This window comes from Centroberyx affinis, unplaced genomic scaffold, assembly GCF_046629955.1.
Source record: "Centroberyx affinis isolate AG114_WGS23_722 - 3 ecotype Tasmania unplaced genomic scaffold, CSIRO-AGI_Caff_v1 ptg001484l_1, whole genome shotgun sequence".
NCBI classification, from domain to species: domain Eukaryota; kingdom Metazoa; phylum Chordata; class Actinopteri; order Beryciformes; family Berycidae; genus Centroberyx; species Centroberyx affinis.
The window spans coordinates 800747-941683 of NW_027279951.1; the positions used below are offsets into that span (position 1 = coordinate 800747).

General features: G+C 41.0%; 13 protein-coding genes across 16 annotated transcripts in view; 7 read left to right on the forward strand and 6 right to left on the reverse strand.

The window, feature by feature from the left end:
* Positions 1-1782: 1782 nt before the first annotated feature.
* On the reverse strand, positions 1783-6814 carry tgfa (transforming growth factor, alpha). The gene is made up of 6 exons (XM_071526991.1): positions 6775-6814; positions 5736-5912; positions 4155-4269; positions 2749-2898; positions 2330-2456; positions 1783-1839 (listed from the first exon to the last, which is right to left on the reverse strand). Exons 1-6 carry the CDS (start codon positions 6812-6814, stop codon positions 1783-1785), a joined length of 666 nt encoding a protein of 221 aa, XP_071383092.1.
* Positions 6815-10219: 3405 nt separating this feature from the next.
* LOC139650349 (solute carrier family 2, facilitated glucose transporter member 11-like) lies at positions 10220-22303 on the forward strand. The gene is made up of 12 exons (XM_071526992.1): positions 10220-10243; positions 10956-11054; positions 12023-12183; positions 12808-12932; positions 13321-13450; positions 13559-13707; positions 14665-14852; positions 15653-15763; positions 16023-16124; positions 20588-20663; positions 21547-21674; positions 22085-22303. Exons 1-12 carry the CDS (start codon positions 10220-10222, stop codon positions 22301-22303), a joined length of 1512 nt encoding a protein of 503 aa, XP_071383093.1.
* Positions 22304-26496: 4193 nt separating this feature from the next.
* Positions 26497-34108, forward strand: LOC139650326 (solute carrier family 2, facilitated glucose transporter member 11-like). The gene is made up of 11 exons (XM_071526949.1): positions 26497-26595; positions 27600-27760; positions 28014-28138; positions 28358-28487; positions 28911-29059; positions 31576-31763; positions 31889-31999; positions 33249-33350; positions 33448-33523; positions 33632-33759; positions 33914-34108. The coding sequence occupies exons 1-11, from the start codon at positions 26497-26499 to the stop codon at positions 34106-34108; spliced, it is 1464 nt and encodes a 487-aa protein (XP_071383050.1).
* A 451-nt stretch (positions 34109-34559) lies between these two features.
* patz1 (POZ/BTB and AT hook containing zinc finger 1) lies at positions 34560-51998 on the reverse strand. 2 transcript variants are annotated; one of them, XM_071527002.1, is made up of 5 exons: positions 50998-51998; positions 50629-50964; positions 46846-46909; positions 46505-46676; positions 34560-39184 (listed from the first exon to the last, which is right to left on the reverse strand). In XM_071527002.1, the coding sequence occupies exons 1-5, from the start codon at positions 51882-51884 to the stop codon at positions 38706-38708; spliced, it is 1938 nt and encodes a 645-aa protein (XP_071383103.1). In that variant the 5' UTR covers positions 51885-51998; the 3' UTR covers positions 34560-38705. The 2 variants fall into 2 exon arrangements, with proteins under 2 accessions (XP_071383103.1, XP_071383102.1); XM_071527001.1 differs by having other exon boundaries at positions 50629-51998.
* Positions 51999-53111: 1113 nt separating this feature from the next.
* On the reverse strand, positions 53112-67053 carry eif4enif1 (eukaryotic translation initiation factor 4E nuclear import factor 1). The gene is made up of 19 exons (XM_071527008.1): positions 66733-67053; positions 65732-65887; positions 65564-65637; positions 63595-63722; positions 62843-63117; positions 61811-62009; positions 61424-61587; positions 60446-60584; positions 60018-60194; positions 59375-59646; positions 58577-58657; positions 58182-58374; positions 56980-57068; positions 56437-56573; positions 56073-56154; positions 55679-55802; positions 55256-55588; positions 54918-55088; positions 53112-54124 (listed from the first exon to the last, which is right to left on the reverse strand). The coding sequence occupies exons 2-19, from the start codon at positions 65828-65830 to the stop codon at positions 53937-53939; spliced, it is 2925 nt and encodes a 974-aa protein (XP_071383109.1). The 5' UTR covers positions 65831-65887; positions 66733-67053; the 3' UTR covers positions 53112-53936.
* On the forward strand, positions 66864-86138 carry sfi1 (SFI1 centrin binding protein). The gene is made up of 39 exons (XM_071526997.1): positions 66864-66910; positions 67977-68117; positions 68198-68269; positions 68728-68838; positions 69237-69331; positions 69459-69576; positions 69707-69809; positions 69957-70113; positions 70256-70417; positions 70555-70625; positions 70988-71080; positions 71182-71279; positions 71453-71519; positions 71917-72047; positions 72176-72257; positions 72339-72517; positions 72623-72698; positions 73112-73207; positions 73309-73385; positions 73591-73693; positions 73794-73890; positions 74578-74738; positions 74837-74911; positions 75190-75264; positions 75384-75560; positions 75659-75876; positions 75969-76052; positions 76244-76565; positions 76668-76764; positions 76901-77057; positions 77204-77303; positions 78017-78117; positions 83644-83678; positions 83759-83941; positions 84567-84714; positions 84823-84905; positions 85010-85194; positions 85291-85477; positions 85596-86138. Exons 1-39 carry the CDS (start codon positions 66864-66866, stop codon positions 85637-85639), a joined length of 4608 nt encoding a protein of 1535 aa, XP_071383098.1. The 3' UTR covers positions 85640-86138.
* A 928-nt stretch (positions 86139-87066) lies between these two features.
* On the forward strand, positions 87067-89249 carry sirt4 (sirtuin 4). Its single transcript, XM_071527036.1, has 4 exons — positions 87067-87207; positions 87772-88256; positions 88635-88929; positions 89097-89249. Exons 2-4 carry the CDS (start codon positions 87772-87774, stop codon positions 89247-89249), a joined length of 933 nt encoding a protein of 310 aa, XP_071383137.1. The 5' UTR covers positions 87067-87207.
* A 1780-nt stretch (positions 89250-91029) lies between these two features.
* Positions 91030-91910, reverse strand: cunh1orf74 (chromosome unknown C1orf74 homolog). Its single transcript, XM_071527017.1, has one exon. It carries the CDS (start codon positions 91907-91909, stop codon positions 91118-91120), a length of 792 nt encoding a protein of 263 aa, XP_071383118.1. The 5' UTR covers position 91910; the 3' UTR covers positions 91030-91117.
* Positions 91911-92152: 242 nt separating this feature from the next.
* tomm6 (translocase of outer mitochondrial membrane 6 homolog (yeast)) lies at positions 92153-93732 on the reverse strand. Its single transcript, XM_071527019.1, has 3 exons — positions 93597-93732; positions 93171-93309; positions 92153-92291 (listed from the first exon to the last, which is right to left on the reverse strand). The coding sequence occupies exons 1-2, from the start codon at positions 93698-93700 to the stop codon at positions 93213-93215; spliced, it is 201 nt and encodes a 66-aa protein (XP_071383120.1). The 5' UTR covers positions 93701-93732; the 3' UTR covers positions 92153-92291; positions 93171-93212.
* Positions 93733-93832: 100 nt separating this feature from the next.
* uqcc2 (ubiquinol-cytochrome c reductase complex assembly factor 2) lies at positions 93833-96820 on the forward strand. 2 transcript variants are annotated; one of them, XM_071527007.1, is made up of 4 exons: positions 93833-93984; positions 95183-95257; positions 96387-96467; positions 96654-96820. In XM_071527007.1, the coding sequence occupies exons 1-4, from the start codon at positions 93847-93849 to the stop codon at positions 96756-96758; spliced, it is 399 nt and encodes a 132-aa protein (XP_071383108.1). In that variant the 5' UTR covers positions 93833-93846; the 3' UTR covers positions 96759-96820. The 2 variants fall into 2 exon arrangements, with proteins under 2 accessions (XP_071383108.1, XP_071383106.1); XM_071527005.1 differs by having other exon boundaries at positions 96387-96453; positions 96640-96820.
* Positions 96821-96845: 25 nt separating this feature from the next.
* Positions 96846-99941, reverse strand: tspo (translocator protein). 2 transcript variants are annotated; one of them, XM_071527004.1, is made up of 4 exons: positions 99715-99941; positions 98722-98904; positions 98458-98596; positions 96846-97950 (listed from the first exon to the last, which is right to left on the reverse strand). In XM_071527004.1, the coding sequence occupies exons 2-4, from the start codon at positions 98892-98894 to the stop codon at positions 97777-97779; spliced, it is 486 nt and encodes a 161-aa protein (XP_071383105.1). In that variant the 5' UTR covers positions 98895-98904; positions 99715-99941; the 3' UTR covers positions 96846-97776. The 2 variants fall into 2 exon arrangements, with proteins under 2 accessions (XP_071383105.1, XP_071383104.1); XM_071527003.1 differs by having other exon boundaries at positions 96852-97950; positions 98722-98908; positions 99715-99940.
* A 10814-nt stretch (positions 99942-110755) lies between these two features.
* Positions 110756-117824, forward strand: frs3 (fibroblast growth factor receptor substrate 3). The gene is made up of 7 exons (XM_071526985.1): positions 110756-110856; positions 112123-112248; positions 112378-112466; positions 112761-112947; positions 114346-114507; positions 116284-116405; positions 116508-117824. Exons 3-7 carry the CDS (start codon positions 112401-112403, stop codon positions 117822-117824), a joined length of 1854 nt encoding a protein of 617 aa, XP_071383086.1. The 5' UTR covers positions 110756-110856; positions 112123-112248; positions 112378-112400.
* A 4719-nt stretch (positions 117825-122543) lies between these two features.
* LOC139650353 (sodium- and chloride-dependent GABA transporter 2-like) overlaps positions 122544-140937 on the forward strand; it is a 32853-nt gene continuing 14459 nt past the window's right edge. The window contains exons 1-12 of the mRNA XM_071526998.1: positions 122544-122625; positions 125969-126142; positions 128256-128390; positions 133810-133950; positions 134526-134613; positions 136537-136669; positions 137682-137816; positions 138008-138111; positions 138338-138462; positions 139734-139846; positions 139989-140126; positions 140366-140468. Coding sequence (XP_071383099.1) covers positions 122544-122625; positions 125969-126142; positions 128256-128390; positions 133810-133950; positions 134526-134613; positions 136537-136669; positions 137682-137816; positions 138008-138111; positions 138338-138462; positions 139734-139846; positions 139989-140126; positions 140366-140468 — 1471 coding nt within the window. The remainder of the gene's footprint in view (positions 122626-125968; positions 126143-128255; positions 128391-133809; positions 133951-134525; positions 134614-136536; positions 136670-137681; positions 137817-138007; positions 138112-138337; positions 138463-139733; positions 139847-139988; positions 140127-140365; positions 140469-140937) is intronic.

Sequence of the window (140937 nt, forward strand, 5' to 3'; positions counted from 1 at the left end):
ACTCACTGCTATGGCTCATTGCGACTTGCATCCTTTTTCCAGATTACATCGTACAGAACGTTTCAGTGTCTTTTTGATATTTACACAGTGATTTTACATTACAACATAATCTGCAATGCAAGATACTGTAAACAAAGAAAATAACCTGTTAAGTGTAACATCCCCTTAGGATACCATCTTTTGGCATGTAAATAACATCACATTCATTACATAGTGGAAGTTGCCATATCCTGAACATTGTTTTGTAATTTTAATCACACTTCCATTCACAAAGCACACACACACACACTTTATCTAAGTCAGTTTGTAGTCCTTGTTATTTAGTATTCCTTCACCAATTATTTCCTAATATTGTCTAAAAGATTTAAAGACTTTGTTTTAAACTGGCCTTCAGAGGCTTTTCTCTCTTAAAAAGCGTTTACTTTCAAAACAGTCGAGGGCAGCGCTAGAACACGACTCTTGAGATAAAAGCGTTTTTTTGTGCAACCATTCAAATACTGTGTTGTTTCTTTAAAAATACAAGCTGTGATTTAAGTGTATGCATGCATAGGTGGATGTGTACTAGTTGTGAAACAAACCGCGTGCCTCTCCCCCTCGGTGCTCATTCAGGCATTGTTAGAGTTGAGTGTATTTGGCATCTCTCATATGTGGACGCTTTTCATGTGTAGGCTACTACAAGTGACTAAATTGTACAGTAAGTGCAGTTTTTATGAAAGGTGAGCAAGCTTGCAGGAAAGTGCAACATTACAAAAGTACCATAGAATAATGTGGTCATAAAAAATAGATGCTTTTTTTTTTCTGTTGCCACCCAAGATGTCCATGTGTCTGTACAGTTATAGCTTGCAAATCATAAACCTCTGATGCATAAGCATGTTCAAGTACAGTTCAGGAATAAAAAAATAACAAAGCTGACTAATATTTTAGCTTCAGTAGCAATACTGGAGTCACCAAATCATTTGAAATAATACCCACATGATCTTTCCGCAGAGAGCTCCCCCAAAGATGCTTTGGAGAAGCTTATGTACAACAAAAACATGTTGGAAAACTTTTCACCAACCTTATAACCTCACTTGCAAGCTTCATGTACAAATATTGATGGGAAAGTCTGAGCATATCAATGGCTCTTCATCCATTAGAAGTCAGTCCAGTTAACAATTCCCCATTTTGTCAGGTGAAGTGAGTTCCTTGCTTAAAAACAGACACTAAAACTCGTTTAAAGCATCAGTTTTCCCCACCATAAATTCTTAAAAATGTCTTCAGTGCTTGTTCAGTTCTGCTGAAAGTGTGCAAGATATTTAAAAGACAAAAATAGGAATTGGGGTCCTCTGACTTGAGTAAATGAAACATGATTGTCCCACAGCCCAAAATAAATTATATGTCTTTCCTATTCAACATCCGCTCAGGATGTTTAGTGTCTCTCATGTCCTCTAGTCCAGCCATAAACAGTAAGCAGGACACTCTGAGCCCGGCCCGTAAAGGATTTGGCAGCAGCTCGCCTCATCCTCAGAGCTCCAAAGAGTTTGCGTTCACAGCTGCTGTGCTTATATTTGCTCAGAACGAAACAGTGTAGTAACAGTGTTCCTAGGTTCCTGCAGTCCAAAAGTCCCAGTCAGTGGAAAGAAATGTCATGGGACATTTAACTTCCCACATCAAGTAGGCCTACCTTGGCCACACTGACGACAATGCTTCTGCGCCTCCGGGTGTGTCTGCTTCTTCCAAACATCAGAATACCATTTTGGTTGCAATCTGGTTTGAGGAGGAGGACTGGATGGATGAGGGAAACTAGCAGCCCATGATGCTAACACAGCTCATGTTCCAGTCAGCTGTCTTCTCAAACCACTGAAAGGGGAATTACAAAAAGTTTTTAGCAAGTTCTTAATAAGTATCATGAGTTCTTTATTGTCTATGTTAATAATGTTTTGCAACCACAATAACTGGAATTTGACTATTAGAATGATACAGTCAACAAGGACAGAGACGCCATCTGCCAGCGTTAAATGCTTAATCTGAAAACTATTTAAACTACTATTTTAATTTTTTTATTTTTCTACTATTTTATCAGTGCTGGATAAGACAGAACACTGTAGAAACCGTATTTTACTCATCTTACTAATATCTTAATATTTTTCTCATTAGACTTCATTAATCATGAACAAGGTTTGCCAGGGAAATTCATGAGTTCATGATTGGCTAGTTTTAAAGCAAAAACAATCAGATTTAAGCACCGGTTCATTATTACCTGCTGATGAAGTTATTTACATCCCCCTACAGCTTCAAAATTCATTCAAACCTGACCATAGAAATGTACTTCTTGAACATAAAAATTTACTGAAACAAAGAAATTACCACTTTCAGAATGACAGCAGGATGCTCCCCCCTTCAGCATGCTGCTGGATTTCTCTGGGACGTAGTGGAGCGCATGGCTCCGTCTGTGACAGTCCCGCCTCCACCAACAACTAGGAGAGGAAGGGCAGATTCAAGATGAGAGAGTACTGGAATGAGTTTCTAAAAATCTCTCTGGCACTAAGCTTATCGCTTAATTTATCTTGTAATCTTGTGGGAAAATATAATGGTTTTATAATGCTTTAATGTGTTTGAAATCCACAAACTGTACAGTTAATCAGCCATGAACTTAATGGGATTGCTTCATGATACACAAGATTGAGAGGCTGTGACTCATGAATGGATTTGTGATTTTTGTTGCAGAAAAACATCATAAAACACCAGATCACCATGCATGTTACTTACTGTAGAAGCGTACAGAACAGCATGAACAGCACACAACCAACCACACACAGTACCAGCACCGTGGCGACTGTCTGCTGTCTGTGATTAGTTGCTACTACAGCGAGCAGGTCTGCATGCTCACACCTCATCCCAACAAAGCCTGGATGACACCTGCCACATGGAGGGGAAAAAAGGACATCAAATTTAGGGGATTATAAGGAAAATGATGGTTCACAGGGGCCTAAACGGTGCCTCAGATCATAGTATTATTGGCTGGCAGGTGAAGCCCCGAGTCCTTCAGCAATTTTTGGAATTAATATTTTTTTTATTCTAATCGCTCTGATGTAATGGATTTGAGAAATGCTATAATTCGACATATTCAAGAGTGTGCTTTGCCACTAGCAGGATCTGGAAAACTAAAAGCCCCATGAATATACTGTATTGTCCAGTGGAGAACAAAAGGATTTTTTTTAAAAAGTATTTGTATTCAGCCTTGTATCTGCAACAGGAATTCTGAAAGTCATCTGATAACAATTAAAGTCAAAGTAAACAGCAGTATTTTGGTATTAACAGCTGTCAGGGAGCTACGGGAATCAGACAAAATGTCCTCTCTTTAAGCCACAGGTGCTCATAAATTAGTGCATTCATGTTATCTTGCTCTGTCAATGTTAACACTGAGGTTCACTCCTAAGCTGATTTGCATTTTGTGGAAGTATTATTTTCAAAGCTGAAGATCAGTTGTTACCTGAAACTCCACTTGACAAACTATCGACTTACTAAATTAACTTTTTCTGTGGACACCTAGGCTTGGGACAAATGAAAGTGTGGAGAGGACAGGTAGAGGCTCCAGGCTGAAGGACATTTTGTTGTGCAGCAGAGAAACATTTTGAAAATGAAACACCTAGCCTATCCTCAGCTGATTTGGAGAAGGTGATTCATGCATTTCCTCTCGCTTGGATTGCTGCAACTCCCTTTACTCCTGCGTCACTCAAAAGTCCCTCTCACGTCTGCAGCTTGTCCAGAATGCTGACCGCTGCCAAACGTAAAGACCATATCAGCTCTTATCAGCTCAATTTTAGCCATTTAACCCCAGTTTAGGCCCTGTACTGGTAGCCTGTTAGTTTAAATTAAGTTGGATTTTAAGATTTCACTGAGGACGGCATTGTTTCGTTCCCACCTACATTACCGACTTTTTAACTCAAGATGGGAGTGGGGCATGCTCCTTTTTAGTACATGTGAAAACATGCGATTACCATGGGGTTTGAGGCAGACTGACTATCAGCTTTAATTTTGAGAGTATTTTCAGCTGTACTGGACAATGATTTGAAACAACACCTGCTCTTGTTTGTGGTGAGTGACAGAGAGACTGTCAGACAAAGAGAACGTAATAATGTTTGCATTTTATATTTAAGAAAGTATCCACTTACACACATGCAGGAGTCTCCTCCAATATCAGGAAGCGACAAGTCCCATGGAAACAGAAATGGCTGTGGGAGTCTGGACAGTCATCGAAATGAGACCGAACAGCCGCTGCCACAAACTCTATGAGGTGATAAGAGAAACATTATAGGTATTTTCAGAGAGCCACAGGTTTTGGACAGCCCAGGACTGTACTATTGCTTTTTTTTGCACCATGGGTCACTAAAATTCTCCATTGAAACCAATACAAATTAAATCCTTTAAGTGGGCATGTTGATTCTATTCAAGGGTAGGGGAAAAGGTAGCATCTATTAATATTTATGCTCAATACTTAAAATTATAGTATACTTTTTAATTAAGCAGAGGATCAACATGAGGTCATAAATTACACTTTTGGAACTACTTAAACATAACTTATGTGAACTGTCTACCTATAAATGTCATCCAGTGCATAAACTTCTACCCAAAATTAACTTACACAATAGGCATACACAAAATTACACAGGTGAACATCATAAATCTAAAAATAGCTAAGCCTGTAGCTGTAAGCCCAAAGCTGACACCCACGCCACGCCACCAACAGGACATGACTGAGGCCTTTTGTTACCACTTGTGTGTGGATTTGTGGTGGCTTACATGTAGCGTTGTCCCTGCGAGGGACAGTTTTGCATTATAGCATGTTGTATTCAAGGAGTCAAAGAAAAGTCCCAGTGAGGCATGGCAAACAAAAACGTCATTAGACCCCATTAGAACTCAGGACAGAGCACATCCCTGCAGGAGCCATAGTTCTCTGGCAGAAATTAAACCCTTTCTGGCAGCCAGTGTCTCATTTTTCACTCTGTTAAAACACCATGGCTACAAAATGATGGGACAAAAATATACGATTAAATTAACTCCCAGACAAAATAGCTAATTTCTAGCACGTAAGTTGTACAGTCAGAAGCATTCCGACATAGCTGACCCGAACAAAAGTCGATGTTTGTTTCCTCAGGGAGCCAAAACAGATGTCACAATGTAGCATTCAGGGTGGGAAGGAGGGTGAGCAGCCAGACAGATAGCTGCATTACAGCCTTCGTCACACACTCATTCCAACGGTAAATGGGCTTTTGGATTCCAGCCTACATGTATTGTCTCCTTCTTTCAGACTCTCTAAAAGCCCTCCGTTGTCCCTGAGGCATCTGCCTACCAGCCCCTCTCCCTTCCCATGTGATTTTGGCAGTCGGAGGAGGATAACATTCAGACGGAAATCAGCCATTAGGGCATGTATGGTGCCTTTCAGATAGTGATTCAATATTGTAGGTGCAGCTTGTGAGTCGCTGAATATACCGCTCATTATCTTTAGTTTACCACAGTTGCTTCCCGCAGTCATCATGCTAAGAGGATCAATTATCAGTGCGCACCATACTGTCTGCATCTGTTTGTGGAGTGCAGCTCAATGGATGAGTCACATTTCACAAGAGGAGCTTTCAATACTTAAGAACCAGTGCGGTGAGAGAGGATCTGGGACTGCATTAATAACTTCTAGCACTTTTCATCTGAATACAGTCAATGTCCTCTGGAGACGGCTTTACAACAGTGCTGTGACTCACTTTTAACTGGATGGATGTTGTTGGTCGTTGTGATGGTTGTGGTAGTGGTGCTGGTGCTGGTGGTTGCTGTAGAGGCGGTTGCGGTGGTGTTAGGCGCACTAGTCGAGTTTGTATCGATGGGAGTGCTGGTATCAATAATTGAATTTCCCTGCCCAGCTCCAAATGTGAAGAGGGAGCCTGTAGGGAGAGAAATAAACAGCTGTATTAAATAAACAGAATGATATGGTCCTGACATTGCTAATGAACTATAGAAATCCTATAATAAATTCTGTAAGGACACAATACAAATATAGCCTAACAGGAAAAACTACAAATCCCTCTAGGAATATAAAATATCATGAAATGCAATAAGGTCACTAAACTCACCACTGAGTACCACAGACACACTACAAGTCCCTTCAGGAATATTATCTGTATATTATTGCGATTTTAGTGAGGACCAGGTGTCAAACATGATATGATGAACACTGCAGGCTACAACCTGAGTTATGAGGTGTAGTTGGTACCAGCAATCTGCCCATCTGTGGCTTATCTTGAGTATGATATTGACGCTTTTTGAGGGAACTTCCCTGTGTGATTGGTACCCATCAGAAGTAACAGGGTATCTACTACGAGGATGAGACCAAAGCACTAGAAATACAGCAGACACTCTATCACAACCACTCCAGCCTACATCCATATAGGCAGAAATGTAAAGACAGCTTCTTGGCCTAAAAAAAAGTACTAATTCCAAAATACTTAGCAAAAGAAAAGAAGTAACACCACAGATGCAAAATATCATAGAGGCACTACTGGTACCACAGGCACAATATAAGGATCACATTGATGTACAATATGGTCAATATAAACTCACCATTGAATACCACAGACACACTATAGGCTCCTATAAGAATATTATAGTGGCTTTTCGTTAGGGAAGGGTCCACAATATAAACGTGCATCTCATATTTAGCACAATGTGTTTATCTAACCATTAAACACAGAATGACAAGAGTCTGGATGAGATTTTAAGAGATATTTGTCTTTACAAATTACTCACCACTTATGAGAAAAATTGCATCCCAAAAAATCCGACTCATCATGACGAAGTGCAGCTGAAACTAACAACTTCACAGGAAATTCTCCGAAATGCGGGCGTGTGTTTGGAAACCACAAACACTAACGTTACTCATGTAGGCGGCACGATGGTCAACGACAATCAGAGGAGAAAACATTTAATCCGATCTCAACATGGACTTGTCGACCAATGTCAAGTGCTACAAGCATTTGCTCGCCCGACAATTCAAGTCAATTAGATGGAATAAAAAAGAAAAGTAATGGACCTCGACTTCTCTCAGCGAAAAGGGCAAGGTTTTCCACAGGATACCCCACGGTAAACTTTACTCTTGATCAATTGGGAAACACATGTAATCCTCTCAGCGCACCGTCCAGAGCAGCACTGAAGCAGACCAATTAGAGAGAGAGAGAGAGAGAGAGAGAGAGAGAGAGAGAGAGAGAGAGAGAGAGAGAGAGAGAGAGAGAGAGAGAGAGAGAGAGAGAAGGGGGAGACAGAAAGATACACTCATTCTGTTTTTTGTTTTTTTTTAAGTTTATTAGACGTTGTATCATTATCATCATCATTACTAATGTTAACATTATTGATTACTACCAAATTGTACTACTGTCAATAAAGCACATTGAATTTAACTGAATTCAATTCAATTCAACTGAGTTGAGTTGAGTTGAGTTGAGTTGAGTTGAGCTGAGCTGAGCTGAGCTGAGCTGAATTGAATTGAATTGAATTGAATTGAATTGAATCAATCTGTGGTGCAGATTGGGCAGCACAGATTGGCAAAAAAAAGCCCCTGTCAGATTGTTCGCAGCACCATTATTGGCCCCTGATTTGAGATAGAAAACTGTATCGGGCCAGGCTGGAACCACTACTCTATTGTCCTTTAATTTTTCCCCTTCACTTCTGAAAGAGAAGCTAATCAGAAACCAGCTTCAACCTTGTGATCCTTTTCTCAACACAGAGAAAAGTTCTCATTATAACTACAAAAGATCTCTTAGTCACAAGAAAATCTGGAGAATTTTCTTTTTCAAAATGAATGCAATACGGTGGCTCAGTGGTTCAGTGGCTCAGTGGTTAACACTGTCAAGTGATGGTAAAGGAGTCTGTCACTAGTCTGTCTGCAGTGAATCTGATTCAACCACTAGGTGGCAACAAATGACCATCACTGTTTCTGCAAACTCTTGGGCATTAACTTTGTGAGTTGTGGTTCCTAAAGAGTGATCAAGCTGCATTCATTATAAGGGAAAATGATTACTGTTAAAAAGGATTTGCCTTTGGTCCTGACATTCCCAGCCTAAACAAGCACCCAAATACAAAGTATATGAGTTGGCCATGTGATAAATTTACCAGTTCATAAATTTGGCTTGCACCTGGTATACTGCTGAAAGAAAGGAGCAGCAGTGGAAAGCTTTGGTTGCACTCAAAGCTTTCCAAAGTGACCATGACATGGTAACTTCACAGCTACTGCAACTGATTATCTGTGACTCTTACTCCGACAGGTGTAGGCTATACATCCTAATAGTGGAAGTAGTTATCCTTTCCTCCATTACTGTAAATCCTACTTTCCTTTGAGGCCTGGAAGCCAATATAATGCAGTTCTGTTTCCTACTACCAGCTGCCCCAGGAGTGGAGTGGACAAGAGAGGAGAATCTCTCCTGGGATGAGTTTGGTGCCACTTCGGAACATCCTCTTTTCTTCTGGTCTTCCCTTACGTAAGCAGGGTGACGCTTATCTGACGCAGCAACAAGTAAACCGTTGTGCTCTTCTGTGGAAGGACAAGTGGTTGAGGGAAAAGAATGTGACTTCACTTCAAGTTAATGACATTATTTAGCCTTTTTATAAAATAATATTAAAGCCAAACTACCCTCATATTAACCTCACATTTCTCTGTGACTGTTTGCTTTGATCAGCGGGGTGACATGTCACGTGCAGCATTGCATTCTGGGATACTCTTCATGCTGGAAGGTCATCTAGGACAGTGATTCTCAAACTTTTTCATATCAACAACCTCTAATTTAGTACACATTAGGGCCCAGGCCCCCATTTGCTGAGATTTTGTCTCTTGAACCCAAATCTGAGAATATTATTATTGTTAGATATGATTTTGTCCAGAATTCCACTTATATCTGTAGATTAGGTAGAGAGATAGGCTAACAATGAAACTATGATCAAAACAGTCATTCTTCTACATTCTCTAACTGTGTTAACTTCTTGTAAATGAAATAATGGTGAAGTTTAACAATTTATCAATTTGCTGGGGACCCCCTCAAGGACCCCTGGTGGTCCCCGGACATCACGTTGAGAACCACTGCTCGAGGGTAGGATGCTGTTTTTCATCTGGGTGGAACACAACAGAGCATGAGTAGCAGGCAGGGAATGGCACTATGCAACACTTCAAACATCACCATCTGCAGGACAGGGACAGTTAGTGTGCTGATAATCATAATTACAATAGGCTAAGAAAAATAATAATAATGACGATTATTAGTATTACCTTGATGACAATTTTTTTTAATCTTACTTCTCATGTGTCCTTGTTCCTTTTACCCTGTCTCTTCTGTGTTTTTTTGCCTGAATGACGTGAGGCTCGTGATCAAGAATTCCAATACATTTTTATGTAAATGGAAATAAACTTGAGAGTTGAAACGATATTAATATAAAATAATATGAATGAAAATAGTGAATTTAAGTAACAGTACAAGTTCGCCAAATTTCTTGATGAAGTACCCAAAGAACAGCATTTTTTTTCACTGCAACCTGCACTAGAACCAGAACTGGATTACTCTCATTTTATTCGCGTTGCCTTGTCTGTATTATACGTTTTTCCTATTTGTCCTACTCCTGTGGCTGCGACTATTGTTTACGGTTTTTCTTCATTGTTATATCTTTTTTTATTGATTTGTGTTATTTGGTCATTTTTGTTCCCTCTGGGTTGTGAAGCACTTTGTAGGCTAACAGCTATATAAAAAAGTACATATAGGTCAGAGGTCAAGACCCCTGGAGCTTCACTGTCTTTCCCAGGGACACTTGAGCAGGGTGGATGCTTGCCAACCAGCTTGAACACGGTTGTTTGTTGAAAGGCAACCTGACTAACCACTGGGCCTCTGCATATATTGTTGTTCTTTCCAGAGTGCATGACATTTAATCTTCCCACACGTGGGCGCTTATTTCTTCACACAGTTTAGCCTGAGTAAATCATTGTTGCAACAGGTACCATGCCTTTTATTTTCTGGTAAGACATTTCTCAGTTCACAACGTGTGCGTCAGGTGCACACGCACGCAGGCGCGTGTGTGTCCTGGTGGTGTGGAGGATCGTATACTCGTTATATGCGACCCGTGTGGTTTCCACAGCTGATTCATCTTGCTTCCAACGCGGACTGACTTCTTCAAGTCGTTCTTTACCTTAACAAGTGCCGACTAACTTCGATTAATCATGCCAAATGTTGGTGCAGAGAAGGTAAATTACCTACTTACCTACCTACCTACTTGCTTTTGAATAAGTAATCTATCATAGGCAGAACTCATTTCCCAATTCTAGACTAAGGTAGTGTGCAGGATATTATAGTAAAGCTGAATTTCTCCATTTCCATCGTGTTGTTATTATAGTGCCACCTTTGTGTATAAGGCTGTTCCTTTCTCTAATATGATTTTATATTAGCCTACACATTACATTGGTAGTAAGACAGTAACAAGACAAAATTATCAAATGAAAAAATAAAAATGTATTTCCAACAGCAGACTATCCACACTGGACTCTGAAAAAAAATATTTTGATTAAGGCCAGATCACTAGGCTTTATACTTTACTAATTACATGGACTACATGTTTATGTGCACAAGCACAACTGTCCCAGACACTACATCTTGACAAATATTAGGCCGTATAGGTGCTAATATCCACAGGCTTTTTAATATGCATTTTGGCACTTTCATTTTATTATGCATTTCATTTTTGTTTTACTTTAGCAAGTATGTAGTGTTTCTAGAAAATTAGCAAATAGTTAATGGGATATTGCTTCATTTGCATAAATTAATTAAAAAAAAGACATAATCCAAAAGGACTGAATTATGTGTATGATGTGTATTTTCTATCTATCTATCTATCTATCTATCTATCTATCTATCTATCTATCTATCTATATATCTATCTATTGATATTTGTATTTACAGAGCAATTCCTGGACATTGCCACTAATGGTTGCCTCTGCAGCCATTGGAGGCACTCTTCAGTATGGCTACAACCTTGCCATAATGAATGCCCCCACAATTGTAAGTTTTTTTACCATTATAAATCCACTGCAAGCTGTCAAAGTGTGTGTGTGTGTGTGTGTGTCTGTGTATGCACGTTGTGGATGTAGAGGTGTGTAGTCCAGCATCACTGTTACTTCACATTTGGGTCACAGTGTTAATTGGCACACATAATAATTAGGGTAGGCAGCTTGTGTCACTGATTACTGTAAGCACAATCTTATTGCACCACATCCAATTTTGCTGTGATGTGGCAACTAATTGCGGTTGTATGCTCTTTTCTCATTCTTTTCAAATATCTCTTCATTCACTTGGAGAGAGCAAGCCACATCATTCCTATCACTTTAAGTTAAATTGATTTCTTGACCCTGCTAACATACTCCCAGTCTCTATCTGTTAGTTTCATAGTTAATGGCAAAAAAAAATGTTAAATGTCAGAAATCCCAGACCTGGATCACTGCCAAAATCGAGTCAATTAAACCTTTGCACAAGGCCGAGCTGTCCACCAAATTAGATAGAAATCTGTTGAAAAGTTTTTGAGATATCCTGCTGACAGACAGACAGACAGACTAACAAAAGGTGAAAACATAACATCCTTGTTAAGCATTACAATTCAAAGGACATACATACTGTGATGCTGGGTTGTACTGTGCTGTGTGTGTGTGTGTGTGTGTGTGTGTGTGTGTGTGTGTGTGTGTGTGTGTGTGTGTGTGTGTGTTTGTTTGTTTGTTTATTTATTTATAAGGACAACACACATTAATCAACATTTCTGTAAATGTGTCAGTGTTAGCCAGCTGGCTAATTTTCAACTGTAGTCCTTGTGGCGAGATGTTTTAAAACCTATAAAATGATAAAAAGGTGCGTGCGTGTGTGTGTGTGCGTGTGTGTGTGCGTGTGTGTGCATGTGTGTGCGTGTGTGTATGTTTGGTTAATTCAGAGAGGCGTTTGTGTTGGAATGGTTGACCATACTGTTCTGTCTATACTTGCAGTTCATTCAAAACTTTGTAAATGAGACGTTTCTGGAGCGCTGGGACATCCAGCTGCAGGACTACCAGGTGACTCTGCTCTGGACAGTTATTGTCTCCATCTTCTCATTAGGGGGCTTTGCAGGGGCTCTTATCGCTGGACCCATGACCATACGCTTTGGGAGGTAATATAAGGTGCTGCATAATGCTATGTAAATGTATGGATATACGTATGAGTTCAGAGGATTACAAATTGTCCATTCACAGTGGAACCAACAGACAGTAAATGATCAACCTATTGATACATACATGCATAAATGAATAATCTGATTGATCATTTACTCTCCTCTGTCACCTGTATTTACACATACATACACATATACATACTCTCTCTCTCTCTCTCTCTCTCTCTCTCTCACACACACACACACACACACACACACACACACACACACACACACTTAGAGGTCTCAGTAAGCTAGGGAGTAAGAATAGACAAAAAGGCTCAAATGAAAGATAAGATAATTTATCCAACAGTCCATGAGTACTGAATTGATTGTAGCACTTTAGCGATGTATGAATCAATCATACTTGCGTATTGTATCTATTTAGGACTTTAAATATTGATTATAAATGGGCAGATATCTATGATTTTAATATGACCCATTTGCCCCAATTGGCACACCTGGATGGGTGCCCTCCATAGCAGCCACCCATCAAATCCATGAGCCAGTATTTTCCATTTCATAATTCCCATTGACCATCCAAAGTTGTTAGCATACAATTTTGTTCTCTTTTCCCTTCCCAAGGAAGAAATGCTTGCTGTTGAACAATATTTTCCTAATGGCTGGAGCACTCTTGGCTCTGACAAGTCGAGCTGCCAAGTCTTTTGAGATGATCATTATCTCACGCGTTCTGGTTGGAATAAACGCCGGTATGTCCAATGCTAGTTCTACGAGAAGCCGCGTGGGGCTTATTTCAAACTTTGCTTGCACATACACATATGAAACACACATGCATACATTCATACTACTGAATACTCACACATACACATGGAAAAGTCACACATAAATATATGAAAAACACACACATACATGTGTGAAAGTTTCACGTATACAGTATGTGCAAGTGCTTCATATGTGTGTGTGTGAGTGTTTCACATGTGTATGTGCAATATTATTATCTGAGTAATATACGTATATTTACCTTCTACTACTTGTTATACTGTCAGATCTTACAAATTATATAGTTATCATGCATGTGGCAAACTGAATGAGAAATAAATAAATTAACTTAACAGAAAACCACTGTGTAATTTGAAGGTATCAGCATGAATGTGCAACCCATGTATTTTGGAGAAAGTGCACCAAAGCACTTAAGAGGGGCTGTGTCCTTGTCATCAGCTGTTTTCACAGCATTTGGAGTGGTGTTAGGACAGGTGATTGGACTCAGGTATGGACAGAAAATACACATCTTACACCAGTTACAGCATATTTGTGTCAAAGTAGGCTAATCTATTGTTTCAAAGCTATCTAAACACCATGGTTCATTTCTTTGTAGAGAGCTCTTGGGCAGTGAGCCATGTTGGCACTACCTTCTTGCCAGTAATGCCGTTCCTGGCCTCATTCAGCTCCTCACCCTTCCATGGTTCCCAGAAAGCCCCAGATACTTGCTCATTGATAGGGGTGACAAGGAAGCTTGTATAAATGGTGAGTACTGTAATGGGCAAATTCAGCCCTGATGGAACATGAAATTATACAATATATAAAATGGTCACACTTGATTTGGATAGTCCAATGCTGATACTCATCTTAAGTGACTATAATGTGTCACTAAAAAGTCTACTGAGTCTCAAGCGATACTCTTAATGATATGAAAAGAAGTCTATAGATATTAAGTGTTTGGGTTAGGGTTAATCTTAGAGCTTGGGTTAATGTTAAAGAGGTTTGAGTTTGGTTTGGAGTTAAAAATGGGGTCAGATTAGGGTCTGGGTTAAGGTTTGGCTAAAGTCAGGGTTAGGGTTACCTAGTCTGTGGAGATGCAGCAAATAGGCAAGTGACACTTTGTTGAACATCTACTTTTTGTCACCTGTTAGTTGAGTATCAACACTGGCCTATCCAAGTAAAGTGTTACCTATCAAATCATGAGAGAAGTTGCAGCCAGCTACAGTATTAACAGAGTGATGATGTTTCAGTCACCTGTTGTAAAATAGTGTCTAGCTTGGCGAAACTCAAAGGAGGAGAAGACACACAGCCGGTGTTGTAAAGGTGCTGGCCACAGCTAGTCGCAGTCATAAAGAAGTAGCCGCACACTCGTAGCCACGATGCAGAACCTTTTATTTATTTAGACGGACCAATGTTTCTGTCTTCAGAGACAATGTGAAGACATTCACCAGGGCTGGACAGTCCAATGTTGCTGCTCAACCTCCTATAAAGTAACGCAACGTAAAAATAAATAAATAAATAACTGAATGATTGAAATTTCTGCATCTTGGCTATGAGTGTGCGGCTACACTATTTTTATTTTTATGAATACATTATATACCTATTTATACAAACTGCAATGAACCTGCTTAACCAGCTGAGTTTGTTCCATCACTAGGAAAATGAGAATCAACCCTCCACAGCAGATCTGGTCTTAATTTGTAGTGGTTTTCTCCTTGTCAGCGCTGAGACAGCTGCGTGGCTGCGAGGTCCAGAGCAGTGAGCTGGATGAGATCCTGCAGGAGCAGGCTGAAACCAAAGGCATAAGGCCCAGACGACCATGGGAGCTTTTCACTGATCGCAGTGTGCGCTGGCAGCTCATCTCTGTCATGATCATCAGCAGCGCCATGCAGCTCTGTGGCAACGACTCGGTGAGAGGAATTGAAGACTTCACACATTTCCTGAAGTAGAAGTAATATCCTCAAACATATTGCACTTGTTTGGATTACAGGTCTCTGAGCAGCAATATTCTTGCTAATTAGTGTGGTCTTTTTCATGTATGTGCGGTCTTGATGTTGACGGTTTCGTTCGGCGTCTCTATAGGAGTTTTTGTCAAATTACAGTGTTGCAGTCTTTTCTGTGTCAGGTATCAGTAACACTGACACCTGATATCTACACAATAGTACTGAGTGTATTTGTAACCAGATCAGATGTGCCACAGTTTGCTCCTGTCAGTTCTCAGGAAGCTCGATTAGAAATTTGAGATGATCCATCTACAGTTTGGACCGTGTCTGGCTGTTTTACATTCCCGCAGATCATATTAAAAATGTATGCTGGTGCTGAAACATCATCCCTCAGCGTACAGCTGAGTGAGTGACGTAAATAGAATTTAATGTTTTGGGTTGGCATGGTGCTGTTACCCTGGACTAAAAGACTCATTTACTGATATTTTGCTTTTACATTTTTGTTCTTTAGAGATGAGTGTTAATAACAAGACACTGTCAATTAAGACCCATTTACAGGTTTATTAAGTTGCCTTATTCTCAGAAAATGCTGACTAAACAGTTCTGTGTTTCAAGGATTTAAGCCACAGGGTTGGCAGCTTTAGGGAGGGGACTGGGTATTACGGCAGTAATGTAGAAAATGCTTGGCTAAATCAGCTTATCAACCATTTTTTTAACACTTGAATAACAGTTAAGCAGTGCTCTTACATTTACATGTGTCCTTACAGATTTACTTCTATGCATCGTATGTATTTAAAGAGGCTGGGATATCTGCTGAGAAAATCCAGTATATCACAATTGGCACCGGCACATGTGAATTCACTGCCTGTATAATGTGTGTAAGTATCCTTCAGAAAAGCACATGATTCATTATGTAACGAGCTACAGTCCCTCTGAGGGAAAGAGAGGTTTTTGTTCCCACCCTTGTTAAATCCCTAATCCAGACTACTGGCATAGCTTCTCTGTAAGAAAGGTTCCATTTATTAAGGGCCACTAAAAGCACTGTTGAGCACATTTTGGCATATGATGCTTCACCGATGTAATTCCTTACATGAACTGAATCTGATGTAAACCAATACACAATTTTGATATTTTCAGAATCTGCTGATAGAGCGAAAAGGCCGGAGGTTTCTGCTGATGGGAGGATACATTCTCATGACCGGCTGGGCAGTTGTCTTCACTATAGCTCTGTCATTTGAGGTATTCATCTCATATCATCCACTTACCTTTGCCAATTGTAAACACATTGCAAGTTTACTTATTGTTAATGTTATAGTGTTGTGGAATTTGGTTCATTAGAATGCTACTCAAATTGGTGGGACTAGGAAATGCTGATTGGTTATTTCTTTTTTTTTATGATTGACAAAAATAACAATACAACAGAGAAAAACACACAGAACTGACACAGAAACATAAACATGTAGAAACATCAGAAAAGAGAAGAAGAAGGCCTACTGTAAACACAGCAACTGTACAACAAAGTATATTAACTAGACAGAATGGAGATCACAGGCCAGTTCTAAACAAAAAAAAGGGTAGCGAAAGTCTGACCGATATACGCAAATGGAGGTACAATATGTGTATACATATATAAACATACTTTTTATTTTTTTATTTTTTATTTAACCTTTATTTAACCAGGCAGGTCAATTAAGAACAAATTCTTATTTACAATGACGGCCTAGCAAGAGGACAAAAGGACCTCTCAAAGGGAAAAGGGGACAAAAAAAAAAAAACATGCAAAAGAAACTAATCCAGATAAGACTATCAGACACAAATGTTACATACATTGCAGAGGCAGAGAAACCCAACACAGTATGGGAACGGGGAAATAATCAAAACACACACCAAACAAACAACCAATTAAAATTACAAGTCATGCAAGTCATGAAGTAGAACAGACACATTTCTTTGTCAGTTAAAAGGCTGGGTGACAGTTGCAGGTGTGTGTGAACAACTCTGCAATAGAGCCCTTAAAATTAGTGCAGGAGATCAATCTGTCCAGTTTCTAAGTCTTTTGCAGCTCATTCCAACTGCTGAGTGTAAGCCAATGAATCTCTCATCAAATGTGTAACGATGGCCAATTAACAGAAGTGTATAAGTCACAATGATGTGTTGTATAGGGGGCATTTGTGGCAAACCTAATTGCAGAGTGGTACAAAACACTAAGTTGTTCAAGGACACTCTTGCTTGCATGCCTGTAAATGACATTGCCATAGTCAAACAAGGGGAGAATGGTCATTTGGACTAGGGAGCGTTTCGCAGAGTGAGTAAAGGAAGAGCGATTCCGGTACATGAAGCCAAGTCTTGCTTTTACTTTTGACTGAAGATGTAATAAATGCTGAGAAAAGGAAAGTGTATTATCTAACCATATACCGAGGTATTTATAAGAGGTGACTGTGTCCAGAACTGAGCCATTAGTTGTTGTGATGCTTCCAGGCGGGATAACAGACTTCCTACCAAACCACATAACTTTTGATTTGGATGTGTTTAAAACAAGGTTAAGACAAGAGAAAGCCACCTGTATACTACTGAAGCTGTCTTGAAGAGAGCGCAGAACAGCATCAGTGGAACATAAAAACTGAATATAAAACTGTATCATCTGCATACAAATGAGTCTTTGAATTTCCTACTACACTGACAATGTTATTTATGTATAAGGAGAACAGAGTGGGGCCAAGGATGGAGCCTTGAGGTACACCTTTAGTGACAGGCAAGGGCTGCGACAGGTGGTGTTCTGATTTAACGCACTGGGTTCTACCAGACAAATAGCAGGAGAACCAGGCTAAGGAATGGTAGTTGACACGAATGTTACCAAGTCTGTCTCTGAGAATCGAGTGGTCTACCATGTCAAAAGCTTTTGCTAGATCAATAAAAAATTGCTGCACAATGTTGTTTGGAATCAAGAGTGGTAATAATGTCATTGAGGACCTTAAGAGTTGCAGTGACACAGCCATGCCCAGACCGGAAACCAGATTGCATACCAGAGATAATACTGTAAGAGTCAAGATATGATGTTAGTTGCCTATTTATGAGTTTTTCCAAAATCTTAGATATACAGGGCAAGATAGAAATAGGCCTATAACAATTAGGATCAGTCTGATCACCCCCTTTAAACAAAGATAAAACAATAGCAGCTTTCCAAGAACAAGGGATTTCAGCAGTTGAAATAGTAATCAAGGTCAAGGTTTTTTTTTTCACCTTTATTTATTCAGGGGGAGTTTGAGAGCAATGCTCTCTTTTTCAGGAATGCCCTGATCACATTCACACCTGGAAGCTGACCAGTACAACCACAGTCTGATCTGCTGGCCACTGAGCAGCTCCACTGGAGCGGTTGGGGTTAAGGGCCTTGCTCAAGGGCACCTCAGTGGTGGTAATGAGGGAGGGGCAAGCGCTGCTTTTCACTTTCCCCACCCAGATTTATCCTGCCAGTCCGAGGGATTGAACCCACAACCTTCCGGTCACAAGCTCACTTCTCTAACCTTTAGGCCACCACTGCCCAAGGTCATCAGACCCAGATGGTTTTTTAGGGTCTAGCTTACGTAGCTCATCCAGCACTTCATCCTCAGTGCAAAAACTGAAAGAATGTACTGAAGATGTGATGGCACTGTGTAAAGACACAGCGTCAGACAGGCTAACAGAATTGGGGGGCTCGGGGGGGTTGATAGAATCAAATAAGAACCCAGATGTGATGAAATGAATGACACTGAAGACCTCTGCCATGAGCAGACTTCTGCCTTGTCTGAAACAATTGTACTATCAGAGTTAAGGGACATAGGAAACCGGGAGAACGGGATCCTATCTTCCATAACCCTGACCGTTTCCCAGAACTTATTTGGATCTGAGATACGATGGGAGAACTGATCTTTAAAATAATAATTTTTGCGATGAAGAAGCTCAACCAGATCATGGTTAATCCATGGATTTAGAGGAGTCTTATTTTTCATTGACCTTCTGGGGGCGTGTTTATTGATAATACTAAAATCATTATAAAACAAAAGGTACTAAAATCATTATAAAACAGGTTCCAGGCATCTTCAATAGAGGGGATCAGACTGATTCTATGCCATTTTATAGTGGCTAGGTCATGTAGAAAGGCTTGCTCATTGAAATTTTTCAAGCAACGTTTATAACAGACCAGAGGTGTTTTTTTAACAGAACAATTTGCATGAATACAAGCTGTAAAACAATGATTGAGATCATTACAGAAAACCCCCGTACGATACATGTGGGATCAATGAGAGTTGCCTTTTCTGACTGCTTGGTATCATATCTTGTCGGAGTAGAAATAGTAGAGTAGATTAAGAGAATCAAGTTGCAGAGAGACTTTCTCTGGTGGTTTCAGCATATCCCAGTTAAGTCTCCTAATAAGACAAACTCAGACCTGAGGTGAGGAGCAAGGAGACAGCTTAAGGCTGTAAGGGCACCAACTGGTGCTGATGGCGGACAATAACACCCAGCAACTTTTAGACAGGAGTTGTTGGAAAGCTTAATATGTAAGATCAACAGATCGAATTGTTTGGGTACAGATTTGGCAGTGATCACAGAGCACTGGAGTTGCTCCTTGGTATAGATAGCAACACCACCTCCTCTAGAGGATCTATCCTGTCAGAATAAATTATAACCGGACAGACTGACCTCCGAGTTGGAGATGCTCTTTTTGAGCCAGGTTTCACTAATAACCAGTACATCTGGATTAGCACTGTCTAATTCATCTCAGGTTTCTTTTGGAGATATAGATGACTCTGCAACAAATCCACTATATTGGGAAGGGCCTAGCAGTAGTATTGTGGAGATGTCAAAGGACCTTTGTGATTGTTTGGATTATTTTTATTGACCAATGTTAAACTGAGCCACAACTGTATCCAACATGAAGACAGTGGGCCATACAGTACAGTCAAAAACCCACAGTCACTAATAAGTGAAAGCTAACAGATTTTGCAGGACTGAAAATGTCTTAGAACACTAGGTTTTAGCAAAAAGACTGACTTGTGACTCATATTGTTTAATTGTCATTTCTGAAGCAACATTTTTTCTTATACCCAAAAATTATCATGGACATTGTCACAGTCAGCTTCATTTTTAGTTGGAGTTATGCGTTTGTATGAAATCATAGACTGGGGAGAGAGCATCTGCTGTCCTTCTGTAGCTGTTGGAGACAGTAGTGAGTGTTGGCCAATAGGCATCAGCTACACAAGGGAATAGGAAGAATGTGAGAATGCTGAAATTCAGTGATATTCCCCATCAACTCAAACATTTCAGTGCATCAGTCAGTCCACTAGGAGGCAACACAGTTCAACATACAGACCGCACTGGTTGATGCTTTGCTTTGATGGAAGGAATTTCATGCAGCTCTCAGAGTGAGAATGGAGGTGAAGGCCAGAGTGATGGCTGACCTGCTATCACCAAGTAATTTCACAGTTTGAGCTCACTCCCACAGAAGTGCTTTCTGTCCCAATAACTCTCCTCACACACCCTTGAGAGGCTATACAGTGTGATGCTATAATACATGTCTTTTCTATTGTGTCCTATAGCTCAACCTATACATTTAACATGCAATCTCTGAAGTATCAAAGCGTCAAATGCTTTATTTGGTTTCTTCCTTTTTTTGATTATAAGGCGCTAACTGTGGACATTTTACTTTCTTCCCCACGTGCAAACAGCACAAAGTATCATGGATGCCCTACTTGAGCATGGCATGTATCTTCACCTACATTCTCAGCTTTGGCATGGGACCAGGTCAGTCGAAAACCTTTGATGAGAATTTTTTTTATAAGGATTTCACGTATGTTCCAGACAGTCTTACAGCATGTCTCAAGATGCATTCATGAATTGAAAATAAACATTATAATGCATTCACTTTTATGTCACATTTATATTACAGAACAACATGGAACAGTTCAATATTGAGTTATAAAATGTGCCTGAAGATTCATTCTGTAGTTTACATAATATTTATCATCTACAATACAAGTTTAACGATGGCTCTCCCCTCAAGTCTTCTACTTGTGCTACAAAGTTTGAATGATAAATATAATTCCAAATCACCTAACAGCTAAAAACTTGGATGTTGAGGCCCATTTAGCATCTAAATGTGCCATAAGCAGAACTGTTCCCTGCACATACAGTACCTCCAGCTGTTTCCATTGGCATTAAAGCCCTGTCTTCAGTGTGCATGGCCACTGAACTACAGGCAATATGGTGTTGTGCCTCAACAATGTGCGGCATATTGGAGAAAGTGAGTAGATTGACACGTAGATTAAGTATCGTTATTACTATTTTTCAGTAGGGAGGTTGTAGGCATCATTAGTCCTTCAAACTAAATCTGCAGTGAAATGAAGGGGAGCAGTCTTGGTTTGCTGTGTCATGGACTTATATTTTTATCTCTGCTATGTAACCATGTGAATGTGTATTGAAGCATGTTGTTACGTATTATGTTGCTACAGGCTGCATAGTTGCTACTTATTATATCAGTGTGATACTTGTAACATAGAGGTTAGCTGAATCATCAGGGACACATGAAACCTAAAGTGATAGTTGATGTGAAGTAATGTCCCAATATTGCCGAGGACGGGATGGATGATGAAACTGATACCGATCAATATGTTTGCATTTCTCTTAGCTGGAGTGACTGGAATTCTGCCCACAGAGATCTTCAATCAGACCGCCCGGCCAGCAGCCTACATGATAGCCGGCTCCATGATGTGGATCAACCTCTTTATCACTGGAATGATCTTCCCATTCCTGGTGGTCAGTCTATCAATCGATCCATCCGTCCATTTACCTACAATCACACAACAAACATACAGTACATACAAATGATATCCACCATTTGAAACAAGTCACACCCACAAAATAATTAATAACACAACATTATAACAAAGTATGGTACTTTTTAAAGCATAGTAGGTCACTTAAGCCCATAATTAAGAAAATTATAGCACATTTAGTGACTGGATCGTTTATATTTCTGAGATATGGAATGGTGAAGTATTGGTTTATTCCCAGTAATATAAAGCCTTTGCTTATATAGCCATTTGGAAATGAGCTCTGCATACGAACATATATATACACACACAAGGAGCCCATATAGACAGGGGCTCACAGTTTCATCATGTCCCACATCAGTCTGACAGCTTTACTTTGCCTTTCTTTTACAGAGCGAGCTGAGTCAGTTCTGCTTTGTGCCTTTCGGCGCAGTCTGCCTGTTATCTGCTCTGTATGTTGGCTTGTTTCTGCCTGAGACCAAGGGAAAGTCGCTATCAGACATTTCCAGTGAATTCAACAAGCTCAACTTCAAAGCCCAGGAGAAAAAGGGTTCATCGTCAAGTCAAGCGCAGTATCAGCTGGGCGAAGTGTGTCACTCCACGGCCTTGTAGACAGCCATTTTCTCATCAAGTACAGTCGTATCCAGTGGCCGCTATGTATGCTTCACTTTGACTTGATCTGCTTGAGCTAGAGCCAGCCATTCGCTGTGTAACAGGACTGGAGGAATGTTTGCTCACTTTCATATCAATGAAAGTAACTTTAATCTACTATAAACTCCTTTATCTGGAGTATGTTTTCTATGAAAAGAATGGTAATTTAAAGTAATAATCCATGACATTTTCATATAAATACATTTCTTTTATTGAACACAAAATGACCCAGTTGATGAAAGCTTTTACATTAGCTCTTAACACCCGGTGTCTGGTAGGTCTTCCCAGGCCCAGGAAAAAATCCTGTGTCCCGTACCTACAGAAACTCAAACTTCATCAACAGACAATCCAAGGAGAGAGACGTCACAGTACTGGACACACTGTTTGACTGACAGGTGATCTCTGGGAAGTGCATTGCAGAAACACTACAGCAATGAGTGCTGACAGATGTCACCGAAATAAAATAAAAACAAATAATAAAATTACCACTTTAAGCATTACAATGGTATTAAGGGATTGCATTTATTGGTGAACCTGACTATGTCTTTAAAGGAAGTAGCATACCTGCCAATCAAATAATTTCAGTGTGGCGTGTCAGATATACTGTACCTTTTCCCATGTAGCATGAGGTTGAGCTAAATGAACAAAACCATGTGACGATAGAACCAAAGACATGCAGTCACCTTAATTTGCCTGCTATTACTAAGACCTGCCCATAGCGGCGTGCACACTAAGGGTCTCATTCATTAAAATGTTCTCATGATGTCTATAGCATTAACTAGGTTAGCACAGAAAGTTGGAGAACATCGATGTAAACCCCTGATTTTGATACATTCTTTCACAATTACAACTTTGTTTTGGTGTTGGCTGTAATCACAAAATGTTTATGCAGGTCATTTTTAAAAATGAGTTCTTAGGTACTTGCAGTATAAAGTACTGTATGTTGAGAAATTTGTATGAACATTTTCCTTGAAATCCTGCAATAGTCTACTGTATGTATATGAGTGGAATATATCTGTTAACTAATGTTGTGTTGCACATTGATCTTTTTTTTTTTCAATGATCTAATTCTGATTTGTGAGGCAATAAATGATCTTATATTAACTGTGTGTTTTTATTTATTGTGCAGATCATTTCCTACAAAATACACCAATAAAATAACATTGCATCATATGATAACCAACCATTAGGCTATCTTTTATGTTTAAAATATAATGACAATGTAAAATACTTAATATTAAATGTTGAACCACATAGCCAGTAGAAAAGAGAAACAATTTAGGATTGATTTGACAGCAGTGGTAACTTTAGAGAGGCAAGCTTTTTTTACTCATTAAGTTTCTAGTTTTACAGTTTTTTACACTTGAACTTGAGAGACAAAAACCTGACACTCATGTCCCATTAAACCAATTATGCAAAAATACAACACATTTTCTGCATTTCTATCAGACTGCAATTCTAAACAATTCAAACACAAGACACAATTCTGTACATTTAGCACAATCTTCATAACTAAAATCTCTTGTGTTCACTTGGTAAGCACTGCCATTCAAAATTCTAAACTGAAACTACCACTTAGCCACACTGACTAATCCCAGGAACAAACATTAGCTGCTAAATTGTTAAATTACAAATCCGAGGAGAAAGCCAAAGGTGAGCGCTGCTGTTTTGGAGATGAATCGCTAGCAACATTAGAGAGGCAGAGGGAGAGGAGGGGTGAGGGTGAGAGGAGGAGGAGGAGGAGGAGGAAGAGGAGGAGGAGGAGGAAGAGCAAGGAGAGCAAATCTGGCCACTTTGGTCAACCATGTGGTAAGTGACCGTGGTCTGACAGTGAGGGAGGCAGGGGCAGAGAGTACAGCTCAACCTGAGTCGCTTCACTGTAGCTTCCATTGTCCAGACTTTCAAAATAAGAATAGGTAAGTAAGCTGCTCTCCACACTATGCTACTTTTTTTTACTGTAGTACTACATATACATACTACAGTATTCAGTGATTACAATACTACAGAATGCACTATTCCAAGTGGGCCACAGTACTGCAGACAGCAAGTATGTTCCATGTATCTTATGAAATCAGGAGGCTGTGGATTCCTATTTTCACAATAGAAATGTTTTTTGAAACATTTTACATTTCAACAAACCCCACTGAGTTTGCTGAAATGTATACACTATTTTGTTATTGTATTTCTGGGTTTGTTTTATATTGGAGTAAAGTAGTCACATGATTTTTTACAGCATGTATAGTAAGTGTGGCACAGGAAATGAAGAAGGCATAATTGGGGCTTCTGATTACAGTAATAAAGGCATTCATAGTAGTGTTCTCCACTGAGCACATCAATGTGAAACTGGTTCTTAGAAAGATCTATTCATGGTGCCGTGTATCATATGGATGCAAAATTCTGTTTTGAAGACATAACATGGTTTTGAATGTAATGTTTCCTTTTGCAAGAGATTTGTGGAGCTTTGCATTTTATGTATTTTTTATTTGTGTTTAGAGTTTTGAGAAAATTAGGCATAGTTTCAGAAAATGTCTGCAAACAATTCAGAAAAACTGTAATATGCTTGACTAGGGCACTTAGCCTTGGAAGTGTCCATGGTCCATCAGACTGTTACTGCTAGCTCCCAAATAGGTGTGTGTGTGAGAGAGAGAGATTGTTTCCCCTGAGAACACTCCCCAAGGCCTTTAGTTACTACAATGTTACTGCAATGATTTTTTGTGTTACTGCAGGGAATTTTTCAGACAGATCCTGAATCTAAGTCTGTATTGTTGAGATGTCATTCATTCGCAGTGCACATCTCCTATAACATCTGTAATATGTGTTGTGCGGAGGCCGTTTGCTCAAAGTCATTCATTGCAAGAGTGTGTATCTTTATTTCCTGAGATAGATGTAGATTGTGTCTGGTCAGAGGAGGAGGAGGAGGGGGGTCCAGGTGTGATTGGATGAGTCTAGTAAGGCCAGCTCACTACACTACAGTGTAAAGGTTCACGTAATGTTTATTTAGCTACAGTGGACATATTTACATAGCAGCAGTGTATAAGGCTGAAGCTCCAAGATAGCTTTAATATGTCGTAGCCTACCGATTAATCATTTTCTCTCTCTGTCTGCTAAGGCCTGCGTGCCAAATGATTCTTGTAATTCATGAGTTATTCTTGTTTTTCTAAGACACCTCCCTCCAGAACAGACAGATAATGTCTAACCAGCGGACCAGAAACATTGGCAAGGCATGCTGCAGTTTTACCAATTGCAGGAATCAACTAGATAAGATCCAGTTTGGTCCAGGAACACGGACCAAACTTCAGTTCAGCCTCGTGCAGTATTTGACACACTCACATGGTCAAAACCAAGGTTATCATGTCATTACAGAATGAATGGTCAACCACAGTCTATTGATGTGTAACTGTAAGTGGCATCAGAGATATATGTGGGTCCTGCATGTGAATCCCTTCGTCCCCCACAGCTAGAGGTGCTCACACAGCACACCTGTGCACCTATTCCAGCCAGCATCCAGGGAGCTATACTGCTAAAATGGAGGATGCCCCAAAAAAGATGGTAGGTGAACATTACTCAAGACTATGTTTGTGTGTTTGAAATGTTTGCATTAGAATAGCACTTTCTGCTCTTTACTTTTTTGTTATTTTTGGATGCATGTTTTTTTTTTTTTTTTTTAAGTGACAACTGCACAAGAAAAATAATCCTTGCTTGCAACTTCCAGCTTCCTCACCCAATAATGATTCTTTTTAAAGCTTCAAAGCACATTTAAAATTAAATACCGGCTGTGGAATCAGATCTTGTATCAAGAGTTCAGTTTTAGAAAAAAGTTACCAATTTTCTATTTATCTCTTCAGTTTGCAATGATGAAATCTTTGTTACACATTTCTCATTCGCAGAATGCATGTCCTTGAAAAGAACATTTTGTGAATGCTGCAATTTGGCTGGTAGAGGAAACAATGACAGAGAAGAACATGTGAAGAGTAATAAGTTCAGCCTGTACCCAAGCTGAAATTATGCTTGCATTCATCAAAATAGGCCTTTTTTTTCACCCATGATAAGTTCTAAAAATTGTTATTCACATAAAAAAAGGAAGTGATTAAGCAAGCAGAATATAATGGCTAACCGCTAAGAAGACTATGTATGATTTCCAATTCCAATTCCAGATGCAGTACTGGAGGCTTTACCTGTTGACGCTGGTGTTGGGAATTGGGGGATCATTTCAATATGGGATCCAGGTTTCCGTCATTGCTTCTCCAGCTGAGGTAGGATTAACTTCTGTAAGATGTCAAAGCTTGCATAACAAGAAAACTGAAATAAGAATTGAACAAGTGTGGGTTATAGACATTAAGTTAACAGTGAGAGCTGGACCACATCTCACTGATATGTGAGATGTTTATCTCATGCAGTGCCCATATGTTATAAGAGTTTTAAAGGATAATACCAGTAAGGTTTTTTTTAAGTTAGTGCCAGTCATCTAGGCTGCCCCTCTCCTTTACATTATTCCTGCTGGTGTCTACACTCAGTCGGCATAGTTGGAGATGTCACGGCTTGTTTTCCTCCCCTCAGAAGAAGCAAAGTTTTGTCAAATTTCTGTTTTATTATTTCATTGTACCCAAATTGAGTGTTTTCATATCAGTGTGTGCATACACTCTGCTTACCGTCAATGACCTGACACACACAGGGAGAAATGGAAGTCTCTGCCATGAAATAATCCCTCAAAACATGTCGCCTTACAAACTTTATTGTCACATCCATGTCTTATTTCCAGGACAGGAGTTAATTTCAAGCTAGGCTGGACACTGTAAAGTTTTTATTTTAAAAATGACAAAAGATGAGTAAATGTTAAAAAAAAAACGAATTACATGCGGCATGCATTGCAAAATGTCTGGGAAAGAAAGAAGTAAATGGGCCATACCTCCGCCAACAGTCTGTCTGTTTGTCTGTTAGCAGGATAACTCCAAAAGTTATGAACGGATTTGAATAAAACTTTGTGGAAAGGTTGGAAGATTGGAAAGGTTGGTCATGGGGCAAGAAAGAACTGATTAACTGTCATATCTTGACAACTGCATTGTGTTGGCGGAGGTATGCAGTCTACTGAGTTAGTTTTTATTCCATTTATATTGGAAACAGTGGAAAGCTACAGTAACGACAAGAGATATGGGCTGGCATGTGACCTTGGCCCACAGAGTTGCACGTGCACGCAATGCACCGTAACCTGCTGAGACACCAGGACATCTAACATTTCCCTTGACCTTTCTGACCACAGCATGTTCAGAGCTTTGTGAACCAGACGTGGCTGCAGAGGTACGAGGTCCCGGTGGAGGATTCTACCAACCTGCTCATCTGGTCCTTCATTGTGGCGATCTTTAGCCTCGGAGCGTGGGCCGGGGCGATTCACAGTGGGAGCCTTCCTGTCACTCATGGCCGGTGAGACACACACACACACTAGTTACATTAAAGGGCAAATAAGTAAGATTTTTGCTGCCCCATAGGAGACACTCCCAAATCCCAACGGTTTCTGACAAACAGCTGCAGCTGCAGAACGCACGCTCTTGTGGCTTTGTGACATGATGATAGTGCAACATCTGCAACATGGTTGTTCGCAAAATATTTTTTTAAAATAGACTGTCGGTAAAACATATAATGCATAATAATGTGGATGTTTATTTTGATTTTGTAGGAAAAAAGCACTTTTGTTCAACAACATTGTGGCTATTGTTGCTGCCCTGCTTATGGTCTTCAGTCGCATGGCCAAGTCTTTTGAGATGATCCTGCTGGGCAGATTTCTCTATGGATATAATGTTGGTATGCTCTGTTGATGTCTACTGTCTGTGTGTGTGTGTGTGTGTGTGTGTGTGTGTGTGTGAGTGAGTGTGTGCGTGCGTGCGTGCGTGTGTGCGTGTGTGTGTGTATGCAAATATTGGATTAATTAAGTACTGCCCTGTGTGAAACACTTTTTACATTTCTTGCTTTTGTTTTTCTTTTGACTTTTCTATTCATTGTGTCTCGGTTCTTTCTCCACAGGGCTTGGACTGAGTGTGCACCTGATGTATCTGGGGGAGAGTTCTCCAAAGAAACTGAGGGGTTTCCTGACCCTCACAAGCTCGATCTTCATCGGCCTGGGGAAAGTAATGGGTCAAATAGTTGGCATCAAGTAAGAATTGACTGCTGGGACTTCAAAGCATAAGCTCACCAATATCTGTAAAACCATATAAAAAACATTAGCCAAGAACTGAGCAGAAAAGTACAAATCAACCACCTACTCACTCACTTATTAAAGAGGCAAGAATCTTGTCTTGGGTACAAAAATTCCTCTGGCAATTCATAGGCAGTCCATAGTTGTCTCCTACTACTCAAGATCTTTCGTGTCCTAGACTGAAGTATAAGACCTTGAAGACCTTGTCTTACTAATTAGCCAGGGTAAATAATATTACGTACATGGATTCCCTGAAGCTGGTAAATGTATTCAGCTACCTTAATCATTTCAGTACCAACTCATAAATGTATCTCCCTTTTCTCTACTACTACACTGATCTGTGTATCTTTCTAACCTGGCTTTATTTTACACTCTATTTAGGGAACTGATGGGCACAGAAGACATGTGGCCATATCTCTTAGCTGTTAGTGGCATTCCTGCCATACTGCAGTTTGTGACATTGCTTTATTTCCCTGAGGCGCCTCGATACCTTTACATTGACAAAGGCGACATTGAGGGCAGCAAAAAAGGTTAGTGGAAACAGCAGCCTGCGCATCTGAGCCTGAGGCTACAGTGAGGCAGGGCGAGGCAAAAGTTTTATCAATGATAACAATGAGTATCTATTTAAGGTCCTTGAAATTAAAAACCTCAGGAATCTCTTTACAATGAATGTAAGTTACTTGCCTAGCTAATATTACCTTTTTTTGGATAAAGCCTACTCACCTCACTCACACTTTGGATCACGCAAGTTCTTCTAAATTAGAGGTCCCAAATTATTATCCCTGCATTATTATCATTAATATTACTTTTAAATGCGCCTGACCTCACTGTAAACTCAGCTCTCATTGGCTTTTGGAATAGATCTGTGATCCACACTTCAGGACCTGTCCAGATGTCAGGTCCTAAATATCAGACATGTTTGATATGATCAGGGCGGCTCTCAGTCTGTCAATCAATGTGGTGAAGATTGACTCTGTAAATCCTTCAGTCAGTCGGACCAAACCTCAGATTGGGGATTCCCCTCCCAACAATGTAATCCTGTAGTGTGCCCACGGCCGTATATTGCTATGTGTGTGATATCCCGTCCTTGCCTAACCATCTAGTATGAGCATGTTTACCTCTGGGAGACAAAAATTTATGAAATATGTCAGTATGTATATGATGCAACGTGTTTTCAAAAGGATTTTAAACATCTTCCAGTGTGTCCCCAGCCTTTTGTTCACTCCCCAAAAAACACTGAAGTGAGCTTTGTTTATCAATTTGGAATAATGTGAAGTGTAAAGGAAATCTAAACTCAAATGTTCTGTACCAACACAGCAAAAGTGCAGATTTGTACTACTTTGGGAAAATCACCAAAGATAACACGTAACAAGCATTGATACAAAAAAAAGTGCAGAATGTTAAATATGTGTCACAGCTGAACTTGTGTAGCGGGGTTCACTCTCACTCAACGACCGGGTAGATGACGGCATATTTATTGTCACCAGCCTGCATCTGTATTAGAATAGGACAGTGATGAATACACACTCTCTCTCATGAATATGCTCTACTGCGCCTTCTCTCTCAAAGTCCAGAAGCAGAAACAACACATTTTGGGTACACTCACACAGTGAGTGTGACACCAACATATTTACATTACTTTTTTCATTTAAATAAATATGTACAAAAACCACTCAATATGGTGTACAAAATAGTGTGCAATTCTCGTTTAAAATAAATTTAATTAAATAAAAACATAATAATATAAATCCAACATACCTGTATTAGAATAGTAGTAGGACAGTGATGAATACACAGGTCTCTCTCATGAACATGCTCTACTGCGCCTGTTAATCACCAACAATACTACTCTCAATGCATGACAGAGGTGGAAATCTTGTAAACAGTGCACCCTCTCACTATATAGAATGACTGGGCAACGTTCCTTTCATATTTTCTACAAGTTTGATGCACAGAAATGAACAACAAAATGCATGAGAATTGCAGCTCAAAACATGAACTAGTTACAGTTATCATCATTACCATCGATGGTAAGTGAGAAAAACTATTTACATAGTAATTAACCAAAAAATAACAGAACACAGGAATCCATACCTTCTCTCTCATAGTCCAGAAGCAGACTGAGCGCGAATTAACGCGTTACAGAACTTCCGCCCACAACGGAGGAGTCCATTACGATAAATTCTTCCTAACACTAAATACCAGCTTTGTAGGGAAGCCAAGAACGGCCATGCTTGCAATTATTTTTTTAATGCTGTTATCTCGAGATCACAAGTTAATTTATCTTGTGATCTCGAGAAAACAAAAGGCTGATTTCTTGAGATAACAAGATAATTTATCACGAGAAAACAACTTTTGTTTTCTCAAGATCACAGGATAATTATGGAGAACTCGAAAATGAGTGTCTGGTTCATTTGATCACACCTGATTTCAGCCTTCAAGATCACTGTCATGACTGTCGGGGAGGATATAACTGAACAGGAAGCATAAATGTGTAGTTTTGTTTGCTGCAGTTACGATTTTCATCTTAAATCAGTTGCTACAGTTGTCAAGACGCCATATGCATGCTGGCATGGCACTCCTGATCTCTGATAAATTAAGTAATAGGAGGAAACAACTTTTTTTTTTCTCGTGATAACGGGTTGATTATCTCGTTATCTCGAGATAACAAAGCTTGTTTTCTCGAGAGAACGAGATAATTAATTCGTGATCTCGAGATAACGGCATTAAAAAAAATAATTGCAAGCACGGCCGTTCTCGGCTTCCTTTGCTTTGAAATGTGATGCACAAATTCTATTTACTTTGTAATGACTTCCGAAATGTACTTTTGGCCATTAAATAACACAGTGCCTTGTAAGAAATTAGTACAAAAACCAAGTTACCCACACAAATAAACCGGCTGGCTTGGCCACTCTGCTCCTTCAAAATAAGAGACCTCTGCATGCCTAGTAGTGCAGATCAAAATAAAAGTCTCTGCTTACAATCTAGTGTAACAACATCACACTGCTATATTTGTATAACTTGTAACTTTGTGTATGTGTGACAGCCTTGCAGTGGCTGTGGCAGGAGGACGACCTCAAGCTGGAGCTCGACGACATGTTTAAAGAGAGAGAGAGCGCGCAGGGCGAGAAGGCAAAGACAGTAATGGACGTGCTCCGCTCCCGCTGTGTGAGGTGGCAGCTGCTGGCTCTGGCCATCCCCTGCGCCGGTGTTCAGTTCTGTGGCATCAATGCTGTGCGTTCATATGAGCTCTCCTCCTGATAACACCAAATTAAATGTCAAGCGAGAGCTGTTTCACGCAACTTGTTCTACTTCCCCTCCAGCTTCATGTCTTTTCATTTTTCCATCCTGTCATCCAGCTGTACTTCTATGCCTTTGACATCTTCCGTGAATCAGGAGTGCCAGAAGGCCAGATGCATTACTTGGCCATTGGTATTGGAGCAACAGAGCTCGTCACCATAACGCTATGTGTAAGTATCACTTCTGTGGGGTGAATTATTGGCTCATGAAATCACACTGGCACTTAAAGGGAGGCAGCAATGCAAAACAACATAGATCTAATGTTGTTGGTCCTTAGGTGAACATAGGAGTGTCAGTGCTTCTGATTGGAAATACCAGCTCTGCTCAGGTGTTTTTCGTTTTCCGAAGTCTGGGTGTCTACGTCAAAACTACCTAACAAATCCTAGCACGGTAATTTTAAACTATAACAGATGTTTTGCTATGGGGATGTACAAAATGTACACAAAAAAAATATTTTAAAAGAGTCCATACTTAAGCCATTCTTGTATGAACCACAATACACTGCTGAGGAGATTTTGCAAATGATCAAATCATCAATCCCATCAAATGGATAAACTACGCTAACTTGACAAATACAATATACATGGGCAATAATAAGCTGTTGATGTATTATCTGGCCTACAGGCTGTGCAGGTCTGTGTAATTGTACGCACTTTGCTATGCTTTCCATAAGTCAATCACTTTTTTTTCACAATAATTCTTGTGCTAATGCTATTGTGCAAAGCTAATATTGTCTAACCTTGGCTTGTGATCTAGTCAGACAATAATGGGGTACTGAGCAAGGGACAGGCAGTGTTCAGTTCCTTCTTCTCTCTTTATTTACCACTAGTGCAGTGCCTGTTCATGCCGCTGCTGTACAGAGCGGTGTTCGCTTGTTTATTCAATGTTTATTAACGTGTCGCATGTCCAAATTGCCCCAAATCCGACACTGCACTTCCTTGGGTCCCCAGCAATACATCCGCCAAGTGTGAAGTCGATCAGACGAACAGTTCTCGAGATTTGCGACCGACAGACAGACAGACAGACAGACAGACAGAGATTCCTTGCTTTATATTATGATCTAGGTCTCCTTGCCAACTGTTGCTAATGCTTGGTTGGTCCAGCTAAATTAGCTAGCTTACTGTGCTAACCAAATAAAAAAAAAAGTTCTCTCCTCACCTGCCTTGGTTGACCACACCCCTTTAAAAAAAAAAAAAAAAAAATTGCCACACCCTGATATAAAGCCATTAATCCAGAGGTGTGTCCAGCGGCATGTCAGAAAACTAAGCATCTAAACAATTTCAGGATGCTGGCTGGTCTGTTTCTTCTGGTCTCTCCGTAGTGAAATTGGAGCACAATCCAGGCTGTTATGGAAAATATAAGCATGGTTTTAGCATGTTTATGTCTGTTAAATCCTGTAAATTCATTCTTTTGTCTCAGTCTCTGTTGATAGATCGAGCTGGGAGAAAGAAGCTGATGGGATATGGCTATCTGTTGATGGGTATCACCATGTCTGTACTTACTGTCATGCTGTCCATTAAGGTAAAAACATCCCGGTGCTTTTTTCTATATAAAGGCTGCGCCCTCCTCTCCTCTGCTTTGTACGAGCTAAACTATAAGCACTTCTCTTCTCCCACAGGACTTGTATTCATGGATCCCATATGTGAACATCGCCCTTATATTTACCGTCATCTGTATTTACGGACTCGGACCTTGTGAGTTTTCTGTTGAGTGTTTCTCCACCGCCCACGCTGTAGTATGGGGTTAATAATGTCAGCGCTGTGGAGCGGATTGTCACAGTAACGTTTTTTATCTTCTTGCAGCCGGAGTGTCTATGGCCCTCCCTGCTGACCTTTTCCTACAGGCCTGGCGTCCCTCTGCTTACGTCATCAGCGGGACTATCAACTGGCTGGGCTTGTTCCTTGTGGGAATGTTCTTCCGTTATTTAGTGGTGAGATACTGGCTCACTCAAATTGTGAAACTGTGTATTATGGTTTAAAAAAAACAAAAAACTAATGGTTATTTGTTTTTAACCACAATTCCATGATGGCATGCCTTCCAAGAATAATGTCTGTTTTAACATGTTTTTTCATGTTTCCATGCAGGATGGACTTGGGCAATTCTGCTTCCTGATTTTTGTGGTTTACTGCGTTTTCAGTGCGGCATTCATGCTGTATTTTATCCCAGAGACCAAAGGAAAGACAATGGTGGAGATTATGGAGGACTTCAACAAACTGAACTTCAAGAACAGGGGCACTGACATTGAAAAGACAGACTTTGTTCTTGCAACTAAATTCTAAGAAAATATTTTGAAAGTAGTGATTTATAGTAAAAGTATTTATTAAAGTCAAGGGCACAACGATGAAGCATTTGGTGGTTTTGAAGTAGAAGACCCCTAGCTAGCAACTGTCAGGCTAAGAAAGAAGGCCCACACTGTTAAACTGTTAGCCTTGCCTGCTTATTTTACTTTAAATTTACCTAAATCACTTTCTGGGATTAAATGTCTTTCCCATCTGCCTCGGCCCTAGGGGAGAGGAGAGGTTGTTTGAGGTTCTCACTTGGTCCTCAGTGTTACGAAGATTAAACAAATATGATTCCATATCCATTTTCAGTTATGTTTTAGTTTTGTCATTTAATATCAACATCACATTGTTTTAGTACCCACCAAAATAATAAAGGAAATGAGAACATGTAAGGAGCTTTTCCAAATGCATTTTATTTGATACTCACCTCTGTACCAACAACAGAGATGAGACTCAATAACAGAGTACAAAAACAAATATCTATAGAAAAGTATGCTTATATTGAAATATGTCCAAAGACTTTATAACAAAACATGTAACTCACATGTTTTAACAACAATCTTGTCGAGTACGATGATAAAATACCAAGTTAACATATTGTACATCTTCTGTGTGTGCATGTTTTTTGCTTTTTTTTTTTTTTTTATACAAAAGTGTCAATGCAAGTCACTCTGTACAATTTTACCTAACCTTTAGAAAACAGGACCTTTTTTAATCCACTGCTGTGCACAATCAGTATTTGGAAGGCACTTTGCAACAGACCAAAAGCATAAAGTAAAACAGAATCTAGGGCTAAATAATCAATGAAAACACCTTTTATATTCGAGTACCATGTAACTGTAACATGAGCGAGACAAATTATACCACCGAATGAGTTTACTAGCATGTTATTGGGTATCGAGAAATTGTTTTTGTTTTACCTCACAGCATCTTCCACTTCCAGAAAAAACAAAACACCAATACACCCTTTATTACCTCTAAAGAGTAAATAACGGCAGAGTGGATCAAAAAAGGGAACTAATTGGTCAGAGACGCGAGTCGTGCCGCTGGCAGTGTGAGCGCTGCCAGAGCAGAGCGACAGTGCAGTGAACAGCGATGCTACTGCCACCAACCAGTGATCGACATTCAGCCCCCAGCTCAACTGGCACACCAAGCCGGAGCACAAGGTCAACTCTGTGCATGCAGTGAAGACGCTTCCAATCAAATGGCCATAACTTAATATCCCTCCACATAACAAACAAGAAAAAAAATTATATACATGTACAGGGTCACCATTGACAAACATTGATCATATATTGGTTGGATCATATATATATATATGTATATTTATAGCATGTGTATAAGAATGGTATATACACTTGTTACAATCACAATATAACCATAAATAATATAGGAATGTACTGAATTTAACAGACTAAATTAGTCACAAATAATAATTAAACAGAAGTATACAAACTGGGAAACACTGATCGAGCACAGACAAACACACACAGACGGCCTACTCAGCACTTATACACTCTCCTGTTTTTACAAACCCATCACCACACACACCACGCCCACTCTGTTAGACCGATTTGATTTGCATCATGATACGTGTTGTACAATGCACAGAGAAAAGTGTGTGATGTAATAGGAGTCAACATGATTCAAAATGATTTAGTTAAATTATACATTATTGGTCCAGATTTTCCCAATCCCTTGATTCAGTACAAACCAAAAAATTAGCATTTTCATTGTTCTAACTGAATAAGAATTTACAGGTAATGGATCTTTACACATCATTTTTGTCTTGTCAATAACAGCATGGAAGCTACAACATTACCATATGAGCTTATTTAAGACTTAAACAAATTAGCATCTTGAAAAATTAGGCCTATCACATCAATTACAATGGATGTCAGATGGCAGTGAAGGGCACCTGAAGAAGAGCAAGACGTCAAATGAGACAAAGGAAAGCGGGAAGGTGGGTTTGCGGCTCCGAATGTGTGTTGACTTGAGGGCACATTTCAATGAAGACTGCTCCGTCACAGGAATGTCTTGATAAGATATGGGCCTTGCAATTAGTTTTGCTCATTTACATTTTGGATTGAACTACATCATTCTCACTGCAAGACACACAGACAGGCAGCTTGCTCTGAGACTGAGTGACTATTAGTGCAAACACAAGACACGCATAGCACAAGCAAATTGACAGGAGGGGAGTGAGCAATAGAAGGAGCGTAGTCAAGAGGAAGAAATACTGTTGAGTCAAAGTGAACTTGATTACTTGAATCTGCATTGGGTTTGGTCAAGAGGCTGGTGTTTCAGTTTGCAAGAAGCCACTTTCCTCCATGCAGGCGATACACGGTCTGAGTCCTGCTTCTGATCAAAAAGTTGTTACACAACACACACTAACAAACACACACATCTCCTCTATTTAACATAATTTAGAATGTAAAATTATCAAAATTAGCAAACCACAAGATTTTTGTTTGACAATATAAAAAAACACTTTGTACACAAAACTAAGAGGGCATGAATAAGTTAATAAAATATAATCTACATTTCTCAGAATTCGTAATTGTCACACCTGAACTTGGTCCCTGTTCAATATACAGAATTGATTTAACATGTAAATGGTGAACAAACAAGACTTGGTAACACTTTCATTGTAATGGGTATACAAAGCCCATTCCAAACAAGCTCATGGCATGTTTCATGACAAATTCATAAAAAATGTCTTCATTACATGTTAACGCAACACGATCAAGTCTCTCCTGGAAAACACCATTTTTAAAAATATTCCTGTACATTGTATAGATCACACTTTAATAATGGCTGTCCTCTCCTCTCTTCTGCACTTTTTCTAATTAGTAGGAATGCTAAATATTTTTACAAATCATCCCATAGAAAAACAGGTTGTGGAGGGCTATTCACATCCAAATGTGTCGCCAGCAGATCTGCTTTCTTTAGCACATTTTTTCAATCATTACATCGGTGTACCAGCTCTGCTCCTCTGCTGAACAATCACTACAGTTTAATATTACATTGTTAATATTGCAGGAGGCCAGCATGGTGCACATTAACAGTCCTCGAAGGCCCAAGCCTTTATAAAAATATAAGGAAAACGGGTAGCTCTACTTCTACCACTGGGACAATTTTCCATTCCTACATTGACAAGCCTCTTTATACAATGATTTACAGTGACAGATGAATGTGAAAAATGTAATAGAAATGTGTTTACTTTTGTATTGTTTGCAAACATTGGTGTAATATAGACATGTATCTTCAGTTTAAATATATGAGATATTTGTGGAGCAACTGGGGCTTTAAACTGCAGGTTGTCTGTTAACGATTTGTCTAATTCCTGAAATTGAACGGCACAAGTGCAGAAGAATAGGTGGGATTAATTGGTAAATCTCTTGTATTTTCACAGTGCATTTAGCTAGGGACTTATCAATGTGATTATTTTGCTCTTTAAATCGAACAAAATTAAGTGATAATTATATGAGAGTTAACCTTAAACTTGAGATAAACAAAGCACTGTGGTGTTATTTACTTCTATGAGGTAGCTGAATTCTTTACTGTTGAAATCATATTTTTGTTAACATTATTATGTTATGTCAGACCAGCATTGTGCCATGACATTTCTGCTTTTGTTAATTTACTTTAAAACCAAAAAACAACCAGTGTGCTTCTTAACTTAAAACTGATTGTTGCAAAACAATCAAACAAGCAAACAAACCTTACATTTTCTCCATCTAACTTCCTCACTAAGGTCCTTGACAACTACAAGTGCCACTCACTGGCTTATATAGTGGGGCCATGTGTGTTGAAACTGTTACACAAATTAATTGCTCATTCGTAAATGAGTCATGAAATATGCCGTGAGTCTGTTGTGAATGTGGTAAGTCGCTCACAAGTAAATTCTTAGCAAAAACTGCTATCAAAAGTCCACACAACAGAACAAAAATATTACCAAATTATTGGAGGCTGATTTTAATCCCTGCCCTTTAAAAAATACATTGTTTTTTTCTTGAAAGCAGCAGAGAACAAACTTCAAATATAGTTGCTCTTGTTGCTCTGAAGTAATGACAAGTTATTTTTACAGCCTTCAGAGCAACTAAGAATATGAACCATTAAAAAAATGTTCTAATGGCCAAGGGTGGGTTTCCCAGGCGCATCTTAGCAGTTCAATGAAAGTGGGCGAACAGACAATAACTGATTACTTGTTCTAAGGATGCATTAAATAATTCCTCTTATGTCAATCAACATAAGTGTAGCTATGAAAGCATGATTACACATACACAGAAACAAATGAAAGCCAATAAAAATTAATTGAACTTCAAAAGATCAGATTAAGGAAAATAACCTTCACGACATTTCTTTATGCTGAAAATCGTTAACACCGTACAAACATTTGTCCTACTCTGAAATCGTAGGAATCATATGGCAAAGTTTGTGACAAAAAATAACAGAAATTGGATGCACAGTGAATGAACAGCAGAGTAGTCTGAGGCAAAGATATTCCCAAATACAGAGCATCGCAGTTGGGCAACCCAGCTTTGTCCGAAGAATGAGAGGCTTCACTAGAGCTAAATCCCCAGCAAATATGTCACTTCCCTCCGAAGTCCATGCCACTCTGACCTGCCTCGGCGTCCACCAGTGAAGAGGCAAAAGCAGACTGGACTATCTGAAAGCCAAAGGACTCAAGCAGGGACATGTTCTGTTGAGGGGAGAAGGGAGAGGTCAGGGTGGGGGTCAGCTCACTCAAGCCAGACCCTGTTACCGCCTGGCCCTTCTGGGCTTTGTGTACTCTGTGCTGGTGCTTGTTGAGGTAGGACTTGGTGCGGAATGCCTGACCACAGGTGCCACAGGCAAACTTCTTCTCAGGGTCCGTCTTGGCTTTGGCTCCCTCTGGAGAACCCAAGGCCACCGCAGAGGCTCCATTACAGGCTAAAGAGGGCATCTCGAGCTCCTCCCCATCGGGTTTGTGTGGAGACTTGAGCTCGTCACCGTTTGACAAGTCCCCAAACGAAGGATCCGATTCTTCAGATTCCAAATGAGGACATTTCCCGGCATTTTCCTGTCCGTCTGGGGTGAACACAGCATGGGCGAGAAGGGTGGAGAGTGAGAAAGAGAGCGAAAGGGGAGGGTAGGGAGAGAGAAAGGGGGAGGAAAGAGAGCCATGAATTAGGACAAATGCAATATAAAACAGGGTTGCTCAACTACAGCTTCAGCAGTTGGCTGCCACCTGCAACAATTTAAAATTTAAATGTCAGAAGTTAGGCGAGTAGGCACAATACTGAAATGGCTGCACCAAACAGAAGTAGGGAAAATTGTGACAATTGATTTTACAGATTAAAAAAAAAAAAAATTAGATACAGTATTACAGATACAGTATGTGATTACAGTAAACTGGTTGTAGAGGTCAAATTCTCAGCTCCAATCATCTAGCCCAATCCATTTGACCGATGTCCAATGAGGAATCTGCTGTGCTCATCCAATCAGTGGGCTGTGCTAGCACCATGCCCCCACCCACCCTCCTGCTGGACTGTACTGACCTGCAAGAGGCCCATGGAAGGGGAAGCCAGGCACCCCGCCAGGGCGACACTCCCAGAAATATGGAGCCCCACCTGACTTCCCCAAGAGCAGCTCAGGCTGCAGGCCTAAGGTTGGAGGGCCAGGCTGGGGAAGAACTGGGTGTCCAGAGAGCCCATGAAAGCGACCCTCTGCCTCAGGCGAGGTGACAAGCAGCTGGCGACTGGCGCACAGGTCTACACAACACCCGGCCAGAGAGAAAGGAAGGGGGAGGGACAGACATAACAGGCCAGCGGAAACCATACAGACAGAATTACCTTCATTTCATCACTATTGTTTTCAATGCTGTCTGTAAACAACAAGGTCAGGCCTAACAAGCTACAAAAGTTGACATATTTGAATTAATCCAAGTTCTCAGCTATCTGATTCCTGACTAAAATTGTTGCCAATGAATTAAAACTTTTTCCTCTACCACTTGCTCTTCCAGCAAACAGCAAATTCCTGGACTTAGTGACTTGTGATTTCATTCCTTTCCCCCAGTACCTTCCAACTTAACTATTTCATTATCAAAAGCAATTACTACAGCAAAAACTACACTGGTTGTAACTCATCTATGTAACTCATCTGTGTGACTAATAAGCCACATTTAATAGTTAAAATTGCACAAATTGTGTGCTATTTGAGTATAGCATCATAGGCTTAAGCCGACTAAAGGCAAATAAAATAGCTGATTACAAGCAAGTCATTAAGAACAGATTAAGCATACTCTGTACTAGATAAATTAGCATAATGCCCACACACTACATTGTTCTCATCTCTTGAAAATTGCATGAAACTAAATGAAGACCACAGTCAAAACTGCAGTAAATATAGGGACAGTACACATTCCCGGCCACCACCATTTGTAGGAGTAAAACATATTCTGATCATTTTCTATTCAAACTTATTTAATGATTTTTTTTGCTGCCGTGAAATAAATCATTAAAACCAACTGAGAGCTACATCATTTGAAAAAAATCAAAAGTGCTCAGTTTATTAAACTAGAGTAGTGTTTAATGAGATATTTACATAGTCTTGTACTGTTACAACAGTCGCTCCACCGGAAAGACAGTTCAGAACATCCCACACTCACATTATAGGCATCTATACCAACTAGCTACGGATTAGGTAGTCTTTCATTTACACCAAAAATCAAGTCTTTTGACAGACTGTAATGTGCACTTAAAGTGCCCGTTCTACGACTCAGAAAAAGGTTTATTCTGATGCTGCAGCTCATTTTGGAATTCACTTACACAGCTGAACCAGCAAACAACACGCACATATCCTGCTACAGTTTCACTCAGTTTTTCAGCTTGAATCATCCCTCACCCAATTGTATCCATTTTGTTGAAATGATTTGAACAAAACTTCCATAACAGACCATAGGATTCCAAACAAATATTGACCTAGCCTCACTTCATGTCTCCATCAACATACCTCAGGGGGGATAAATATGACGATGCAGCTAGAAGCCAGTTATGATGATAGGAATAAGGGTAGCCATCTATTTCCACTACACTTCCATAACCTGCCCAAATTGTACAGTGTGGATATTCAGGGCAAACAACTATTATGGTTCTTGGTTCACAAAAAAGATAACTGTAAACATTCAAAGCCTAAGGATTACATTTCTTAATGATGCTTGCAGCAGCTCTTCTATGAAATGTCTATTAAATTAAGACTTGGTAAACAAAGAGTGACAGAATGATCAGTTGTAATGATTTGCTTGGTGGCTAATTGTTTCAACTAGTCAATTCAGGGCACAAACTTTTTTCTAACCAACTATGATGGAGCTCTCAATAAAATCAATGATTTTGAAAGCCAACTTTAGTTTGGTAGTTAGCTTAACAGCATAACTTAGCATAATGGTGTAGGTTCATTTGGTAGTTTCGGTTATTAATTGAATGACAGAAAGCTGAACATTTTCTCCCATGATGTTTTCGCCAATCGTGGGTGTGGCTTGCAGTTCATGAGTCATTGTGCACTGTCTCTATGCTACTGCCCCCACCCCACCCTCAAAAAAGGCACATCTAAAAAAAGTTCCAGTGAATCCAGGGCAAATGGTGCACACATTAGGACAATCATGCAACATCAGTGCATTGTTGACCACCTGTTGATGGACCAGCCAAGCAGAAACACAAACTGTTAACTATATAATGCCATGGCCATGCTAAACAGACAGACAAAAATAAATAAAACAAAACTGACCTAGCACAACTAGTTCCTACATGAGGCCTCGGTGAAGCATTTTCAACTATAGATAAAATGAAATACTAACAGCCCACTTCAACTCCTTCAATTACTGTCTGCCGGGATCACAATCAAAGATCTGAACATAATATTAAATTACCTATTTTCGGTATAAAAAAGCTAAGCCTACATCTAATTAATAGTGTAAGCACACACTGACTCCAGTGTTCTAACTCATCAAATTAGACATAGTCATGCTTTACATTTATTATCCACTGTAGTTTTAGTGCTAAAGCAAGAAAACTACAGAATACAGAATTTCAACAACAGGATTCATTTGATGTTAAAACATAAAAAGGTTTCCACCAGCCATTTCTGCAATTCTGATCTTTGACATGAGCCAATGACATGGCCCTCCGCTGAACAAGACATACTGTCATTTGCCTAACTGCCTCATCGCAGACTATTTAACCTGCATTATAGAATACAAACTGTCTAGTAGTAACAGAATAGTAATCATTAAAGAAAAGCTAACCTTTCATTAAAATTGTGCAATACTTCAAGCCACTTGACTTTTCATATCAAGCATGCAGCCTGTAATCTACCACAAACTGAGGTTCTGTCTACAACACTCCCTTTGAATAGAGGACCCCAACAGATAGCGAACAGAAACTCAACCAGCAGATGAAATCTAAAAGTAGCACAATGGGAGATGTATGAGCAAAAAGCTTGGCAGCAGAGGTTGATGTATGCTTATGTTTTAAACATAGACAAAGATGCAGCAGCACGTTTCCCAAAAAGCAGCAGAGCAAATGGAAGCCAGAAACATGAAAGTTCGGGGTGGGGCGGGCGGCTGCTTGCCTTCCACTGAGCACTGGCGTCCCGTGTGGTAAGGGGTGCCGTTGTGCATCTGCAGTTCCCCCCTTGGCTCAGGGAAGGTGTGCACTGTGGCAGGGGGGGGCAGTGGAGAGCCATGGTGTGTCTTTATATGCACCTTAAGGTAGGACGCAGTGGAGAAACCTGGGACCAGGAGAAGAACAAACAACATGGCAGTTGTTGGACACACTCAAGGCCTTGGCTATGAGAGGGGCCCCCTGTAAACAAAGACATTCAAAAGGATCAACACCACCCATCTATCCAATGTCAACCCTGGTTGGTTTGGAAACGTGAGAAATACTGATGATGACCAGAATAACTGTGGAATATTGATGTTAATCCAAGGGCAGTTGGATAAATATCCTTCTCTTTGAATTTTGACTCTCACCAATGAAGAGCACATCTTTAAAAGGCAAAATCAAAGTCTCTCCTACACTGTATTTAGCTTTAAGGATGGGTCAGACTAGATGATTTTAACACTGATTCTAAGCCTGATTTGAACCTGGGGTAGTCCAGTGGGGGGTCAGACTTGTGTAGTGTGAAGCACTACATGAGTTTGAAGCGTTACAAGACTCACCAAGACTGAAATCTGACAGTGACACTTGCAACAGCCAATGGGAGTTTAGATACAGGGGGAAGTAAAAGAAGATGAACCATAAGAGAAGTCACATTTAACAACAACAGCCACTCACGTAGAGAGTTTATATCAGCAATACTCCCAACTCCCACTTGTACCACAAGTTGCTACACAGTTTCATTTGGAGGAATGAATCTCAAAATGACAGCATGCGTGGATCAATCCACATTACTATGCAATTTCAAATTAAGTGAAAGAAGTCTCAAAATTCTTCATCAATGTTATCCTTGTAGTAATGTCACTTTGTCATTTACAGTGAACCGTCCTGGATGAATGGGTAAACGTTTTTGAATAACATCTTTGTCTCATCTGAACAGTTTCCTGACCAGACAGTAAACGTTTAGTCTGAACCGCCTTAACCAGGCAAGACTTGAATAGTCTTCTGGTCTGACCCATGCTTTAGAGAAGACCTGGGTGAGATCTGGCTTGGCCCACCAAGCCTTACTACCCTTAATAGCATGCCAGGTCCTGAGCAAAAAAAACAAAATAAATAAAATAAAAATCTATTAAAATTCTTGTGGGTCCTACTTCATCCAGCATTTCCAGCTACAGAATACAGAATTTTCAAAAACAAAAGTCCCATGTAAATGGTCAAGAGGTTTTCTGCCAGAAAAAAATCTATTGTAATATTTAAACTTGTATAATTATTATTAACTATTAGCTATCTAAGATTACATTCAGGAAATGAAGCAAAGGCAAAAAGCCAAATGTGCAAAGGAAGATCAGAGGCTTAACAATCTATTTCTGTAAAACAGTTACAAATGTTATGCTTCAGATTTAGTGAGTACACTTTTAAAATTATCATATTCAGTAGACTTGAAATTTAAAGGATCATGTATTGTTCTCAACTGGTTTTCAATTCCCTACCATTTTCCCACTACTAAACAACATCTTTAATCATTGTTGACTGCATGCTGATTGTTAGATTCATGATTGCATTACCCTCTGCTGACGATGGGATCCTGTCCAGTTTGAAAGTACAGATATCCCATTAAGAGACATCCTTATCAACATGAGCCATGATCCATCGAATCAAATTAAGGAGCACTCACTTTATCCCTTGTTCATTTCAGGCAATCATTTTGATAATTGGCAGCAAGCTCTAAGGCAAGTAGCATTTGAATCAAAGCAAATCTGTGATCACTAGTGTTGTTAAGGCCCAACATGAAGGGGGAATGATGTTTCCAAATATGTAAATTCGAGGGACGTTTATATTTGGCACAGATATGTTGGATGTGTTTGTTGGTCAAATACATCTATATCCAATTTAAATATAGGTCTACGCTACAGAAAGACATGAAATAACCTTGACTTCAATCAAAAACATCTGGTCCATGATGGCATGGTGAATTCTCCATAAAAAATAATTGCCCACCCCTTTCTCAGAGAGACCATGAAACAAAACAAAGCACGTTATTCAATTTATGTAAGAACACAGTGACCATATTCACCAATATAAATTACAAACCAAAAAAAAGTGCTTGATGCACAGATTACACACAATGTAATCAGAACCGTGTTTCTTTGCATACCTCTTAAGACAACCAAATAGATGCAACTCACACACACGTCACCAGAGGGGTCGGAGCGCAGCCCCCCTTGGTGCATGTAGTGGTTCAACGCCATACTAGAGAATGCTTCAACAGATATTAACACTCATCTGTATGCCCTGAGTTGATCTCTTCAACCACCAGACAACCCTGCCAGACTTCATGCTAGGCTTGTGTCTGGACAGTTGGAATATACAGTTCAATTTCAGTTTGCAGGCAAAGGTGTTAAAATTGTGGCTTTTTCCACAGTGCAAGTGAGCTTACAGCAGACATCTGCTATTATAAGTGTGCAAAATGATTAAATTACATGATCTTGCATTAATAAGGTGCTAGTTTACAGAAACTATTTGAAAACAAAAGGTTGCCTTTGAGTCAGATTAGGAGATACAACACATCAGAATAGATTTTTGCAGAGCCAGTGTCAAATCTACACAATCACACCTGTAGGACCAATTCAGTACTTTCTATACCAAGTTTGGCCCAAACCTCTCCTCAGACATATCTGTCACATACAGTATGTGCGCAGTATACAGTATAGACTTTGTCATCTTACATACAGACCCCACGAAGCCTTGATAGCAAAAATCTTTTATTTTGTACAACCACTCTGTCCCAGACAGGTAGACGCACAGTGCATGGTGTGGGTGTGACGACTTGAACTGAAACACAGCTGTTAAATGCACAAGAAAGGGGAATTTTAACATTTTAAATTATAGTAAAAGTCATTGCAGTCAACAAAAAAACTGCTGAACAAGTAGCGTTACCGTGTCATGGTGAATTCCCAACAGGAAGCAGTAGCACTAGACACTCAAATTGGACAAAACCAGCAACCCGGCTCTGGGAAATCTCAGGGGTATTTATACCTTGTGTGCTGGCTCTAAATAAATTTTACATCAAATGGGGCATAATTTTTCCTGTGGGAAACGGGTTAGTCAAGGTAGTAGTGGCTGACTAACCTAAATATGTAAAGAAATAATGTTCACACTGTGTGTTTTTTCTCATCTATTTCTGTTTAATATGCAAGAGTAAATAAACTTGATTAAATTAGTTTTTGCCTTTAACGTTATCTTAAATTTTAACTATTAACTTTGCCCACACAATGTGATGCTCCCAAAATACTATGCTTCTCATTGGTCGCAATGTTGCTTTTAACCAGCAGATGCTGCATTTAGACCTTGTATTCAACAAGGAAAGATCTCAATGAAAATCAACTCATGATGGAGTTTTGTACTTGTAAGGGTTTCACAGTCATGGTCTGGTGTGGAAAACCCTGAGTGTCTTGCACTAGGTTACATTTTAAATGACCAAATATCAAGATACTTGAAATCGGCAAAATATCAGCAAGGAAATTTACCTGAGGCATTTGTCCAATCGCCCAACCCATGCTCCCATGCTTCAGGCCCTCATTAGATTCATATAAGCCTACAGAGGGCCAGCCAGTATATGGCATGTTTTCATTTTAACCTCTGAGTATCTATGACTCCACCTGTTGAATATTTTTGAGGATGTGGGATATAGTTGGTTCAGATGAGCTCACAGCAGTGTATGGCATGCATAACACATGAAACAAACATGGATTACCTTTGTTGCAAATGCCGCAGTAGTTATGAGTTCCTTCACTGTGTTTCTTGAGGTGGTCTGTCATATACGCAGCCCGCAGGAACTTGCCACAAACTTTGCAGGGGATTTTGTCCTCATGGCAAGCTAGGTGTGATCGGAGGCGATCTCTTGTAGCAAAAGAGGCATTACAAATCTGAAAGAGAGAAATCAACATGTCAGCACCTTTCCCACATGCTGTGATTCAAACCGGCCATCTTGTTTTATTGCTACCAATGATCAAACTTGGACAACCAGTTTTGCATGATAACAAAACCAAAGGGTTTTCATAACATTCATTCTTGTAGGTGGATGCTAAATGTCACCTGGCACTTGTGGGGTCTCTCCGTCGTGTGAACCTGTTTGATATGTCCGTTCAGGTGGTCTGGTCTGGAAAGAAAAAGAAAAATAACTGTTCTGTATGTCAAGTCCAGGTGTTTTTTCCTATGCTGTGGCTATGACACCCATGTTCTTATCAGCAAGGTTGCAGATGCATCACCACTCTTGTCAACTATAAGCTTCTGCGCTAACTGAGAAAAATTTGCAAATATTCAGCAGGGGAAAAGACAAACTGCACACAAAAACTAAAAAAATGGTTACCTAGCACGTTATTTATCTGATGAATCTAAAGTATGTGGATGTGATAATGTCAGCCAACTCATGTCCAGTGTTTACTATCCTATTGGATGTTTAATGAATATCCCAGCAGAAACACAACTGTAGCACCCCAACATGTAGATTAGGCCTATATATTAAATTAGTGTTTTTGTTACAAGTTTAGAGCAGCACAGAGAAGAGGAGTGAGATGCCCAGAGGAGAAGAGCAGTCATATCCAGCAGAAAAGGAAACCAATAAGAGAAACAGAGACATTGAGTACTGCAAAAATATCTGCAGAATAAATTTGATTATCCTACTTTGGGGCAAGTAACAGTAGCCAAACCTACCGCTAATCAGTATACCAGTTAATTGATATAGCCTAGTTGTTATGAATTGTTTTGTGTGAAAGCTTTGGGTTAAATGAGCTTTCAGTTTTGAATGTAACACTTCTTGTTGGGAAACTGACATTATTGTGATTAAAGGGGCTCATGATGTAAAGAGGTGTAGGGGAGTTGGACAGGTGGGACAGTTAATTTGGGGTGGGGGGCTAGGGAAAACTGTTTAATCAACATGAAAATAACTGTCATACTTGTGATATTAGTATGGACTTTGTTTACAAAGCTGGGACAATGTGACTCACAGCAACAGTTAACTATGTAGCAGCAATTCACAGCAGCTCACACTAGCTAAGTGACCTTCACATCACTGGCTGAGCAGACTGTGACACACCGGCCTGTGGCTGGTTTGATTAAAGCTCTTTGCCTGCAACTCACAGTAGCCTGAGCTTCTCTGACTGCAACCTACGCAACAGCAACATACAAAGACTCAAACAATGAGTTACGTGTCACTGCCTCACAACAACAGTGCCCTACATGACACTGGCTCCACAAAAACTGTGACCTATCCCACAGCAAGTGCAATTCAGAACTGCATACTCAAATTGGATGCTCTTTCATTTATCTGATTTTGATTTCTCATACTAGGGATCCCTAGTCAGTATGCACTATCACTAAAGACAGGCCATAAAAGTTAACATATCAATTGGCTCTATGTTTTATTCCCAAATGTGATCATTATCAAAAGACATCTGAATACATACAAAGCTTAGGCCTAATCATATCACAAGTATTAGCCTCGTTCTTGATTTTATAGACCAAAAATACGTCAGAGGACCATCACTTTGTGATGAACACAGCCTTGATACAATTAGGTTATCCAAGATAATTCAAACCATTTAGCTTATAATTGTCATTCTATGGTTCCACAGTAGTCAATAACATAGCCCATAGTTTCAGATCTTAGTGTTGTACACTGAGTCATTTGCAATGTTTTCAGGACACCTAAATAGACAAAGTGAGTATTATTTGATTACCCACTAATGCATTTCACAGGAGGTTTTATGGTTAACATCTTATTTGATTTCTTAAAACCAACTGCAAGCAAAAGGCTCATCAAGAGTTAAATAAGCACAATGGCTTACAACCAATGACAAAGCTGAGCAGTGAATGTTCATGAAATTTGCTTTTGTACTCCATTTTCATTTCCTTCTTATATGTCAAAATCAGCTAAGATATCAGTTTTATAGTTGCAGTTTTAATAGTTGTGTGTGAACGTTCCAGTGTGATTATATTGCGAGTAGAACCTTTGGCTGCTCTAATCAGACAGTGACCTAGTAATGCAGACTGGGTAACCATCAGTAACATTAGTTATATAGGATACTTTGATACAATAGCTAGCCTAATATTTGCCATTGCTGGTGATCAAGCTGGGAGCTAGTTACAGGGTTAGCATCCATGTTTTCTTTCCAAAGAAGGCTTTTATTTCACTATCTTCCACCAGACAGAGAGCTTATGCCACAGCCTCTATAAACGTGTGGAACCTGGCATCATTTTTTAACAGGTTACAGAAAAGCACTGTACTAGTGTATGGACATTAAAATGATGGGTAGCATTAATACAAAATCCCTATACTTCCTAGGATTCTGCCAGCACTTCCCTGAAAGAAAAGGCTGATGGACATATGCTGTATCGTTAGCCATTGCTGCCTTCCACTCCCATCTGAATATGTAAATCTGAGCAGACGTTGACACAAATGAGCTGTCAGTTGCCAGGACATCAGCCCCTACCGCTGTCGAGTAGGTCACCCTAGCTGTGAGCCTGTTGGATAGATGGATTTGCAGAGCCCCGTGTATTTATAGTGCAGAAAGGTGCACAGCAACCGCCTGGTATTTTGAAAACTGCCTGCGTGTGGGAAACAAAAACTCACAGTGTTTGTCTTTTTTTTATATCACAACTAATCAAAATAATTTGCGGTTTGTTAGCATTTTGGGAACTTGAATCAAAGGGAAGGGTATGAGTGCAGACTGCACTCTCAGGCTTATGTGAACAAAAGCCTGACCATAAAGATACATTGCAGATGCTTAGATCTTGTAGTAGAAGGAATGAGAATGACAGACAAGTTACATTTTAAATGGAAATAAACAATAATTTGTAGTTATGGCAATAAAAGAGTGTGTTTGTATGTACAATTTCGGGGATGTTCCACCAGTAGGTCTTTTCAATTCTTTTCAGTGTTTTGTAATGTGCTTAACCTCCAAAGCAGCAGATGGTGATAGTGAGCTAGCAATGGGACCAATGGGAGAGTGCTGCTGGGAGAGTGGTCTGCAGCCAAATGATACTGGAATCAAGTCACTTTTTTATGGCTGTGCAGTTGTCTAATAGAAACAGATAGATAGCCTATTTATGTCAATGACAACACTTGTCTTGTGTCAAAATCAAAATAACAGTTGACAGACTGAGTCAAAGGTGACGGAGAGTGGGCGTCTTAATATTAATGGAAATGTTGACAACCCGATCTCTTTATACTCCCTAACTCCACTTTGTTTCAATCTGTGGCACTGACTCACCAGCATGACTGGTCATGGTTGGTTTTTGCACCTGTCCTCTCTATTGTCTCAAACTCTTCAACATTAGGCCCACATCAGTCTCAGCACTTCAGCTGAAGCCTTAATCCAGGTTGCTGGTGGTAAGGTAGCTGACTAATGTATTTGCGTGTCCAACACTGCAAAAGCTGACTTCATCTGGATGAGTACAGCAACTTATAAACTAACTGGTCCCATCAGTTTTTGCTTTGTGTGGGAACTGTGGTCTTGCTAATTTTGTCAGTGGGATACTGAAAGGGGAATCGAGGAGTAGCAGGAGCGGTGGTGGTCACTCCATCTCTGCAAAATCTGACTTACTGTTCAGACACTTCAGAAATGCATTCTCTGTTATCTTAACTGCGATTATGAGTACTACCTTGATATCTGCATCACTGGCTGCAAGTATCTCATTATGTAGATGCTTCGCAGTTGTACCTAAGCGAGGAACACGTGTCACACAATATTGAAAACTATGTTGGGAGTCCTCCTGGACCATCTGGTAGCCCCAAAGGAAGCTCAGCCACAGACTTTGTTTCCATTATTCCAAACAAAAGCTACAGAAGGCCGTGCATGGAAATCGAGCTCAACTCACCTGGAAAAACCTTTCCCACAGCTTTGGCACACATACGGTTTGCCGACTGACCCGTCGTGTGACCGCACATGGTATGACATCCTGTCCTTGCGTTTGAACCGAAGACCGCACACATGGCAGGCGTACGGCTTTTCCCCGGAGTGGGAGAGCTTGTGTCGGTTTAGGTGGTAAACGTCGCGGAAAACTTTCCCGCAAATGTCACAACCGACGTGTCGCCTGGTCCTCTCCCGCTTGCGACCGTTGTCTAACGTTACTCCTCCGTGCAACTGCATGCCGTTTTCCACCAGACCCGGTTGAGGGTGCGATATCAATGTAATACCGCCCTCTGTGGACAGGCTGTCACCGACGTTGTTTACACCGCCCGTGGACGCTCCGTGCTGCGCTTCGTGGTTTTTCAAGCGAGAAGCCTCTGTGAAGGCTTTTCCACACGTCCCACAAGGAAATAACCCATTGTCTTTATGGGTGCCGTGATTGAAATGTACAGCCTCCACCACACTGACTGTAGCTTTCTTTGGTCTTCCCCTGTTTCTCTTCGACCCCGGAGAGCCAGTGTCGTGATGAAATGTGTTCCCCGTTATTTCAGCGGACGGTGAAACGGACAGTCCTTCCACAGGCTGCAGAATTGGCATTGACGAGTCGCTGCCGTCTTCCAGTAACACCGCACCAGTGGTTTGACTGCCATCCACATGCATTTGTCCGTTGTTAGCAAAGGTTTGACCATTCACCAACATGCCCGTCCCGTTTACCATGTCCTGCTGGGCCACCGGGAAACCCAACTCTGCAGCCCCAGCGGCCTGGAAAAGACTGGCATCTCCTCCCCGTGAGGTTGGGACAAGGATTTGTACATTGGATTGTTTAATTACCTCCTGACATATCTCAATAACTGACCGCATTAGCAGAAACTTGGCAGCTGTCATCAACTCCGGGAAGCACTCAAGTCGTACTACAATCCTGGAAGTGTAGGCGAAGTCCAAAATGTCTTTAAAAACTTTAGGACTGATCGTGTGCATTTCCAGCTCCTTCGCATCCCCGTCGCCCTCCGACTGACAGCCGAAGACCGACTCAAAATACTCACTGCATGCGGCCAGCACAGCTTTGTGGGCAGGGAAGCTCTCCTCACCGACGCGTAAGATCACATCGCAAAACCTGCCTCCATCTTTCCTCTGAATGTTGAGGTTGTGTAGCATCTCCGCACTGTGCTTGCTCACCTGGTAGGTGTAGGAAGAAGTCCAAGACGGCTCCACTACTTTCTCCATGCCGAATTCATCCAATAACAATGGTATTTACAACAATAGTCGGAGAAACGAAGGGCTATATGTGCGGTTTCGATCGGTTGATGTTAGCTAGCTACAAAAAAAAAATCAACCGCCCCTCCCCGTCGTTTTAGCATCTAAACGTTAGCAGCAGCAGGGAAAAATGGCAGCCCCCCAGCTTCCTGTGAACTTTGACCTCTGTTTCTTCAGGGGTGGGGGGTCGCTCTTATTTTTCATTTTTTCCTCCAGTTTCTCTTGAATAGCGAATGTGTCTTGTTTTCTTACGATTCCTTTATTTAACAGCAATTACTGTTCGCGACTAGCGCCTGGCACCCCAGGGGTCTCTTGTTTTCTTTATGCCAAAATGTAGTTGCCACAGTTCTCTTCCTGCTCTGTTTGTTAACCCCCTCCCCCACCAAGCCCGAAAAACCCATCCTCCTTCAGTACGAGCGCAGTTTGTAAGCACATTAAAACGACATATGTAAAGCGTTTCACACCCGGAGATTGGAAGGGTGATGATTTTTTTTTCTAAACTAAATGTTACTTCAGGTAAATTGTATTCAAGCCAGAGTAACAGTAGTTGTAGGGAAATTTAAAGTATAAAGGAAGCCCATGAAAATCCTGAGGTGTTTATAGATGTTTCGCAAATATTAATGGTTTACCCGTTTTCGCATGGTCCATTGCAAGTAATTTGGTGGGTGATTATTAACCCAATGTTTGGAGAGTGGGGATAACAAAGTTACTATCAGTAATGAGGAGCAGGTCCATAATGACTTTTCCTGTGACTGACAGATTTCATCGCGTGTCATATCACTACTATTATGTCTAATTAAACCTGCGAGTAAACAATTAAATTTCTCAAGTAGAAGCCCAACCTTTAGTTACTCTAGTTACATAGGTACAGTAACTAGAGTAGTTAGTTACTTGTCTTTCCACAAATGTCTTGAATGAGGTTAGAAAGGTAACCTGCAAGACAATCTTTAAATGTTCTTCCTCTGAAAAGTGCAGCCACCATAGAGTAGATGAATAGAGTAAGTCCTATGTCTTTTTTTTCCTCCACTATGGGCTATAATTATAGTAACTGAACTGTCCTACAGTCTACAGATGTTATGTATTCATTCAACCAGGTTATTCCCATTGAGATAAATGTTTTACAAGGGAGATCAATCAGAGCATAGTTAAACACAAAGCAATTCAGATAATCATGCAGGACAGCAATTTGTGAGTTTTACTGAAGATTTTATTTATTAATTCTATTTGTGCTTTTATAACTTAATAGCACATAAGCATTAACAGAATCCCAACCATCCCCAAAAATTGACAATAACGTGAGCAGTGCAGCCCCCCCCCCCAGTGACAGGTTGGATGGGAGGGGATACAGTTAAAAAAAAAAAGAAAAAGAAAAAAGTTACAGAGAAAGAAAGGCACAACCAGCACTTGCTGCTTCCCCTGGAGACTTCCTGAAATGCTCCAGCCAGTCACATCTACAGATAGGGGCCACCAACCATCCCACATGAGAAAATGTTGCGGAGTAAACACCCAGGGTTACTCCATAAACATTTTTGACTTGCAGTAGCCCTTTCTCAGTGCAGTTCAGGGGGAAATAATACTAGAATGACCAGACAAAGGAATGCTACCATCTCTTGGTGACTCTACTTAGTCTCTGGCAGTTTTCAGTTGAACTGCAGGATAGTTTGACCTTCCCCATACCAAGAAAAAGAAACCATAGCTATGTACAGGGAGAATTCTTTCCCATGGTCTGTACAATTTGGGCCTATACATTATTTACTTCATCTTTACTGCAATGAAACTAATTTTACAAAAAAAAAACAACCAGCTGCAAAAACAAATCTCCATTACTCGTCTTCCCTTTTCTCAGGATAAGCCTCATCAAAAGCAGTGACTTCAAGGTTGAAGACAAAGCATGGTCAGACTGTTCAGGTCTCTGCACTGTCTTTCAAATTAAAGTTCACATTTTTTCCAGTAATGGGGAGGTGGAGATGGAACAAAAGAAAAAAAAATAAATCTTGCTATCCAGCATAGTGTTTCAATTTCTCACGGCCGGAACTCCAGTTCATCTACACTTATGACCTTAGCAGGCATGGAGGGGAGCGGCTGCTCCAGCACGTCTGATCCAAACCACTTGGCGAGGCCCAGAGGGGGGCTGCCCCCGTGTCGCTGGGAGCCGCTTGTCCGGTGAGGGCCTTGGCTCTGGGACTGAGGGCCTTGGACCCCGGGGTGTACTGTAAGAGAAGGAAGAACAGAATTTTATCCAATGGCTAAGGAAATGCACCAATATCAGAACAAGATGAGGGGGTTCACAGAAAGTAGCCCCGACTAAAGATGTTGCGTTCAACGCTTGAGCTTGACACACTTAGATGTAACACTTTTGGCTTTGCAATCTATGGAGCTGAAGCATTGCAAACATGTAGAGGTTACACAACACTTCAAACGTCATACCAAAAATTCACTTATTTCAAAGCGGACACTTAACTGATCATATTAGATCGAGCAAATTATTGTACAGCCATCCTGTAGTCAGTAGACAGTTTAAAATAAAAAGATTCAATACTTTATTTGAAGACTTTGGTTCAGTATTATTCATAGTCAGTCATCTTGCCCCTAACAACTATGCTGCACTATAGGTAAAGATTGTTCTTCACAGCAACAAATCCCAGAATGTGAGATGACAGTGGTCCAATAGCACAGAAAGTGTAGTTGTATGTACATCAGGACAGGACAATAATATTTTTCTAAACTTTCTTGTGCCATTTTCAAACTTATCAAGAACTGGAAATTACCAGAATTATTTTCAGATTTTACAGCCCTGTGTTGGATCCTTGTGCTGTAGCAGAAATTGCCAAACATATCATAAGCAGTTTTTGGAGCAGCCTACACATCAAAAATCCCAAAAGAGTGATTTGTCAGCCCAAGCCATTAAGCTTCAGCTAATCGAAAACCTAAGAGGAAGCAATGTTGCTGCTACCACATGCCCATACTTAACGAGACCCAATATCTGACACTGCTTCCACTCACTTGGTCTCTGTTGCTGAAGCTGCTGCTGCATTACTGCTAGCTGCATCTGCGTGTTGGCTCTGGGAGGTAGAAGAGGATGCCCTGTTGCACCTAGAGGGTATAACGGTTGTCCAAGCAGGGCAGGGGGCAAGCCTTGAAGTTGCGCAAGGTCAACATGTTGTGGAAAAATGCCTGGCAAGTACAGGTAAAATACTTCCATTAGCTCTAAAGGTGAAAGCTTTAACAAGTCAATACCCACCCACATTCAAAATAAATTATTAATGAAAACATCAAAAACAGAACCTTACAATATGTGAGAACAGTATGGCTGTTAAAAACCCCCCCCAAAAAACACTGACCTGCTTGCAACAGTGCAGGTCCAAGCTGCTGGGGCTGGATACCCTGTGCTAGCATTCGTTGCACCACATTGGGGTGAAGCTGGGGTGGAGGAGGGCGTACCATGGGTACATGGGATAGCAGCGGTACCGGGTACATGGGACGAGGGAACGGTGAGGCCGGCCCCGGAGATACCAGGGTGGGAGTGTGGTGTCCAGCCGTGCCTGGCCTGAGGCGCTCGTGGTCCTTGCTAGGCAAGGTCTGTGAGGACAGTGGAGTGGAGCAGGCCTTCACCCCCCCAGACTGGGACACACTCCCATCCATCGATTCCAGGTAAGAGTTTGGGGAGCCACCATCTGTAATCACAAAACCCAAATCCCAGCATTATACCAATGTTCTAGCTCTTCAATTTAAGCATAAATCAAGTTGTGGTAAAGGCTCTCTACCGTCTTGGGAGTGTGCCGCTGCCTCCTCCTTGCCCTCTGGATGACTGCCAGGTTCATCTCTGCTTTTCTCTTTTGTCTCGTACATTTTGCGAATCACAGATGTGGGTGTAAATGATGGTGACAACTGAAATACAAGTATTATACAACTGTGACATACAAGAAACAGGATATTAACTCAGGTGTTTGCGTGTGTTGGGGGGAGGTTTGGGGAATAGGTGCACCATAATTTAGTGGTAAAACCATTCAATTTTGTCCTCAATATGTACATTTTAGAGTAGAATAGGCGATAGTACAGAAATTAAAGAGAAAACAACAAGTTTGGAGATTTGTCTTTGTAAGTAATTACTGGACAATTTAGAGCAATGACAATTTGCAAGATGACATTTATGCTCACCATGCTGGTGACTGCGTTGCCTGGGGAGTTTCTTCCAGCAGGTTGCGGGCCCGGGACGGGGGACCGATTAATACGTGGTTGTCTGTGGATCACAAGCACATCAATCATAACTATATCTGGCAAAGACTGAGTGCCACAAAAACTGCAAAGCAATGCATCAACACTGAGCTGTTAAGGTTAAGACATGGACAAGCTTTTTTTCTTCAGATGTAGAAGTTTACAATTTTTACCACAGCATGATCAACTAAGAAGACCGGGAGTTGAGATCACATTCAAATAAATTGCTAATTAATTCAGTCTATATGTCAGCACCATGAATCCATCGTGAGACTGTTACAGAATCTGTGTGTTTTTAAAAACCAACCTATTTCGAAAGGACTTGTCCTGTGGTTGCTTGTTGTAGCCGGACTGGAATGAGTGGTGGGCATGTAGAGCAAGGTCCTGCTGGAAAGCCAGAGCTTCCAGGTCGGCCTGATTCACTGCCATAGAGAGCGCCCTTATCTAGACAAACACACACAATCAAAACACAACGCAGCGGAAGAGATAACTCTATACCTGTTCAAGGCACCATGTTAAGGCATTCACCATTTTCCTTTAAAGAAACAAAACAAAAAGCAAATAAAAAGTTGAAACTTATCTAAAAATAACGCTGAAATTCAAGCAGAAATAAAGTGGAGGTTGGTTTTTTGCCAGTCATTCTGACTTCATGTTCCACTGAAACTCTAAAGTAGAATTTATGGTCAACTTTGATATGATTAATTATACAGCTGATTACACCCAAAACAGGAACAAAATATCATTTTACAACTGATTACACCCAAAACGGGAACAAAATACTGTTCAGATTAATCGGACAATCAAGCTGACCCAAGTTTAACATCCAAGGCATGTCCAAACATCAGGTTACCTGCTGTTGTGCAGTGGGTCCAGGGCTGATGGACCGATGCATTTCAGCAAACTGTTCTGGCAGCATGGGCTGAGGACCACCAGGGAATCCTGTCAGGAGTGGGGAGAAAAACTATGAGATAAACCAGCCTGTCCCATCAATACTATCTGCCTAACCAAATACACACGCTGAACTAAACATATAGGAAGTTGTAGCACTGACAATGTGGTAGCTCCCCATGTCCTTCCAGCCCTGCTGCAAAAAGTAGGCTGCCACTGGAAACTGACATTGATTCCTCATTTAGTTAATGTGTTTACGTTCAAGAAACAGCTTTTGCAATCCACATCAAGATATTAAATATATTTGGTATGGGCAAATTGCCTTTGCCATGTTTGGCAGCAGTCAGATAAGCTAAACAACTCCTGATTGCCGTGAGCTGATCTAACTTGGTTACTAGCCAATGTGCATGCTGACACATTCTCTGTGGGGGAGATGGAAGCGGTTTGATCAGCTGCCACTTGCAGCAGTACGTCTATGAAATATCACGTCTGCCTTGGGAATGCTGACTGATCTAACTCCACAATGCTTTAAGCAAGGTTTAAAAGTAATGTCACATTTTTGGGCCCAGATTACCGATTTTGACAAATGGGGAGGGAAATTCACTTTTTTTTTTTTACAGTGGAAATTAACCAACTGTGATGAGGAGCTAGAATGACAGCCATTATTGCTTACTATGAATCAGCATCATAGCCCTTCTTACGCTGGGGACAGTAGAGGATTATTGGACCAATTTTCTGAGATTTCCCCATCCCGACAATCAGAGAGGAAATCCTGATCGGAGGCTTGGTCGAGACTGTCGACAAAGATTATCTGGCAGCGTGAGGGTTTTTCAGATTCAAATCATAACCACCCTGACTGACTGAAAGATTGATCTGATCTTCCACAGGAAGTCAGTTAATAGGCCTATGCAAAATTTGAGATGCCACTGCATGGTTTACAGTAAGTTCGACTATATCACCAGGGTATCTCCCTTATTTTTGAATCTCAAATGGTGGCAGGTGTCTTAACCTAAATCTGTCAAAAGATGCCTCCAAACTAGAACACCCCCCCCCCCCCCCCCCCGAAAAAATTTCTTACATCTATGAAGAAAAGGTGTTAGAGCTCATATTCTCTCACTGAACTCTTTGTAAGGTCATGATTCATCAACTGCGCAATGACTTTACCTGCTGAAGGTTGCAATCGACGGTGAAAGTAGTCAGGTGAAGGCGCCCTCTGTGGAAAGAGAGGGGGGGAAGGGCCTTTGTGTAGCAGGCCGTGTAGAGGAGCAGAGGCCGTTGGGTCCTCGGAGCTGCCCAGCAGACTGCCAAGTAGCGTAGGGGATCCACTACGAGGAGGAGCCTGGCCTCCCAGAAGCTCCTACAACAAACACACACGCCTTAGAGAACAAGGTACAATGCTAACATGCCTGAGCACAGAGTCTCTAAGGAGGCCCAATGAAACCATTACCAAACTGACACCTTGGTTAAAAGCAGACCTGTTTGCTTCATTTTGTCAGCTTGAGCAAAACATTTTGCTGGCAAAAGCACGAGTCAGACTGGGTTGCATTCAACATACACACCTGGAATATGTTTTTCTGCTGTTGAGCAGGCACCTGACCTTCAGGCAGTGTCGCCAGAGCCGGGTCTGAAGGCTGCTGCAGCTGTACAAGGAGAAAGAATTTAGGGCAGGGGTAATGCAATGAAGTTTGCAAGTGACCGTTTACCTTCCAACACCCATCCCACTGGGCATTCAGCAATAAAACTTGCATAAAATAGCGACTGGCATTCGAATTGGCATTCAAACAGCAACACTGCAAGATCAGAAGTATTAATTTGGATGACTAACACATCTTAACTGAAGCCTTGTCTAACTACAACACTGCTTGCCCATTGAGATTGGGAGTTGTAGCACATTAATTCCAAACAAAGTAAGTGTCCCTTGTGCAAGTCATTTATGCTTATGGATTAAGACCATTGCTACTGTTCCCAAATGAGCATGTATTTAACATGACAGATTTAATATGGTTCTAGTCTGATCACAGAAAAAAAAAAAGAATTTCCTCTATAAACTGACTTGCATGTAGGACATTTATAACATACACACATGCCTTTAAATCCAAACCATGAAAAACAATCCCCAAAACAGTTCAAAAACAAATTTATGCCCATCGCTTTTCTAGACTAGACTGTTAGATTGAAATAGCTTGCATGCAGCATGTATTTTTAAAAGACCTCTAAGGACATATTTTAAGACACCACACACATATAGCAGCAGGTTAGTCTGAACAGTTACCTGTCCCAATGCAACATGCACAATGCCGTTACTCATCCAGTGCAGACAGCTTTAAACACTCATTTTCAACAACAGTGACACTTACATTGTTTGTGTTGGCTTTGGGGTGGGTTGGCAAAGTTCCACTTGCCTTCATGCTGCTGACCAGTTTATTAAAGGCCGACATGTCAGCGTCATGCGAGCGAGGCCGGGCACTGGGGCCACCAGTTAAAGCTTCCTCCAAGTGCTCAGCCATGAAGGGAGTGCCGTTTCCTCTCTGTGGAGGGGGCACCTTTCGCACCTGTGCTTCTGTCCCCAGCTTCATCCCCTTCATTCCTCCCTCCACCTCCTCCAAGGACAGTACCACTCCAGAGTGAGCTGGGGGCAAGGTGTGGATACAGCATTAAGCATACGGCACAAGTATAATCAACAAAATCAAAACTGGGCATCACAGCATCATGACATGATTCCAGTTTCATTGAAAATGATAAATCTGTGCCCCATCTTCTGATCGAGTACCTAAGGAGGGGAAAACTTGGCAAGTGGCTTTCACCAGTGCCAAGTTGAGTTTTTATTTACTCCTCGTTTATTAATTACATCCCTCCATGGTCACATGTAACAATGTTATCTAGTGCATTGAATCTCCCCAATAACCCAATTCTGTTGTAGATGATGCCTTTCAGATTTTTACTGGGCTACAGACATGTTGGAACTGGACTGTGCAAGTGTTTTGGTCAGCTGGCACTCACTGCTCTCACGTAGCCGCGCTTTGTTGACCGACAGGCTGGAAAGAAGGGGCTTCAGGTCTATTTTGGCCTTGTGCAGCAGCTCCAGGATGTCCACCTTCTCCTTGCGCTCTGTTGATTGAATAGGTGTGAAGTATGGGGCAGGGCCCTGGCTAGGGGAGGTGCAGCGCGGTTCAAGCACTAGAGAGGAGCAAAACAGTCCAAATTTTCAAGCTCAACCTTAGCTCAAAGTTTTGTACTTTTGTCAAAGTACTGGCCAATAGGGATAACACAAAAGTTTGTAAGAAACATTCTTACAATGTTCTAGGCTACGTTTTCTGGCTATTATTTTCCATGTTGAACGTGCAAACAAAAATAGCACATTATCTTTTACCAGTCTAACTGTATAGTCCAAATGTTCAGAACCAGTTGAAGAGACACACTGCTTTTACCTGCTAGACTTTCCAGCTCCTCATGGGGAGTGGACCTTAGACTGCTGGAACGGCTGCCTGAAGGGCTCAGGTTGCTGGAGAACCACTGACTGAAGCGGCTAGCCGATACAGGGCCCTCCCCCAAAACGTCCTCTATCATCTGCAAGACACAAACATGGGCTCGTGAGACGGAGTGGGTAAACCAAAAAATGGAAGACCGAAGGGTGTGAGGACAAAGGTGGCACTTACGTTTGGAGCGATTTCCATCGGTTTAGCACAAAATGTGCTAGAAGATTGAGGACAGTTTCATTGGATGCATTGCTGGTTGGCCTTGTGTTGACTTAACGCCATAAACCAGTCTGTACTCAGCTTTCTCATTTAGTTTGCTTAGTTTGAAATGAGTAACTGCTCTAATGTGGCAATAATGATGGGCATAAATTTGGATTGCATTACATTCTAAAACCCAATACCTTTTATACCCTTCTTTACCCCCATGCAATGCCCCAGTAGCAAAATATTTAGAAAGCGCACCACACAGTGACAACACCACCACAGATCAAATTCACTCAGCTTCAGTGGGATCAAGCCTGTGCAGCAGAGGTATTCACATATTCAAAATCTTCTACCTAAAATAACAGATCTGTGACCTTCCTACATGGATTCAAAAAGGCTCTTTATTTTGATAAAACATTAAGCTAAATATGAACAGACTATGTAATTATCAAATCTAAACATTGCCAGCAATATTGCCGGCATGTATCCAAGTTTAAAAATGTGCTGGACAACTGACAGCAGGCAACAGAACATCTCAGTTTTATGAGATATTCTTAACACTTGCGGTGGGGGGACGGATGCACCTGAAGACCTCTACTGTTTAGCTTAGGTGTACTGCATTAAAATCGCACCAATATGCATTTTGCAACTTGTGAATGAAGCCACCACCCCTGATGTGTGCACCTTTAGCCCAAAAAACACCTGACAGTGCAGCCCAGGACTTACAGAGGCCAATCCTGGCATGGTCTTCTCCAGATTGAAGAACTCGTTGAAGTCAAAGTCTCCACCCGACTGCTCTGGCAGAACGTCAGGGTGAGGAACCTCCTGGTCAGCTGTAGAGTCTCTGGCCACATCTTGCTCCTCTGCCTGTCCACCATTACATTCCACTGCTGCACATACAAACAAATTACTCAAGTACAAATAAACAATTATGTCAACTAAAATCCCCATCGTATGTATCCCTATCGTGATATAAATAACAAAGTTGATTACCCAAATTAATACCAAATTGTTATGCAATTGATTAGATAACCTTTCAATTAGGTCAACATGGCCAAACATCTACGTTACTGAAATTCTGACAACTAATCTGGGAACATAGCTTTGACATGCCTTCTTTCACAGACTCAGTCCGCTTCCTTGATCGCTTGGACCTGCGCTTGTCATCCTCCAGGATCTTGTCGTCAAATCCAATGAGCTCAATTGTCTCAGACTGGCTTGTGGGACCTCCAGAGAACCACTCCGGTTCCTCCTCTGCATACGAGTCATTCCTTCTCCTTTCACTGAACACACGTTTGTCACCAAAATCTCGCTGCAAAGGACAGAGGCAAGACTGACTAAATATCACTGCAATGGCAAAATGTAGGAGAAGGATCTTAAAATGCTGCTGAACAGTTTATTAAACAGATGGGAACATTCTTGATGTAAACTTAGTCACTTATTGTCATTTCAGGTTTGTCAAAAGCTTGCCTGGGCTATCATGAGGATTGGGACTCCTTTCAGTCTATCCAAAAAGCACTTGCATCAGTGTTTTATTTGCTGTGATTCTAAAAGTAGAAGTTGTTAGCTTTTGTATTTTAGAATAAGCAATGTTAGTTAAGTGAGAGCTAAGATCCAACTCTCTGGGGGGTGGGAGGGTAAATTTAAAAGAAACATGTTTTATTTATTTTTCAAGCTCTGGGGTTTTATCTCTGCATGTTTCCCTTTTCAGTCCATCCTACTATAAAATGAGGAAAACTCTGTCCTTCTGTCTGCATCCATTTTGCTTCTCAATGGGTTGGCCAATCAATCTGAAATTGCACATAGGCATTGAGCATTGGCATAGGCAGGGACTGACGAAGCTGATTTTCCCATTTTCCCAAATTTACGCCGTTTATGCACATTTTTGGCAAATCTGCGCGGAGTTGTGGCGCTCGCATCCCCGGGTATGGACTAGTTTTATTATGAACAACTAAAATCAACGTCTATATAGCTGGCTACGTTGGGAAACAAACTCAAAGGCCATCATTTTTATTTATAAGCCTTCCGATCTTCCGATCTTCTGCTAAACACATGGCAGCTTCTGCATTTAACACCTCACCATCTAAAACACTGAGGGAAATGCTTTCTGGATGGACTGAAAGCATTGAGGCAACATATACCAACCCTGAATCTCTTATCCTTGAAATCTCTCTCGCGCTCCCTCTCTTTCTCTACACGGGCTTCTCTCTCAAAGACTCGGGCTGCAATGATGCGGCCACTGCCAATTCTGCGTGCCCCTCCTAGACGGAGACTCTCATTCTCCTTATTCTCCAAGGGGCTGATGGGGCGACGGGTGTGTAGCACAGGTGCAGCATTGCCTTGACATCCACCTCCGAAGCTGCGCCGCTGCGGGCTGAGTATGACATCCAGATCATCCTCCTTTAGTCGTTCACGAGGATCTGAGAGCAACGCAACAGAATAAAATGCTGGGTTTCTGATAGTTAAGAGCACAAATCAATGACTACACACAATCACACTATACTGAGCAACACTCCGGAGTAAACGTAATGTAAAGGACGATTTTGTAATTTTCTAACAAGAAATTCTATTTCAGTGCACACTCTTTGAACATGTACACAGTTATAATCAAAATAGGCATCACAATAAAGAGCACATGAGGTCCAAATATAATCATGCTTAGGCCTAATCCAGAACTACTGCATATTCAGTGGTTGCTTGAGTTGTTAAAATTACAGAAACTTGTTGCTACATATATTCTCACTACATGACTTATCAATAGCCCTCCTAGCACAAACATCCTCCTACAGACAACAACATAACTTGTGAGCCATGTTTTGGCTTTAACCTAAATAAGGACACCAGTGGGGCAAAGAGTTATACAGTTATGGATTGAGCCTCTGGAAATAGGCATTTACCTGGAATTCTACGTTTCAAAGGAACTCTGTCATCCACATAGTCCTTCTTAAAACCTTCCACTGGAGAGCTGCGTTCTGAAGTGGGATACAACGAGGCATGCCACTTCTCAGGGTCCCAGACACCATCACTAAATCAAAATACAATTGAAATCCACAATTAAAGACACATCCAATAAGTTTACAGGGAAAATCCACAAGACAAATCGGATACTATAATGATCCCAAATATAAAATAACGGAACCGCCATGGATCAAAATGGGGAGGCCATTAAAACTAGACACCTTTGAGTCAGCAAAACTTGACAAATTTGACACTGAATAATGCTAAACAGGTTTACAAAAAATAAAAATAAATAAAAGGACTGATACAATCATTTGGCTGTCATCTGTAGAAATGATATTGAGATTAAAGATGAAGAAAATGGAGATTTTGATAAACCATTGCACGCGCACAGCAACTCAATTCACATGCAAAATGTAGTAGAAGTAAATTGAATGTGGCTGAGAAAATTGTTTCAAGTAGTGATGATTAGACAGCTGTCATGTGAGGCAAAAATCAGACTTCCACATAAGCAAGCCAGATTAGTATTTCAAACAAACCGTCTAGGAAGGTTGCTACAATGACACAGATTTATCAAGACATTCATCACCAGGTGTCTGAGTAGCCTGAACATCTCCAGAATCTGTCATTCATTTGTATTTACTTGCATCTCGAGTCTGAATGCAACAGAAATGCCGACCACATACAGTGTGGCACGAAGCAGCTGGTCAAAGCCTGCTTCTGAAGCGATGGTTTCCTTGAGTATATACAAAATATACTATATACTTTGTTCTTAAATCCACTTTGAATGTCTCAGAAACTGAAAACTCCATGCAACTCCACCATTTGCCCTACAGCACAAGCCTGTGCCAAAACTGTCTCTAGCACACACAGACCAAAATTTAAATGAAGCGATGAATGATTTAAGTGATGGACAGACCAAACACACAAATTCTAATATACAAGGTCACAATGCTGTGCCATACAAGGCTATTTGTTTGTTCCTTTGTTCTGCATATCACTCATATTTTGATTTCACAAGATACAAAACATATGTAAATTTATTACATCCATCTGTTTTGCGTATACTTTAGGAGGAAGCAATCGCATCAGAACCAGCCTTTAACAAGCTGCAGATTTAATCCAAGGTTCTGAATGGATTGTTTAGGCTCAAGATGAATGACAGCAAGGCCGTTCTGGCTGGTGTCGAGGTGACCCAACTGCAATGCTTACCCTTTCCATTGTACCCTTTCCAGCTCCACTAAGTATTTTAGCCAACTAGCTATAGCTTAGAGCTTAGAGCATATGTACCCTGCAGACTTGTGGAGTGAACATCGGAGGTGTGACCCCCTCACACCTCCGATGTTCAGTTGAGTGTGTCTTTCTGCTCATTACAGACAGGACACTTGTTCCCCTTTAAACAATCTAATAACTGTCAACTACAATGCCTGTGTGTTGAAGACTTTTGGCCAACAAAACCACCAATTCCTATTAAGTCCTAAGATTTTAAAGAATCCATCCATACTATTCCTCCATATGAAATTTAAAATGCTTTCCCAGCTCAAAGTGTCTAAATGTTACAATTATAATCAATTAGCCTCCCGCAGGTTTGGTCTTCCAGCACACTCATAGGCATCGTCCAATGAATAAGACACTGATTTTGTAGAGTGAATATTTGCCTGAGCTTTTTCACTCATCAGCATTAATTCAAGGAAAATATATCTCCTCAGAAAGTCAATCTAATTACTATCAAGAGCGTGCACAAGGCTGGTCTCCCATTGACAGAGCACATCCAGTCTCATTTGACAAGATTAGTCTTGGTTCCCTTGCTTCTAGCTTTAGGACATTCTTGGTAATGTGAAAAAAAAAAAAAATCTAGATTGTTTTCTGTTATGGGTTGGATTTTCGACATCCTAAGGAATCACTTACCTGTCATATTTATCTGAGAGACATTCTGGCCTTTCATTGGAGCAAGGCAATTCTTTTATTTCCAGAAGTTCCTCCTGTAAAATAATTTAAAATAGTAAGTAGTGTTCACTCGAACTCCGTGAAACAATCTAGTCTTGATACTATCCCATTGTTAGTGCTTCTCATCACCTTGGTGTATCTGAAAGGAGCGGAGGCTGCTGCTGGTTCCTTCACTTGGGCCTCAGCAGCTTCACCATTCTTCTGTTCAACGCAAGCATCGTTCTCCATGACTGATTCAAGAGACCGAACAAATGCACAGCTTCTATCCCAGCGGTGACACTATTCCTGTTGGAAATGCACTTATTAGGATAATTGAAGCATTTTTGAAATAGAGAATGAATGCAAGTGTTCAAGATGTTTTCATTTGATCAGTATTGTCTTGTCATGTTGTCTTAAATAGTTCTTGATTGCCTTCATTGATGTTTATCACTGGCTCCCAGCATGCCTTGAACTATAGAAGGGAGAGTGGGGCCTCTTATCACTCCACACATTACAAAATAACGTTAATTTAGCCCTCTCATTTTATCCCTTAATAGTCCTCCGTCTGTAGTAGTGACAATTTCTGTCAGGTGTAGGTACTCGTTACGTATTGGAATACGACATCCTCCTACTGCTTTCCAGGTCCTACGGAAAAAAAACTGATATTTTGACTAAGTATGTATACGTGGGAAATTAAAACCCCAAAAATAACAAACTTGACCTGGCTGGACCATCGAGGTGTATCGGGGCATTTTCAGCGAACAATGCAAACCAATTAGCTAGTTGATTGATAACGGCCGGAGAGCGCCGACATGAGACGTGACATGTCAATTATGTTAAATTACTTAATTGGCAAATTGCCTGTTGCGTCGAGGTTGTAAATGAAGTGCACTGGAAAAGTCTGCGGTCCTTACCTCATATTTATCTGTCATTTAAAGAACTTAAAATATGGACTGATCAATGTTTTTCCATTTAAGGCCACCTATGCTATCCTTTCTTTAGTAAGCTTCTACGAAACACAAGCGTTCACGTTAGCCCAGAGATTGATGAATAGCTAAACTACATAAATAAACGTAAATCGTGGTATCGATAATAACTACAAATGTGACTGGCTGGTATAGTTAAAAAACAACAACAACTGGACTACTTACTTCGTTTGAATGCTGTTGGGAATAACGTTTGCTGCCGGCCGTCAGGTAGCAGTTAACGTTAGTTAGCTAGCTAGCTAGCTAGCTAATTTAGCTCCCGTAGCTAGCTAGCTAACTAGCTGGGGAATGGGATAATGCCCACCCAGCAAGTACGAAATTCTACGCCGTTTGGGTTGCTGGAGTAATTTCAGCAAATGAACGCTGTACTGAGGTAACTAAACACAATAACACTGATCCAAATAACAAACCAATTCGTGCCGAGACGGTGTAATCTCAAGTAAATGTCTGCTCTTTCTCTGTTTTCTAAGTCGTAGCAGCGATTTTCCTCTGATCACCGCTTTAAGAAGGTCCTAGAAAGGATTACATAGTGCCCACTGCGCCTTTCTAGAATTTAAAATTGTCTGCTGTGCATCAACTGTGTGACAGACAAATTTTAGACTTACAAACTAATATGGAGTTCATATATAGCTAGTAAGACTTCTATCTGCAACTATATAAAGTGTGCCATATATCCATGCTGCCGTGTAGCTGAATAACTTATATTTTTCTTGGATGCACTCAACAGGCATTATCTGGGGCACCTATCCATTGTCTTTGCGTTTGCTCGATTTGTATCTTACAGTCCTCTTCGTAAACGCCTCCCTGTCTGAATGCTGTGCCCCGTCCTTGCGGGCTGTCCAGGACTGACATCGCGCGCAGCCACGATTCCAGAAGGACCGTGGGTGCGTTCCACGTTAGTTGGATGCTGAACGCACAGTGAGAGTAAACAACCTTTCAGAGCCTAAAATGAAACGACCCGTTTACATTGTCGTCGTATACAATCTTAACCTTTGTGCTAGCTTCATAACATTATGAAACGACGCCAAAACGTCAGAGAGGTTCATCCACGATCTCAGCTTTGGTTCTGTGTGCGCTGCGCTGCGCAGCGTAGATCTGTTTTCAGAAACCTGCAGGTGAAAACAGGATCTCCGGAACCGCTCCCAGCATCACTTCCGCGTGCACTTGATGTGAAAAACAACGCGCGACACTTGGTTACCCAAACAATTTCGTTTGTATTGATCGGTGATAGTAATTTTGCCATATGTAGGACAGGAAAGTGGCACTTTGTCAAAAGGCGCTCTTGGCCTTCGTTTGTTTTATTCCAAAAGTGAGTTTGTCACCCTGCTAAGTTACAGCTGAGCCAAACTGTCTGTAATTTAGATTATTAGATTTGCTTGAGTTAGTAAATTGCAAACTAACACTACTAGAAAGCCAGACCGACTGAAACCACCGGCAAGTACTGTTAGATCCGAAATAAAAAATATACGCAAAGTTCACACCCGAAAGATTCCCTATAGAGTTGGATACAGCTGGAACAAAGGTGGAAGACTGAAGGAGTTGAGAATAAGGTACCAAGACACTTAGTTCATTATATTGCACTTAGCTACCTAGGTCATCCTTATCTAACTTTCTCACTCATTCACTGCAGACATCTGGCAAGGAAGTTCCTTAAGATATGGATGCAGAAAACTTTTGGCCGAGTTCATCCTCATAAAGCCAGGTAAAAAAGTTATTGTACTTTGTTTGGAGGACAAATTAGAAAAGCTAAAATTAGAATTTTAGGGATGAGGTGGTACAATATAATAAATAAAAGTTTAGTGACAACAAGGTATTTCTTAGCTACAAGTCTTTCTATCTTTCTATCAATGGCACTGGCTTGCAAGAATGTAAACAGCAATTTAAAAATGTCATTACAAAGTGCAAATATAATTTTGTTTAAGAGCTTGAGAAATTGTGATGAACCAAGCCATCTCATTTGTGATTACTACAGCAGATATTGCGATTAATCTTTCTGTCCCACGATATGTATTGTCACATTTTTGCATTGTGATATATTGAATTTGGATATATCGTCCTATCGCTAGTAATTACTATGTTTGAAGTCAAGAAATACAGCACATTGGACAGTTTTGAATATCCAACCTGGGGGATAATCTAGGAGAGAATTGAATTTGCCAGGTTGCACCATGACAGTGTGATGCTGCTGCGAGCCTTTGAAGCCTGGAGAGACGAGTGGTGGACATCCAGGAAGGAGTGGAGCCTCACAGTGCGGGCAGAGTGTCATCACAGGTCAGTGTGGAGCTCCTGGAGGTACTGGTGACACAACTATGCAGTGCCTTGATAGCAGGACTGGGCAATAATTCAATATTAACATTTATAGTTCTTCAGTGGAATCATCCTGATGATATGGTGATTTCTTTGGGGGGATATTGCGACACAATTCTGCTGTCTAAATTGATGATAAGCAATTTTGAAAATTTCAGTTTTGTTTGACATCATACCTAACATTACCGTCCGGTTCAATGGGATGAACATTAGTTTCATAATTTAATGTGATTTTGCGTACGTGAGCCATATCATGATGTACTATGTGATTATCGCCCAGCCCTACTTGATAGCCTTGTATCTCAGCAAATTGGTCAGAGATGGCTGTTGTGTGTGTGCTAATGATGTCTCCTATGTTTCAGGTATCACCTGTATCACTGGACTTTCCATAGTTGGCAAAGGTTTGTGTCTTTGCAGAGGGAGAAGAAGAAGAAAGTCCAAATCGCTCAATCCTTTGGTATGGAGGTTTCGACGTAAAAATGCATTTGAGAGTGAGCTTTGCATTCTAACCCGGAAGCCTCAGGTCTTGTCGGGTATCACAGGCAGCAATTAGTGTCTTTAACCTTCTTTGTTTCCTTTACCAGCTGAAGGGCAACAGATGCGTCTGGTCTGGGAGAAGTGGGAGGTTTTCCTAGAGATGAGGCGAATGAAGGGCAGAATGCTTGAATCTGCCGTTGAGCAGAAGAGACTCGCAACTCTACGGTAAAACATGGTCACATTACTACGTTTTACAAAGTAGACCAACTCTAAAAAGACTGAGTGGGTCATTAGTTTCATGACTATTGTGTTTTGTTTTGTTTTGTTTTGTTTTGTTTTGTTTTTACCTATTCAGCTCAGTGTGGAGCTTGTGGCAGACTAAGCTGCAGCAGCATCATGACCTTTACACTTTAGAGGACCAGGCGCTGCAGCACTGGGCGCTGACTTCACAGAGCAGGGTAAACATATGATCCAACGCACACATAAATCCTATATTATAAACATTATTTGTCCAGCCGTGTTTTGTCCATGAACACTAATCTTCATAGCATTTCCTTCTCACTTTGTGTGGTGATGTGTGCGCTGGTCCCTTTTTTTTGTCATAGGCGTGGCTTCAGTGGAAGGAGACGCACGCAGCTGCCTGCACTCAGAGAGAGAGAGAATCCAAGGCTTCTCTCCACTTCATTCTCGGGGTGAAGAGAAATGCGTTGTGTCGGTGGATAAGTTACGCATCCTGCCGCCAAACCAAGAAACGGCCACAAGGTCATTATTAATTACCTGCCTGGCCTCAGTTACATTTATTATGAGCTTATACATATGTGCATATTTAAGTGGTTGTTTGCCTTTTTAATCTTCATTGCTCATAGTTTTCCCTTAATATTTCTATTCTGACTGTGTGATCTAGCGGTGGCTGTGCGTGCCCGGCGCCTCAGGCTGGTTGGGACATGTTGGAGGAAGTGGAGGAATGGACTGCATCGCAGACGGAGTGAGGAAGACCGATGGCGAGCTACAGGGCTTTTGGGACAACGGAGCAGCCAGCGCAGAGCACTGGAGCGCTGGAGAACCTGTATCCTAATCCACACACACACAAGCAAACAACTTCCCTTCTCACACCAACCACAGCATCATACACAGTGAACTGTAGGATGCAAAGTCCCCATTATTAGTGACACAGTATTGTTTGATTCTTGAGCTCATCGGTAGATGTGAAGCTGTGCAGAGAGGAAGCTGAAAGAGACCAGATGGCAAGTCAACACCACTATCATCATTTACTGGTAAGAAGCAAAGATTGAATGAACAGCTACAAGACAGTAATATAGAGTAAAGGTTCTCAGGGGGTCACAAGATCATTTATGGTGTATGTATGTATTATCATGTCTGTATTTTCAGATTTTTGTCTATTTTTTGTTTTTTTTCTTGTGAAATACTAGTTTCTAGCCTCTAGACCTCCTCTGATAATTAATCAAATGAAACGACCTGAAAAGGCAAAATCATTCTTTGCACTCTATGCACATTGCGAGGGGGGTTGCAAGTAGGCATCGCTTCGTTTTAAGGGGTCACAAGCCCAAAAGCTTGAGAACCACTGGTACAGAGTATTATCATTTCATGTATTCATTCAAGTCTATTCTTGTTACAGCATGCTGGATTGCAGGGGCTTTCTCTTAATGTCAGCCGGAGCAAAGCACATCGAATGAACAAGAATGTGGCTGTCCAACATTGTCGTCAAACTGTAATTATTAAGCATACTATTATCCCAAAAATACAGTTCCAGGAAAATAATGAAGTTAAAGGTTCCACTAAAGGCATTTTGTTTTTGTGTGTTTTGCACAGATGACAGACAGATACTGGAGACTCTGGCAGGACCGTCTAGAGGAGGCTGAAGACAAGACTTTTCATCCACAAATAGAAATGGCACTGACAAACTACAGGTGTTTTTATTTTATTTTCCTCAATCTCTGACATTACCTATGCCCTGGGGGGTATATTCACTGGTATATACAGTATCTCAAGCATGTTGCAAATGTGTTTCATTAAAAGCCGGTCATTCCTGCGTGCATAATTTGTATTTAGATTTTGATCAGTGTCGTTTTTCACTCGATAGCACTTCACTGTTAAGCAGCTGTTTTCGCCACTGGAGGGAAAGACTTGCTGAACATAGATACATCCAGGTATTTATACTCGGGTGTGATGGACACAGGACTTTTGGATCCAGTACAGCCAGTATTTGCAGAACAAAATTAGAGATTTATCTGCTCATATAGACTTTGTGAGAGTTTGTCATTCCCTTGATTTAGCGTGTAATGCTCTGGGGACTTATTTCTTTACATTTGAACAGGTGACTTATTTCTCTCTACATTTCCAACATAATATCACAGTTAATAATTTTCTTTATAGGTTTACTATAATGTAATGCAATCTAATCTAATCTAATCTAATCTATCTGATGCAAACATTTCTAAAAAAAAAAATGTATCTGATGCAAAAATTTAGGTAAACATTGGCTCCTAATATCTGTGATATATCTGTTTGCTCGTAATTCTTCTAATTCTATTTACTTTTGAGTAGGGACTGGAGCATTGTGCAGAGGCCTGGTTTGCTGAACACATGTTACCGCAGTGTTTCAGCTCCTGGGTTGAATTTACCCTGCAGAGAAGACTGCAAAAGAAGAGGAGAGAGAAGGCGGAAGTCTATAATCAGTGAGTTACCAGCCTTTTCCCACATGTTGGCCTGCTCCATTAGAGTTCTACTCATGCTATATCACATTTCCAAACCAAGGAGGTTGCCCTGTCTGCCTTCTCTGCATGATTTGTTCACTATCTTACAGGCAGCGTCAGTACACTCGGGTGTTCTACACCTGGTGGGATGAGTCAGAAAAGCAGAAGGAGCAGATGCTCTCTGGGCGGATGGTATGCAGGCCATAATTGGATACACAAACTATGTTGTCGATTAAGGACACACGAGACATTACATGGTTCTGCTGTTCCTAGGCGATTCTTCACGAGGAGCGGTGCCGTGTGCAGAGAGCCTGGGCTCACTGGAGGCAACAGACACAGCAGCTGATCGCTGAGCAGGAGAAACGAAGGGCGTCAGACAGTCTGTACCTGCACAGGCTTCTTCACAAGACGGTAACACAATGGAAGGACAATAGCACTGAGATACGGGACAGGTGAACAAAACTTAATGCTCTTGAAGTGATTGATTGGTATGGGTGCAAGAGCACTAGAAGGGCCAGATTTGTTTATTTGTATGTATTTGTTTGTTTGAACACTAGGAGAAACCGAGAGGAGCAGGCTAGTCATCAGGGAGACCTGCGCTGCATGAGATGGGCTATGAATCGCTGGAAAAAGGTGCTGTTGTATTCTTTGTCCTGTCCAGTCTCCATGACACCTTTTACAATGCCATCTGGGAATATTGGCACCCTTAGTAAAGATAAGCCAACTTTTTGCTTGGAGAATTAAGTGTTGACTCAGAGGAATCTGTTCACATACCATCTGATAGGGTTCAGTTCTTTCAGCTTAAGATCAAATATGAGATTGAAATGGCTTCTGGTGTGACCTGTTTAGATCTGTGATGATGATCTCATCAACGTCGAAACAATGTGATTCCAATTTATAGTAGTTATATTTTAAGAAAAGCAGGAAAGGAGAGATACATATAATTAAACGATATTGCCACAGTCACACAAATCAGAGTATTTTAGGTTCTAGTTCAGTTATATGTGTGTGAAGTTTGTGTGAATGACTCCAGTGATGTTGATCAGTTTGTTCAGAGCCAAAGGGTGAAGAACAACAGGCTGGAGCAGATGCAGCACTACCATGAAGTTAAACTCCTCAAACATGCCCTTGAGGCCTGGAAGGTACATTAGCACTTGTAAATAGGCAATATAATAAGATATAGATAAGAGATATAATAAATTTTACGTAAAACCTGAAACGCTACACCTTCTTGTATTTTCAGAAACACCACCGACAGATGGCCCAGACCTATACTCATGCAGAGGAACTGTACAGACTGAAACAGCAGTGTAATCTCAGGTAGTAAACACAAACACTGATATTCTCCTCCAGAACATGAAGTCAGAGTTTGAATCTCAGGTTAGGAACCACTGCAGTGTGGTCTGTGAAGAGTAAATGATTAATTCACTACTGTGTCAATGTCTGTCTTTCTGTTCTCATTCTCTCCAATTGGATTTGGAGATTTTCCAATTTGTCAACCTCATCTCCTCATCTCTTTCCTCAGGAGGCTTCTGGCTGTGTGGAGGCAGAACACTGCGCTTCTGGCAGAGACCAGGCTCCTGGAGCGAAGAGCACAGAGTCACTTCCAGCATTGTCTCCAAATTAAGGTTACAGAGCTATAACTATAACTTTCATCTGCAGTACTAACATGGCTATTCCTTCGCTCGAGTTTGTGAGTATCGCTTATTTTGTTCTAAATTTTCCAAGGTGCTTCTTGCTTGGAGAGAAGCTGCAACACATGCCGTGTCAAAACGCCACCAGCAGGGGGAAATATTGACCAGGGCTCAGAGTCGCATAACTCAAGGTAACCAAGTTAGAGATGCTGCATGATTGGATTAAATGTATTGCTGTCAAATGAGATGTTATCAAATGAGATGTTATAATGACCACCTGTAATATAGTATCAAGTCAATTTTAGCCACTTTCTATCAGCAGATTTCATTTTCTTAATGAGAGTGTCAATTCCCATCCAGCCCTACAGTTTGACAGGGAGAATTTACTTAATACATGATTTGATTTGCTCTCACCTTCACTGTTGACAGCTGTTTGGCTGAATTTCAATGATGATCAATAATGCATCAATGTCTGTGATGGATAGACACCCCACACTTGACACAGGGCCACTCTTGGTTTTCTCACAGTTTATTAGTGGCAGTCTTACTGACAAATTAATTTTGAAACTTGGAGTTTTGTGAACATCCATTATAGCAATTCTTGATTTCCTTTTCAAAAAATGCTCTTTCATCTGCCGAGTCTGTCTTTACGATTTTGTGTAGTAGTCAACCAGAGACTCCCCAAATTATCTCAACTCCAAGCAGATCATGGACATTGACTGACTTTTTTCCTAGCATTTGTCACATATCCTCAGCACTGATTTGACAACTATAAAATTATGCATAAATCCCACATTTGCTACCTTTTTGAAGATTTAGTATTTGTGAACTCGATCTCTCACTGTGCATTTCTAACTCTTGACGTTCTTTGTGATTAGTGTCGTTACAGGAGACTTTCAGGCAGTGGAGGAAGCATACAAGAGAGGCTCTGAAGGAGCGGACAGGCACTGAAACAGCCAGACAGCACCATCGTTCCAAAGTTCTCTCTCGCACGTTGAAAGCGTGGAACAGGCATCACTGTCAATATCAGAAATATGAGGTTAATACTCCATTATCCCATAACACAGTTATAAAAGCCATACTATTGGCTTCATACTATCCCATGTATTTCTTTTTTTTAATGTAATTATTCCATAGGTAATGAAACGACAAGGATTGTTGTTGCTGAGACTGAAGACATGTCAGAGATACTTTGAACAGTGGAAAATGGAGGTTGGCTAATATTCCTTTTCACATTCTTAACACTTAAAATTGATAGTGACCGCCAGCCCCATGAGAGGAAAAGGAGAGAAGTCTTTTTCCCTTTGTATGTTTGTTGTTTGCTAACCCTAACCCTAAGTCCTGACAGTTAATCACTCAACTTTCCATATAGAAATGAAGCATCATGAGTAGATATCAAGGCCGTACGGTCAAATATATGTGGTTTGCTTTGGTGAGGGCAAACTCCTTGGCAGTGACTCCATACTATGTGTTTTACTTCCTTCTAACAGCTGCAGCACAGAAGGAGAGAGGCTGAGCAGACGGAGCTCGCCCTTTGGCACTGGTCCCTCACTCTGCAGGCCAAGGTAACACCTGTGCTCACATACTTTTCTGACAGCCTCACTGGAAAATTGAACAGACAAAAGAGCGGGACTCTTGCTCACAAAGGTTTAACACGGCTCGATGTTGGTTGCTGGACCTGCAGGTGGTGTACGCATGGAGGCTGTGGGCCTCAGAGCAGCACCGGAAGCAAGAGCGTCTGGCCGGAGCTGCACACTTCTACAGAGACCAGCTGCTGAGGGAGGGAGTGGCGCACATCCTCACACATGCTACTCACATGAGCAGCCTCACCTCTAGCCTAGCACAACACAGCCAAGAGCAAGTGCGTTTGTGTGTGTGTGTGTGTGTGTGTGTACTCAATTTCATGTCATTTCAGTCGCGTGTCAGTATCATTTCGTCAATTCTGCCTCCGTTCTGCAGAGCTCACGACGCCTGCAGAGAGTGGTTCAGCGCTGCGCCATGCGATGGAAGCAGCGGGCGCTGTGTAAAGCCGGCAGGGTGCAGGAGGTCAGAGATTTACCTCCTAGAAAGAGCGTGACCTTCTGTTTGCCGTCACCTGGCTCAAAGAGCATGTCGCATGGAGTTTCCTGGTCTGGCCCAGTGGAGCAGCGAGCTGAAGACGGAGCGTTCAGCAAGCTGTGAGTGTGTGCTGCAGTCTGAGCCGCTGTCAGGGTGTAGATCTGTCTTCAACTCATGGGCTCAGTCTTACGGTGTTTGTAATTTTGCGCAGGGTTCTCGCCCGTACTGCTCGACTTCAGCCGCGTCGCTGCAAGGAACTGCTTGACTCTCCAGTCAAAGTGTTCCAACATAATGGGTACAGTATTTATAAATAATGTAATAAAAACACTCTTCTTATAGACCTTTTTTTAAATGTAATGAATCTTGTTTATGCCAGATCCTAGATAAGGATAATCAACATGAACTGTAGGAGTCAGTTGAGATTGAAACATACTATTACACAAAACATAATTAGAACTAGGTAATAGCGTTTTCTCTTTATGCTAGCAGCCAAAGGCAGTCAGCGGCCATCAGCGCAGATACCAAGAACCAACTCGGAGGTCACCAACAGTCGCACCTGCTTACAGTCCCACATCCCTCGGAGCCAACTTCTCCTTCACACACCGGCTTTTCCGTGGTGAGACCCTGCCTCCAGCCTCCTCCGGTCCCCCTCTCCTCCAGGCCTTTAGCTGTGACCCAGATCGCCGCTGTTTCTGCTGCAGCGCACTCTCAACCCCACATGCCCTCTGTGGACTCCGCCCATGGATTGCAAAACCAAGATGTGCTTTTACCTCCCTCTGCTTTCATTACCACCAATGCTCCAACTAAGGTAATTGCCTCTGTCTTTTACTCTGCTTGCAATACCAAATAATGTGACTTGACTTGGACTGTACTATGATGTTTTTTTGTTGTTGCTTTGTTTTTCCCCAAGTTGGGGCAGACCAGCCATTCAAGTCCCGGAGACGCTGCGCTTGTGCCCCCCCATCAGTTTGCCTCCACCTTTAAACACCACTCATCAACTTATTCAGGTGTGGTAGCTATACTTTTGTATCCCAATACCAGTGATTTTCCCTCTAGTATAAAAATAACACATCAATGTCAAGCTTGGTTTACGCAAAATATCAAATACCACGGTCAAGTCAACCACTGTGATGCTTCTTCAAGGGCTACGCCTGAGAGCATCCAGTGAAGAAGTCGAGGCTCCTGATGTGGAAGAGCAGCATGTTGAGACAGAGGCTGATCCAACTTTAGACCTGACTAGAGAACTGCTCAGCATTCAGCTGGACATGAAGCGCTTCCAGCAGGACAGAAAGCAGCTCCGGTATGAATTCCCCAACCTTGACAACAGTTTCTCCATTGTTGTCGTATTTTTTTCCATGTTGATGATACACCTTTGTTTATATTGTGTGTGTTTGTGTTTGCGTGTGTGTGTGTGTGTGTGTGTGTGTGTGTGTGTATGCCATTCAGGGCATGGCAGAGACTGAAAGAGGTATTGAAAACTTGGCTGCAGACCAGTGGAAAGGAAGACCAAATGGAAAAGAACAGTGTTCGTCAAGAGTTGAATGAGGTAAGAATTTGTCTCAAGTTAATTTTGGCATTGGTTTATGTTAAGCAAATAACATTTTTAAACTAGTAAACAATTAGTACAATCATACAAGGAAACATTTGGGCATCATTTGTATGTGTACAAACATGTAAAATTACCCTGACATACAATTTGCTTTCCTTGTTTGAAATGAGTCAATACTTATTATGAAAAGAATTGTCTTTAACCAGCAGCCCCACCTATTGTTCACTGAAGGCATTTCCAAGTTAGTTAGTTAGTTATATTCGAGCCAGATCTTTCCATGCATAACCCTTTGTAACTAGGCAGAAAATATGAAATGAGTAGAAAAAAAACATGCTATAGCCACACACTTTGACCAGATTGAAAAAAGAGATGTGCTTAGCTTAGCAAGAGAATATACATATCAAAGTGAATTTTAGTGGTATGATATAAGTCTAGGCATAAATAAACAGGTGATGAGGTGGCATAAGTAAACTTGGCTGCCCAAGTTACTTGACTTGCCATTCTGGACATACATGGGTTAATTTGGTACTGATGGCTTAAATTTTGCATGCATTCTTCTGAGGTCTCATTTGAATCATAAATCTTTGGCTGTGAAAAATTGAGGAAGCAATCTGAGGTTACGTAAAAGGAAAATATATGAAATCGCTGACACTTATTATTTTTAGATGCCACTGGTGTTGTGTCACAGTTGATGTTTTTGATGTTGACAGTTGGAGGAGGACATCAGCAGACTATCCACTGAGCTGGAGAAACAGAAGCCGGCAATGCTTCTTCATGCAGCGAGGGTCCAGCAGTTACAGACTCTCCTCCTCACCTCAGGAGTCGCTTTTCTCCGCAGGCCAGCAGAAGAGAAGGAAACTGGGCACTCTGTGCTCACAACATGACTGGAACTTTTCACTGTTGCATGTCTTCATGAACTCCAAAAGTGATTACATCAGTTTATTGGTTTGTTTTTTTTGAGAACTATTCATCTGTCCAGATCAGTTTTAATTGAATAAAATGAAGACTCGAGAATTGGGGAAAATGGTTCACCAGCTGATACATATTTTGCTATAAGCTTGCTTCTTATCTTTGGATTATATGGTTATCATAAAGTGTTTCATAACTTTTGCACCTTTTTAATTGTCTATGTATACACTAAATATTTGTAAGTGTTAAAAAATGCTTTATGAATATGTACTGTTCCCCAATTCCATAGTCAGCTTGTGAGAAAAAATTGCATATTATAACATCCAGGTTATGACTAGGTGTCACATTTTCCTTCACTATGTAATTGATCTTAAAATTGACTCTCAGCATATCCAAAAAACACTAAAGTCAAGCTCCAAAAAGCAGCGCTCACTTCTACACTTAAACCCACAAAAAGTGTTTGGATTCGGGTAGAACCATGTGACAGATGGTGTTAAATATTTTCCATATGTGTGCAAAAAGTCACTTTACTATTTCAGAAGAGCTGCTCTTGCACAATACTTTTTTATTTCCCGGTGGTACCACTGCCTCTCTTGTTTCTAATCCTTTTGGAAATTGCTGCAGCAACAGCAAGGATTGCAAACTACAAACTGCACAAGATAAATTTGTGTTTAGTTAACAACGGGGCACGATGCGAGCACGTCATGCAGTTTTGCTCTTTCTCATCTTACTCTTCTGTATCAGAGGTAAGTGTTGTTACTGTCCTGGTTGTTCAGTCGATCATATTCAGTCTTATTGTGTTGTTAGACGTTAAGGCTCAGGGTGTTGCTCACTTCTTAGAGTTGTATTCTGTTGTCAGTGTTGGCTTTTGTTGACCTATGAAAAACTGATTTAAACATAAATGTTGTAAAATGAGTAATTCCTCGTGGCATCTGCAAAGTTGGCTATATTTTATATTTGTCAGATAATTAATGCATTGAAAGATTACTTGAAAGTGCATTTTAATAATACAATATGTATATGCATATATCTGACTAGTCTCTACTCAAATGTATATTAATCTTCTTACTGACTTTTAATGTCTTACCAATGTCTATAATGTTAGATCATTGAGTCTGAAAACATTCCTTGCATGACAGCTAAGAAGATGCGGTGGTGCACGGTATCGGATCCTGAGCAGAGGAAGTGTGCAGAGCTCGCCAAAGCTCTGGTGGCGGCGCTGCCTCCAGCTGCTGTGGCGGCTTTCGCCAGACTCTCGTGCGTTCGCGCCTACAGCACCGCCGACTGCATCAGTAAGATCAGGGTGAGCCGCCGTTCACCTGAAATGCAAAATCATCATCACTATTTTAGGCCAAATTCCAATCGAACAAAGGGGTGATCTGCATAGGACACAAAGCAAGGAAAATGACACATTTCCAGTCACTGTAGTGAAGTCGCTTTAGCAAATAATGGTCGTTTTAAGTTTATTTTTTATGTACATTACTGTGCAAAAGTCTTAGGCATTCTAGATTTTTAATATACATTTTGTCTTAGATGTTTGTTTTCTGCGTTAGTGTGTCAGTACTGCTCTTTATAGTGCTCTTTATAGTACTTTTTTTTAATATTTAGAAACTTTTCATTTCATTTGGCTATTTTTGAAAGCATCTTCGCTTTATGTTTCCACATTCACTTTTTTGCATTTTGTTGTCTTACAGCCTGAATTCGACATGGATTAAAATAGGATTTTTTTGGGGGATTAATCTACACAGAATAACCCATGATATCAAAGTCGAGTTTTATTTACAAATTATTTAAAAGCTGAAATGTTAAGGTGGATCCAAAATCCTTCGAATGTCCTTGAGATGTATCTACGTATTGATCGGTGTCCAGCTGTGAACACGATTCAGAACAAAACACACAGGCTGTGTCTATACAATGTCCCACAGAAACTACCATGAAGTCCAAGGAATTCAGAGACAGAAATGCGAGAAGGCACGGATCTGGGGAAGGATATAAAGCATAGCCGTTAAGGATATAAAGTGTTAGGAATTCACTAGAGCACAACAGGCTTGTTCTTTAGGAAATGGACAAAAAGAAGCTAAAATTTCTAGAACCATGTTTGTCATTATGGGGTATTTTGTGTAGATGGTTGACAAATCCATCCTCAATCCACTTTGAATTCAGGCTGCAACACCACAAAATGCAGAAAAAGCATAGGGGTTGAATACTTTCTGAAGGCTGTGTGTGTAGGTGTGTGTGTGTGTGTGTGTGTGAGAGAGAGAGAGATTGAGAGATTTGAACAAGGCAACAGGAAACACGTCCCCACAAATAATGCAATTCCCCTTTGGGTCCATCAACAATGTCATGTACTAAATGCCAAGAGCTGCTGTCTGGGCTGTTTTTCTATAAAGAATGTCCTTGAAAAGTGTATGAACATGAGAATGACCCTAATAGAACTAGAAGAAGATAGATATGCTTTGAGCTAACACTTGTAAAGTGATGACTCACATTGCTGATTCTGTCTTTCAGGCTAACCGTGCCGATGTAGTGACGTTAGATGCAGGAGAAGTTTATTCTGCTGTGAAGCAGTTTGGCCTCGTTGCCATCGCCAAGGAGATATACAGCGATGGTAGGTTTAGTTCAGGTTTTTGAGACACGTCACCATTTCACTTGCTGTAAGCATTGCTGGGTCTGTGACAGTACACCTGTCTGTATGTCTGTCTCTGTCTACCCTGAGCACCCCAGGAGGCTGTATCCTGTCTGTGGCTGTGGTGACAAACCGCACACTGGACATACGATCCCTGCAGGGCCGCAGGAGCTGCCACAGCGGGGTCCGATGGACCGCCGGCTGGAGTCTTCCGCTCGGCTTCCTGCTGTCCCGCAACTACCTGACCTGGACGAAGGAGCAGCCCCTCAGTCAGGGTAACGAGGACGTTCTCAGCATGAATGACTTGGACACGACCAAGAGAAAGAATACTGTTGGGCAGAGGTGGAGACTCGAGTCACATGACTTGGACTCGAGTCAGACTCAAGTCACAGTTTTAGCATGAAGAGACTTGACTTGACTTGGGTTCTGGTGACTTGGGATTTGACTTTGACTTGTACTTTGATGACTTGAAAAGGTTTCTCAAGTCTTGATAAAAGTGTCTTGTGTTTGTGTAAATTACTTAGATTGAAAGTTTGATCCAGCAAACGACTGAATTTGTATGGAATTATTACATTTACTGAAGTTGAAACTGATTATAGAAATCAAACTCATGATGCTCTTACTAAGTTTTTATCCATTAAAATGATTTTGCATTGAAAAGTCCTAGATATTTGGTTTTCTTTAAGATATTTAATTGGTAATGAACTCTTGTTCCGACTTGATTTCGTGTTCTACATTTAGACTTGAGACTTGACTTGAGACTTGTTCCTCAAGACTTGAAGCTGACTTGAGGATTTGAGCAAAGTTGACTTGGTCACACCTCTGCTATTGGGAGACACGAACCAGCAGCATCCATTGAAAACAATGTGGACATTTTTTATTATGCAGTCAGAATAATATTAGGATATTTGATATTTTGAAATTCCTATTCCACAGTTCTACAAGTCAATGTAGCTGTAGCAGGACTTTATTCTGCTGAGGTAAACCCATGAAGGTGTATGTATTTTTCTGGTCCCGTTTTCAGTGCGCTCACTTGTTTTTCTCCTCTCGGACAGACGTCAGCACCTATTTCAGTGCCAGCTGTGTTCCTGGAGCTGCTGCCATGGCGCCCTCGCTGTGTGCCCTGTGCCAAGGCCAAAAGTCCTACATTCGCCAACGGAACTTCCACTGTGAGACGTCCCACAGTGAGCCGTTCTACAACAGCCAAGGGGCGCTCAGGTCAGGTTCACTGGAGAGACTCAGCACTGGATAAACCTACTCTTGACTCAGGGTGTTTGTTTTAAACATGTAAAATAACAGTCAGAACATGACCTTCTACTATTTGCAAAATGGAAGGATATTGCTAAGAGTTTTGACTTTATCCTGCACCGATTTGGGTTGAATTTGCACACTTCTATACTTCTATTTCACTTTCTTCTATTACCTTTTTTCCCTCTGCTGTAGATGTCTCCGGTCCGGGGCAGGGGATGTTGCCTTTGTGGACCACTTAGCCCTTGAAAGTATTGAAGGTAGACACCATCTTTTTGATGTCTAATGGATCTTGTGGTAGAGCATCTCACTATGAATCCAATTCAATTAAAACAAAAAAAAATCGAATCAGTCTGCTACAAAGCCTCCTGCTGACTCTGAAGACTTGTCAAGCTGACTGATAAACTGCATTTTCGAACAATTCCGGCCTTCAACTGTTTTCTCCCCCCTCTCATATTGCTTCTTTGTTCTCCCAGAGAGCGAGAGAGAGGAGTTCAGATTACTGTGCACAGATGGCACACATGCTCCCCTCAGCCACTATAGAAACTGTAATCTGGGCCGGGGGCCAGGAGGCGGCATGGTCACCAGACTCAACTATCGCAAGATTGCTCGCAAATTTATGGTGACAGTGCAGGTATGTATACATTTTCTTAATCATTATCTAAACCTTTCCCACAAATCCAATGCCATACGTTCTTTCCATGCTCCCATGATCGCTCAATGCCTTTACTTTACGTGTTAGATGTTGTTTGGCCAACGAGGAAGAGACAGGCAGCGCTTCCAACTCTTTAACTCGTCTTCTTTCGGGGAAAATGACCTGCTCTTCAAAGACGTGACAGAGAAACTTGCTATTCTGCCAGACGACAAGGATGTCAGTCAGGTGCTGGGGCTGGATTATGTGGCACTGCTCAAAGGTCTCGGACACGAAGGTGCTTACCTCCCATTGGTGTGTGGTTGTTAGTATGTTTTCATATACAGAAATAGAACGGCTGTGATCGTACAACCTCATTGAACTTGTGTGTGTCGTGTGTCGTGTGTCGTGTGTGTGTGTGTGTGTGCAGGTAGCTCGTTGGAGGACAGTGTTGTGCGCTGGTGCTGTATTAGCCTTGCAGAGCAGAAGAAATGTGAGCAATGGGCCCTCAGTATCAAGTCAGACCCGCTGGTGTGTGTTAGAGCTGTCTCAATGAGCGAGTGTGTGGAGAAGATTAAGGTAAGTTGTATAAATCACAGCAGAAATCACAGGATGTCGCCCCCCCCAACCTCACTGATACCACATACATCTCACAATGTCCCACAGAGAGATGAGGTGGATGCTGTCTCACTGGATGCCACTCATTCCTTCATCGCAGGGAAATGCGGTCTTGTCCCGGTAGTGACAGAATATTATGGTAAGGCTCTGTTCAAATCCTCCTCAAAACACCCTCACATGCATGGGCCGCTCCAAAATCGAGTTGGAGCTTTTATTGTGATATTTTTTCTATGATGGTTTATTAGTAAAATTACAATTACTGAGCACTGTGTTTTCACGGACTCTCTCCCAGGAACGAAATGTGAACCTGCTGAAGGAACAACCCACTTAGAGACGGATGGTAAGACGAACAGAAAAAAGAAAAACCCAAATGCCTAAAGGTCCAAGTTTTACACTGAGCACTGTAATATCTCTCCTCAGTGTTGCCCTCGGTGGTTGGTGTGGCAGTTGTGAAGAGCTCCAGCAGAAATATATTCATTGGGAACCTGGGAGGCCGTCGGTCTTGCCACGGCCACATGTACAGCCCTGCCGGCTGGCTGCTGCCCTACAGACTCGGTTTAAGCCTGCTGCACAACAGCAGCTCCCCCTGTGATCCAAACCAAGGTACTGTTTCACTTTCCCTGGAAGACTCATATGCACCACTACCAGTCAAAAGTTTGGACACACCACATTTTTCTTTATTTTTACTATTTTCCACATTTTAGAATAATAGTAAAGACATCAAAACTGTGAAATAACACAAGTGGAATTATGCAGTGACCAAAAAAGTGTTAAACAAATCTAGACTATCTTATATTTTAGATTCTTTAAAGTAGCAGCCCTCTGCCTTGAAGGAAAGGCAAAGGCTTTGGAAACAAATTCATACATAGGCATCAACTTCACTATTTATATTTGTCTAAGAAAACAAATTTCAAGCATTTAAGCATAAGCCTTTACATCACAATTGCTTTAAGAGAATGAAAAACATAGTACAGTCAATCAGGTGTGTCCAAATTTTTGACTGGTAGTGTACATTATTGAACTTTATAGTTAAGCTAGCACACATTCATAAATATTTACTGTATGTTACATCTGTTGTCTTGCACTTCCTACTGTTGGTTGCTTGTCATATTAGCTCCTATGTTTGCTCCACTGCTGCACTCACTGTAAGTCACTCTGGACAGAGCGTCCGCTAAATGCCTCAAATGTAAACGTGTGTGATATAACACTCTGTAATCTCTTTTGTTAGTGTACAACGATGTTTTCTGGAAGGGCTGTCTTCCCGGCTCCCAGGGGAATCTGTGTAAAGTGTGTATGGGAGGCACAGGGGAGGCTGCCACCAAACGCTGCGCTGACAACCATAATGAGCGTTACTATGGCAACATGGGGGCTCTGAGGTGTGTTCCGTGACTCGTCCGAATGAAAGTTCTCTGCTCATTTGTCTGTTTAGGTAAGTGATTGCCGTTCTGGAACATATAATCCTTTACCCTGCTGATTATTTATAGGTGCCTGGTTGGAGATGCCAGTGGCAAAAGCTACGGAGACGTGGCTTTCCTGGAGCAGCACAATGTGGAGGCCAACATTCTCAGTGAGATATTCAAAATACACTCTTTTTTTTAATGCGTATGTGTATACCTTTATTCTGTTGTGGTTCAGCACCCGCCACACTTGCTGTGTCATGTCGCGCTCCAGGTTTGAGTCCCACCGGCTGGGCAGACGGGTGGACACCTTCGGACTTTGAGCTGTTGTGTGAGGATGGACGACGAGCCCCGCTGCCGGAGTGGGAGAGCTGTAATCTGGGCGCCATCCCACCTAATACCGTCATGACACGGCCGGTGCTCACAGCCCGAGTGTACGACTTCCTCATGAAGACACAGGTCAGGGTTAATTTAAATCATTAATTATAATTTCAGGGATAATTAAAATCTTTTATCACTGGAAACAGTCATCTTTAATGTTTTTTGACTTCATAGGAGACTCTGTCAGCCAACCCAGACTCAGAGTTCAAGCTCTTTCAGTCCAAACAGTATGGAGAAAGTGATCTGCTGTTCAAAGACGCAACACGGTGTCTTGTCCACACGAGCCACATGGACACCCGCACGATCCTCGGGGAGGAGTTTTACAGACATGCGGAAACCGTCTTCAACTGCACACATTCTGGTACGGCTTGATTGCTGTGCATATCAAATAATGGATAAAACTTTAATCCCATGGACTGTACACCATCCCTCTCTCACATGATGATAAATTAATGTTTACCCATTTTTCCCTTTGACAGATATCTTGGAGTTTTGCAATCAGGACGTGTGCAGCATATTCTAATGGACAGAAAGATGAAACGCTTCTAAACTCTGACCTTTCCTGTCCCATTCAGCGGCTGAAACCTTCATCCACACATTTGTTTACTCCCAACTTGACTACTGCTGCAAATTATTTCTCCCTGGTGTCATCTTGTTCACACCTGAGATTACAGTCAGATTACAGCTGCCTGGCAACTTCAGTGGCTGTACGTTCAACAAAAAAAACTCTCTTCAGTTATTACTTCCGCTTAAAAGCTTCCCACAACACTGTGTTTTCTAGTAAATATGGGCAATTATGTACACATACTGTAAATTCTTGAAGGATATGGAAATGCCTTCATTAACTCTGAAATCCCATGATAACTAAAAAAAAAAACACACACAGAACCGGAGATGACACCTAGCATTGTGGCAACTGCTGTGCCACGGTAACAGATCAATAAACTATAAAATATGTAAGTAAATCAAGGTGTTTACAGTGTCAAAGTATGGTCATATGTAAAGTTATCTGAGTTTTTCCTAAGCTGTCAAATTATTTTATGCAGTGATTATATTCTTCTATTTGTCAATAAATCTCAAAATGAGAGTGAATCTGGGAACCAAAGCAGTGGTAAGTCACTGTTTTTAATCGTCTTAAAGTAATTACAAATGTTCGACACATTTTTCAAAGAATCTACTCTTCTGAAAGAAATGTATGAGGCTGAAGTTTACGTTGTTAGAAACATATTCAAGCACTTTATTGATTTATGGAGGAAAAATACATTACTGCACATGAATACAGGTATAGCCTACTTAATTGTACACAAATTATGTACAGCAACCCCTAAAGAACTAGAAACAGTTGGTGAAATGTTCTTTTTTAAGATACCTCTATTTGGGCCCAAGTCTAAATTACACCTTTTCTGAAGGAAGTCATAGCAAGGGTATATAGTGCTGGCTAGTCTGTTATTTACTTAATTGACACCAATGGAAATTAGTTCCATCCAAAATTACAAGAGCAGCCTACATGTAGCCTTTTTTATTTTTTTTATTTTATATATATATATATATATTGTTATTTAGGTAATTCAATTTAGAAATTATTCTTTCAGCAAAAGGATCTTTGTTTAATTTACCAAATGTTCCAGAGAAGAATGTGTTATTTATTGCTATGCATGTGTAGATGCGTTTGCAGTGTAAACGCTATCGTGACACGAGTCTCCCGGTGAGTGAATACACCACTGATGGTGTAAACAAAATCGGAATTGGACATCTTTCATTTCCTCCGAAAGAAAAAAAACAAAACTAAACACAGCTTAATTTTGAAAAATAAAAAATATATTTTATGTTCTTAATTCAACCTTGAGCCAAAACCTCGGACTACAAATCCCGACCTCGACTCTATTTGGTGTTACATAAAACTGGGTACTTCCTGTTGTCAGCGTCGCTCCAGCAGACCTTCAACAGTGGAAAGGTTCTCCTCAACTTCTTCTATATCAGTTTTCCGTCACTTGTCATGTTGATTATTTTGTAACTACTGACAGTATACAACAAGGAGAGTCCTTGGTACTGCAGTACCGTTAATGCTGTACTGCGGTCATTCACAACAAGGTATGTTAGCTTACTAGCTAAGTAACATGTTGTTGTTTTTCGGTAACTGTGACGTTAGTTGGCTAACGTTAACGTAGTTGCCTGTTTGAATTTGGAGGTTTATTAAATATTGTTTCATGTGAATATCAATGAGTCTATTCTTTTCATATACTCAAGCTGGTTAGCATTAACTTTCATCAGGATGCTAAGTGTAAAGGTGATGTTAAGCATGTTTGTCATGTTGTGTAGCTGGTGTGCTTAACATGGTCAATATTCAGTTTGACTGACAGTTTTCAGTTTTTCACCCCCTCTATGTAAAGACATGAAGCATATGGTATATAGAAATGTGTCCTTTTTTCTCAGTTTAGTTCTGTTTTTTCCATCTCTAAATTTTGTTACTGATGTGTGATTTACATTTGAAGCTTATGATTTGTTTATCTTATTAGTTAAAAAGAAGAGAGTTTATTATGGTATCAATCAGCCTGTCATAAAATAATGTACAGGCATAAATGAAATAAAATAAAAGTATTAAAAAAAATAAAAGTGTGATTTGAAAATAACCACCAGATCTGTATGTTTTGACAGATGCGGCTGCCCTGGAGGCCCCTCGCAGTAAACCCAGCACCTGGAAGAAGGGCGTCCTCAGGTGCTGCAGGCATGTTGAACTTCGTCCCTGCCAGCAGCACCATTGATGCCCATTCCCTGGAGCAGCTGCAAGCCTTTGTGTCCCGTGCCACTCGACTCTTTGTCATCAGCGGCGCGGGTCTCTCCACAGAGTCGGGGATCCCGGATTACCGCTCGGAGGGCGTCGGGCTGTACGCCCGCACCGACAGACGTCCCATGCAGCATGCAGAATTTGTCCGCAGCGCCAAGTCCCGTCAGCGCTACTGGGCGAGGAACTTTGTGGGGTGGCCGCAGTTCTCCTCCCATGAGCCGAACTCTGCACACAAGGCCCTGCAGCAGTGGGAGGAGAGGGGCAAGTTGCACTGGCTGGTCACGCAGAATGTGGATGCGCTTCACTCCAAGGCAGGGCAAAAAAGACTGACTGAACTCCACGGCTGCACACACAGGTGAAGAAACATGGTCTGTTACACATCTATTAGGGTTGTAATTGCAAATGTGATTTAGATCTTCATGATCTTCAATCATCATTGACAAATCATTTCAAATTTTGTCCAGATTTTCTATTTTCAAGTTTGTAGCAGTTAGGTTAAAGTGTGTTCTGCTGGGGAGAAATGAAATGTAAATGTATTAAAACAAAAATAATGAACACTGTGCTTTTGGCTGTATCCATTGTCAGTAAAACATAGCAGAATAATGAAGACAACAGTCACCGAATAATCAATTATTTAGTCATAGCAACTATAGTTTAATGAACTTGGAGTTGTACACATGCCTAGTGACTGAAAATCTTGACAAAACATCAATGTTTATATGCATGTCCTTAGGGTGAAGTGTCTGGGCTGCGGTGCCATCTCGCCAAGGGAGGAGCTCCAGAGGAGATTTGCGGCCCTGAACCCGGAGTGGGGGGTCCAGGCCGGCGCTGTGGCACCGGACGGCGACGTCTTCCTGGAGGACGAGCAGGTCCTGCATTTCAGAGTTCCTTCCTGTCAGGACTGTGGGGGGACACTGAAGCCTGAGGTCACCTTTTTTGGAGACACTGTAAACAGAACTACAGTAGAGTTTGTGCATGACAGACTGGCAGAGTCGGACGCAGTGCTAGTCACTGGGTCCTCGTTGCAGGTAGGCTTTATTAAGATGTTACAAATATAACTACTACTGTTAACTACTGTTAGTGACCTCTACAAATTGAATTCATTTCTCTGGACTTTGCCAATAACTTGAATTGACCTGACACGTGAATTTCATTTTGCATTTAATTGATTATGTTCCTCTCCATTATTCCGAAGGTCTATTCAGGATACAGGTTCTTACTGGCTGCAAGTGATAGGAAACTCCCGGTTGCCATCTTGAACATTGGGCCCACGAGGGCAGACCACCTGGCAGAGCTGAAAGTGAGCGGTCGCTGTGGAGACGTGCTGTCAGTCATTCAGCCTCTCTGACTCCGTTATGGGCTTGGAGTTTGGACTTTATATGTTCCCAGCAGTTCAGTTGCTCAACAGGCCAACACAACTACCTCAGATTTAACCAGGTAACAATGTAATCAACTTCAGGAGGATTGTCTCAGTTGTTTGGCACTTTGTTGTATAACGTGAAGGAGGTACTCACTTTGTTCATTTGTACCAGGGTCTGTATGGAGCAGCTGTATTTTTCTGTCTGGAGAAACGTGCACTCGCTGCTGTGATCAAAATAGGGTAAAGCGGACATGTCCCATTGAAATCAGGTCTCTCGCTGGTTTTCATAGGGTGTGAGTTGTGATTTCCTTGCATGGTTTAGTCTCACTTAACATGTTTACAATAATTCAGGCTAAGGGTTAAGATTGATAGTGAGTTTAATGGATTAATTTATTTTTAATACTAACAGCTTAATATAATTGACTTTTTCCATTTTCCAAGTTCTCCAACTGTACAAGTTACCATGACTTGAGTCTACATGTGTTCTTCAAACTGTAAAGCAGTGTATGAAGAACTTGCTTTATTTAAAGTTAATGCATCATGTTCATATTTAAAGTCTCATGACAAAAACATTACTTTATACGTTGTTTTAGTTTGTTTAAATCATTTAAAAACTGCAGCTTTTGTAAGGCCACTTAAGCATTTACTAGCCAAGAAAGCCATCTTCTCAGTCAGTCCCTCCAGGAATTTATCATTTTGCAATTGCAATAATTCATGCAAATTCAACCAATCCTTGCAATATTTGCAAACATTTTTAGTGTGAAATGGTGAAATCAGCAGGGCATTGGTCATTTTAGCCAATCATACTTTTTTTTTTGCATAAAGTGTTCCCATCAAACCATACATCATACCTCTGCCTCCTCATACAGTGGAACGTTTGAGATGGAGGATGATTCAGAGGACAGTGAGTTGTAGTTTTATTCACCCTGCAGGTGGAAGAAGTGCATTTTATTTTATTTTGATTTCATCTGCAAAACAGTTATGTTACAGTTATCATTTATCATGAGCCTTTGATCTGCATACTGTCAGAAGAACACAAAGTCTACCTCAGACATAAATGGGTACTTTTAAATGAAACAGAAGTTTTATGAAACGTATTCACATAGATTTTTGTTTAGTGCTTAATGTGCTGATATTGATTTGAATTTTTGTTTAGTGCTTAATGTGCTGATATTGATTTGAATGTATATTTATTCAGACTGGATTCCAAGGACAGTTTCTGTTTTAACTTTGAACCTTTGTTTATTTCTGTGCAGCAAATAAAATTATGTATTTCTGTGATATGCAGTATGCTCATGCTAGGCTTTATATGACTCTTAATGAGATGTAGTTATAAAAAATCGAATTTTGGCAGTTCTTTAGTGCCATTTTAGTACTTTCTCTTGTTTGACTTGAGGTTTTTACCAATTCCTGCAATTTCACTACAGAAAAAACCCCATAAAACTCAAAGTGCATCACAATTTTTGAGAAAAAATGTTTGGGTTGCAATACTCACAAAAGAATGCAGTGAAATCCTGGAGGAACTGCTCAGTGGGTGATGTGTTTAAATTTAACAAGGGCAAAGTCATGTTTTCCCTCACATCATATGCTACTTGAAGGGCATGATTCCAAGCAAACAAACACCTGAATATGAAGGGAAATCACTGTATGCATGGCCGCAGTTTTATTCCTGTGCTCATAGAAACCCTGTGTTGACCGTAAGGACTCCTCTTAAACCGAAGAGGGATTTGAATACTGTAGCTTCTGAATAAATGACTGTGGACAGCTGTGTATTTGAGTCAGTTTAATGAAATGATACAGTAAACCCACATTTTGACATATAACTTATTTAAAAAAAAAAAAAAAAACTGCTAGCATCACAGACAGACTGAGGGCAATGTGACCGTGGACTGGCAAACTGTAAGATCCCTTAAAACAGTTTGCTGCTGAAATCTCTCTCGAAGACGCAGGCTCCAGTTTTCCAGGGTGGACCGAGTCTCTTCATGCAGAATCGCTGGGATGCTGAAGGAGTACAGGCAACATCTGTGGCCTTCAGTGTCTGCCTGCCATGTTGCTGAAGCTTTCGTCAACATCAGTGGTGTCATCGCCAGGCAATTTTCAAAACTCTTGTTCTGATCAAACCAGTAGGTGACGGGGTAACCCAATAAAATCCCAAAGAGGGTGCACAGGTTCCACTCCTCAGATTTCTCTCCAACATAAAGAGGTTTCTCTACCTCAGACAGTTGTACAAACCCTCTTAGAATAAACAGTAAATCTTGTGTCATGCTCCTCAAATCTCCACTCAGAGGGTCAGTGATGTTGGGCTTTTCCAGTGAGTGGCAGACATCAATCACAGCCACATCTCTCCCATGAAGCAGCTGCTCTAGATTTGCTGATACCACAGCTGGATTAACAATGATGGCATTGTCACTTATACCCAGTGTGAGGAGAGATTTGGACACAAGCTGGGCAGACTGCAGTGAGATCAAATACTGCTGCACTTGTTCTGCACTGGCGCTGTTAACATCGTACAGCAGAGCCGGTTTCAAGCCCAAGTCAACAGCCAAGACCTGAGCAGCCAGGTCCAGACTCAGAGGAGTGGAAAGGGATTTCCTTCCAACAGACAAACATTTGCGAGCAGCAGCACAAAAGAGCTCTTGAGAGGACATGGCTGCACAGATCACATGGCACAAGATTCAACTTGACAAATGTGCCAACTACAGTAACTTGACAGCTTCTGAGACAAATCGCCAATGATTAGATTATTTTTCCAGTTGATTAGAAAGTAGCCCTATAAAATATTTAAAAAAAAAACAAAACAAATAACTATTTTAATATCTGTGGTTCAGAGACAACAAGAGCAGGAACTGATGTTAAATGCAATTGTTTGCAAGCCTTCTACAGCGACATCTGAGAAAGGTCAAATACAGAAAAGCAAAGTCAATCGAGGTCAATATGTTGACATATCTTTAATTAATCTAATAATAAAAGTTGTATGGCCATTAGTGTGAGTATTGGTCATGTCCTTTCTTCAGTTTTGGTCCAAGACACCTAAAGAAACAATATGGAGACAAATCATGGCAATTAAAATATTGCCTGATGAATTTCAGGTAGCATTATCTTTCCAAAATGGATATATAGCAGGACTGTAAACATTATACGTGACGGGACGTATATTCAGCAATGATCAAATTGCACCCCCCAATATTATGATTAATAATTGTATTTATTTATATTTTGCTATTCTACAGTGGACAGCCATTGACCACCGTCTGAAATAATCATTATTATTCATAATAAATAATCATTACTTACTAGTGAATTTAACAGGCTACACATACACGTCGGAATGATGCTTTAGTAAAAAATATTCCCCTAGACCCTCGGCCATATTTGGTCCCCAATGTTGAATAAAGAAAGAAGCAGTCACTTTGGTAGGAAGACATGGTGGTGTCCAGAACAACCTACACTTTTCTATTTCGCCCAATGTGAGGTTAGCGTAAACAGAAGTAGGGCTGCAACTAACGATTATTTTCATTGTCCATTAATCTGTCGATTATTTTCTCGATGAATCGATTACTTGTTTGGTCTCTAAAATGTCAGAAAATGGTGACAAATGTCGATCAGTGTTTCCCAAAGCCCAAGATGATGTCCTCAAATGCCCTCAAAATCCACAACCCAAAGATATTCAGTTTACTGTGATAGAGGAGTAAAGAAACCAGAAAATATTCACATTTAAGAAGCTGGAATCAGAGAATTTTTACTTATTTTTCTTAATAAATTACTCAAACCGATTAATTGATTAACAAAATAGTAGGCGATTCATTTAATAGTTGACAACTAATCGATTAATCGATTAATCGTTACAGCTCTAAACAGAAGACAAAACAACTGCGCTTTCCTCTGGCTCTAGTTCAGCAGATACCTCACCTTCATCCTGGTCAGGCGGTGCTGCATGTTGACGAAACTTTACTATGCCACAGGCTGAGGAGACATCAGGTCAAAATCTGAGAGGTTCCTTGCAACCCAAACACCAGCTGCAAATAAACCCAAGTTGACCAGAAGATTCCTGTAAAAGAAATTAGATTTTATACACACTGAGTCACATTATGTTTTGTTATAATGTTGTTACGTTAATCAAACAACAACTCAAACCACATCTTTAAGCCAGCTTTAAGAAAACCACGTTAGGTGAAAAATGGTTTGAGCTAAGCAAGCTTCGGCAGAGCAAGGGCAAATCTGGCTAATGACATATGTGCGTTAGCCAGCTAGCTAGCTAGTAATGCGCTAACCGTGGGGACAACGAGCAGGTTCGCAAACACATTAACTATTAAACTAATGTCCACATTCACTCGCCTTCTAAAATCATTTCTGTCTGTTGCGAATCGACAAGCGGTACCGATCCATTCCACAACACCAGATGGTCCCGAAGAACCCTTTTTACCGGCTGATCCACTCATCTTGTTTTTAACGTGTGTGTGTGTGGTTCTGCAACGAGGGGAACGGATGAAATGTTACACCAGGGAGGAATAGTTTAGATGCAACGCAAGTACGGTGTGCAATAAAGCTCAAACTTATTTTAAGGCGATTACGTCCCAAAACAAACATGTCTGCTACGAGGTATCGTCGGTTTTTGAAACTCTGTGAGGAATGGCCACGGGATGATTCCAAGAAAGGTCGTGATTTAGGGACGTTTCTGCGACAGAGAGTAGCATCTGCCTTCCGTGAGGGTGAAATGACGCAGGTATTGTGGCTTGGCTACTAGCTAACGTTAACCTCTCTGCCTGACGAGGAGCTACATAACGTAGGTTACCTAGCTAAGGGGATAAGTGAGGACACCCGCAGATAAAGCTAATAGCCATCGACCTTGTCATATTTAACCAGATATTCACACATTGCACGGTCAAGATACAGCTGTAAAGGCTGACATATAACTCGATGTATCTGTGCCTCAGTTTGTACCTTCGCATTTAATCCAAACACAATATGTAACAGCTAAACTTCGTTCAGCCGTTGACGAGAATCCTGTCAGTTGACAAGTTGATCCCAAAGCCTGAACGCAGACTCATACTAGTATTTTCATCAGGTAAAAAACAAAACTCTGAAGGTACTGTAGGAAAAGAATATGAGGTTGTTCTTTAGGACCCACGTGATGACTTTTACTCAAAAAATGCTTTGGTGTTGTCAGGTCTACACCGCACCCCAGCAGCAGCTGGAATAACTTTGGACAGACTTGTTTGATGAGCCTGTTTGGTGATGGTGACTACTTGGAAAGGAAACTAAATTAAACTTACATATTTGGCATACAGTTTGACATGACACCCTCTATCATTTCCCAACCCAGTCCTCAACTACTGCCCCCTGTCCCTGAGAAACAAAATCGCCATAGGTGATCACCCAGTCAGATTTCCTATCATTTCCAAGTTATTCTGTATGGAGCAGCTCCAGGCTTTAATACCTGACATCACAAGTCTGTTTTCTGGCTCTGGGAGAGGGTTGTTTGTTTGATAGTCTACAACAAACAGTCTGTAGGAATAACTTCTAAAAGCTAAATTGTTAAAAATGAATGGTGGTCCCCTGGCCCCATGCTGCAGTTTGGAAACGGTTGCCAGGGAGACTAGCCTATATATGCTTCCCCACATTTTAGTTGTTAGCTAGTTTTGTGTAAGACTCCAAATTTTCTCCTATAATTGAAGTCTTGTATGCTTGGTTAACCAGTGCCCATTTTTTGTTTGCACTTTGATCATTTGCTTTGCTTTATTCTCTTAGGCAGTGTAAAAGGATGCAATAGTTGGAAAATACAAAAGCTGTATAATTTTTCCATTAAGCTATCAGCTTATACTAGTTCTCGTACTGTTCTCCAAGAAAGATTGTGGCTTAGCATTTGAGATTTGTCCTGGTCCCTGCATTTCACTATTCAATCTTTAACTGTTTCCTGTCAGATCTCAGATCCGGAGAAGTGCGACCAGATGTATGAAAGTTTGGCCCGCATCAACACCAATGTGTACAGAGAAAGAGTAAGTGTATTTGAGTCACATATCTCATGTGCTGGTGTCCATCATATCTGCTGTATCTATGCATTTGGTGCCATTGTAATAACACTTTTGTGATAATTACACAGACTTATTATGAAGACTTTGAGGCTGGGTATGCAATGTTTTAGAATCATTTTCTTGGAAGAAATTAATAACAGAAGAAGATAATTATTTGGTAAGCAAGAAAAGTATCTACTGAGGAATTATTTATCCATCCTATCAAGATGGTGCAGGAGGCAAAACACTTCATTGCAGTGACTTTTTGGCAATCATTCCCTGATAAGAAAAACAAAGCATTTTCCAGTCAGGACACCACTAATATTGACTGTTTGGATGTTTCATATCAAAAGCTCGCTCTGTACTCTCCTTGGGCGTATAATCTCTCCCTTAAGTACATTGTAAAAACACGTCACATTTATAATTAGCTCAAGTAATTGAGTTTCCAACATGGATCAATTTGGACACGTATGAAGAAAATCTCTGCAAAAATAACAGGATATAATATGGATCCAGATAAAAAAATTTTATCTAAACTTTTCGACAATCGACACAATGCATAATTGAGATTTAAATTTAAAAATGTAATTAAATTGGATTTGAAATCGACATACAATATTGTTTCTCTAGAGAAGCTCATTGTGTATAAAGAAGCTGCTGATTTTAAGAGTTGCAGATGGAAATATGTCAAATTACATGTAATTGACCGAAATATACATATATATATATATATATTATATAATATTTCCCTTGATCTTTCAGTAAAGCAGAAGGTTACATGATTCTCTTGGTTTGACTTCAGATTGGAAAAATGCTTGTGTCTGGGGTCACCAGGTCATTTTGGTATTTGTACACCTCATCAAATGTTTAACTTTTTATTTTGATAGCCAATGACTAATATTGCAGAATTGGAAAAAGAGAGATAACCTTTTAATAACATTTTAAGAATAGTGTATTGTGCAGTTAAATTGGAAATCATTCATGTGACAAGTTTCTCCTGTATTCAGTTGAGTCCTGTTGAAATCTATTTTGGTGTTGTTTGTTTTCTGTTTCTCTGTGAAAACCAGTAAAAAGAATTAAAAGTTTTTCAATTTCTGTTTGTATTTGTCCACAGTTCCCTCGAGTAAGAGACACAAGCTTTACCGGAGTTACAGTGGAAGAATGTAAATTGCTTTTGTCAGGTACGGATCCCACAGTATCGCATTTAGTAGAATTAAGTGACTTACAGTACTGAAAGCATGATGCATGTTCTTAATGCATGGTCCTGACATTTTACGAAACAGGAACTGTTACTGTCAACATGCCAATGAAACACGCTTAAGAAAAATGACCCTAATCTTGATTTTCTTTTTCTTTAAATTGTACAGGGAGTATGCAGCAGATGCAGCAGATGGACGAGGAAAAAAAGGGTTTGTGGAAGACTTTAATGGAGCGATTCTCCGCCAAGTCACCAGAAGACGGTCCAGAGAAGGCTCCTGAAAAATAGCATGTTCATTTAGTTTCTTTGTTCATCCTGTGTAGAAATAAAGCTTATTATTGGTATCTCAATTTATGGACCAATTTCACTCTGCAGGTGTAGGTGACATAGAGTGTAGTTTTTGGGAGATGATGGCGATAAAACAACAAAAGGAAGAAAGGGGTGGGTGGAAAGGCTTTAAAAATATGAATTGAATGAGTTGTTGCATATTGCATGCAACAGTATATTGCAGTTAGTATAAATCATACTTACTGAAGGTTTGTGTGTGTGCTGAGCAGACTACAGGTGAAGTACAAATGAAAAAAGATGCAACTTACAAATTTTGCATCTTTTAGCCAAGAGACATTTTTCTCAGATATTCCAATTTCAAATACGGCTGTTGATCCTACATTAAATATTCTGATGAAGCCCTGGCACATGAGTCTGCTATGGAAACAGACTGACTGCCTTCCAAGCAGAACTACAATAAACTCAATATCTTGTCAGCTTTTTGAAAAAGATGTCCATTCAAATAATTAAATGGTTAGGAGTCTTTATTCCAACAGTTTATAACATGACAGTAACTACTTCATATGAGCCATTCATGATGCACAGATGGGCATTCTTCATAGAAAAAAAAGCATTCAGCAAATCGATGCATTTATTTGTACAGTCAACTCTACAAGCAAACCAATAATTTGTTGAAAAATAAATTCAATATGAATAGAACAAGCTGCAAAATTTTCATTCATTCATTTTAAGTACTTTGTGTTATCAAATATTCCCTTTAAATTACAAATTGTAGCCACTGATACTGGCTTGATTTACATAGAAAATAAAAAAACGATTTTTAACCTTCATTCAGATTTGTAATGATTCATGCAAAGGATGCTGAAGAAAGATCTGAATCAAACTGCCATTATAGATTATGGTTTGTCTTTTCAGACAACAACCTTAAAGTACACTTATGTGTTCACACATTTACTGCACATTGCAAATTTAAGTAGAGTTTATTCAAAGCACACACACACAACTGGACACTCGTCCACTACTCGTCTTTTTTCTCAGGGTTGTCCCTCCATATGCAGTAGTTCAGGGAGGTGGCGAGGCACAGCCAGGACAGGTAGGGTGCCATGAGCAGGGTGGCGGTGCGGCTGATGGGATACCAGGACACCATGGTGGCTCCCACTGTTCCAGTGAGAAGCATGATCTCCATGAGCGCCTTAAGCAGACAGAGAGACTTTACTGAACACAGGCACGGGATGTCGCTCTGTCACGCTCATCACTCCCAGTTAAAACCAATTGACCTTATTCACATGGCCAACACTCAGGGTTGGAAACTCTACCCAGAAGACTGGCATATATATAAAACTAGTGTTACTTCAATACTTCAATAAGACATAAGTGACTTCAGATAGACTGAACAGTTTTATCTAACAATCTCAGAACCAACAACAACCTGAATTTAGCAAGGAAGTTATTTACTAGTTGGTAAACCAAGGCTGGGCCAAATATATTAAAATGTGAACTGATATATCCCCCTGGATTCTTGATCTAATGTATTTTTCAGTGGGGAATCTGTGAAATGATAAATGTTTGTATAATGCATCTTGGTTCACAGCAGTAGCACAGAGCTGGGTGGGACTTGCTCTTCTAGGTAAGAGTTTCCCACGCAGAGTGTTCAAAACGGTCACCGTGTGAATAAGGTGGTCAGTAGGTTTAAACTTACCAATTTCAGCTTGTGCGCGCCAAAGAAGATGGGAGTCCAGGCCCAGTTTAGAGCAAGCTGCAGCCCATACAGTCCCATGGGCAGCAACGCATCCTCAGTGAAACCTCCAAGCTCTTTCCAGACCAGGTAGGACCCATACCTGCATGACCAAGACAGGATACTTCAGATAAGGAAGACAGATCACTGGCATTGAGCTGATTGGTGTAATGGATGAATAATATCAGATGACTGCAGGTGCAGGTCTCACAAACTGATGACACTCACCCCATGCCTGTATACAGACAGGTCCACACTATGGGGAAAGCTGCATTTGGTGGCCGCCACGATGGTTTCTGAATGGTTGGGTACCAGGTCTTCACTTCTTTGCGTGTGATGTAGCCGCCATAAAACCCTCCAAGGTGTGGCAGGGCGGTCAGGCCAAGCATGGGCAGCCACATGTCTGTCTGTCTGTCTGGAGGGAAGAGGCACAGGAGGACAAAACATTTTATAGCTGTGTGACGTTTACTGCAGGTGGGTAACTTTCTCAGCCAGGGACCCAACAGGGGAACAGCTCTCCTTCATCATGGGACTCAGGATATACTTGTCCTTGAAACCTGGCCCACGACCTGTTATGTGTCCTGATAAATGGGATGTAGATTGTAGAATATGAAAAAGCTCTGCGGTATGAAATACAAACTTGGGACAAATTTTCTCAAGTGTTTTCTTTTTAAGATAGAAGATAGATCTGTCTTGTATCCCCATCTTTCAAATTTTCACCTTCGAACACACACCTACTGAAAATGGGCAAAAATAATTAATCTAGAAGGGCACTCGGAGAGCGCAGACCTCCGCCAATAGCCCAATAGTCCAGTCTGCTATAATATGCAAATTTCGTGAGTCGGATCCGGATCCGCTCCAAAATTTAACGGGTTCTTCCTTGGCCCATGCTATACCCTTCCACGAAGTTTCATGAAAATTGGCTAAGTAGTTTTTCCGTAATCCTGCTGACAAACAAACGGCACCGAAAACATAACCTCCTCACACTATTGGTGGTGGTGGTACTGAACTTAAGTGATATTGACTTGCTGTCACCATAACATGCAGTGTTGGCCTACAAAGCAAATAAGAGCAGTAGTTCCGCATTAGCTAAACAGCAAAAACGCTCATCTTGTAATCTATCTTTTTTATCGTTTTGTGGAAACGTGCAACATTACAGATCCAAAGTGCTGTTTCGTCAGTGCCGAGTTAGTTTCAGTATTAGCTGTGACATGATCTTACCCTCGGGTTGTTCGCTCGCTCGTGCAGCTGTCTGTCGGACGGACCAGGCACGCGTCAGGCTACAGGGCAGCTAAAACAGAAAAGCCACTTTCATCCTGGAATAGTGTGATATAACTCTTGAATGGGCTGGGTTTCTTTATCGGTGCGAGCAGTAGGACACATAAGGGACACTCCCCGGGCAAGGAGGTTTTCGGGTGCAACCACTGAGGTTTTACAATCCATGGGTGCAAACGTAACTATTGTGTTATCAAACAGTGTGACGTTGCAGTGTGTGCAGCTGTGATTGGTCAGCAGCCCGAAACCAAGTGCAAAAAGTCATTAATCTTTCCTCCACAGTTAACATGCTCTCGTGTTGCCTGCTGAGCTAAAGTTGTTGTTTTTTCCCTCAGAGTTCACCTGTTCTAACCAATGGAAATCCTTTCCGTTAGACCGGAACAGAACAGCGTATAGCTATCAAATGAGATTATTAACAAACGGTCAGCTGGCTAATGCATATAGCACCCGAGAAACTACATGAACATGTGTTACTGGACTCAAATATCACAATACTACACTACGCATGCGCGAAACACTAGCACCTGCTTTTAACCGAAGGCGGAAGTACGCAGAAGTGAATCTTCTCGCTTTGCCTGGGCACTTGACTGACTCTCCGGTTTTTTGGGGGGGGGGGCGGGGTTTCGGCTCGTGCTCATGTAACAGCAAAATACCAGTGGCGTAATTGTGTCTTTGCAATTAGCATTTAGCATTTTTTATTTTAATTTTTTTTATCAGTCCGAGAGAACGACGCCATCCGCGATCGATAGTGGACAATCTCCCCTCGCTCTACCCCTCCACGGTTTCCCCACACAACTTTGTGGCGGTCCGCCACAATATCAGCACTGACCACCACAAATGTGCAAATAGTTGGTAAATAGATTTGATTCGCTCAGCCCTATTTGCTCCACGCGATCTCTCTCTCGCTTGCTCTGTTGCCCCCCCCCCTCCCTCGTCCCTCTCTCTCTCTCTCTCTCTCTCTCTCTCTCACCGGACCCGTCTGTTCGCCTCCCACTGCACACTCGAGAGGGATATTTTTATTTCCATGCCAAGAAGACGGCCGACTGAATTCCCGAAAAGAAGAACTAACAGTTAACGTTACTCGGAATACAGATGAGTTTCCGAGATTAGCACAATGTATAGCCTAGCTGCTAGTCAATATCCACTGAGTGGACTGACAACGTTAATATTAACTTTTTAACTCTGACTCTGAATGTTTTCTCCCTCAATATTAAACAAATATTTTCAAAGAAGGAAAATGACTCGTCCTGAGGAGGAGCAGGGACAGCCTGGACCAGAGGAGCTGCTGAGCGGTAAAACAGAGTAGATAATAAGGCTAGTAATTTATCGATGTAAAGATACAGGTGAGACTGACAGCACAAAGAGATGTAGTAGGGCAGATGGGCAGTGTTCTGCCCGATGCTGGGCAACGGGCTCCCTCTGGTGGTGGCTTGTGAAATGACACTTGTATTTATATTGGCAGCGTCTCCGTGTCTAGTGTTAGTTCCAATGTTACAAGCTAATGAAAGGACATGGTGTTCTCAGCTCTGCCTACTTTCATGCCCCCAGCGAAACTTATAGCTGTGAGTAACTGTTGCAAACTCTTTGTGTGAATGTTGTAGATACTTACCTGTAAAACAGTGTAATGATGTCTCAAAGGAATGTCTAGCCAGGATTAGTTCGTTTGGTACATGCTAATCTAGCTAACGGTGTCTGGCCGTTGTTATGCTAATTACTTAGCGCGGTTCCGTATGACTACTTTGCACGTCTTTGTAATGCATTGTTTGTTAATGTTTGCAAACGCCTGTTAGGCTAATGAAGACAATTACTTACCTGAATCATTCCTGTGAAAGGAAGTCATTTTATTTAGTTATGGTATCAGTGTAGATGTTCATGAAAAGGTGTGAATGCTAATGTTGAAACACTTGAACAGTGGGTGAAACATGTATTTTGTATCAGTTTTACAGAATTCTACAACTACAAGTAAACACTCCAAATGAAACAACAGCTTGTGGTGTGGATCTGTTCACTTTCTGCTGCTGAGTCCCATTCAAACATGTGATGAGAGCAGATCAGTAAAAAGCTATCCAAGGGGCGCCCTGGTGGCTCACCGAGTAGGGCGCGTACCATTTGGCTCAGGCCTTCCCGCAGCGACCCGGGTTCGAATCCGACCCATGGTCCTTTGCTGCATGTCCTCCCCTCGCTCTCTCCCATACCTTCCTGTCTCTCTCACTATATATCTCAAATAATGCAAAAAAATAAATCTTTAAAAAGCTATCCAACGCCAGGGTCAACCACAAGGAGAGCACAGCTCTACACACCAGTTCAGAGTTACAGCCAGCTGTAAGAGGTAACCTGCATCAAGCACAACATGGATTGATGAACATCTTGAAATCAGACCAGAATGCCGCACGCACTCAGAGAAATCAACAGTAAGCTCAAGAAGATCATCAGTAAGCGCTGCAGCCACCAAAGCACACACCAGAGCCGCAGCAGCTGAATACAACTTCAGCCACTTACCTCGTAGCAGCCCAGCTGCGCATAGCCTCTTAGCTCCCTTGCCACCATCAACCAATATCCCAGACATCAGGGGAAACCCACAAAGGGAACAGTATGACATGCACAGGTACAAGAGCCTTACAGACTCTATTCCCAGCCTCCAGAGGCACAGTCACACCCCACGTCTATGCCCATTCATTACCCTCCCAACAAATCAGACACAGCTGACTTAGCAAGGTACTTACTGCGTCGCGAGATGGTGAGCTCTGGTCTCCTCCAGTTTGACGACCAGCCAGAGAATGACTGGGCCTGGAAGGCATCGTTCGTCAGTGCTACCAGTGACTTAGCCTTAACAGCAAGGGAAGAGCTCGACCTGATGATTAAATGGCTTGGACCTGAGTCACCCGAACAGGCAAAACGCATCAGATCACTGCATGTTCACAACCCAGCCGCTGGCGTTAGCTTCATGTGGCAGAGACTTGAGGAGTGCTTCGGAGCGCCTGAAGTCATAGAAAGAGCACTCATCAAGACAATAGAGGGCTTTCCAAAAAACACAAATTGAGAGAGTTAGGAGACTTCTAGAAACAGAGGCGGCTAAAAGCGGCGGCTATCTTCCCAGCCTCTCCTATATAGATACAGCGCGAGGAGTTAACCCCATAGCAGAAAAACTACCTCACAGCTTGCAGGAAAAATGGATAGGACAAGGCTCCAAGTACAAAAGGGGCTATCAAGTAGCATATCCTCCATTCTCCCTGTTTGCCAGATTCGTCTGTGAACAAGCCAAAATGCAAAACAACCCCAGTTTCAATGTGCTATGCAGCAGTGGAGTTAATTCAGAGAGCTTTACGTCAGAGAGCTTTAAGTCAGAGAGACCTGTGAAGCACAATTACAAGTCATCTGTATCCGTATGAAAGACAGACATAGAAACTGATTCAGAGACCAACTCTGCTCCCTTCTCGAAGAGAACGGTAACCGACCCAGACAAAGAATGTCCTTTACATAACAAACCACACCCTCTCAGGAAGTGTCGGACATTTAGGAACAAACCGCTAGAAGAGCGCAAATCCTATCTTAAAGACAAGAACATCTGTTTCAGATGCTGTGCCTCAACAGTACACTGTGCCAAAGACTGTGAGAGACCTGTATGTTGCTATGAATGTGAGAGCAGCAGACCGGGCCGGCTCCATTGAAAACTGCAGACTTCACATCCCATGCAGACCACGGCGGGAAGAGGAGTGGAAGCATGGGGAGCTCAACACCTGAAGTCACTTCAAAATGCACAGAGATATGTGGTGAGTCAATGTCCCCCAGATCATGCTCCAAGATATGCTTAGCTAAGGTGTATCCTACCGGTCACAGAGAAGAGGCAGTCAAAACATACATAGTACTGGACGATCAAAGTAACAAGTCGTTAGCAAGGACAGAGTTCTTCCACCTCTTTGACATCAATGTCAGTTCTACTCCATACACCTTGAAGACCTGTTCAGGCATCATGGAGACCGCAGAGAGAAGAACACAGAACTACATTGTGGAATCTTTGGATGGCAAGACATGCCTTCCCCTCCCAACGTTGATTGAATGCGACGTGATACCTGACGACCGGGCAGAGATCCCCTCCCCAGAAATCGTGCAGCATTATCCTCACCTCAAACCTCTGATGAACCAGATACCGACACCCGATCCAAACTCGGAAGGGACATCTTGCAACTCCACAAGGTCAGAGAACAGCGTAACGGTCCTTACAACACACCTTATGCACAACGTCTAGATCTAGGATGGGTTGTTGTTGGAGAGGTAGGCTTAAACGGAGCTCACAGGTCTACAGCAGTGAATGTGCACAAAACCAACATGCTGAAAAACGGTTGCCCATCATATCTCAAGCCCTGCCCCAGTCAAATCCACATCAAAGAAAGCTACAATGGCGTCACATGTCAAAGTCCACAGAGCTGGATAAGAAATGCTGACCCGGCTGATGAACGACCTCAGGAGTAAGGTGTTTGAACAAACTTGTGATGACGACAAGCAAGCCTCATCCATTGACGACAGAGGCTTCCTTGAAATTATGGACCGAGAAGTCTACAAAGACGAAACAAACCGATGGGTGGCGCCTCTACCCTTCCGTCAGCCAAGACATCGCCTCCCCGACAATCGAAGACAAGCAGAGAGACGTCTCTCATCACTAAGACACACCTTGGAGAGAAAGCCAGCAATGAAAGAACAGTTCCTTGCATTTATGCAAAAGGTGTCCGACAATGACCAGGCCGAACAAGCACCACCTCTGCAGAAGGAACAGGAGCATTGATATTTACCAATATTCGGTGTCTACCACCCTCAGAAGCCAAACCAGATACGAGTCATTTTCGACTCTAGTGCAAAGCACGAAGGCATTTCACTCAATGATGTTCTTCTGAGCGGACCAGACCTTAACAACTCGCTGCTGGGCGTTCTGTTACGCTTTCGTAAAGAGCCAATCGCAGTCACAGCTGACGTCCAGCAAATGTTCTACTGTTTCACTGTACAAGTAGACCACCATGACTATTTGAGGTTCCTGTGGTATCAAGACAACGACTTCTCCAAAGAACTCATGGAGTTCAGGATGAAGGTGCACGTGTTTGGCAATAGCCCCTCCCCTGCGGTAGCTATTTATAGCTTGAGAAAAGCTGCACAAGAAGGTGAGAATGAGTTCGGCACAGACGCCAAGCAGTTTGTTCTCAGGAACTTCTACTTGGATGATGGGCTTACCTCAGTCTCCAGCGACAATGAAGTAGTAGACCTGGAAAGAACAAAGAAAATGTTAGAATAGTCACACATCAAGTTGCACAAAATCGCTTCGAACAGCAACACTGTCATGAAAGCATTTTCTCCTGAAGAATGGGCCAAAGACCTTAAGGCCACTGCAGCGAAGCCTAGGGCTCACCTGGAACCTAGAAAAGGACAGCTTCACGTTCTGTGTGTTCCCTGAGGAGAAGCCGTTCACCAGGAGAGGCATTCTTTCTACAGTGAACAGCCTGTATGATCCGTTAGGGTTTGCAGCACCTGTAACATCACAAGGCAGGGCCTTTGTTAGGGAACTCTGTGAGGAGAAAATCGAGTGGGATACTCCCATTTCACAAGAGAAGGAGGTTGAGTGGAGAACTTGGAAGGATTCGCTGAAACTCTGTGTTTTCTCAGATGCATCCAATATGGCCATAGCAGCAGTAGCCTACATGCGTGCTGTTGATGCACAAGGTCAGTGTCACATAGGTTTCATCATGGGAAAGTCCAGGCTAGCTCCCAAACCGGCTCACACAATCCCCCGTCTAGAACTCTGTGCAGCGGTGTTAGCAGTAGAGATGGCTGATGTAACTGTGGAAGAAACAGACGTTGAGTTTTAAGCAACAAAGTAGACAGCAAGATCGTGTTGGGATACATCCACAACACAACCCGGAGATTTCATGTTTACGTCTCCAACAGGGTTGGACGCATCAGAAAGTCCACAGACCCAGAGCAGTGGCACTTCGTCAGTACTGAGCATAACCCAGCAGACCATGGATCCAGACCTGTACCTGTGGCAAAACTGAAGCACACCAATTGGTTTTTGGGTCCAGCCTTTCTCACAGACACTGAGAACACAGAGGAGACACAGGTCAAGACCTATGATCTCGTGGACCCAAACAGAGACACAGAAATAAGACCAGTATAATATAAATAAGACATTCGCAACTGAAACTACAAAAGCCCAGCTGGGTTCACACAGGTTCAAAAGATTCTCTAGCTGGAAGTCCCTCACGCGAGCCATAGCAATGCTCATTCGCACAGCCAAGACCTTCTCCAAGTCTGCAGACAAAGATGACACCAATGTCAATCTGCAAACGTATGCAACAAGAGGTCTTCGGGGAAGAGATAAAGCATCTCAAGAGAGGTGAAGAAATTCCAAGGTGCAGTCCACTCAGGAAGCTGAATCCCCTTCTCGACAAAGACTCCTTAGTTAGAGTTGGAGGTCGCATGTCAGTGGCTGACATAACTTGGGATGAAAAACACCCAATCATCATTCCCAAAAATCACCACATCTCTACCCTACTAGTGAAACATTATCACGAAGATGTTGCTCATCAAGGACATCACCTCACGGAAGGTGCAGTACACTCAGCAGGCTTGTGGATTCTCGGATGCAAGAAAGCCATTTCCAGTGTTGTCCAAGTGCATAACCTGCCGAAAAATTCAAGGGAAGTTAACTGAACAGAAAATGTCAGACTTGCCATCAGACAGACTCACCCCAGGGCCACCATTCACCCAAATAGGCCTGGATGTCATGTGATGAGAGCAGATCAGGCAGAAAAGCAGATTTCTCTGTAAAAGGGGTCTCATTTCTATTCTTCACCTTGTAGACAAAAGCAAGCAACAAACAGAATAGTGTAGCACTGTTTATATTTGAAGTTATGTTATCTTTGACACAAAGCACTTTAGATATATACAGGTTAGTTATTTGTTTGACAAATGGAACTATTTAAAATGGAGTACATTAGGTAATTTTTCAACCATCCGTGGACTATTTTCGGTGCTACAGAACTACTTTCCTGAGATCGCAAACGTGTTTACAGCCGGCTTATTAAGTTGTTTGAGAAAAAAGTCGGCTGGCCCGGTGCATCATGATGATGAAATATGCTGCCAAGAGCAACGGCATGGCTCTTTGACGTGTTTTTAATCGTTTTTTTTATACAATGGAGTTCTATGGCTGCTGGGACACGGCTTCATTGGGCACCGGCTACATGGACGAGATTTGCTGGCAAAACAAAATCATTGCTGATTTTGTCATATTCATAGGATTTGTTGATGGTAAGCAATGCATTAAAAAATACCAGCCCTATCCTTTAACAATGGAGTAAAGATTAACACAACCAACTATCCTACATGTACGGAAGAGGATTAGGGCCACGTGAAAAATTTATTTGAGTTCTGAGTTTAAAGTCAGAATTCTGAGAATAAAGTCAGAATTCTGACTTTAAACTCAGAATCCTGACTTTATTCTCAGAATGTCCTGACAAACTGAATGAATGATGACGTGGCGTATGAATTTGGCCGAGTGCCAGGATACTGTGCATTGGTATAGGATTTTGTAGGACCTTCATTTGGATGGTGAGCAATTCAAGGCTAATTTCAGGCTTTCAGGCGACATGCGGTGCGCTTGTAGCGTTCCAAAAAGGTGAGATATTTTTATCTCAGGACACCATGGTCGCACCTGAAAAAAAAGACGCCTCGCAACGCATGCGCACCGCAACCGCTTGAAAATAATGGATTTGCGCAAACAACGCTGCATGTGAACCATCAATTTTAATGGGGGGGACAATTTTGCCTAGCCTGGTAAGACCATCCTGATCACGTGACCTCAAACAGAATGTGAGGTCACGTGATCAGGATGGTCTTACCAGGCTAAATTTTGCCTACTTTGAACATTGGGGGGACGTTCCCCCCCTCCAATTACACCTATGAAAATTCACACCAAAATAACATCAAATGATGTTAAAAGAAAAAGCTGTGTATCAATAGGAGAGTGTATCATCAGTGAGAGAGTATTCCTGAGCTATAGTAATATACATTAATTTTCACTTGGACAATCACCAGGCAATGTTATTTTTCATAATTTACTAACTTCAGGAATGTTGCCCGAACAGTTTTGATGGATAAGGTGAGTATGTAGCCTTTAATCTACAAGAAAGACAATTCCAATAATCATTGTGATAAACTCCAGTCTGCAGCAGCCCGCATGCAATCAATCAATAATAACCAATAAAAGATGTATAACCTATTAGATTATGGAAGTGAAATTACTTCTCTGTTTGGTCAATATACACTGTAACACAATTTTACATCAAATTTCCTATGGAGCAGTCAAGTTTTTTTGCACTGAGTCACCCCATAAACATCATGTCTTCCTTTCCTACTGGAATATATAAATAACAATCTTTCCAAAGAGCCTGGAAAGATTTTAATATATATATAAAAAAAGGTCTTCTTGTGCTCATGCAATGAATCATGGGAGAAGGTAGGAAAGGGTTGTTACTTTCTGGTCAAGCCTGACATAAATTTCATGTAAATATAAATAACGAATAATAATTGTCACCATTAATACAATGGGTAATAATACATCTAACAGACAACGCAATACATCTTTTTTTGAAAAAAAGTCAAAGTTTATTTGTCATATACTTGTGAACATGAGCAGCTCCCTCCCAAAGCGGAGATGACAAACCTGAAGCTGTTCCACAGATAAATGGGAGAGATGGTAAGTTGACTGTGAAGTGAACACACCCAGGGGAGATTCTTGGACCATGGGAATAGCATATTCTTAAACTGAGGGGTGTTCACCATTAAAAAAACAACAAGATAATCAACTGTTACTTTGTGGAGGGTCTGTGTGGATTAGCACCTTGTGTAGAGGAGAGGTATCGGGACGTGGCTCACATGGAGCAAGCTCAGGGACAGGTGAATAAAAGGCAAGTGTTTCACATTAGTCATTGCTACACAGCCTACTTCAAACAAAAATAAAAAACACACCTTATAGCAGACCCCAAAACACCTTTGTCCCCATAACGCTGTGTTCATTAATGCTGAATAACATTATCTAATAATTCAATAAATAATTTGATAAAACAAACAAAAAAGTATTCATTTTTTTAAGTCAAAGCCGCTGTTTTGAACTTTGTCTGCCTCTATGATCTGAAGTAAACCCTATCCACAGCTTGCCACAAATACACAGCAACCATGGGCATTCAATGATATTTCACTCTTGATGCTCAGCCTCAGTGTATCGTACTTGCTCAGGTAGGTCAGTGTATCTTAATCTTTTTCTTTTTGTATGTCTTTAGTCCACTGCATCTCCCCATTGCACAGACAGCCCGGTTGCCAGTTACACCACAGTGTAAGGCCTTATTGGTACTGTCAGTCTGTAACAGTCGCAAAGTCACTGGGTGGCGCTCCTTGTCTTTACTGAGACTGAGTTACAGCAACAGGTTGAGTATGACTCCCAGTCTATCTCCCGACGAGTAGCTTGTCTCTTCCGTAATGATTTGGTACGTGTTAAACTATATCAATCTACATGTATGTTGAGAGATTATAGTGCCGTACAGACCAGGTATTGTATGGTTGAATAAAGTGGTAGTGTGAAATCCCAATACTGACGTCGTCTGGCTCTGTCATGCTATCCAGGAGCAGCATACTTCCCTAAAGCTAATGTAAGCTAAGACACGACCAAGCGCGTTACAAGTCACTGTTAGGATTAAATGTTTTGGCCCTCAAACTTAAATGTACAACTAGTTTACAAGCCTTTTATACCCATTGCATTAACATTTTTTTTTCTTTTTTGTGAATCTGAAATGCACTGAGAGAAAAATGGCTACAAAACCATACACATGACTGCCTGTGCAGTAAATCAAGACAAGTTCAACGTGTGTAGAGTAGACTGAACTGTCCGAGTCCAGCCGAACACAATACTAATGTGAATTCTTGAAATGAGAGGTGTACTGTAATATTCAGACTTTTCCCACTGGACCTAGCCTATAATCCTTATGGAAATTAACTATAGACAACTTGAAGGATACTATCCAAATATCACAAATGCTATAGGAATAGACTATTACTGTATACGACTATTTAACAGTTAAGAAAATGCCATGAAATATAAGGTCACTAAAAATTCACTATTGATCATATCACACATACACTATAAATTCTTATAGGAATATTATAATTATAGCCTACAGTACGATATGAAAATACAATAAGGTCATAAACACACTCTTGAGTACCACACACACACACACACACACACACAGTATTAAGTCCCTATAGCAGAGGTTCTCAACGTGGGGTCCGGGGACCACTAGGGATCCTTGAGGGGGTTCCAGGGGGTCCCCAGCAAATTGATGAATTGTTAAACTTCACCATTATTTCATTTACAAGAAGTTAACACAATTAGAGTATGTAGAAGAATGACTGTTTTGATCATAGTTTCACTGTTATCTCTCTACCTACAATACAGATAGTCATAGGATTCTGGACAAAATCATATGTGACAATAAAAATATTTTCAGATCTCATCAAATGGGGGTCCGTGGCTTTAATATGGACTAAATTAGGGGTCCTTGATATGAAAAAGGTTGAGAATCACTGCCCTATAGGAATATTCTAGTAATATCGTAGTGATTTTTCGCAAGGGGAGATGATGCCCCTTGAGGAGGAGACAGAGTATATGCTTATTTCCCCCAGTATTTCTTCATATTAGATGATGCCGGGCTGTTTTGCTCCTCCTCCCCCTCCGTCAGTCACACCTTGCCTCTCTGGTCCTCCAACGTTTCATACCTTCTTGTCGCTCCCAAACCCTCGTTGTCTGCCTGTGAACTCTCACCCCGCTGGTTGGGAAATGTCATACAGAGGCCCGTGCAGCAGTAGGGGGGCGTAATAGGAGGGGGGTAAAAAATAACAACATTTTACTGCTCTCACTACATCTTTTATTTGCGTCTCTCCTGTGCAAGTGCCATATGCCACTATCATCAGCAGCAGCCGCCGCCGATAATTATTTGCAGTCTCAGTGCTTATTTCGCAGTAGGGCTAATAACAATCCGTGCCAAACATGTGAGTAGCAAATCATCGCTGTCGTTCTCCAGTTACCCGTTAACTGCTATGTGTTCACGCTATTGTATCCTCAAAACCAAGGGGAGGGAAGCGGTCAGTGGATTGTGTCGATGTGCATTTTAGTGTCAGTATTGTGGTTTCATTGTAGCATGGCTGTGATAAAGTCTGCGTGCTGCAAATTGATTGAGCAAATAAAGCGCTGTCGGCTTCCTCTGGGTTTCTGCGTCGGCTTGGCTAATTGAGCAAAAAAAGGCTGTTGTTTTCTGTTTTAAATAGCCCAGATGGGGCAGAAGCCCATGCAATTATTGGCCCGTGATGTATGACAAGTGTGTGACTGTGTAATGTAGCCTAGCGCTTAGCCTGCTCGCTGTGATTCAAGGTAGCTCTCATTGGTTGACTCCAGCCTGGCATCTTCAGTCAGATCTATAGGCCCAGGTTAGACAACACTGCGGCGTGGTGGCTCGAAAAATGTTTGTATAGCCGGTGTAAAGATAACACATAGCCCAAATTGAGCAGAAATCACGCAAAGACAGTTGATGCAGATGTGAGCAACAGAAACCAGGAATTATTGTTGCCTGTCGCCTGTTCAGTACAACATTTTGTTTCATGCTCAGATCACAGATTTGTCACATTTTGTTGTGTGTTTGACATATTCACGTGTTTATGACTCCACACCTAAAGATGTCCAGCTGTCCTATATGGTCTATAAGTGTGTGGTACTCAGTAGTGACTTTATAGTAACCTCATTGTACTTTATGGTAGTGTTTTGAATCTATGGTATGGCTATAATATTCCCATAATATTCCTATAGGGATGTGTAGTTTTGCTGGGATATGTATATGTTTGGGATATTTGTGTTTGTGCATATAGGATATTTTATAATATTAACAACCAGGGACTAGATCAAAAGCAGGGGCACCAGTGGTAAATTAAATGTCCAAGTAAACAGGGAATCATAATTTAAAAATGAGGGAGATGTTACTTTGCAGGTTATCCAATAAGGCTGTTGAGTCATAATCAGGCTATAGGTAGTTTGTAAGGCCTTTGAGAGATACTAGCAGTTCACTTAAAGCATTTTTTGTTATTAATTTGGATTAAAAAAAATAGAGAGGGCTAGAGTAGTACCCTCATAGAGAACTCCATTAAAGTCCTCCTTAGTCCTGGTAAAATGAACACGATCAATATTTGCTCCATACTTCGGCTGCAGATGAGGTTTACCTGATGACAGTTGCTGTGTGTAAATCTGAATGGCCCTCACTGTTTCAGGAGGGAGAAAATCATGCTGCTCTTGAAGATGTCAGTCCAACCAACCGGCTCGCTTGTTACAATGATGCCCAGTATAGGATCCTGGGATTGAGACGTGAATCCCTTTACACTGATGGCCTGGACTGAGTAAGAACACAGTTTGTGTGTGTGTGTGTGTGTGTGTGTTTTTGTGCTGTTTTGTTTGTGTTGGATATACAGTGTGACATTCCTGATGTGAAGGACCATGACTGATGAAGTTTGCTTTATCCGTGGTAGGTTTCAGCTGGCCTGCTGAAGCTATGGGGAGCTGTTGGAGCTGTCTGTACAGAGATCCCATCCGAGACAACCATCTCACCAAATTTAAGGTTAATCCCAACATTACTGTCGTTAAGATACATTTCTTTATTTCTGCCTTGTATCATTTCTCTTGCCAGTAAAGTGAACATGTTAACACGTGGATTTTACCAAGTTACAGCCCAGAAAACAGCGCATCAGCACATCAGTTGTATAACAGCACAACTTGTTGTAGTATTTGATCCCGGGAATTATTTTGTTGTAATACACTCCTGTCTTTTACAGTGTATCCCAGCGACTGATAGTGATGATCCATCCTCTTTAGTTTGGCTCATGTTCTGTGTGTTTTTCCCCCCTCTTGCCAGGTCACCAATGTGGACGATGAGGGCAATGAGCTGGGCTCTGGGACCATGGAGCTCACACAGACAGAGCTCATCCTTCACACACGCAAGAGGGACGCCATCCGGTGGCCATATCTCTGCCTGCGACGCTACGGCTACGACTCCAACCTCTTCTCTTTTGAGAGTGGGCGCCGCTGTCAGACTGGGCAGGGTGAGTAACCTGTTGGCCTGCCCTAAACCTGTCTCCTGCTGTGGTGCCTCAGCTACATGCACACTGCCAGAGAGCTTTGATGTTGTTGTTTTTATTTTACTATGTTGGTGTTGTTAACTAATATTATAGGTTTGCTTCTGACCATGCATTGTGATTGGACGAGAGGCATCCCATGTGTGCTTATTCATAGTATTCCCATGATGTCACATGCATTTCCTACCAATATGGTGCTTTACCATATACACAGCTCATTGACTATGGCCAGAGGTAGGGACTCGAGTCACATGACTTGGACTCGAGTCAGACTCAAGTCTCAATTTTAATTGCTTGAGACTTGATGCATGAAGAGAAGACTTGAGGCTTGATTTGATTTGGGTTCTGGTGACTTGGGACTTGACTTTGACTTGTACTTTGATGACTTGAAAAGGTTTCTAAAGTCTTGACAAAAGATCTTGTGTTTGTGGAAATGACTTAGATTGAAAGTGATGAGATTTGTTCCACCAGACGACTGAATTTAAATTCTGTTTTCTGAATTTGTATGGAATGATTGAATTTATTTGCTGACTTGGGACTCGAGCGAAGTTGATTTGGCTGTCATTTGATTATAATCACCTGTTATTTTCCCACCAAGATGGCCGTGTGGTGATGTAACAGAATTCTATGAATAACCGCAGTATACACTATATACTATACACAACTTGCACCTTAGCTTATAACTCAAATGGCATTATTGATTAGCAATGGGGGACTAATTTTTTGTACAACATTAAGACTAATTGTTTGTTATAACATTAGTAAATCAAAGACCAAGTTTGTATCTTTATTTAATGTTTGATACTACTGTAAAAATAAAAGTGGTATAAACACAATAACATACTCAAGGTTATAGTATATTGTGGTTATTGGCACCAGTGTGCTGCGGCCGTGGTTCCTGTAGTTATCAGTTTCTTATAAGATGGATAGTTCTCGTCCTCAGCTGTGATTGGCTGAACCATGGAAGCTGTTTGTAAAATACCAGATAAAGATACACCTGTGACCGTATCACAGGTGCGTTGGCGACAGTGTTGTCTAGCTGCTGTTCAAGAACTAGGCAGAAAAATAACATTTACTTATTGATTAAAATATAAAAGATTTCTTCAGCATTTGTGTTCTTTTATATCATGGGTTATCAATGTTTTATAAAAGCAATAAGCCATCCATATTTCCAACATTCCATCCAACAGTAAACCATCAAAACAAACCATGAAGTTGTTGCCTGGTCCCTGTTTAGCACAGTGCTTCAGCGGCTCCAAACCTGTAACTGTACCTTACACAGCCACAGAGCTGTGATGTTTACATTGTGGTGTTGCTGACTAACACTAACCCATTCATGGTGTTAATTTGCTCTTTTGGCTCTAGGGATCTTTGCATTCAAGTGTTCGCGGGCGGAGGAGATCTTCAACCTGCTCCAGGAGCTGATGCAGTGCAACAGCATCAACGTAGTGGAAGAGTCGATGATGATGAGTCGCAGTGGTCACACACCAGAGATGGACATGCCTCGCACACCGCAGACTCCCAACAGTGAGTCACTTACACACACACACACACACACACACACACACACACACACACACACACACACACACACACACACACACACACACACACACACACACACACAAACACACACACACACACACACACACCGGGAAATAGTAACAGCCCTGCTAACTGTATATTTGACACTAATTATAGAACTTGCACGCAGCAATACAGCAATACATTCTTAGTAGATTTTATATGTAAACTACTGATAAACATGTGTTAAACTGGGCCGGAGGACATCATCAGCTGGAGCTGCAGCCATAGGTGCCTTTTCCAAAGAGCAAATGGGGTCCTCCCTGCCACCGCACTTTTTACTCTGTGGGGGCAAGACTGTCTTTTTTTCCCCCACGCATTTGTGTCATTGACAGTTACGATTTTTGGCCTCAATAAATGTGAATATACTCCAGCAAACAACACAAAGATTATATTTAAAAAGTCATTGGAAATGTTTTGTTACTCAAACAAGCAGACAATAAAACAAATGACACCCCCGCTGATAATATTAATGGTATGACCACGCACATGCAGCCTACCTAGTGCGGTACTTGGAAATATGAAAGGAGTCGGTTGTCAGAACGAAGATGAAAAGAACTGAAATATTCAGCTTCATGTAGCAAAATGTTTGTATGGTACACCAATTTAAGGTCTTGCCAACCAGATCTTGTTTTTTTTCAAACAAAACGTTGGACACAATAGACAGCCTTGATGTCAGTTAACGTGCCACTGTAACTAGCTGGGCAATATTAGAGCTGGATTTGACAGCTGCCTCATCCCCATACTGACAGGTAGCACTGCTCATTCTTTGGTACACCTATCCTCCTGTAAACTGGGTGGTGCTGGTTTTTGTGTTGCTGTTGTGATTACAAAACTTACTTTGGTTTGGGTAACACTCTTTTTAGTGGCCAGCGTACTCTTGTTGACAGTGCTAGGTACAATTACCAGGTAATTGTCAACATAATGGAAACACCACATTTATTGTGCTACAGTTATTTCAAAACACAATTATTCAGGATTTTTTGTCTGAGTTCTGTGCAAAGTACTACCACTTATCCCGTACTGTGCCACACTGACTCCAGCCTACACTCTAAAATCCCACTAAGTCCCATTAAGATGTATTGATGTGGCCTGATCTCAGCTTTGTTAGCAAAAAAGACTGAATTCAAACTCAAATGAATCAAAGGGGGTGAATACTTATGCAAACTCTCAAATTCTCTGTTAATACTAATACTCATATTACACAAGATGTTGAACAATATTGAGGTGTGAGTGAATTTTATTCACTAGCCAGAGACCATGGTCATTATCAACTCAAGTATTTTTCAATCAAGCCAGTTAACACATAAACTAAGACTGTATGGACTGCATTACAGCTGAAAGAGTGCATTGAAACAAAAGCGTGCATTGAAAACAAGAGTGTATACGCCTTGAAATGATGCACTGAACTTGGCTATAACCACACTGAACTCTTTCAGAGCAAAGATGCTGTATATTGAAACTTTGGGATATGAATGATAAACACATTGTGACTTATAATTATTCTGTTTACTCTGATTAAGGTTTAATGGTTTCACTTCCAAGAGAGACCATTAAAGTCTTGATATATGCTATTTATAAAACTGCTGCCACTGTACGGCACGCGCCTGCCAACCCTGGTGAATCAGGGCCACCCCACATCACAAATCCCAACTGCACGCCTGCTGATGAATAACCATTTGTCTGTGTCTCTATATCGTCACATCAATGTGCTTACAGCTCCAGCATTCCCCGTCCAGGGTTTTCCTAACGGATACCCCGGTTATCCAATCAGAGGTGAATCCTCCCAACCCTCTCTTGCTGATGATCACGGCCACAGCCTCATGGGCTTGGAAGACCAGGTAAGGAAGACACATCAGTTCACCCATGCCGTTCACTGTGTCAGTACTAGTTCATAGTGATCAGTTCTACACTTCCACCTTTTATTTTGTTTGTCCCAACAGGCCCACACCTATGTAAATACTGTTAGTATGGAGGGGGATCTCTCTATGCGTCACTGTGTGCACTCCCTACCTGAGGTGCGTCCCAGCTCTTTTCCTGAAACAGCGCGGGGAGCCATGCCTGTTGGGGGTCAAGGAAACACGCAGTCCAACTTACGCTGCTGTCCCCTGGAGGAACACAAAGATCCTCAGGTGTTCTTACAGCCGTCCTCGCAGGAGGTCAAGTTCATGCTGGGCCCCACTCCGGCACAACGCCATCTACTAGAGCGGGAGAGAGAAAGGGAGAGACATGGGCACAATCCTCATAACCTTCAGCCTGTAGAGGGTGCAACAGGCTCTGAGACGGAAGGAGATGAGCCCTCTATGCACATGTGCAACTCTCACTCCTATCACCATTTCCATCACCTCATGCACCGGCATCCAGGCCACGAGCACCAGGAGGCTTGCCAGAGTAGCCAGCTCACCTACGAGAACATCAACGGCCTGAGGAGCGGCCGAAAGCAGAGGCTAAGTCCCAGCAGCGTATCCCAGTCCGTGGGTTCGAGCAGCAGCAGCAGCACCGGGGACAGTCACACCCACTCCCTCCTCCACCCGCACGCCCACGGCCCGTCATCCTTACCCCCGCAGGGCTACCCCTGTGAGAGGGGTATGGGCGGAGGTCACCGTCGGACAGCTCTGCTCAACTATGAGAACCTGCCCTCTCTGCCTCCCGTGTGGGAGTATAGCGCTCTGCAGCGGGACGAAGAGCAGGAGGAGGAAGATGACGAGCAGGACGAAGAGGAGTACGAGGAAGAGGAGGAAGACTTCGACGAGTACGAGTTCTCGGAAGGTCCTGGGACGCCCAACGGTTACCACCAGGATGGCCGGGGTATCCACAGAGATGCCCTGCAGAACTATGTCAACACAGAGCAGGTCCAGCCGCCCCGGCTTCGACACGCCTGCCCCCCGCACCCCCAGCCATGTCAGTCAGACAGAGGGGGGCGAATATTTAGCTTTGATTTCCGCAGACGATCGGGGGCAGGGGTTGGAGGTTGTGAGCATGGCCATATGCCTCCGTCGCGGCAGCTGAATTACATCCAGGTGGACTTAGAGGGAGAACCTCCCTGCCAAGCCCTCAGCAGTGGGGGTGCCCAGACCCAGCCACAGCACCAGCGCCTACCACCCCAAAAATGTGGCCAGCAGGCACCCCGGCGCAGTGAATTCTACGCAGTCATTGACCTAAAGAAGACAGCTGCCATGTCCAACCTGCAGAAAGCTCTGCCCAGGGATGATGGGACTTCCAGAAAGACTCGCCACAACAGCACAGACCTGCCTCTGTAAAAGGTGTTAAGGTGAAGAGGAAAGATGAAGACAGCAAATAAGGAGGTAAATGGAAGGATACAAGTGAGGATGAAGAGCTTGTTTGGACAGGCTTATCCTTATCTTAGCACACTGGACCCTTCACTGTCATCCATTCATTCGACTGTCGGGCTGACTAATACAGTACAGGTACCTAATTAGAAACTTACTGAAACGTATCTGTGCATATAAAAGGAATTGAGGAAGCTCTTAGGAGTTAGGAGAAATTGCCATTTTATTCTGTGTTATTTATTAGATGTGGTGTGAAGCTCTCTTGAGTAATCTGCAGTGGTAACTGCAACTACTGTTTGCTGGATTTAAGATTGAACCCTATATATATATATATATATTTGCTAATATATATACATATATATGTATATGTATATGTATATATATATATATATATATATATATATATATATATATATATTGATATTAGTTGAAATTTGATCTTCAAGCTTAGCTGTGACTTAGAGCAGAAAACCCTGTTTTCAGTGGAAGCAGTCATTGCCATGCTTTTGTCGGCAGGTTTTAATTCTTCAACCCATTTTCATTCACAAATATTGTTGTTCTTATCATTTACTTGCCCTCCTCAGTTGGTAACATTGGCCACACCCATGTGGTTTTTGTTTTAATTACTACTACTCTTAATTCCAAGAGTCCAAATTGTGACTTTTTCTCATTAGAAAGCTGTTGAGCAGTTGTTGGAATGAAGAAAGTTAATGGTTCCTCTATGATACTGGCCAATATTCATACCTCATTACAAGCACCTAATTCTACTATTGTGGCTGGTAGAAGAGACAGACCGTTATTTCTTACTATATGCCTACAGAGCATTTTGCACACAATCCTATGGAATTGTACGTTTTATCATAATTTAGGAATAGCTTAGTCCAATCCAAGTTTTAGCATAGACCATGATAGAAAAATGGAATTAAATTAATGCAGTTGCATTCTCAACAGGTGGCGATATCCACAAGCTGGAAATTGGTTTAGAGTAGACACAACTGAATGATGCCAATAGTAGCACACATGGATTAAATGAGCTTCGGCTCCCTCCTATCCACATGCAACAAATGAAAAAGTAGCATATCATCTTTGATCACACCTTCTACATATCGTACCAGACGTGTAGGAGGTTCATACAGTTTACTAATTACAGATCTATGACTATTGTCACATTGCACTTTTTACCCTTGGCCACTGAAATGCTCTTTGTTGCTACTCCCACTCCACTGGAGCCGCAGGCTCGACCATGTAGTTCTACCAGAAGTATGGGGCCAAATATTTCATGGACATTCTTAGTCAGCATTGTAGATAGGATTTATTTAAATGTTTTGATGCAGACATTGATAACCTCAAATAGTGGCATTAAGCTATAACCTCACATAAAATGTGCTGATTCTATAATTTGTCAATTATCAGGTGTAGAAGGTCTATTTAAAGGGTAAGACATCAAGTATGTTGCAAAGTCATGCAGTGAAGATTTTGTGAGGCTATTTATCAACATTTTTATTTAGATATTTATTTATTTATTTATTTCATTATTTATTTTTTCATTCATTAATTCAGTTAGTTGTCTGTAATCATTTTGTTTGAAATGTGATGACCAGCTTTTTGTAATCCAGTTGGTAATATGGAGACCAAAGTTTCACCTCAAATTATCACTGGATACTGGTGTATTACTGTTATAACTGTGCTTAATTATGTTTAAAAAGAAAGACTGTATTTACATTTTAAGTGCCAAAACTTAATTGCTAACTGTATGATTAATAAAATCAAATGTGCCATTAGGACCTGTAGAAAACCACAGGGCAGAAAGACGACATGTGATAACATGAATGAGGCTGAAGGTCAGGGTACATACTGTAACAAACTCCTGAATCCATCTGTACCAGGATAAGTAGAAATAAAGTGACAAAATTGACACATTCCACCTCATCCACATCGACAGCCATTTTGGAGTGAGATAAAGGAATGGTAATCTTGTAGTCTGATAATCACAGCTACAGTGGTTTTATGCTGCTACATGTACATATTAACAGTAGCCTATGTAAGCTACTTGTGAAAATTAAAAAATTATGTGTTTGAACCTATGTCATGTCAGATCTTTTGCTATATTGTTTGCTAATAGAAATAGCATTGTTGTGTTCTTCTGGGAGTCTTACCTCTCAACAGTAGAAATGGAATAACATTTCATTCTCTTGTATTCTGACAATATTTCATGCATCAAGCGTTGTTTTCATTACAAACTGGCTGTCTGGTAGGAGAGGTAACCGAAGCACAGGCCCACTGATGCTATAATCCTCGTGTTGAGTGGTCATATCAGGTGAACATGTCAGCTGATGGAGCTAGGCTAGATGTTCTAGATTTACACATGTATAGGCCATCAAAGCATATGTATTGTGGCATTTAGCTGAAGTTGATCTTTTTCCATCAGACCATTCAAGAGATGAATATGAAGCATAAGTACAAATTCTCAACTTGTAATAATGTTTTTGCCTCTGTGTCAAAAACATAGAATCGTGCAGTCAGTGCTTATTGTCACATAAGTACAAGTATTGGAACAGATATATTTTAGTAGAATAAATATGAAGCAAGATAATTTGTACAAATTTCCCAGTGCAACAACAGCTTCAAGTTTGTGACCCATCAGTATCACCAGGCTGTTGACATCTGCCAGCTTTAAAGCTTTAAATACAGCCTCTAGCATTTAGATATCATGGATGTGGTGATATAGATCGGTCTCAAAATTGAAGCCCCCAATGCAGTTAGTGACAAAACATTGACATTACATTAATTTTATTCTGTTTCAACACTTGCACTAATGTGAAATTGGGAGAATTGACTGCCAATGATCTGACTGGTGATCTGACAGAAGCCTAAAACAACCCATGATCAAAAGTTGACAGTTTGTACTTGCTTGATAGTCATTCTTTGATGTGAAAGTAAAAAAAATATATAAATGTACAACAAAAAGGCCAACTTTGAGCTTGTTGTCCTAATTCTGACATATTTGACTGTATTTGCAAACATATTGTCATGATGCGTTGGAAGGGTGTTTACATTTTGCAATAATGGGTGAATATTGTTTTGTCAATCTAAATTAAGTTTCAGACCAATGTGTGAAGTGTGAAATTTGAATAGTAGTCTATAGAGCTGTGGGCTTAATGTATTTAATCGCCTGTTCTTCTGTGAATCAGCATTGTCTTATTATTTCAGGTACTATGTTTACGTTTCAACCTTCATGATACAATTTTAGCTATGAAAGTAGAAAATGATTGCCTGTTTTCTTGATTGTCAGACACTGTGTATGCTTCAACACACCTTAACAGTGCCATAGGTGACCATTGCCAATATCTAAATTAAATTTTATTTGCTATATTAAACTTTCCAAGCCAGTGGAGGTGTTTCATACAAGAATCTGCAAGTGGGTCAACTAATTTCTCAGAATATTTTTACATGGGGTTTTATGTTCATTTTTAAATAATGTCTCCACCAGTCCATGACTTCTTTATCTTTGTTAGTAACCTCACCACCACCCATCCCAATCAATTAACAGTGATTACCACATCATTTTAATTTCCTCTGTGTCTAAGGACTGATTCATACTTAAAATGAATAATATTTTGAAATATTATTTACATTTCAAATTGTTTAGCACAATATGTAACCGCTTAGGCAATCTTCAAATGAAGTTGCGCAACTCCCATCTTGTTACTCAATGTGACTTTTCTTTTTCATTATTACTTTAAGTGTTTGTACTCAAGGTGTAACGCAGACAGTTGTCAGTGAAATAATCGTCCTCCTTAAGCACTGCTCATGGGTATGATTTGTCACGCTGGTTTAACTTGCCAGGGAAAGGTGCAACGGGTTGAGCAAAAAACTCCTGTCATTAAATTCCCCAAACTGAATTTAATAAACAGGTTTTTTAATTAAAGGGCTTGCTCTATGTTTACTGTACAAACATAAAAGCATATCTTGAAGCCCATCTAGAGAAATTACTCACTGTGCCTTTCATATTCATGGCGGCTTGATCAAAGAATCACAATTAAGGCAGTCGTAGTTGAAAGCGGCTTTAAATGGCATAACATTATACTTAATTCTGTGATTTCATACTTCAGATTTCAAGTTGCATTTGAAAACTTTGTGCTAACTGCTGATTGTTTTACACCATACTGTATTTGAAAATTATGTTTGTTAAGTTTTAGAAATCTAAATTAGATAACAAATCATAGTTAGCTACTTGTCAAGATTACACAGGATGTGAGTTAGCAGACCAAACACAATCTTTATAATTCATTTAATAATTTAGGAGGTGCAGTGAAATATCCACAATACTATGTGACAGAAAAGTTAGTAAGTATTGAATCATGATTAGTATGTTTTGTAGCATATAATGTTAAATATGAATAAGGACTACAAACTCTCTGTCATGTGGCTACGCTGCACTCCAGGACTATCTGATTCTCATCAGTTGCCATTCCCTCTCATAGTGCTTATGAATCTGGGGGAAAAAATTCCAAAAGATTTGGGGTGTTTTTTTGTGTGTGTTACAATTTAAAACTGCTCAAACACAGAAGACAATGCACAGTACATATGAATCAGAGTACAAGAATATAGTGTAAGAACAAAAAAATAGTTCCAGCTCACTAATTAACATATCCATATTTGATACCATATTCATCAATTAATGTAAATATGGCCAACAACATGGACTGCACCATAGAGCTAGACCTCATCATCATCATCATCATCATCATCATCATCATCATCATCAGTGGTATCATCATCATCACTGAAGTGACTCTGTACATCATTCCCAAACCACCACCCACAGTACAACATCGTCAAAATAACACATTGTAAAAACCTGATGTCCCCCCTGTCCACACTATAAGATACATCTTATAAATATTGAAAGTATCAGAATTTTTTTAAAATATTTAATTCGTTTTGTCTGTTTTGTGTTTGTTTTTAAATCTGATTTGTTTTATCTGTTGAGCGTGTAATAACCACCAGAGGGTGATGTACATGTACGGGTCTGAGCAGCAGTGTTTTTTTTTTGTGTGTGACAGATTTATGTTTATTTACATACAGGCTGCACTGGCCTCACTTTGTGACTATGATATAAGTTAAAATGAACGAGTGCCAAATGTCCTTGAGCATGACAGGAGGCCAGGAGCTCCAGGTGCTCTGACTCAACAAGGGAGACTGCACTGACTCGCTCCTGGTGTCAATTCTACCTGTGATATGAATGTATAGCTGAGGGATTACCATGCTAAATGTTTTGCTGAAAGAGGAAAACGTCTTTAAAATAATTTTTGTCTCAGTTTCAACTTTGAAAAGCAAGTTTCTTCAAATATTTGTTGTACGTATCTATTTGTATGTCCATCCATAGCCTATATATGAGTATGCAGTGAAGGTCTTATCATGCTCCCATTAGAGGTGAATATAAAAATCGAATCCGCTTCATCTGTTAGACTGTAGAAGGAAACACTTGGGACATTTCCATTACAAATGCATTCCACAGGGAAGATGACTATAAGTTGTCTGCGCTCCTCTCCATCCCGCACTGTCCCAAATACAAAGTGAGCATGACATTTGGTGAATTTTACCCTGAATTTTATAAACTATAAAGAGAGGGGTTTGTCCAAAATGTATGACTAAATGTAAATTCCAACATTAAAATCCACCTATGAAAGTAGTTTACTGCACACTAAAAGGCTTCAGATGCATTTCATTACACTCATATCTTTAATGTCTCTTTAAAGCATCAATACATATATTGGAGCGAACAAAATGTTTTGCCTCCAGGATTAATCAGGTTTGCTCATTAACAGTCAGGTTACAGGAGTTTAAAGTTTAAGCAGTGTTGGCAGGAGTCATGTGCCTCTTCAGTTCACGTCTAAAATTTTTAACTTTACAGCATTTACAAGATATTTTTAAGGTATTTCTACAATATTTTTATAAAATATATTAACATAGGCTGTTCAAGAATCAGAACAATACAAATTCTACAAAAACCTTTTTTTAAAAAGAGAGAGAGAGAGAGAGAAATGAGTCAAGTCAGCACAGCCTATATTTGGACACCCAACAACCTATTGGCTGTGGATGATCAAACCTAATCAGTCCTGGAGGTGAAATACTTTGTTCGCTCCAGTGAATTTATTGTTGTTCTTAAGAAACACTGAAGACAGAGAGCAATGAACCAGGTCCGTTGACCTTCAGTGTGTAGTAGAATACTTTGATCATTGTATGGATAATTATTCCTGCTCTTAACCAACACCTGAGGGAAGCACTGCTGTGCAAAGGATGTCTCTACCATAAGATAATAAAATTCAGCTGTTGAGTAAATATTCTGAACTGCATTCAAAGCGGATTGCCTTTGGTTGAAAATATGTACAGCTGTCTGTGGCTGAACAAAACTGCCCAGGATAAACTACTTTTCCAAGTGGACATCATGTTTTCCATTTTTGCTTAAACCAGAAATTAAATAATGTGATTCATTTGAGAATTGCTTTTGCAGGTGAATATTAACTTATTTTGAGCATGCACTTGGTGTCTGCCTGTGTGTAAACAGTTTTAATGATTTGATGTACAGAGAGCATGGTCCTTGTTAGTTATAGAAATTTTCCAGCAAACTGTAAATATATGCCTTACATAGTTGTCTTGTCTTGTGTTGGTATGTCTGTCTTGTTTTATGGTTATTGGATTATTATTGTATCAAAAGAGGAACCTCACAAATAAAGCAGAGCTTTTATTGTTTCTATTCTATTTGGTGTCAGTAATGTAAGTACAGAGGATCTTAACTAAACTTCCACTCAATAATTAATTTTGTCGTAACAGAACACAGGTAGATGGACAATACATTACGTCATGAAACTTATATGCTACAGTATGTCATCTGAGCATTGAATTTCTGCCTGAGCGCTGAAGGTACCTTTTGAAACATGATCATCTGAAATTTCCAGTTTCCAGGGAGTTTTCACCACAAACACTACAAGGCCTCACTGTGTGACAAAGCTGCTAAACTTAATGCCTATATTCTATATAAGGTAATGCCCCACAGGTTTCTCTACTGACAAGATAGAGAGAGTGGACTCCAATAGTGTTGAATTCCTTTTTCCCCAAACAAAGACCCATTCATTTGAAGAACAACCAGTCCTTTTCTAACATTAGCAGTTACAGTTAGTATCAGCCCAGCCTACTATCTTCCTTCTCAGTCAAATAAATCTATAAAAGTCTATGCAGATTATATGGTCCAGAGTTTATCATCCCAGATAGCTATTTGCATACAAAGATGGCTATTGCAATTGTGTTATATGATTTGTAATAGGATATGCTACAAGTTCCCAATTACCAAATAACTGAAGCCTAATTATAAGTACTGCCATAGAGAGACGGCTCAGCTGATTTGGTTTAGTTGTTAGCAACTGAGCCAATCTCAATGACCCAAGCTACTCATGTCTCAGTGGAAAAATACTGCAAGGAAGTGGTATACCCTGGAGCTTTGTCAAAACCCAACCTGACAGTTTCACGAGTTAGAATAGAAGGAATGGAGCACGGACCAGCCAAACAATAATTAGGCTATAAAAAAGAAAAACAAAACTACTTTTTGTTTCTTACTCTGCCTCTGCTCATGACATCTTGCCTGTGCACAGATCCTACGGTGCACCCTGGCTGAGAGGAATACTGATCAGTTTGTTGTTGCTGTAAACAACTCTTGGGGGAGGGGGCTTTGTGATGGAGGGGTAAGTACTTTGCTGTGTAATTATCTATACAGTTTTGGTAAATGCATTGCTTTCAGTTTTCAGTATTTATTCTAACAGGGAAAGCTACAGTTTCTGATGACCAGTTGCTGCTGAAAACTTTCCATTCCTGATAATCCTGCATGCTTAAGTTCAACAATAAATAAATAAAGCTTACCACCAGTGCCAAATAATGATCAGCTGAGTAGTTTTAGTTTTGTTTCTGTGCATAACCTGGAGCACAGAAGGTCTGACTTTCTTTGTCCTGCTACTGTAGATGAAGTAAAGGGATATTTCAGGTCAGTTTTCATTTTACTGGTATTTTATCTAGTGACTTCTGTGTGTTTGTGAACATGATAAGGGAATTCCCAAAAGGAAACAGCCATGAAGCACCTAATCAAGACAACAGTCTGGTGAAGAAGGGTCAACTGCTACTGGACCGTGGCCAGTGGGCAAACAAGTTGGAGTTCCTGCTAGCTGTGGCAGGAACTTTGGTTGGACTGGGAAATCTCTGGAGGTTTCCCTATCTGTGTTACAAAAATGGAGGAGGTAAGCGCAATTTCTAGAAACCAGAAGAATCATGCGTAGGCGTTAACATTTATTGTTTCAGGACTGCAAGGTCATGCGACTGCAGCTACCCCGCCTGTAATGTCAACAAATGTGGAAAAATAACCTTGAAAGATATACAATTTGGAATGATAAGGAAGTTGCTCAACCCTTGCACAGAGCTGCTGTTTCTAATTATTCAATAAATCCTGTTTTTTTTGTTGTCATGAAATGCTGGGAACAAATGAGACCATTGTTTTACCTCAATTTTGAAAATAATCATGAACTTAAAATGTTAAAAAGAACATTGTAAATAATATTCTCTTGAAATTGTAGCTATATTTATGACCCTCTAGGCTATTGTGCAATCACATTACATCCGTGTTTGATTTACTTCTTAGGACCTATGATTAATATATTTTTGTATAAGTTCTGTTGGATTTTCAAATGGTCCAACAGAATTGTTAGAAGATTTAAGGTGAGATCTACTGTATGTCTGTAATATTATAAGAGCCATTGTGGGCCTAATATATGCAATAATTCAATATTCAGATGTTGCCATGCTAAAAAGATAAGACCAAAGACAGTGTTTCCCACAGACTTCAAATTGTCGTGGTAGGTGGGTTGGCAAGGGGGGGGGGGCATATATTGACATATATAGCCTATATATTGACATTGTCAATATATAGGTGTTCAATATATGCAGGTGTTCATTCAGGATTTGAATGGACTAGTGCAGTGCCCGTTCACCCCGTTGCTGCACAGAGCGCTGTTCGCTTGTTTATTCAAAGTATTGAATGTGTCGCGTGTCCAAATTGCACCAAATCCGACACTGCACTTCCTTTGGTCCCCAGCAATACACCTGCTAAGTGTGAAGTCGATCGGACGAATGGTTCTCGAGATATGTGAAGGACAAACACACACACAGACAGAGATTCCTTGCTTTATAGTATGATGATGCTTGTAGTAGCGTGACTCGAAGCCTCTGGAAACTCCCGAAAGTCTTATACAAACCTTTAAACTAACCCTTGTCGATGTAAAATGAAGACAGATTCAGCAACTGCATGGCTGATTTCGCCTCAAATGTTTTCAGAAACACATTTCGGTGAACCATTTTCATAATATAAGAGAAAGTTTCCAAACGAGCCACCATGTTTTTCCAGTTTGGAATCCAGGGGCAGAAACACTAGCCTGGTATCCAGCCCCTATCAATCGCAGTTTTCAGCACTGTTTGAATTTGCATGGCGATTCATATTTCCTTATGAAAACATTTGAGGCGAAATCAGCCATGCAGTTGCTGAATCTGTCTTCATTTTACATCAACAACGGTTAGTTTAAAAGTTTGTATAAGAGTTTCAGGAGTTTCCAGAGGCTTCGAGTCACACTACTACAAGCATCATCATACTACTATCATACAGTCTGACTGACTGACTGACTGACTCCCCATTGTTGAAAGTCGCGTGAGAAGTGGCATCAAGACATACACAGTTAAGGTGGTATATGAATTGTTAGAAGATTTGCATGGCGATTCATAATTCCTTATGAATCGCCATGCAAATTCAAAGAGTGCTGAAAACTGCGATTCATAGGGGCTGGATACCAGGCTACAGAAACACACCATGACAGCGCAAACAACGCAATACCACGTATACCACCATAACTGTGTATGTCTTGATGCCACTTCTCACGCGACTTTCAACAATGGGGAGTCAGTCAGTCAGTCAGTCAGTCAGTTAGCTACTTTCACTCTTCTGGGCCGGTCCCAGAGGCCCGGCAAAAATGGCTTCAGAACCCATTAGGAATTTTGCAGTCCGTAAAATAATTTCAGAAAAAGGCACAACATTGCAACTTTTCTCACACTGACAAAATGTACATTGTTGTGTCTTTTTCTGAGGGAGCAGGGTCTCTATCTGAAAGTTTTTTGTGTGTCCATATATTGGTATATTCTTTGAATATATTGTACAAATTGTGAAATAGCCAGTATAGTAAAGATTTACCCCTGCAATGTACAGTATATATGTTTTCATCGGGACTGGATCATCTTCAACTGACAGGGGTGTTAAAAAAAAACAACAGTCTCTTGGTATGTTTGTCACTTCAGACATGTTGTTCACAGGTGCATTCCTGGTTCCATATGTCCTTTTTCTGCTGTCTTGTGGAATTCCAATGTTCCTCCTGGAGACTGCCATGGGGCAGTACACGTCTCAAGGATGTATTACCTGTTGGAGGCACTTCTGCCCCTTGTTTGAAGGTCAGTGTCACTGAAAAACTGTTAAATTGCTTAGCTGCTGGCTACCTAGATGTACAGTCTGTATCAATGTGGCTGCAAAAGATAAACAATTCTAGGCAGTACATGAGCCATGAGGGTGCAGCTTCTGGTCCATCAGTCATTGAAACATGGTGGATGCCCCCGAAGAGACCAAGCGTGCGTGTAATCATAGGTGTCATTTACACTGGGGACGCTGGGGACATGGCCCCACCACTTTTTGAAATGGCCGATTTTGTCCCCATCACTTTTTAAAAGCATAATTTGTTAAAAATGTTCTGAAAAATAGCTTGCACCAAGAAATGTTAAGTAACAAATGAGAACACTTTGAGAAAGGTTTATTTGCACAATAAGAAAACATACAATGCAATGTAAATATAGAAGAAACAAGTGTGCATTGTCCAAAAAAAGTAACATAAGCTAAAAAAAAATAAAAAAAAATCCCCCCTAGCCTACTGATTCTAAAATGACCCACAAATGTGTGCCGATCAGTAACTTTAACAAATTCTTGACTTGTGTTGCAGCTGAGGATGTGAAGCAGATGGATGACTGTACTGTGGTCAACGTTGTTGTTCGTTTTATGCTGAGTATTTTCATATTGTCGACTCTGTAGTAGCCTAGGCTCTGCCTTTTTGATGCGCCGTTATGCAATTTTTTTCTCACCGTAATTATCTACTCTGACCTCATACCGATCCCCCCATTACATTGCCTAAAATCGCATATGTGGAAGACCTTTAAAAAATGTTTTTTCATCTGAGCCCTTATGTCCCCACCACTTTTCAACACAAAGTGACGCCCTTGCGTGTAATGGCTCCTCCTTGGACTCTGGTGACAAGAGAATCTGCAAGTTCAAATCCAATGTCAAATAAAGGTGTGTGGTGCCTTAATGATCCAGCAGTTTCTTCACCCTGGGCAATGAATTTGGATTTGAATTTGGCGATTGTTCACACAGAACCCTATGGTGCCATTGGGCTTCGGCACAAGCACCATGGGACTACACCAACAAATTCTCTGTGCTATCTGGCGCAGTGAATGGAGATTTGTATGCAAGTCCAGAACACATCAAATTTTTGTTTTTACTGGTGCCAGGGCCATCCTATGGTCAGAAATTTGTGTCACTAGAAACTGAAATTGAATTATTAGCGAAGCCTGTGAAGCCAGGCAGACAACTGGAGTCGCACTGCGGTCACGTGATACACACACTACTCATACAACTCTTATCAAGCGCCCCCCTCTCAATAAGGCGGTATATTTAAGCTTCCCGCACCTGCTAACACACTTTCGCATTGCCATGCGAATAGGAATAGGACAGGTGTAAAATACAAGAATAAAGGTTACAGTGCAGTGTGAGAGTTGAATAGTTATTTGATGTCATAAAAGGCAGCGGCAAACAGAAAAGTCTTCAACCTTGATTTAAAAGAACTGAGAGTTGCAGCAGACCTGCAGTTTTCTGGGAGTTTGTTCCAGATATGTGGAGCATAAAAACTGAACGCTGCTTCTCCAGAGTCATAGAAGTGTATTTTTATTGTAATTGAAGGAATTATTATTATTATTTTACGCCGGCCAAATAAATCGCACTTTTGAGGGGCTAAACGTGCTCGAATAGTTGCGCAACTTTGCACATGCCCCAGAAGTGGCAAAAAGTTCTATATTTTATGGGTCTCGCACATGGGTGTGGCAAAATGGCTCGATAGCGCCCCCTACAGAATTTCAACGAAGCAGCCCCCGGTGTACGTTTACCCTAGACGTATGAAATTTGGTAGGCACATGTATCATGTCCAGACTTAAAAAAAAGTCTCTTGGTGCCATGACCTAAACCCAACAGGAAGTCGGCCATTTGGAATTTATTGTGTCATTTTTGTGCATATTTTGCCATTTGCAGGGGTCATACTTTAATGTACACCTCCTAGACCAGTGGTTGGCAACTAGCGGCCCGCGGGCCAAAACTGGCCCGCCTGTAATAGTATCTGGCCCGCCAGATGACACTGAAAATCTGATTTAAAAATAAATGTTTTTAAATTGCACAAAACAACAATTTCATACAGAATTCAGAGCCTTGATTCATTCACTTTTTGTTGCGCTGTGAGGCCTCGTACCAGGATCCTGCTGCTGTGCGCATAACCTGCTACCAGTGCTTCAAGTTTCTGCTTTCGTGCATCTGTCTGGAGTGGATAGCCAAATTTGAAGTTGCCATGCTTTGTGTCGCGGTGCTGTCGTATATTGTATTCCTTGCAAACTGCAACAACTTCGTTGCAGATTAGACAGACTGGTTTGGCGTTAATAAAATCAGGTAAGATGAATGCATACTTTTCTTTCCATTCTTCTTTGTACGTCCTACCTTCGCTGTCAACTTTTCTTTTCATTGCTTTTGACAGTGACATTTTGTCTTGCTAGCTATCAATGTTTTGCTAATGTCTCTGTGCACACAATGTAACCTCCCGCACAATAACGCGGGTAACGATGTAACGCGAGAGTCCATAAAATAATTATTACAATACGTTAGTTAGGCTCAAAGAAGTAGTCATTTTCAAAATGGAAATGATACACATTTATTATTAACTGTGTGGAGAGGGGAAATATGAGATTTACACACATTCATGTCTTAAAAGACAGTCTGTCGGTGATTAAAGACAGCAGTCACATTATCAGCAGGTTACTATTATAAGCTGTTTTATAACGCAGCCACAGAGTGGAGCAGGAGACAAAGCAGTAATAACACACTAATAACAGTCTGTAGCAAATTCAAGTTACTTTATTTTAAACAAATAACTTTCTTAAATTACTCTTTTGTACAATATATAATAGTATAGATTAGGAAAAAAAAGTTTTGTTTGGTAGAAAAAAAGGTTCTGTCCTATTATGTTTTGGCCCACCATTCAGTTGCTTGGAAAAAATTTGGCCCGAGGCCAAACGTACTTGCCGACCCCTGTCCTAGACGGTTGATCGGATCCACGTCAAACTTGGTCAGCGTGAAGACCTCGACGATGAAAAGTTGTGCAAAGCTTGAGTTTTCATCGAACGGTGTGGGCGTGGCAAGGCGTCGAATTTACATGTTTCGCCACAAAACAGGAAGTGGTTTGTAACTTGACTGTACATGGTCAAATCTGCACCAAACTTCACACGCTGGATGAGAGTCCCAGCCTGAAGACATCTACATGCCAATATTCAGTTATAGTCATAGCGCCACCTACTGGCAACAGGAAATGACATGTTTAGAACGTTGCTGTGCTTCTTGTAGCGGGTTGACCAGAGCCACCTCAAATGTGGTCAGAAAAGCCGTAGGACCTTGATGACGCTTCATTGTGAAGATTGGGAGCTTTCGTCGAATGGCGGCAAATTTCGATGTTTCGCCATGAAACAGGAAGCTGTGTTAACTTGAGTGTACATTGTCCAATCTGCACCATATTTCACATGCTGGACCAGAGTCCAGGCCTGAGGACATCTACGTGCCAATTAGGAGTAATAGTCATTGCGCCACCTACTGGCAACAGGAAGTAAGCCTTGTGTGACAATCATCATTTGATTTACATGGAATTTTCATGGTCTGGGCCACGTCGACCAGTCGGTGTCCAGTAACGATGCCGCGGCTGCGGCACACCCTGACGTGCACAAAGGTGCAAGGGGTGCGATCATCACTGCTTGCAGCTTTCATTTATATTTGAATTTGAATTGCTCAACTTGAATAATTGCATTAAAAAACTGAATTTGAATCACATCATTTGAATTTGTATCGTTTAACTTGTATAATTGCATTGAAAAACTGAATCTGAATAGCATAATTTGAAATTGAATTTATTAGTTTGAAACTGAATTCCAATAAACTTGAAACTGAATGTAATATTATGAAATTGAATTAATTTGCTCTGAAATTGTATTCAGTTCTCACAATTCAAAATTCTCAGCAGTGGAGACAAGATAGTTGCCACTGGTGAGGGGCTGATATGGGCCACTTAGCTGCCCTCTCCCAGGGCCCTGGGTGTTCTCCCGCAGATAGAGATGGTTTGCTGTCAAGGCCTTGCCTCTGCTGTTAGCGGATGATTTTGTCCTTCTGGCTTCATCAGACCATGATCTCCAATGTGCATTGTAATGATTTTCAGCTAAGTCGGAATGAGGATCAGCTCCAAGTCTGAGGTCATGGTTTTCTCCTGGAAAAATGTGGCCTGTCCCATCCAGGTGAGGGGTGAGCAGCTGTCCCAAGTGGAGAAGTTCAGGTATTTCAGGGTCTTATTCATAAGTGAGGGTAAGAAGGATTGTGAGATTAACCGGTGCATCAGGTGCAATAATATGGGCATTGTATCAGAACATGGTGGTGAAAAGAGTGCTGAGCCCTTAAGCAAAGCTCTTGATTTACCAGTAAATCTACGTTCTGACCCTCACATACGGCCACAAGCTCTGGGTAGTGACTGAAGAATGAGATTATGAATACAAGCAGCTGAAATTAGGTTTCACCACAGGATGGCTGGCCTCACTCTTCTTGATGGGGTGAGAAGCTCAGCAGTCCAGGAGGACCTTGGTGTTCAGCCGCTGTTCCTCTGCATTGAGAGGAGCCAGTTGAGGTGGTGTGGGCACTTGGTAAGAATGCCTCTGGGCGCCACGCTTTGGAGGTGTACTATGCACGACTGACTGGGAGGAGACCCTGGGGTAGACCCAGGACATGCTGCAGGGACTACATCTCCTAGCTGGCCTGGGAGTGCCTAGGGATCCCCCAAAAGGAGCTAGAGGAAGTTGCTGGAAAAGGACATGTGGGCTGCTCTTGTTGCCTTGTTGCCACCTCGACCCTGGCCCAGATAAGCTGCCAGAAAATGGACGGATGGATGGATGGATGGATGGATGGGTTCATCACACACTGCGCATTCCAAGTTCAGTTATCTGGTTCTGGAATGCTGGGCGTATGTGGTAGCGACCAAGGACTCAGTCAGAAACGTCAGAGCCATGCACGTAAGCATTGACTAGTGACAAATTCTACAGCCTGTAGCACAGTTTGTATTGTAGACGATGGGAAGTCCATGTCGTCGTTTTTGAAGCCTGAGTTTCAAATGTGTTCTGTACCTTGGAAATTACACTGATGGTAATTTATTTGCTAGCTAACATTTTGGGTGTTTTCATTTGTAATTTATGATTGATAAACGTTTAATTTATGCAATCTGACTTGCTTGTTTGTTCTTATCACATTGTTAGCCCCCTTTGCTAATGATAAGATGAATAGGCATGCTGAAACTTATTGAAATTTATCCAGTCCAGTCATGCATTGATATTTCAAATTGGTGAGTAGTCACATGACCAGCCAACCCAGCAGCACCACAACAGGGATATTGTCATCCCAGGACACAGCCTTTTTATATGCTGCAATGTCATTTTGCCCATCTTTATCAACACTTTGACCGCACTATGTCTGTCTCTTCAGGAATTGGTTACGCCACCCAGGTAGTGATTGCATATGCTGCAGTGTCATACATCGTCATCCAGGCATGGGCCTTCTTCTATCTCTTCTCCTCCTTCAGCGCTGAGGTTCCATGGGCCAGCTGCAGGAATTCCTGGAACACAGGTAGACATATAGACATGGATGTAGGAATGTACTGTGTATGTAACAAAATTGTCATTTGTTATTGGTCAAGTTTATTCCTTAAGTCTTTATAAGACAATAGTAGAGGACAGAAAGGCCCATTATCTTGGATTGGATTGGATGGCTACAGCAACACCAGAACTTCTAGGATACTCAAAAATTCTAGGAAATCTTCCCAAACAGAGTTTTTCTTTTCATTTTCAGCCTTTTTTATCTTTGGAAAACAGTGCTGTGGAGCACGGAGGGTACACAGCTAAAGATGGCTGAAATTGCCACAGGGGCATCATAATAGGATCTCCAAACTGTGGTCAAACTCCATCTTTAATAACTTAAAGATCTTATAATTTAAGACTCCAGATGGATTGGACACATTTTGGGAACATTGTGAAAGGGTCCCAGGAATCTCAAATTTGCCTAAAATTGGTTAAAATCTAGGATTGTTTTGTAGTTGATGAGTGTATAGAACCACATAGACAGTCAATGAAATGCTATGTCAAATAATTGTTTACCTACACTTTGATCAATTAAAATATTTCCTTACCCCTGTTTTCTCTTAGATACATGTGTTGAATTTGATAAAAGGAATGCGTCATCCAACTGGACAGCACATTCAAATGCAACATCACCTGCCACAGAGTTCTGGGAGTAAGTTTAATTTACACTCTTCTTTTATAGTTTACTCAATATAACATTTGTTTGTGAAGTGTGCTTATGCAAGAAGTGAGCTAAAGGCTAAAATTATTTCAACACAATTAGCTACCAAACAGTACACACCTTCACAAGTCATAATGAAAGAACCATTCTCTCTCCTCTCATCACAATTATCTAACATCATAACACCTAAAAAAAACATCTAAAAGAGAAGCATGTTCATATTTCATAAACCTCTACTTGACTTGACTGCCAGACCTAGATCACCAGCAAACAGACCTACAATACAACGACTGCAACCAAAGAAAGCAAGTACATGGCCCTCTTTCTTTGGGATTAATATGGTGGTTTTATTTGTTTGGTTGTTTTGAAATTCTTACAAGAGCAGATGTAACCGCAATGATATATTGCAAACAACTGCCTGCTGTGTTGTACCACAGTATTCAGCTAATTTAGCTAGTTTTCAATACCCATCATACTGTAGACTGGAACTAGGTGCTCTTGCTCAGGGGCACTTGGGGTGGTATATCTGTCCGTACAGGGGATTGAACCAGCAATCCTAATAACTAACTGGCCTTTTTAACCAGCCTGCCAACCTGCTGCTAATACTGTCATTTGTACAGTTGAGCTGTCACTAATAAAAATCCCCCAGGGGATGGACTGGCCATCTGGAGTAGTGGGAGTTTTCCCAGTGGGCCAGTCGACCTATGGGCCAGCAGTGAGGCCAGCAACACGATACAAAAAGATAAAAAAAAGGCTGTTTGTTACTCCTGCAGACTGGCCGGCTCCGTAATGGGGGTGGGGGTCAAAAGTGCATTACTCATCCATCTTTATTTCCCCTGCCAGCTGTAACTTGATTCATTCTATCATACGCTGAGCTGGCAATTACAGGCTGATTTTGTTGTGCATTAATCTACTTCACAGATTAACAGAAAAGCTGCAGACCAAAAAATTTTAAACTGGGGCTGAAAAACGAAGTGGAAAAAAAATGTCCCTTGAGGCAAATAGGACCAAATGCCACAAAATGATTAATTTATTTGGTAGCACTACAAGTAACATCAGTGCAACAAAGGTCAGTTTTGCTAACATCAATGTGCAGCAGCATAATGTTGCCACTTAGCTAGTATTCTAGCTATTGTGCTGCCTTCAAGTGCTGTTTAATGCTAGTAGTAATTGCTAGTTGAGCACATGAATGATACAAATACAGGGAAAGTCAGGATTTTCGATGATCTCCAATTTTCTGAGACGTGACATTTAGGGAACAGAGAGCAGGGAACTCTTGTCAACAGATGGTAAAAGTGATGTGTGTTTTTTATATATCTCTAGTAAAGCTTTGGTCTACACGTGTCCATACTGTGAGGAGCTAGGTGGTGGCTGGAGAATCTGTGGGTTGATTGTGGTGGGCCAGTCTGGATTAAAAGTCAAGGGCCGTTTTTTTATTTTTTTATTTTTTTTATTCCATTTTTCATATTTTTCCCAGTCTGTCCCTGTATACCCCATAACTATTTATTTCCATTTCCATGGGAGCCATTTTTTTTAAAAACAAAAATGAATTCTAAAGTCATACACAGCTAAACCTTTAACCGTAGGGGGTTTTACCCTCACCCTGAAGACAGATTGTTTTAAATTGCATTGTATTCATAGTTGAGAATGTTTCAGGTCTAACCCAGCCCAATTTCCCATGTAACTGAAAATGTTCTTCTATAGGACAAAAAAAACGTTGTTTTTAGAGTATGGTGCAATGTTGTAACAATACCATCTGATCAGTCACAAATATTCGATTCTTCCCTATCGTATTACTGGTCTGTATTCCTTTTTAATCTCTGATGGAGGTCTTGTACAAAGTTCCCAATCATTTTGTGCCTCCAAACTGTTTTTCTGCCCCAATGTTTTGGCATACTATGTGTCCCTTTTCAGGAGACGAGTACTGGGTATATCTCAAGGAATTGAGGAAATTGGTAGCCTGCGGTGGGAGTTGGCCTTATGTCTCTTACTGGCTTGGATACTGTGCTACTTCTGTGTTTGGAAGGGAGTAAGATCCACTGGAAAGGTAGAACCTTTACTTTAGGAGAAGATGGTATGATAGATTCTGTGTGTGGGTGTGTGTGTGTGTGTGTGTGTGTGTGTGTGAGAGAGAGAGAGAGAGAGAGAGAGAGAGAGAGAGAGAGAGAGAGAGAGAGAGAGTGTGTGCATGTGTGTGTGTTCATTTTATTACAGCATATTTTCTGAGGAAGAAAATTACAGAATTTTTGTATCACATTCACTGGTTCAGGATCTTTATTTATCAATTGAATACGAAGGTGAAAGTGTAGAAGGTGAATAGGTAGGTAGAATTCGAACATCTTTGGATATAAACTATAAGAGACAACTTCTCTCTGCTTGTCTGCTTGACCATCAGTACCAAAAGTTGGATTTGGGTGAGCAACAGTGCAATAGTGGCTTGTATCAACAGCAAAAGTTCATCCGTGTCATTTTAAGCAGGTCTTGCCCTTCAAGAATCTGTTTATACCCATAATTGATATGTTCAAAATTTAGACTTGGGGTATGTATATGTAATGACAACCTTAACACAAGGCATCAAAGTGACAATGAAGCATATTCTTACTGTTAAATGAATAAGACTAATGGACTAATGGTGTGTGTTCAGTGTGGCATGGAGTGATAAAAAGCCTGTTGTACACAGAGCCACACCAAGGTCTTCTGGCAGCCGAGGCGGCCTCTCTTGAACTGACAATACCAGCAATGTTTAGTTTCACAATACTTGGCAATGCTAACAACACTGATACAGCAACGTATAGCTGTGTAGAGATTTTATGTGATTCATATTTGATGTTCTACCTCCAAAATGACTAAAAGCTCAGGGAATAATAATTTTATACCACGTGTTGATATTTTATTTACCGCATTGTCTTTTCTTCCTTTAATTCTTGTTTACAATATAACACCGCTCTGTTGATGAAACATTTTTATTGCTTTAAAATTTCACGTTCCAAGAACCAGTGATTCAAAACGACAACAGCATTGACAACACAAACAAACAGCTTTTTTTTTCCTGTTGATAGGTAGTTTACTTTACAGCCACTTTTCCCTACGTGATGCTGGTGGTTCTTTTGGCCCGAGGACTGACTTTACCAGGAGCTATGGATGGCTTAGCTTTCTATCTGTACCCTGACCCCACAAGGTTGGTGGACCCTCAAGTAAGTGACAACACACCAAGTCAAACATTCAGCATGAACACCAACAAAATCTGCCATCAAAACTCTCCCACCGGAAGCCAAATATACTGTATTATACCCTAATGGGACATTAAGGTATAATTCTTAGTTTAACTGGTGAAAGTTTACTTATACTTACATTCAAACATTGATGTTTTCGCATCTACTTATAGGTTTGGATGGATGCAGGTGCACAAGTGCTTTTCTCTTTCGGTATTTGTCAGGGGAGTTTGACTGCTTTGGGCAGCTACAATCAGTATAACAATGATTGCTATAAGTAAGTCCTTTGTGCTTTTTGTCTTTGTTAAATTTAAATTCACTTCCTTGATATGCTTCATCAAAACATGCACAGGAATAGACTGACATTTTGGCAAGTTGTTTTGCTCTAGGTTTCTCAATTGCACATGATTATGACTTGATTCACTTCCAGCTGACACAACTTGTCTATGATTGACTGATTGATTGATTGTGTTGAATATCTAAATATTTGTTTATTTTCCCAGGGACACTTTTTTTCTCTGTCTGGTGAATGGTGGATCCAGCTTTGTGGCAGGGTTTGCAATCTTTTCTGTGTTGGGCTTCATGTCCTATGAACAAGGAATACCAATATCTGAAGTGGCTGCCACTGGTGAGAACACCACTATACCACATATATACACTCAGTGACCACTTTATTAGGTACTCTCTGTTTACGCAAACAGCTTGCTCCTCCAGGCAGTGAGTCATGTGTAAATAAAGCATAAGTATAAGGCACGCAGACGAGAAGTTCAGCTACTGTATGACTAAATGTTTCTGGCAGTTAGTGCCAGATGTCCTGATCCTGAGTAACATCTCAGAAACGGCTGACCTCTTAGGTTTTTCGCACACTAGTGTTTACTGCAATCCTGAGGGTGATAATGTCTTGTTTATGAGAGAAGTCAGAGGAGAATGGCACATTCAAGCTTACAAGCGGGCCACAAGTATACACACAGCTTAGTACACCAGCGATGTGCAGAAGGGCATCTCAGAACACACGACTCGTCAAACCTTGAAGTTGATGGGCTACAGCAGCAGACCATGCCAGGCTCCGCTCCTGTCAGCTAAGACGACGAAGCTACAGTAGGCACAGGATTACCAAAACTGGATTAAAGAGTGGAGATACGCTGCCTGGTCCGACGACTTCTTTTTTTTCTGTTGTAATGTGCTGATGGCAGGGTCAGAATTAGGCAAAAACAACATGAATCCATGGATCCATCCTGCCTGGTGTCAACAGTACTGACTGGTAGTGGTGGTTTAATGGTGTTAGGAATGTTTTCTTGGCCCACACTAGGCCCCTTAGTACTACATTAGGCCCCTTAGTACCACATTAGGCCCCTTAGTACCAGTAGAGCATCATTTGAACACCACAGCGAACCTAAACAATGTTGCTGACCAGGTGTATCCCTTCATGGCTACTGTCTAGCCTTTTTCAAAAGGATTCTTCCAGCAGGATAATGCACCATGTCATAAAGGAAGCATTGTCTGCAGATGGTTCCAGGAACACGACACTCACTTTAGTTTACTCCAATGACCTTTGCAATCCCCAGATTTCAACCCAGTATAGTGCACGTTTTGGATGAGGTGGAGCAGGATGTTCGCAGTATGAATGAGACACCCTGTGGAACATTTCGGCACCTTGTTAAATCCATGCTTCGAAGAATTCAGGGTTTTTTTTCCGAAAGTTTACTGGTACTAGCTAGAATAAAGTGGCAACTGACTGTATGTTATCTTTCATTGCATATTTACTCTATAAGATGAATATGCTTATTCCTAAATACTGCTATCTAAGTTGTAGTCTTAGAAAAAATGCTCCATGCTTCTACATGGAGGTCACATGGATGGGAAGTGATGTTAAATTATTGAATGTGTATTGACTTACAGGACCTGGCTTGGCATTTATCGCCTATCCCCGGGCAGTAGCTATGATGCCTTTACCTCAGTTATGGGCTATATGCTTCTTCATCATGGTCATCTTGCTGGGAGCGGATACACAGGTGAGGTGAAAATGCCTTCCATGAAACAACTGTCAATCGTCTTAACTAGTTTTAAATTTTTTGCTGTTCATCTTGGTTGTCAGTTATTGCTCGTATCAAGAGGTTGGGTTTATTCTCGCTCAACGTACTGTGTCCCTAACAGTTTGTCAGTCTGGAATGCCTGATGACTTCAGTGACAGACATGTTCCCAACTGTTTTTCGAAGAGGTTACCGTCGAGAGTTGCTGCTGCTTTGCCTCTGCACCGTTTGCTTCTTTCTCGGCCTCCTCCTTGTCACAGAGGTGAAACCTTTAATTTGTCTCTCCCATCATTGTTCATGAATTAGTGGTCTGTACAAAATGCTTCAAAGTTAGCCTATTTAATGTCCAAATCACATTTGAAATTTGGCCCCAAATTATTACTCCATTTATCTGTTATTTTGCATTTATAGTACTTCAATACTGACTAATTCAGCAAAATTAGATTTGTACAGGAGTGCTGCTTATTTTGTAGCATCTATAACCCCTCTCTCTTCTTGCAGGGGGGATTGTATTTTCTTCAACTTTTTGACCATTACGTTTGCAGCGGCAACAATCTTCTTCTTCTTTCAGTGTGTCAGTCGATAGCCATCGGTTGGATATATGGTGAGTCACTATGGTTATCTAGCATTAATCAAACATGGTAAACTTCAGACAATTGTTCTTTTTATGCATGTTGCATTAGTAATTTATGACTTCACTCTCCCAGTTTTATTTGTTTTGTTTTGGGGGTTTTTCAAGTGATTCATAAAAGTAATTGGGCAAGGCATTTAAAAGATAATCCCTCTTTAGTATACATTAAAAACTCATTCAAAGTCCTCCAGGCTTATAGTTGCAAGCTAGTCAAAAGCACATGTGCCATGACGATATTGTATCTAGTATTGGTAAAACAGAATTGGTAAAATACATTATATAACCTTTATTTAACTAGGAAGTCACATTGAGATTAAAACCTCTTTTACAAGTGAGACCTAGCCAAGACAGGGTCAAATAGCAGCATCAAACACATAACAGGATAACAACATCAAATCACAACAGCAACAATAGGTACAACAAGAATACATTACATAATACA

Excerpts from the sequence above, each read along its gene's own strand:
- LOC139650326 (XM_071526949.1), top strand. The coding sequence starts at position 26,497 with ATGCAGTACTGGAGGCTTTACCTGTTGACGCTGGTGTTGGGAATTGGG. Across the intron at positions 28,488-28,910 it reads GGTCAAATAGTTGGCATCAA|GGAACTGATGGGCACAGAAG; the intron begins GTAAGAATTGAC and ends CACTCTATTTAG. Across the intron at positions 33,524-33,631 it reads TATTTACGGACTCGGACCTT|CCGGAGTGTCTATGGCCCTC; the intron begins GTGAGTTTTCTG and ends ATCTTCTTGCAG.
- cunh1orf74 (XM_071527017.1), bottom strand. The coding sequence starts at position 91,909 with ATGTCCTCTCAAGAGCTCTTTTGTGCTGCTGCTCGCAAATGTTTGTCT.
- sirt4 (XM_071527036.1), top strand. The coding sequence starts at position 87,772 with ATGCGGCTGCCCTGGAGGCCCCTCGCAGTAAACCCAGCACCTGGAAGA. Across the intron at positions 88,257-88,634 it reads CTCCACGGCTGCACACACAG|GGTGAAGTGTCTGGGCTGCG; the intron begins GTGAAGAAACAT and ends GCATGTCCTTAG. Across the intron at positions 88,930-89,096 it reads TCACTGGGTCCTCGTTGCAG|GTCTATTCAGGATACAGGTT; the intron begins GTAGGCTTTATT and ends ATTATTCCGAAG.
- uqcc2 (XM_071527007.1), top strand. The coding sequence starts at position 93,847 with ATGTCTGCTACGAGGTATCGTCGGTTTTTGAAACTCTGTGAGGAATGG. Across the intron at positions 93,985-95,182 it reads GTGAGGGTGAAATGACGCAG|ATCTCAGATCCGGAGAAGTG; the intron begins GTATTGTGGCTT and ends GTTTCCTGTCAG. Across the intron at positions 96,468-96,653 it reads TGTCAGGTACGGATCCCACA|ATGCAGCAGATGGACGAGGA; the intron begins GTATCGCATTTA and ends AGTATGCAGCAG.
- eif4enif1 (XM_071527008.1), bottom strand. The coding sequence starts at position 65,830 with ATGGAGAACGATGCTTGCGTTGAACAGAAGAATGGTGAAGCTGCTGAG. Across the intron at positions 63,118-63,594 it reads TTTGAAACGTAGAATTCCAG|ATCCTCGTGAACGACTAAAG; the intron begins GTAAATGCCTAT and ends CGTTGCTCTCAG. Across the intron at positions 62,010-62,842 it reads TCAAGGATAAGAGATTCAGG|CGAGATTTTGGTGACAAACG; the intron begins GTTGGTATATGT and ends TGTCCTTTGCAG.
- patz1 (XM_071527001.1), bottom strand. The coding sequence starts at position 51,884 with ATGGAGAAAGTAGTGGAGCCGTCTTGGACTTCTTCCTACACCTACCAG. Across the intron at positions 46,910-50,628 it reads TGTGGGAAAGGTTTTTCCAG|ACCAGACCACCTGAACGGAC; the intron begins GTGAGTTGAGCT and ends TTTTCTTTCCAG. Across the intron at positions 39,185-46,504 it reads CTGCGGCATTTGCAACAAAG|ACGGACAGGAAAATGCCGGG; the intron begins GTAATCCATGTT and ends TGTTCACCCCAG.
- tomm6 (XM_071527019.1), bottom strand. The coding sequence starts at position 93,700 with ATGAGTGGATCAGCCGGTAAAAAGGGTTCTTCGGGACCATCTGGTGTT. Across the intron at positions 93,310-93,596 it reads GACAGAAATGATTTTAGAAG|GAATCTTCTGGTCAACTTGG; the intron begins GCGAGTGAATGT and ends TTTCTTTTACAG.
- sfi1 (XM_071526997.1), top strand. The coding sequence starts at position 66,864 with ATGCCCACCCAGCAAGTACGAAATTCTACGCCGTTTGGGTTGCTGGA. Across the intron at positions 71,520-71,916 it reads CTGAACATAGATACATCCAG|GGACTGGAGCATTGTGCAGA; the intron begins GTATTTATACTC and ends ACTTTTGAGTAG. Across the intron at positions 72,699-73,111 it reads CTATGAATCGCTGGAAAAAG|TTTGTTCAGAGCCAAAGGGT; the intron begins GTGCTGTTGTAT and ends GATGTTGATCAG.
- LOC139650349 (XM_071526992.1), top strand. The coding sequence starts at position 10,220 with ATGCCAAATGTTGGTGCAGAGAAG. Across the intron at positions 10,244-10,955 it reads CAAATGTTGGTGCAGAGAAG|AGCAATTCCTGGACATTGCC; the intron begins GTAAATTACCTA and ends TTGTATTTACAG. Across the intron at positions 20,664-21,546 it reads CAGCTTTGGCATGGGACCAG|CTGGAGTGACTGGAATTCTG; the intron begins GTCAGTCGAAAA and ends CATTTCTCTTAG.
- frs3 (XM_071526985.1), top strand. The coding sequence starts at position 112,401 with ATGGGGAGCTGTTGGAGCTGTCTGTACAGAGATCCCATCCGAGACAAC. Across the intron at positions 112,948-114,345 it reads CCGCTGTCAGACTGGGCAGG|GGATCTTTGCATTCAAGTGT; the intron begins GTGAGTAACCTG and ends TTTTGGCTCTAG. Across the intron at positions 114,508-116,283 it reads CACACCGCAGACTCCCAACA|CTCCAGCATTCCCCGTCCAG; the intron begins GTGAGTCACTTA and ends ATGTGCTTACAG.
- tspo (XM_071527004.1), bottom strand. The coding sequence starts at position 98,894 with ATGTGGCTGCCCATGCTTGGCCTGACCGCCCTGCCACACCTTGGAGGG. Across the intron at positions 98,597-98,721 it reads TGTCTGTATACAGGCATGGG|GTATGGGTCCTACCTGGTCT; the intron begins GTGAGTGTCATC and ends TTGGTCATGCAG. Across the intron at positions 97,951-98,457 it reads GCGCGCACAAGCTGAAATTG|GCGCTCATGGAGATCATGCT; the intron begins GTAAGTTTAAAC and ends TGTCTGCTTAAG.
- tgfa (XM_071526991.1), bottom strand. The coding sequence starts at position 6,814 with ATGAGTCGGATTTTTTGGGATGCAATTTTTCTCATAAGTG. Across the intron at positions 5,913-6,774 it reads TGCAATTTTTCTCATAAGTG|GCTCCCTCTTCACATTTGGA; the intron begins GTGAGTAATTTG and ends CTCTCCCTACAG. Across the intron at positions 2,457-2,748 it reads CTGTTCTGTACGCTTCTACA|TTGTTGGTGGAGGCGGGACT; the intron begins GTAAGTAACATG and ends TTCCTCTCCTAG.